This window comes from Lagenorhynchus albirostris, chromosome 11 (assembly GCF_949774975.1).
Source record: "Lagenorhynchus albirostris chromosome 11, mLagAlb1.1, whole genome shotgun sequence".
In the NCBI taxonomy this organism is placed as follows: domain Eukaryota; kingdom Metazoa; phylum Chordata; class Mammalia; order Artiodactyla; family Delphinidae; genus Lagenorhynchus; species Lagenorhynchus albirostris.
In genome coordinates this window covers 96,848,412-96,991,511 of record NC_083105.1, presented here as the reverse complement: position 1 = coordinate 96,991,511, position 143,100 = coordinate 96,848,412, and the positions used below count along the sequence as shown (strand labels likewise).

The following is a 143,100-nucleotide window of genomic DNA, read 5'->3' as shown; positions in this document are numbered from 1 at the left end:
GAAGCCCCATAGTATTATTATTTAATAACAATAATTATTAGTATTATAATTATTATTATTTTTAAATTGGGCTCTCTTTAACTTTCTGTTGTATGTGTTGACTGAACCAAGATTTGTGTTTCCTTAGAGTATGATTACTGCTGGAGGCATTTTGTCAACTACCCACCTGGGAAAGAAGCTCACTGGCCAAGATACTCTCCTCTGTTGATGAAGCTGTATGCACTGGAACTCCACTGCATAATTCTAGTAAGTTACTATAAGGGAAAAAGATTCTGATGCAAAAAGAGGCATCTGTCTTCAGACTTCCCTCTTGATTACGTTGACACATACTCTTCTCACCATCACTTTGCCATTTATATTGACATTTAGTTATTTACCTGACATCTTTAAAAATGTGAGAACAAGACAATCTCTTTGTGGGAAATAAGTGGGAGAAAGGAACGGATAAACTGGTCTAAGATATATGTGGACTCCATAGGAGTTAGATTTCATCATCATCGTTACTGTTGTTGTTACAGCACATACTTGTCACACCAGATTGCACCATTCTTCCTTCCCTTATTGGTGTGTGTCATCTTACTGAAGGAATGTATGTGTCCCACTTGTATTCTCTTGCAAGTAGTTCAGTGGTCTTTCAGATGATGTTTTGAAATGTTTGTGAAATATTACCCTAACTTCTTTTTTATTTCAGGGTCTCCCTCCCTGTTTAAATATTTCAAGATGTCAGAATCAGCCGACCTTGTTCAGACTTATTCCTCAAAATTGCCATTACCAAATGATTCCACCCCATATCCTTTTACATACAGGGTTGATACAACTTCCTTTGACTTGGAGATGAATAGAGTATATACTGTTTCATGAACAGGAACTGATGGCCCACTAAAGAGTACCATTAGAATCGAGAAATTTTACGTTTGCATTTCTATACACTAACAACATGTTATCTGGAAAAGAAATTTTAAAAAAAAATCGCATTTATAGTAGCAATGAAAAATGATAAAATACTTCGGAATTAATTTGACCGAGGAGGTGAAAGATCTGTACACTGAAATCTACAAGAGAGATTGAAGAAGACACAAACAAATGGAAAGACATCCGATGGTCGTGGATGGAAGAAATAATATTGTTAAAATGTCCCTACTGTACAAAGCCATCTATAAATTCAATGCAATCCCTATCAAGATTCCAATGGTATTTTTTACAGAAATGAAAGAAAAATCCTAAATTTCATATGGAGCAACAGAAGACCCTGAATAGCCAAAGCAATCCTTATGTATCTGAAGGAAATGAAATCATTTTCTCAAAGAAATATCTGCACTTCTGTGTTCATTGTAGCATTATTTACAATAGCCAAGACCTGAAAACAATCTAAGTATCCACCAACAGATGAATGGATAAAGAAGATGTGGTATATATACATATATACACACACAATGGAATATTATATAGCCATAAAAAGGAAGAAAATCCTGCCCTTTGCAACAACATAGAAGAAACTTGAAGGCATTTTGCTCTTTGAAATAAGTCAGAGACAGACAAATACTATATGATCTCACTAATATGTGGACTCTTAAAAAAATCTGACCTCAAAAAAAAAAAAAAATCTGACCTCATGGAAAGAGACAAAATTAGTGGTTGCCAGGGACAGGAGTGAAAGTGGTCAGAGGGTAGAAACTTTCAGTGTTGTTTTTTGGGTTTTTTTGACTACACCATGCGGCTTGTGGGATCTTAGTTCTCCAACTAAGGATTAAACCCAGCACTCGGCAGTGAGAGCGCAGAGTCCTAACCACTGGACCGCCAGGGAATTCCTGGACAAACTTTCAGTTTTAAGATGAACAAATTCTGGGGATATAAGGTACAGCATGGTGATTATAGTTTATACTGTATTGTGCAATTGAAATTTTCTAAGAGTAGATCTTAAATGTTCTTGCCATACACAAAGAGGTGTAAGTCTGTGTGGTGATGAATGTGTTAACTTACCTTATTGTAGTAATCATTTTGCAATATATACATATATCAAATCATTACGTTGTACATCTTAACGTAGTGGGGCTTCCCTGGTGGCACAGTGGTTAAGAATCCACCTGCCAATGCAGGGGACACAGGTTCGATCCCTGGTCGGGGAAGATTCCACGTGCTGCGGAGCAACTAAGCCCATGGGTCACAACTACTGAAGCCCGCGCACCTAGAGCCCGTGCTCTGCAACAAGAGAAGCCACGACGATGAGAAGCCCACGCATCACAGCGAAGACCCAACACAGCCCAAAATAATAACAAATAAATAAATAAATTAATTAAAAAAAGACTTACACAATGTTATGTCTCAATTATATTCAATAATACTGGGGGGAAAAGAGATTAAAACAAAAGAATATAGAAATTTTCACAAATAACAGTATCACGGATAGCATTATCTACTGCTGTTATCACAAATTACCCCGCTACTTTGCAGGCTGAAAACAACAATAAATATTTACTATGTCACAGTTTCTCTGGCTCAGGAATTCAGGAGTCCCTTAGTGTGTTCGTGTCTCAGGATATCTCAGGAGGTTGCTGCCAAGCTGTCAGCCAGGATTGCAGTCATCTCCAGCCTTGACAGAGGCTACGGAATGTGCTTCCCAGGTGGCATACACACGTGGCTGCGAGCGGGCACCCGTGGATGGTGGGAAGTCTCAGTTTTTCATCATGTAGGCCTCTGCACAGGGATGCTTAAAAGTCCTCATGACTTTGTGGCTGGCTTCCTACAGAGCAAGTGGCCTAAGACAGACCAGGGCACAATTTGCCATGTCTTGGAATCATACACTATTTCTTCTGCAGTGTTCTTGGGTCACACTGGCCAGCTACAATTCAATGTTGAGTGGGGGGAACCACACAAGGACTTGAATTCCAGATGAGAATCATTGGAGGCCATCTTTGGGTTTGACCTGTAGGGACATTTGCTGTGACTTCAGGACAAATAATTCCATGGAGCCAATTTCTCAGAAGATGCTAAAGGGAAACAAAGGACAAAGTAGCATCTAAATACAGAAAAGGGTTATTTCTCGCTCCCGTTGCAAGGCTAATGTCATTTGGGTGGAACGTTTTTGCTCTCTGTGGTTACTCAGGGACCTCATTTTCTACCATCTGGTGACTCCACCATCTCCTATGGCCTTGAAGTCCTCTGCTGAATTCTCTACACTCAGCTGGCCCACAGGAGAGAGAGAGAGACAGGGGCGCACAGAGAAGGAAAGCATTAAAGCAGTGTGAAAGGGTTTTTTTAGAATCAAGGACTGGAAATGGCAAACGTCACTTCTGACCTGATTCCTCTAAGCCAAAATCAGACCCGTGACCCCACCCAGCTTTAAGGGAGGCTACAAAACACAGTCCAGCCACGTGCCCTGGAAGGAGAGGAAATGGGGTTTGGTTGAACACATGACGTGTCTGTACAAGGAGGAAACTAGGAAACAGAAACTTTGTGGCCAGGGTCAGATAGGCAGTACCACGGCAGAAATGAAACTAAAAGGCAGTGTGCTGTGGTTTTTGTTTCCTTTCCTTGGCATTCAGGATATGCTGGTAACCAAAACATGACTGCTTTTCAGAATGGGCTCAGGCTGCTCAGTCGTTCGCCTGGCTTGCCTTCCTGGGGTGGCGTGGGGATAAGGCAGTCTTCTCTGGGAGGCATTAGTCGGGGCTGCCACCTTATTAGATGTCTGTGTGAAGACTGTCTATGCATATTTAAAAACTGCTGTGGAGGAGTTAGCGACAGGGAGGGCGAGGGCCCTGGGCTTAGTTTTGGGGGAGGAGGTGGCCAGTTTAGGGTCTCAGGGGACAGGTGGGGGAGATGGCAGAGTTAGATGGGGCTGGGGGGGTGGGGGGGTGCCAGGAGAAGGAAGGTTGAAGGGGAGACTAGATGTTGGGGGAACTGTGCTGGGAAGAGCTGCGTCGGAAGTGTCCACAGTAACCCGTGGGGGAGGAGAACACCCCAGGCCTGGCTGTCGCAGCTGCCTGCTGGAGAAGGGGGGCCTGACCTCTAGGAGGGCGCCGCTCCTGTACAGAGGGTTGTGAACCCGCCTGGGGATGAGGCCTGGTGTTGTGGAAACTGAACTTAGCTTCGCAGGGCTGACAGTTCTGGCCCAGGGCGGTGGCAGTGCACCCCTTTGGACTTTTCCTCTAGGTTCCATGCTTACCTCTTCTGTGACCTCACTCTGCCCTTCCTCCTCCCTCTTAACTCTCTCGAGGTTACCCCTTCACTTAAAACGTTGCTTCTGGTAATCTGGTAAGCCGGGAAAGTTGCTGGAGTCCCTGCCGGAGTCGGTATTGTCGGTAATCCCGAAGGAGGAGAGGCGTCCCCAGCGGAGACTCTGGGTGGGCGGGTTGGTCTTGCTTGCCGGTGGAGAGGGTGGGGATGGAAGGTGCACCCTTGGGTGGGCCCACAGCGATGGTACCAGCTGAAAGCTACAGAAATGCTTCATAGACCGTGGTTTGTTACTGTAGTGTTCATCATGGCAAGCCGGTGGCACCAGGAGAAATGGAGCCCCTGGCCAGTGTGAGTCGTAGCCGTGCAGGAGGGGAGACCCTGGAGGAGGAGAGAGCCCGCCTAAATTGATGTCTACAGATTGAATTTCCAGAGGCTTAGGAGGAGGAGTTCTCCAATGTTCTGTTTCCAGGCCTTGCTCAGGAAGCCCTGTATTCATTCAGGAGACCACCCTTTAAGGTTTTCAGATGAGCTTACGAGGGGGCAATCTTTAAAAGTCCAAAGCAGATGCATCCGGGGCCTTCAGCAGATGCGTTGCTTTGAGTGTGTAATCCGGGAGCAGCGATCTCTGGGCACGTGAATGCCAGCAGGCACCTGTCCTGTTCCGGGGTGGAGGTTTTCAGATGCTGCATCTTCTCAATTCAGCCTCCTGTTGTACTAGTTCTGTGCTACGCACCTTGCTCCCAGAGGACTCGTAAGCTGTAGAACATTTTAACGCGATGCCACAACACAGAGTGCTGCCTTGTAGACGGAGCTTGCAGATGCATTCCCGTGACCCTCTCATCTACCCGCCCACCTTCCTGCGCAATGGTCGGAGGAATTCTTAGTGTGATGATATAATCTGTGTGTTAGGAAAGTGTTCAAGATTGAATGCCTTAGGCAAATACTTAAATGAGCCAACTGGCAAATTGAGGGGGTCATTGTACTGTGCTGGAGGTACGGGTTGGTCATGCCCCAATTGTGATAGAAATGGCAGGTCTAGTTTGGGCATTCCTACTAAGAAGGGAGTGGTCGGGGTACCGATAGTGATCTTTGATTCATCTTGCTCTTTGTGTTTTTTAACTTCAGTTTTACTTGATCAGATTTGAGAGTAATCTTAGTGTTCAAATGGGAGGACCCTGAGGTGAGGGGTGGTGGGGAGGGAAAAGCCTGCCGCAGGTGCTGGGAGGGGTGGGAGGGGTGGGCGTGAAGAAAGGGAGAAGGGGGGAGGGTTGTGGTTAGGTGTGGGTTGTAGAGGGTGGGAGTGGTAGGGAATGTGGGTTGAAGGGAATTCTCTGGAGAAAAGATCAGTGGACAGAGCTCTGGGGAATTATATAGAGCTCATGGGCAAAGAAATTACTAGTTAATAGTAAATTGTTAATGCTAGTTAAATTATCTCTTGTAAGCACAGAAAACAGTTGCTTGGAAACTTTCTAAAATGCTTAAAACTCTGCTAAGTGCAGGGGAAAAAGCAAAACTACTTTGCTGCAAGATGGGGAAGACGGAAAAGGTAACTGAAGACCTGGTTATTGGTGGCTTGAAAGATGGGTGTCAGAAACTTGCATCAGCAGGTTAGCATCCTTCGCTGCTTTCAAGCTTCTTACGTGGTTCATCTGGAGATGTGTGGTATTTGGGAGAGGTCTTCGAAAAGACTTTAAATACCCATATTGTGGGCTTTTAAAGTAAGCTTGAGATTTTGGAGTGCACTTAAGATGGTGAGATGTACTCTTCTGGGTTTGCAACATTGTTTTTCACTGAGGTTTTGCAGTTGAAAACTTGAGCAAAGTGAAAATGCAATGAATTCTAAAGCAATTTTGTGTTACTTCCTGCCTTATAAGCACATCTCTTCTTTGTGATGAGTATTCATTAGAAACAGCAAGAGTTTTTACTTTTCGTCGTCATTGTAACAAGGAGAACCTAATGACTTTGTGATCACTGTGAAATTACTGTAATATTTGGGAGCAAACAATCCATGTAGGCTTGCCAAGGTTACAGTTAGTAATCCACTGTCTCTTTAGTTTGAATGTTTGTGTTTTTTAAGTGATAACCATATTAGAGAGGAAACTATCAGCCAAACTCAGTTTGGGAAATAAGCAAAACTGGGGATGGGGAGGTGCTTTATTACTAGATTATGGTGTGTTTGTGAAAATTCAGGGAAAGATCCGAATCCTTTGTGATAAAGTAATACCAGTGGCTTTTTTATCTTGTCCCTCTTCCCATTGAATTTCACTTTGAAAATTTTAAATCCCCAATATTTATACACTTGGGATCTTTCTGGGTTCTCTTTTTAATGTTTAAAAATATGTTGATATGATAGTTCAGTTCTTAACCCGTGATTTGGGCATGATATAGTAACTGTCATCGGAATTTAAAGAATACTAGTCATGCATGTATGGGGAAATGGTAAGCTGTTGTGAAATTGAAACTGAAATAAAAGTAGGAGAAAAAGTAAAAAAAAAAATAAAATAAAAAAATAAAAACTGCAGTGATGGGAATTCCCTGGTGGTCCAGTGGTTAGGACCCCACGGACTCTGAGCTTTTTTCTGCTGGGGGCCTTGCTGCAAGGCCAAAAAAAAGAAATAAAAACAACTTTTGTGAAAGCTACCCTTTACTTGTTCTTATAAAAAATGGGTATTAGGGAAAAAACCCTTCAAAGACAGGATGCAGTTTCTCACATGTATTTTCTTTTGTTATACAGGAAGAATAGTGCAAACCATTACTTTCTTTTTTTTTTTTTTTTTTGCCATGTGGCATGTGAAGTCTTTGTTCCCCAACCGGGGTTGTTCCCTGACCCACAACGCCTGCATTGGAAGCGTGGAGTCTTAACCACTGGACCACCAGGGAAGTCCCACAAACCATTAATTTTTTTTTTTTACATTTTTATTGGAGTATAATTGCTTTACGATGGTGTGTTAGTCTCTGCTGTATAACAAAGTGAATCAGCTATACATATACATATGTTCCCATATCTCCTCCCTCTTGCGTCTCCCTCCCCCCCACCCTCCCTATCCCACCCCTCTAGGTGGTCACAGAGCACCTAGCTGATCTCCCTGTGCTATGTGAAGACTCATTTGTTTTAGTTCTCAGGAGGCTGCGAGCCAAGTTTCATATACTACACCTGTTGCTTTGTCTCATATGGAACATATTCCTCCGAGCTCGGCACCCCAATCCCTTACCTTTTGTCATTTTATTCTTGCTTTAAAAGCTTTTTACTGGGCTTCCCTGGTGGCGCAGTGGTTGAGAGTCCGCCTGCCGATGCAGGGGACACAGGTTCGTGCCCCAGTCCGGGAAGATCCCACATGCCGCGGAGCGGCTGGGCCCGTGAGCCATGGCCGCTGAGCCTGCGCGTCCGGAGCCTGTGCTCCGCAACGGGAGAGGCCACAACAGTGAGAGGCCCGCGAAAAAAGTTTTTACTAATTTGACTATTAAATTTATGATTTGGGAAGGTGGTATAGTTCAGTCATAAAAATGTGAATGATAAGCAACGTAAGAACTACACGATAAAATTATGGGACAATATAGGAAGGACCTAAAATTTGAAATAAATAGATAACATTAAATAATTATATGCCTATGATCACTATATTTCTAGAAGAAAGATAAATCTGGTTTGACCCTTGACTAATCTCTGAGGTAGATATAAATTTTCTCAATATTGAAACTTTTCTCTTGCCAAAATACTTTTGTTGCTTTTCCTTTCTTTCTTTTGAGCCTTCTCACATCCACAACTCTCATCAAAATGATCCCGGTACTATTCCATCATCTCCCAGTTCTGCTTCATACTGAATCCACTTAATTTGCCTCATCCACCTTTATATCAACAGTGCCTAGGTTAGTGGCTAATAGAGGACCTGTCATCTATAGCAGTCAATTATCAAAAAATAAATTATTTGTCGGTATTAAAGGTAACATGAGAGAGTACAAAGAACACTGTCTGCATGTCAGAAAACCCCCAAATGTTCATAGCACTGTCATTTAAACGGTGTAAACTTGAATGAGTATATTAACTTGTCTGAGCCTTAAATTTACACATCTAGGGCTTCCCTGTGGTGCAGTGGTTAAGAATCCGCCTGCCAATGCAAGGGACGCTGGTTCGAGCCCTGGTCCAGGAAGGTGCCACATGCTGCAGAGCAACTAAGCCTGTGCGCCACAATTACTGAGCCTGTGAGCCACAACTACTGAGCCCGTGTGCCACAACTACTGAAGCCTGCACGCCTAGAGCCCGTGCTCCGCAATGAGAGAAGCCACCACAGTGAGGAGTCCGCGCACAGCAACGAAGAATAGCCCCCGCTCGCAGCAACCAGAGACAAGCCTGTGCGCAGCAACAAAGACCCAAAGCAGCCAAAAATAAATAAATAAATAAAAATTTACACATCTATAAAATCTGGATGATTATGGCTTAAGGAAAAGGAAGATTGAAGCCAGAAACTTCTATTTCTCTCTATTGAATTAGTTATCTATTGGTGTATAACAAATCATCCCAAAACCTAGTGGCTTACTCAAGACACATTTATTATCTCACAGTTTCTGCATCAGGAATTTGGGAGTGATTTAGCAGAGTGGTTCTTTAATATTTATTTATTTGGTTGCACCGGCTCTTAGTTGTGGCAGGCAGACTCCTTAGTTGCGGCAGGTGGGCTCCTTAGTTGCGGCTCGCCACCTCCTTAGTTGTGGCATGCATGTGGGATCTAGTTCCCTGACCAGGGATCGAGGGATTGAACCCCACACCCCCTGCACTGGGAGTGGGGAGTCTTAACCACTGTGCCACCAGGGAAGTCCCTGCCTTCCACACTTGAGGTGGGAAATCCCCCAAATATAGACAGAGTGGCCAAAAGCATGGCACATGTTACCCACAGGTAATCTTTAGATAAATCAGAGGGACAAGGATGGCCCTTCCAGGTGAAAGGGTCTCAAAAGAGAAAGTATGGTGAAGTGATAAAGAGTGCAAACTCCAGATGCAAATGGTCTGGGTTGGAATTCTTTTTTTTTTTTTAATTATTTATTTTTGGCTGTGTTGGGTCTTCGTTGCTGCGCATGGGCTTTCTCTAGTTGCTGTGACCGGGGGCTACTCTTTGTTGAGGTGAACAGCCTTCTCATTGCGGTGGCTTCTCTTGTTGCAGAGCATGGGCTCTAGGCGTGCGGGCTTCAGTAGTTGTGGCACGTGGGTTCAGTAATTGTGGCTTGCGGGCTCTAGAGCTCAGGCTCAGTAGTTGTGGCGCACGAGCTTAGTTGCTCCGCAGCATGTGGGATCTTCCCGGACCAGGGCTCAAACCCATGTCTGCTGCATTGGCAGGCGAATTCTTAATCACTGCGCCATCAGGGAAGCCTTTTTGTTTTTTCTTTAATTTTAAAATTATTTTTATTTTTTTGGCTGCATTGAGTCTTCATTGCTGCGTGCGGGCTTTCTCTAGTTGCAGCGAGCAGGAGCTACGCTTCGTTGCAGCGCATGGGCTTCTCATTGCGGTGGCTTCTCATATCGCAGAGTACAGGCTCTAAGCGCCCGGGCTTCAGTAGTTGCAGCACGTGGGCTTCAGTAATTATGGCGTGTGGGCTCTAGAGCGCAGGCTCAGTAGTTGTGGCGCACGGGTTTAGTTGTTCCATGGCATGTAGGATCTTCCCAGACCAGGGCTCGAACCTGTGTCCCCTGCATTGGCAGGTGGATTCTTAACCACTGCGCCACCAGGGAAGTCCCCAAGAAGGGTGACTGATTGAACACGGAGGTTGCAGAAGATGGAGGTGTCCTTCTATTTTGCAACTGAAATATTAGTGCAATCACCGTGTTATTCACCGACATAAAGCACATGGTGAATATTTGTTTGATGTTTCTTCAAATAAATGCTTTTATTTTTGGCACAGGGTGTGCGGGATTTTAATTCCCCAACCAAGAATTGCATTCGTGCCCCCTGCAGGGGAAGTGCAGAGTCCAAACCACTGGACCACCAGGGAATTCCCCAAAAGTACTTTCTAAGCCTGCAATTGCTAAATTGCATTCTGTGGTGACTAGACTCTCTTAAAGATTTTTTATGGGCAATTATTTTTTAAATACATATTAGGAAACTTTAAGAGATTCTGTGCAGAATTTTCCAACTTCTTAAGAACTAAAGCTTTTTTTAAAAGATGCATATTTGAAACTCATGTAAAAATAGAGTTCCATGAAACACACTTTGAGAAATGGAGAACATCTGTAAGGAAACTGAAAAACCTAGGAAGGAAACCCACTTCCTGCAGAGTGATCCAGATTTAAAGCATTAACAAAACTGCAAATGTTTGACCGATGGCAGGCGTATTATAGGTTTGAAAGTTCTGCCCAAGCAAACTTTCAAAAATCAGGTGAAGCTGGACTAGGCTGAATCAAGAAATCCTTACTCGGGCTTCCCTGGTGGCACAGTGGTTGAGAGTCCACCTGCCGATGCAGGGGAGGTGGGTTCATGCCCCAGTCCGGGAAGATCCCACATGCCGTGGAGCTGCTGGGCCCATGAGCCATGGCCGCTGAGCATGCGCGTCCGGAGCCTGTGCTCCGCAATGGGAGAGGCCACAACAGTGAGAGGCCCGCGTACTGCAAAAAAAAAAAAGAAATCCTTACTCGTTGTCCATGCTTTGTGGAAGTCAGGAAATTAGCCAACCATCAGAGTGGCTGGAATAAAGTTTCTTTCTTTAATAGACAAATATTCTAATTATGCTCTCTCTAGTTATGACAGTTATCCCTCTGCCATCAACAGATGAGGGAAGCTTTAAGATAATTGCAGCATCCAGAAAAGTAAAGTCCCACTGAATGCAACGGGATACATAACCACTTGAGATAATGGGAAAATTGGTATTACAACTGCCCTACAGTAAAAAAAAAAAAAAAAAAAGTAATTTGTTACTGATGCTGAAAGCTCAGCTTCTCTGTACACCAGGGCCAAATTAAATCTTGGAGAGAGAGTTTGGGGTGAAGTAGAAAAGGATAGCTTTATTATTCAATACTCTACCAGGCAAAGGGGAACACAGTTGGCTCCTGCCTCGAAAGACTATGTGTCCCAACTTGGAGAGGGTAGTGAGAAGTGTTTTGGGGGTTTTTTTGGTTTTTTTTGTGGTACGTGGGCCTCTCCCATTGCGGAGCACAGGCTCTGGACGCGCAGGCTCAGCTGCCATGGTTCACGGGCCCAGCCGCTCCGCGGCATGTGGGATCTTCCCGGACCGGTGCACGAACCCGTGTCCCCTGCATCGGCAGGCGGACTCTCAACCACTGCGCCACCAGGGAAACCCGGTGAGGGGTTTTATAACAATATTACCCAAGGCTGGGTTGCTGACAAGATGAGGGTGTGTGCAGGGTTTCAGGTGGTCGGGTCTCCTAATCTTGATGAGCTTCTCTGGTCCCTTTAATCTCGCCTCAGGTGGTTTCTTGCCTGTTCTCCCTTGATTAGCAACTGTTTGAATCCACCCTTTGGAGCTCAGCGTAGGTCGTGGAGGCTGGAGTCTTGCCTACAAAAAATCGGGGGCCAAAAAGGAGCCTCCATGCCTGGGAGCCTCACAGGGCCCCACTCGGTTTCATTACCTGCCACAATCAAAAATCTAACTCCATTCTCAAAATCTAACTTCCAAATGGCCCTACTTACCTCTTTTAGATTTTTCAGTACCTTGTAGATTTTCTGCTTTATTTGCTTGGTTTGAATTCCATAGAATTTAGAACCAAAAAATGTGATTTTACAGACTGAAGGTGAGCAAAGTCCTAGTGTCCAGCTTTCTACATGAAAAAAGACCCACACTGATGCACATCGACCACGTGGAATTTCAACATATGTTTAAAAAGAGAATCCTAACAGCTTGGGGGTGAGGCAGGGGGTGTTACATGCAAAAGATAAGAAGATTATTGTCAGTCTTCTGAAGATCAGCCTTGAAATCTAGAAGAAGCTTGACCCATACTTTTAAAATTCTGAAGATAAAATGTTTCTCAGCTGACTTCTACAGTCGGCCAAGCTATCTAGAGGAAGTTGTGAATAAAGACATTTTCAACGTGCAATGTATCCAAAAAAATCATTTCCCATGCTTTCTCAGGAAGCCACTGGAGGATTCACTACCTCAGAATGAGGGACTAAACCATAAAAAGAGAGTGCTTGGAATTCAGAACACAAGTAATTCAACACAGAAGGGAAGAGAAAAAAAATTCCCAGGATGATAGTGAAGGGAGATCCCAGGGTAACAGAAAGTAATGAGTTTGGAGAAAGAGGATAAAGACATCCAGAAGAATGTATCCAAGAAAAAAAAGTGAAATTCCAGTTTTCCTACATCCTTGCCAACACTGGATAATGAAAAAACACAGTCCTCTGTGTCTTTCCTTTACTCTCACCCTGCTTTGCTACTTCACTTTTGACACCAACTGTGTGGGTTTTCCACACGTAAAGCAATTCTTTGATTCTCAATTCTGATACTATCTTGTGTCAGATCCCGCTGGTTAAGGACTCAGTCCCGCGAGACTGCCCCCACCTCGGATGCCAGTTGAAAGTCCAGGTTGTTACCTATGTTTCTGACCAACTGGGTATAAATTGGAGGTTCCCTTGACCCACTCCTGGGGTTTGATTAATTTGCTAGAGCAACTCACAGTATTCAGGAAGTCAGTTGACTTACTAGATATCTGGCTTATTGTGAAGGATATTAAAGGATACAGATGCTGGGACTTCCTGGTGGTCCAGTGGTTAAGAATCCTCGTTTCCACTGCAGGGGGCACAGGTTTCACCCCTGGTCCTGGAACTAAGATCTCGCATGCCCTATGGCGCGGCCCCCCCCCCCAAAAAAAAGGGACACAAATGAACAGCCAGTTGAAGAGATACATATGGCAAGACCTGGAAGGGTCCTGAACAAAGAAGCTTCTGTCCCGGTGGAGTTTGGGGTGCACTACTCTCCAGGGATATGGTTACTCTCTGGCTCACCAATATGAAAGCTCTCAGAAACCCCACCTTTTGAGTTTTTATGAAGGCATCATTACATAGGCATGATTGGCCATCGGTGATTGAGCTCCGTTTTCTCCATCTTCTCTCCCCCAAGGTCAGGGGCTGAACTGAAAGTTCCAGCCTTCTAATCGCATGTTGATATTCCTGGCAACCAGACTTCACCTTTAGGTTACCTAGGGGGATTCCAAAAGTCACCTCATAAACATAACAAAAGACACTTACTGTGCTCAACATTTAGGAAATTCCAAGGGAGCTTTGTGCCGCGAACAGGGTGAAGACCAAATATATATTTCTTATTATAAATCACAATGTCACATGGGTATGATCAATCTCTTAAATCTTTGACAATCTGATGGATGAACAATGGTACTTTAATTTCTAATTCTTTAATTTGTCGTATTTGGCATTTTGTGTGTGGGTATTCATTGACTCGGAATTATGTTTTCCTGTTGCGGAGGAACAAATTTCCCTCTACCCTTCTAGTTCTTCTGGATGGTCTAAGAATTGATGTGACATGATATAGATAACAGGAGAAAATCAAACAAAAGTTTGATAACATGTATACATGGGAGAGACCGAGAAAAACTGAGTAACTCACCCAAATGGCTGAAGCCCTGACCTTAAATACCATCTTCAGCTAAAGACAAAAGAAGAGGCTGTGGGTAGTGATTTGGGACCTCAAAGGGGAGGAACGCAATTCACAAGGAAATGGAAAAGTGAATGGGAAACAGATGTTTGCTGGGCTGTGCAGAGACAATGGGACCCAGAGTGGACTCTGATCTCCAGGCCCTGCCGAGTTTCCCCACCACACTCAGCCCATAGTCTTTGTAGAGCTCTCTGGTGACAGCTCTGTTCTGGGAACTGGCCCTTTATCTAAATTCTTTAGGCAGTTAGGGGGAAGGTCAAATTTTCTCCTTGAGTCTTTTGGGCCTTGATTGTTTTCAGCTTGAAATAACCCACATGCCAAAGAGATGTTTTAGGGTGGCAAATTTTGCTCCCCTTCAATCCTTTGCCCTTTTTTTCTATTGGTTTGTCTTCTCTCCTCTATTAATTTGTGAGAGAGATTTGTACATTAGAGGAAACGTCCATTTCTCTCATATGTATTTTTCCCAGTCTTTTGACTTTATTGAAACAGAGCCGGACTCTGTGGGGCCCTCCTAGGTACAAAAGCCCCTCTGTGTCCCATGGTTTCTTGTTTCGTGGAAAAAAGCTTTAGACTCCTAGGCCTCCCCTGACTTCCAAAGTGCAGAATCTAAGTTTCTAATTGGGAGGTGAGGGAATGCAGAAACTCAGGAAAAGCAGTCCAGAAGCAATAGTGCAGCAATAAAAGAGTCTGAGTTCCTCTCAAGGGATATATATAACAATCTGCTGCATATCTTTGAATTGCTCTGCAGAAAATAACACCCCAGCCCAGGTGGAGGATGGTGACTACATGCCAACCACAAACATGTAGACCCCAGACTGGTTGGAACCAGAAGGTCGATGATTAAGGTTTCTGAAACACCACCCTGTTACCTCACCAGCAACCAATCAGAAAAAAGTCATGCCCTCTGCAACCCTCACCCCAAATGTCACCTTTAAAAACCATTCCCTGAAAGCCATCTGGGAGTTCAGTTCTTTTGAGGATGAGCTACCTGTTCTCCTTCCTAGGTGCCCTGAAGTAAATGCGGTACTTTCCCTCACCACGTCCCCGTGTCAGTAAATTGGCTTTGCAGGGAGGCCGGCAGATCCAAGTTCGATGCGGTAATGTTATGACTTTTTTTCTTAATTTAAAATTTTATATAGACAAATACATACTTTGTAGTTTCTACAGTATGCTGATAAGGATAATTTGTATATCGGGACTGGGATGTTAGGAATTATGATGTGAATTATAATAAGGAATATGTATTAGGGCTTTGTCCTGTTTTCTACGACTGAGCTTCTAAAACCCTTGGGATTTCCTAAGTGATGAGAGAGAGAACGGTGTTTTGCTATGTTCCCCAGGCAACTTTTGGAATGCCCTTATGTTGCCTAAGGATAGGGCTGATTGCCAAGGGAGATAACCCTGTGTTTGTAGGGTTGGAACTTTCTCTTCCACCCTTGCACCTTCTAGGAGGGGAGGGGGGACCAATGGCAAAAGATTTAGTCAATCACGCCTGTGTAATGAAGTCCTGTAAGAAAAATCCAAGACAGTGTTTGGAAAGCTTCCAGGTTGGTGGAGATGTGGGGAGAGGGTGGCGCTGGGAGAAGGCATGGGCACCCCATACGCTTTCTCCAGACCTTGCGTTATGCATTTCCTTTATCTGTTTTTTCCTGGTTCATATAATAAAACGGCAATCTAGTAAGTAAAACGTTTCTCTGAGTTCTGTGAGCTGCTCTAGCAAATTAAACGAACCTGAGAAGCGGGTTGTGGAACCTTTTTTTTGGCTGTACCGTGCAGCTTGTGAGATCTTAGTTCCCCGACCAGGGAGCGAACCCGTGCCCCGCCATGACCTCGCCCCCCCCCCTGCAATGGAAGCGCGGAGCCCTAACCACTGGATCGCCAAGGAATTCCCAGAAACTTCTGATTGATAATAGCCAGTCAGTGAGAAGTATCAGTGATAACCTGGACTTGAGATTAGCATCCTAGGTTAGAGGGGATCTCTGGAACCTCTAATTTGTAGTCAGTCAAAAGCGCAGGTCATTTTGAGCTTGCAATTGGTGTCTGAAGGACAGGGTTGGGAAGTAGTCTTGGAGAACTGAGCTCTTAACCTGTGGAATCTGATGCTGTCTCCAGGTAGATAGTGTCATAATTGAATTGAATTGTAGGACACCCAGCTGGTGTACCAAGCATTGTTTGGTGGTGTGTATGTGTGTGTGTGTGTGGCGGGGGAGAACTTCCCCTAGCAGTGGAATGGGTCTAGGACCTAATTTAGGGACCCAAGAAATAGAGGATGGTCCACATCACAAAACTTCAGTTTTCAGCCCACACTTAAACAGGAAATGCCCCACTGTTCAAGAAACCTAATACACACCAGCCACCACCCTCCCACTCAGCTTTAGTTTACCTTACCCGAGAAAATACGACCTCCAGCCTTACAAGGAAACCCTTGACCTCCCAGCCAATCTCACATCCCCTGTCTCCAAGCTGCTGCTTCTAACACTCACTCTTGCCTAGACCTCCCTAGGAAAAAAAAAAAAAAAGAGGGCTCCAGGGCTTCCCGGGTGGCGCAGTGGGTGAGAGTCCGCCTGCCGATGCAGGGGACATAGGTTTGTGCCCCGGTCCGGGAAGATCCCACATGCCGCGGAGCGGCTAGGCCCGTGAGCCATGGCCGCTGAGCCTGCGCGTCTGGAGCCTGTGCTCCGCAACGGGAGAGGCCACAGCAGTGAGAGGCCCGCGTACCTCAAAAAAAAAAAAAAAAAAAAAAAATGAGGGCTCCACTGCTTCGAAGGCACTGTATTCCCCCAGTTCATGGTTTGTTTTCCTTTGAGTAAAGGACATCAAACTGGTTACTAAATTGTTTTATTTTTGTTATTTGACAATGATTAGACTTTTCCCTCTACCAGAGTATAAATACATTTGCTCACCTCTACCCCCTTACACCCAAGGTGGTGAGAGTGAGTTGACAAGGGGAGTCGAGTAGATTCGCTATCCTTGGTTATAAGGGCCCCTTTGGGATACTGGAGATATATTTACAGTCCTTAATCTGCCCTATTGGAATTCCCTGGTGGTCCAGTGGTTAGGACTCTGTGTTCTCACTGCCGTAGCCTGGGCTCAATCCCTGGTTGGGGAACTAAGCTCCCACAAGGCACATGGCGTGGCCAAAAAAAAAGAAATCTGCCCTATTGTGTGGAATTTTCCCGTTGAACTGAGCTGCTAAGGTGCTGGCGTGGAGGATGCTGATAGCCAGTTTTAGGATTTGGGTAGATGGGAGCAATAAAAAGAGGCAGAGGGGCAAAAATGAGTCAATCTCTGAGCTGAATAAGAAAGAAAATGAAGAAAGAAGAGGGCTGGTGGGTTGGGAAAAGTCAGAAAGGTCACTGAAGTGGAAATCTTGATAAGATTAAATAGGTATAGTGGGTGTATTTAAACAATCAAGCTTGAAGAATAATATATTATGGTCAGAAACAGGATGGATTAACTATTTTTAAAGTGAAGTTAGAATAGAAAAGTGGAAAGGAGATCAAGGAGGTATGAGCCATCATTCTTTTTCTTTTCTTTTTTCTCGTTTTTTTAGTAATTGGAGTATAGTTGATTTACGATGGTGTGTTTTTGCTGTACAGCAAAATGAATCAGTTATACATATACATACGTCCATTCTTTTTTAGGTTCTTTTCCCATATAGATCATTACAGAGTATTGAGTAGAGTTCCCTGTGCTGTACGGTAGGTCCTTATTAGTTATCTATTTTATATATAGTAGTGTGTATATATCAATCCCTATCTCCCAATTGCTGCCCATCCTGCCCCCATTATTCTTTTTCTTTTTCAGAGTTTTCTTACGTTTCTTTTACTAGATAAACTTTATGATTTTTTTTTTTTTTTTTTGCGGTACGCGAGCCTCTCACTGCTGTGGCCTCTCCCGTTGCGGAGCACAGGCTCCGGACGCGCAGGCTCAGCGGCCATGGCTCACGGGCCCAGCCGCTCCGCACCGGTCTTCCCGGACCGGTGCACGAACCCATGTCCCCTGCATCTGCAGGCGGACTCTCACCCACTGCGCCACCAGGGAAGCCCCTAGATAAACTTTAGAATAATTTTGTGGGAGTTCCTAAAGAGCCAGCAGTGTTTTCAAAATGTCACTAGTGAAACTCTAAATGCCAGATTAAAAAGGTAACCCTCCCTCTAGTCTCCAATTATGTGTTACTCTTGTGCAACCATTTCTTCCCAGCCAAGTTTCTTGAAATAGTAGTGCAGACTCATTATTCTATTTCTTTTTTTTTTGTGGTACGCAGGCCTCTCACTGTTGTGGCCTCTCCCGTTGCGGAGCACAGGCTCCGGACGCGCAGGCTCAGCGGCCATGGCTCACGGGCCCAGCTGCTCCGCGGCGTGTGGGATCTTCCCGGACCGGGGCACGAACCCGCATCCCCTGCATTGGCAGGCAGACTCTCAACCACTGCGCCACCAGGGAAGTCCATCATCATTCTATTTCTTTATCTTCTGCTCCTCAGTTGCTTTGTAAGCCTTTGCTAAGGACACCAATGGGCTGTCTTCAATTTTGACTTCTTTTGTCTATTTGTCTTCTTGTGTTTGATCACATTCTTCTCAGAACTCTTTGATACCCAAGACCTGTTGTCTCCTGGTTTCCTTCTCAGTTTTCTTCTTAGGCGTTTCTTTGTCCACCACTGAAATATTGGTGTTTTATAAGATTATCACCGCTCATTCATTCATTCATTCATTCGATAGATTGAGTAAAACCAATCTGGTAACAGTAGTAAATAAAAGAGACCCTATCTTTCATGGAGCTCAAATACTAGTTTTCTCATATCGTATAAATATTACTGAGTCCAAGCTCGCTCTGCTCGCCCCACGACAGGCCAATGAATAGAAGGTGTTTATTCGGAAAGCTGGCAGACTGGTGTCTCTGAAAAACCATCTTATGGGGTTTGGATGCCCGTTTCTTTTATAGCACAGAGAGGGGGAGGAGATGAGGAAGTAAAGTAAAAAGGCCATAATTTTTGCAGATATCTCCTGGAATGGCCAGCCTCCGGGAGGGGATGTGTTAATTTCTTCTTCCTTGCAGCCATCCACAGGTGGAACGGGTCTGGATGTTTCCCTGAACAAAAGCACTTTGGTTTAACATTCAGGCAGAGGGTCAGTGTTCCCCTAGGCAAGCCATTATGTAGAGACAGTGAACAAAAGCAGCAGAGAGCAAAGGTTAAAGTGAAAGAAACAGATCCAATGTGTAGTCCGATTTGGCCCTTCCCTGTTACCTAAACACTTCCCAGGACATCTCATTCATTTCCGTGGCTTCAACTACACCTGTAATCAGGCGTGATATAATATGTTAACAATGGAATCATCCTAGCACCAACTAAGTCAGAAGAGGGCGTCAACCAATCAGACAGACGGTCTGGCTGTACTCTGTTGTACTGGCTGAATATCAGCGCAACCTATAATATATAAATATGATAATATGATGTCTGGTAGTTAAGAGGACAGTCTAGAGCCTAGAATCTCCAAACTGCTCAAATTCTAGCTCTGTTACTTCTGCTGCGTGACATGGGGCAAATTACTTCACCTGTTTGTGCTTCAGTTCTCTCCTCTATAAAATGGCATAATAGGGCTTCCCTGGTGGCGCAGTGGTTGAGAGTCCGCCTGCCGATGCAGGGGACACGGGTTCGTGCCCTGGTCCGGGAAGATTCCCACATGCCACGGAGCGGTTGGGCCCGTGAGCCATGGCCGCTGAGCCTGCGCGTCCGGAGCCTGTGCTCCGCAACGGGAGAGGCCACAACAGGGAGAGGCCCGCTTACTGAAAAAAAAAAAAAAAGGTATAATAAAGTACCTACACCATACGGTTGTTACAAGAGTCATACAATATAATACATGTAAAGCATTTAGAACAGCCTGGAATTTTTTTGAAGTGATTTAAGATTTTATTTATTTATTTATTTATTTATTTATTTATTTATGGCTGAGTTGGGTCTTCATTGCTGCGCATGGGCTTTCCCTAGTTACAGTGAGCGGGGGCTACTCTTCGTTGAGGTGCACGGGCTTCTCACGGCGGTGGCTTCTCTTTGTTGTAGAGCATGGGCTCTAGGCACGCAGGCTTCAGTAGTTGTGGCTCCTGGGCTCTAGAGCGCAGGCTCAGTAGTTGTGGTGCATGGACTTAGTTGCTCCACAGCATGTGGGATCTTCCCGGACCAGGGCTCGAACCTGTGTCCCCTGCATTGGCAGGCGGATTCTTAACGACTGCACCACCAGGGAAGTCCCTAGAACAGCCTGGAATATTGATAAACACTCAATAAATGATAATTATTATTATTAATTATTTCACAACTATGTTTCTAATCCTGACTTTTCCCCCCTTGAGCTCCAAAGTTATAGATTAAGTGGTTTTTCTTCCAAATATACCATAGGTGCTTGGGAAACCTACAAGGTTCAGTATAGTTAGTCAAGGCAGCCTTGTAGACAAATAGGGCAATCAAATTTTATAAGTACTAGGTAGAATGGGGAGAAATAACATATATATACATTTATATATATATATATGCATAAATACATACCTATATATACAGTTGTAAGTGGTTTATACATGTGAACTCATTTAATCTTAACGACTGCCCCCACTAAGTAACTACTATCATTATCCCCACTTTATAAATGGGAAAACTGAGGCACATAGGTTCAAATGACTTGAGAAAAGTCACATAGCTACTAAGTCTAAACCCACTCTTCCTCCAGAGTTTAAGCTCCTTGTCACGCCACTATACTGCTCACCAAAGAGGAAGCCTTCTTGTGACAAAAAGAGCATTTCTTATAATTTTCTTTACGGATCAGATCTATTTCCCTTCAGATTTTACAACTTAAAAACATCCCTTGGAGGAAACATGCTGTGGGTTCTTGTTCTGCTAGTTTGTACATGTCTTTTTCATTATACTTGGAATCAGCACCCTAGTGCAGACTTGTTTTCTGAGCTAATATTTTTATTTTTTATTTTAAAAATTATTTATTTATTTTGGCTGCAGGGGTCTTAGTTGTGGCACTCGGAATCCTCATTGCGGCATGTGGACTCTCAGTTGCAGCATGCAGGCTTCTTAGTTGTAGCATGCATGCAGGATCTAGTTCCCTGACCAGGGATCAAATCCGGGCCCCCTGCATTGGGAGCACGGAGTCTTACCCCCTGGACCACCAGGGAAGTCCCCTGAGCTAATATTTTTAAACATCTGATCCTTCTTCATGAAAGATCTATTTCTTGCTTTAAAGTATAAAATGAGTTTTCTGAGTCTGAAGAGTTTCCATGGGCTTGGACAGCCCTGCTTCATTGCCTCATTACTAAAACTAACAAATTCCATAGGAGCCAGAGACAAAAGAACCAACAAACCCAAATCACTTCCTGTACACCTACCTCCTTGTCCCAGCACTCAAAGTGAGTGAACGCAGATACGTGTATCTGTACAGACCTGGATGATGAGTTTTGACCTGCACACCAAAAAGTATCAAATTTTTACACAATATAATAAGAATGCTATCTATGTTTCTAGTGTTCTTGACAGTTTCACTGAGACCCTATACTTGCTGAGAACAGGTATCCTCTGAAACTGGCCAAGTCAGTATTTCTCAAACTGAGGTTCTTTACTTTTTTTTTTGGCTGCCCCCTGCGGTGTGTGGGATCTCAGTTCCCCAACCAGGGATTGAACCTGACTGAGCCTCTTGCAGTGGAAGCCCGAGGGTTGTAACCACTGAACCACCAGGGAAGTCCCTAAGAGGTTCTTAAAGGATCAGAGATAAAGTACAGACTTTCATATAAGAATAGGCTAGACTATCTGGAATAACTATTTTATAACTGATAATTGTCAATGTCAAGAGCAGCGTGGGGACTTCCCTGGTGGCGCAGTGGTTAAGAATCCACCTGCCAATGCAGGGGACACTGGTTCAAGGCCTGGTCCGGGAAGGTCCCACATGCTGCAGAGCAACTAAGCTCGTGCACCACAACTACTGATCCTGAGCTCTAGAGCCCACGAGCCACAACTACTGAGTCCGTGTGCCACAACTACTGAAGCCCGCATGCCACAACTACTGAAGCCTGTGTGCCTAGAGCCCATGCTCCACAACAGGAGAAGCCACCACAATGAGAAGCTGGCGCACCACAACGAAGAGTAGCCCCTGCTCGCCACAACTAGAGAAAGCCCACGCGCAACAATGAAGGCCTAATGCAGCCATAAATAAATTAATAAATTAATTAATTAAAAAAAAAGAGCACCAGGTATGCCAAAGAAAGATTCGCAGTAACTTGAATAAATTAAAATTCGCGGTAACTTGACAGCTGACCCACAGACATAGAAAACAAACATATGGTTACCAAAGTGCAAAGGGTGGGGAGGGATAAATTAGGAGTTTGGGATTAACATACACACAGTACTATAAAAAATAGATAACAACAACAACAAAAATTAGGGGACAGCTGATTCATCCTGGGACACAAGATGGAATTCTGAGCCCGTTTCATTCCTATGTAAGTTATTGGCCATTTTTATTTTGTAGTAAATACTTATGAAATCTCATCTTTGCGTGAACCGCTCACTGATTTTGATATACTTTATCCCTCTTAGCTTAATTTTGGATTCAGATCTCATCTATGGTAAAGGGTACATGAAGTCCCCATGGGATATAAAATTAGAAGGAAAAAGAAACCAGATTTCATGGACCATGACAGCTTTAAAACCCTAGGGGCAGAATTTATTTGATTAACACTCAGAGGTGGTTATTTGTACTGTGTAGGTTTCATGGTCCAAAGATTAGAACAGCTTGTTATGCATTAAGCTAGCTAGGCTTTGTGCCTATTTCCCTGGTGGCCTGACTTAAGACAAGTTCTTTCTTTTTTTTTAATTTATTTTTTTATTTTTTAACATCTCTATTGGAGTATAATTGCTTTACAATGGTGTGTTAGTTTCTGCTTTATAAAAAAGTGAATCAGTTATACATATACATATATTCCCATATCTCTTCCCTCTTGTGTCTCCCTCCCTCCCACTCTCCCTATCCCACCCCTCTAGGTGGTCACAAAGCACCAAGTTGATCTCCCTGTGCTATGCGGCTGCTTCCCACTAGCTATCTATTTTACATTTGGTAGTGTATATATGTCCATGCCACTCTCTCACTTTGTCACAGCTTACACTTCCCCCTCCCCATATCCTCAAGTCCATTCTCTAGTAGGTCAGTGTCTTTATTCCCATCTTGCCCCTAGGTTCTTCATGACCATTTTTTTTCTTAGATTCCATATATATGTGTTAGCATACGGTATTTGTCTTTCTCTTTCTGACTTACTTCACTCTGTATGACAGACTCTAGGTCCATCCACCTCACCACAAATAACTCAGTTTCATTTCTTTTTATGGCTGAATAATATTCCACTGTATATATGTGCCACATCTTCTTTATCCACTCATCTGTTGATGGACACTTAGGTTGCTTCCATGTCCTGGCTATTGTAAATAGAGCTGCAATGAGCATTGTGGTACATGACTCTGTTTGAATTATGGTTTTCTCAGGGTATATGGCCAGTAGTGGGATTGCTGGGTCCTATGGTAGTTCTATTTTTAGTTTTTTTTTTTTTTTTTTTTTTTGAGGTACGTGGGCCTCTCACTGTTGTGGCCTCTCCCGTTGCGGAGCACAGGTTCCGGACGCACAGGCTTAGCGGCCACGGCTCACGGGCCCAGCCGCTCCGCGGCATGTGGGATCTTCCCGGTCCGGGGCACGAACCCGTGTCCCCTGCATCGGCAGGCGGACTCTCAACCACTGCGCCACCAGGGAAGCCCTATTTTTAGTTTTTTAAGGACCCTCCATACTGTTCTCCATAGTGACTGTATCAATTTACATTCCCACCAACAGTGCAGGAGGGTTCCCTTTTCTCCACACCCTCTCCAGCATTTATTGTTTGTAGATTTTTTGATGATGGCCATTCTGACTGGTGTGAGATGATATCTCATTGTAGTTTTGATTTGCATTTCTCTAATGATTAATGATGTTGAGCATTCTTTCATGTGTTTGTTGGCAATCTTTATATCTTCTTTGGAGAAGTGTCTATTTAGGTCTTCTGCCCATTTTTGGATTGGGTTGTTGTTTTTCTGATATTGAGCTGCTTGTAAATTTTGGAGATTAATCCTTTGTCAGTTGCTTCATTTGCAAATATTTTCTCCCATTTTGAGGGTTGCCTTTTTGTCTTGTTTATGGTTTCCTTTGCTGTGCAAAAGCTTTTAAGTTTCGTTAGGTCCCATTTGTTTATTTTTGTTTTTATTTCCATTTCTCTAGGAGGTGGGTCAAAAAGGATCTTGCTGTGATTTATGTCATAGAGTGTTCTGCCTGTGTTTTCCTCTAAGAGTTTGATAGTGTCTGGCCTTACATTTAGGTCTTTAATCCATTTTGAGTTTATTTTTGTGTATGGTGTTAGGGAGTGTTCTAATTTCATTCTTTTACATGTAGCTGTCCAGTTTTCCCAGCACCACTTATTGAAGAGGCTGTCTTTTCTCCACTGTATATTCTTGCCTCCTTTATCAAAGATAAGGTGACTATATGTGCGTGGGTTTATCTCTGGGCTTTCTATCCTGTTCCATTGATCTATATTTCTGTTTTTGTGCCAGTACCATACTCTGTTGATTACTGTAGCTTTGTAGTATAGTCTGAAGTCAGAAAGCCTGATTCCTCCAGGTCCGTTTTTCTTTCTCAACATTGCTTTGGCTATTCGGGGTCTTTTGTGTTTCATACAAATTGTGAAATTTTTTGTTCTAGTTTTGTGAAAAATGCCAGTGGTAGTTTGATAGGGATTGCATTGAATCTGTAGATTGCTTTGGGTAGTAGAGTCATTTTCACAATGACTTTCACAATGATTCTTCCAACCCAAGAACATGGTATATCTCTCCATCTATTTGTATCATCTTTAATTTCTTTCATCAGTGTCTTACAATTTTCTGCATACAGGTCTTTTGTTTCCTTAGGTAGGTTTATTCCTAGATATTTTATTCTTTTTGTTGCAATGGTAAATGGGAGTGTTTTCTTAATTTCACTTTCAGATTTTTCATCATTAGTGTATAGGAATGCTAGAGATTTCTGTGCATGCATTTTGTATCCTGCTACTTTACTGAATTCATTAACTCTAGTAGTTTTCTGGTAGCCAGTTCTTTCTTAGCTGGTTCTCTCCCTACAGCTAATTCTTCCAGATCCTGGTAATATACCTTTTCTGGCTCTCAGCCACGAGATGGGACAGCTCCCGTGCTGTTACTAGCCCCAGGACACTTCACTATCTCTTTTTGGCTCCCTTAAACTCTATTCTCACTTGTAGTGAAAGTGTGCACTCAGTTCCTGCCAGGATTCTGACTGTTTTTATGAAATCAACAGGAAATACACTCTGCTCTTCCCAGATTTTGTAGGCGTTGGCAATATTCATGGTTGTGTTTGTGGACCAGCATTTATTAGTGAGCTGTGGTTTACAGAGCCAGGAATAAAGCAGAAACCACCTCTCAACTTGGACACCTGTATGGAAAGGAAACTGGGGACAACTTTTTTTCTTTTTTTTTTTTTGGTGGTACGCGGGCCTCTCACTGCTGCGGCCTCTCCCGTTGCAGAGCACAGGCTCCGGACGCGCAGGCTCAGCGGCCATGGCTCACGGGCCCAGCCGCTCTGCGGCATGTGGGATCTTCCCGGACCGGGGCACGAACCTGCGTCCCCTGCATCGGCAGGCAGACTCTCAACCACTGCACCACCAAGGAAGCCCGAGGACAACTTTTTGTACCTAGTTCTGGAGTGCAAGTACCCAGGACCTGTCTTTAGGTCACATGCCCTTCCCATAGCACCAAGTATTGGAGATGGCAAAGGATTCAGAAGTACTTCCTCCAAGCATCTGCTCTTTTGTGTATATTTTTCTTCATTTTTATTGGTGCTGGATGCTGGTTTCTGAGCTAGAAGATCCAGGAAGGGTGTATCTGAATAGAGAAGAGTTGTTGAAGATGAGAATCTAAAGGTGTTATTAACTCTATCACCTTCAGTAGCTTAAAAGAAAAAGAAAAAAAAAAAGAAAGAAAAGGGGCATACTTCCAGTTTGGACTGGAGATGTGAGAGAGACACACGAAGAAGCAAACCAATCAATATCTCTAGCTTGTATTTTCTCTTGGTAACTGATGCTTTCACTTTATGCAAAAACTTATGAAGGATCTTAGAAACTGGTTGGTCGTCTGCAGCTCTTCCTGGCCTTGTTATAGTGCATGGTAGTATGAGCAAGTTGCTAGGATAAAACCATAGTTGCTGTACTACAATATACTCTTGGTAGAGGAGGGAATTATTTTATGGGATTTCTGTGAAGGCAGTGTTGGTGGGTCGATCACATTCTCTGACAGACAAATGGCAGAGATATTCTCCCAGGTTTTGACTAGTCATCAGTGAGAGGACTCAAACAGTACTTTCTAGACTGATGATATCAAAAGAGCTGAATTGAATGAGAGATTATATAGCCAGGTAAGCAGTGGAGGTAAGATAATCCAGAGTCTTTTTTTGGGCCGTGCGGTGTGGCCTGCAGGATCTTAGTTCCCCAACAAAGGATCGAACCTGTGCCCCCTGCAGGTGAAGCACGTAGTCCTAACCACTGGACCTCCAGGGAGTTCCCAGAGTCTTAAAATAATAAGGAAAATTACTCCATATCTTCCTGAATCCCCAAATCCCTGAATATGGAAATGTTTGTACAATTTCCCAGCTGTATCCCAAATCAAATTTCCATGGAGGGTCATATGTTTCCTACAAATATCCTTATACCACAAGGTAATAAATTCTTAACCTTCAGTAAAGTTTTATATATTACCTCAAGGCAATGTTTTCCCACAAAGAAACAAGTTACCCTCTATATGATGCATAAAAAATAATAAAGCCATGTTGAAATACAGATTCTTGGTTGTCAGCTTCCTTTATACCAGCCGTGAAAATCATGCACAAACAAAATAAAAAGTATTACAGGGCTTCCCTAGTGGCAGAGTGGTTAAAAATCCGCCTGTCATTGACATATATACACTAATATGTATAAAATAGATAACTAATAGGAACCTGCTGTATAAAAAAATAAATAAAATAAAATTCAAAAAAGAATCCTCCTGCCAATGCAGGGGACACAAGTTCGAGCCCTGGTCTGGGAAGATCCCACATGCCGCGGAACAACTAAGCCCGTGCTCCACAACTACTAAGCCTGCGCTCTAGAGCCCACGAGCCACAACTACTGAGCCTGAGTGCTACAACTACTGAAGCCCACGTGCCTAGAGCCCACGCTCCGCAACAAGAGAAGCCACCGCAATAAGAAGCCCGTGCACCGCAATGAAGAGTAGCCCCTGCTCATCGCAACTAGAGAAAGCCCGCGCATAGCAATGAAGACCCAACACAGCCAAAAATAAATTAAAAAAAAAAAGGTATTGCATATCATAGCAATTTAGTCTTCTAGGGAAATACTAAAACCATTTAGGGGTGGAAAAATGTTTCCTTCCCTTCTGGATTCTTTGGCTGGTGTAATAAATTACACCTGCCACAAGACAGTAACAGGAGAAAAACAATTTTAATTTTGTGTGTACTGGAGCCCCATAGAAATCTGAGACTCAAAGAAGTAACCAAAGCAGGAAGCTTCAATAGTGTTTAGGCAAAGAAACAATAAATTTGTGAGGAATTGACAAGATCAGGGGTTTTGGGCTTGGTTTAGTAAATAGGTGAAGAAGTAACAAGGTTTGTTCACATAGCCTTCTTGGTCCTAAATTCCTTGTCTCTGGTGCTAAGGATGCTTTATATCCTCCTGGCACAGGGAGGGTACCTTTTACTTGGAGACAAAGGAGGGTCAGAGTGTCCTTGTACCAGTTTCACCATTTTATCTTTCAGAAAACTAGAAACACTATCAAGGGTTGAAGGGAATACCCAGTGTATTATGTATGACTTGGGTGAGGGGTAAAGGCATTCTTACATTCACCAGCTAGACCCATTCATGGCCTTGGGGGAAGAGGTGTGTATAAGATAAAATCACGAGGGATGTGTCAAGGAGATGGCTGAGTGCTATCTTAAGACCTATAGACCTGAGGAGGTACTTCCTTGGGTAAGGTGAGATGTTTAACATTCTTTTTCTTCTGTTTTACATTCCTTTATGAGATGATCAGTCAAGTGCAGCCATGAGAATACAGACTAAAGTTTATTATACTTGCAGATCTTAGAGATAGGAGGCACAGTATGCCACCCAGGGCCACAGAGAAGAACACAGTGATCAGGAGACACAGACAGGAGGGAGCAGCTTTAGGCCAGAGATGTTATTGGCCTTTCTGGGAGGAAAGGCAAGGCAGTGCAGGGTAAGCAAGTTAGGACTGGCTAGTTTGAGTAATTCCACTGGGCTCTACCCTATAGGGATGGTCCCTAGTTGCCTGGTACCCGGCCCTGGGATGATTAAGGGAGAGGAATATTGCCTCTTGGGGTATATGAGCCAAACAGAGGAGTCATGGCTCTGGATTGGTTAGCTTGCCTATCTTTGCTATGTCTAAGAATTGGCTCACCCAGAAAGGACGGCCTCTCCCCAGCCAGAAAGGTATTTTTAAGGTGTCATAGTATACAGAAAAAAAAAATTTTTTAATGTATACAATACAGGGGACCCTACTACATACAAATTGCCTATATTTATGTGTGACATTAAACTTATACATGAATTGGGGAACAATTGGCTAATTGGCATGGTATGTTTTGTTGACATTCAAATGTTTACTTTGTTTTTGCAGGAATTTGGCAATGGGGAGCTGGGTATTTTAGAGGTATTTGTTTGCTTTTAGGTCTCAAATAGTTTTTAGACCCTTGAAAAGTTTATAAACTGTAGGGTAGCTTAGACTCCAGTTATAACCTAGTTTATCAAACTAGGACAAACCTAGGTTGTCCTTAATCTATCTTCACATGTACCAGGAGTGATGGGTTATGGTAATCCTCAATTTTGATGGATATCATACCACCCCTCCACTCAGTAAGACCAGACAAATTTGTCCTTGACTAATGGACTGTGTGATCCCCTGGCCTGCTATGATACTTGGCATATGTCAACAGACCTAATCGTCCACAGAACAGATAGAGGCACCCTGCACTCCACAGACCAGCAGATATTTACTATTTGTGGCCTCCCAGGCAAGAGGAGGTATGGCCTGGTTGCAAGCAATCTCATTAGAATTAAAGATCTGTTGAGGAGCTTGACCTGTAGCCCAGTTTAAGATGCTTAGCCAATCAAAACAATATGTAGGCTCTCCTGGTGGCGCAGTGGTTAAGAATCCGCCTGCCAATGCAGGGGACACGGGTTTGAGCCCTGGTCTGGGAAGATCCCACATGCCGCGGAGCAACTAAGCCCATGTGCCACAACTGCTGAGCCTGCCCTCTAGAGCCTGTGAGCCACAAATACTGAGCCCGTGCGCCACAACTACTGAGCCCGTGCGCCACAACTACTGAAGCCCGCGTGCCTAGAGCCTGTGCTCCCAACAAGAGAAGCCACCGCAACGAGAAGCCCACGCACCGCAATGAAGAGTAGCCCCCGTTCACCGCAACTAGAGAAAGGCCGCGCACAGCAATGAAGACCCAACGCAGCCAAAAAATAAACAAATAAATAAAATTAAAAAACAATATGTATATAAAAGGCCTATTATGTTTCAGACAACCTTCTAAGACAATAATGGGCAAAACAAGACAATACAAATCATACAATTCTCTCTCATACACAACCTTCATAAATGAACAATTTCTTTTTTTTTTAAATTTTTATTGTAGTATAGTTGACTTACAATGTTGTGTTAGTTTCAGGTGTACAGCAAAGTGATTCATTTATACATATAAATATATTCATTCTTTTCAGAGTCTTTACCCATCTAGGTTATTACAGAGTATTGAGTAGAGTTCCCTGTGCTGTACAGCAGGAGTCCCCAACCCCCTGGCTGTGGCCTGTTAGGAACCAGGTTGCACAGCAGGAGGTGAGTGGCAGGTGAGCCAGCACAGCTTCATTTACCACTCCCCATTGCTCCCCATTAATGCCTGAACCATTCCCCACCCCCCGCCCCCCATCCTTGGAAAAATTGTGTTCCACAAAACCGGTCCCTGGTGCAAAAAAGATTGGGGACCGCTGCTATACAGTATGTCCTTGTTGGTTACTTATTTTATATATAGTTGTGTGTGTATGTTAATCCCAAACTTCTAATCCCTCCTCTCCATGTTTCCCCTTTGGTAAGCATAGGCTTTATTTATTTATTTTTTTTCCCGAAATCTACGTGTCTGTTTTTGTTTTGTAAATAAGTTCATTTGTATTATTTTTTAAAACTGGATTCCACATGAGCGAGATCATATATTTGTCTTTCTCTGTCTGACTTACTTAGTATGATAATCTCTAGGTCCATCCATGTTGCTGCAAATGGCATTATTTCATTCTTTTATATATATATATCACATCTTCTTTATCCATTCTACTGTTGATGGACATTCAGGTTGCTTCCATGTCTTGGCTATTGTAAATAGTGGTGCAAAGAACATTGGAGTGCACGTATCTTTTCGAATTATGGTTTTCTCCGGGTATATGCCCAGGTGTGGGATTGCAGGATCATATGGTAGCTCTATTTTTACTTTTCTAAGAAAACTCCATACTGTTTTCCATAGTGACTATACTAATTTACATTCCCACCAACAGTGTAGGAGGTTTCCCTTTCCTCCACACCCTCTCCAGCATTTATTGTTTTTAGACTTCAAAAAAAAAAAATTATTTATTTATTTATGGCTGTGTTGGGTCTTTGTTGCTGTGCGCGGCTTTCTGTAGTTGCAGTGAGCAGGGGTTACTCTTCGTTGCGGTGCGCGGGCTTCTCATTGCGGTGGCTTCTCTTGTTGCGGAGCACAGGCTCTAGGTGCGTGGGCTTCAGTAGCTGTGGCTCGTGGGCTCTAGAGCGCAGGCTCAGTAGTTGTGGCACACAGGCCTAGTTGCTTTGTGGAATGTGGGATCTTCCCGGACCAGGGATCGAACCCGTGTCCCCTGCATTGGCAGGCAGATTCTTAACCACTGCATCCCCAGGGAAGTCCCCATCATTTTTAAATTGTTGCACACTTTTACTAAGAATGGCGGTTGTATAATATATTTACCATTCTACTATGGACTTTCAGTTACTTTTAGTTTCTCCCTACTACAGTGTTGGAATGAATATCCTTATATATGTAACCTTGAGTGAGTCCCTGGGACAGGCCACCAAGTGAGGTTCCTTGGCTTTGCACAGGAAAGAATTCAGAGCAAGCCAGAGTAAAGTGAAAGCAAGTTTACTTAGAGAGATACACACACCATGGAGTGTGGGCCTTCTTAGATGAGAGGCGGCCACAAAATATGGAGTGTTCAGTTTTTATGGTCTGGATAATTTCATAGGCTAGTGAGTGGGAGGAATCTTCTAAGTATCTTGCAGAAGGGCTGGGGATTTCCAGGAATTGGGCCACCACCCACTTTATGGCCTTTTTGGGAAATTGTGTCATGGCCCCTGCGGGTGTGTCATTTAGATGCTAATGAGCGTATAATGAGGCCCAGGTCTACTGGAAGTAGAATCTTGTGCCATCTTGGACCTAGTCAGTTCTAACCAGTTTATGTTCTTAAATGGTTGTGGCATTCTCTTAATCGTTGTGCCCTGCCCCCTTCCTTCTTGTCTCAAAGCCAGTTACATAATACCTTTGATTTTAGTTCAAGATAATATGCATTCAAATGTAATGAAAAGAATTCTGCATTAGATATTGGCATTTCAGGCTGAAAGGTTTAAGAGAATTTAAGTCCGTAAACCATATTAAGATGTTTGGAATATTTAACATTTATTTTGCCCTTTTATAGGTTTAATTTGTTAGATTTGTTTTCCAGTCTGCCGTGTCAAGCATTTAAGGTGGTTAAAAAGCAGCTATGTTAATGTAAAGTAGTGTGATCATATTTGTGAATAGAATTTTTTTTTTTTTTTGTGGTACGCAAGCCTCTCACCGTTGCGGCCTCCCCCGTTGCGGAGCACAGGCTCCGGACGCACAGGCCCAGCGGCCACGGCTCACGAGCCCAGCCGCTCCGCGGCATGTGGGATCTTCCCAGACCGGGGCACGCATGCGCGTTCCCTGCATCGGCAGGCGGACTCTCAACCACTGCGCCACCAGGGAAGCCCAATAGAATTGTTTTAAAAGGGAGATGGGAAGCCAGCGAGGTCGGTTCCGCCCGACTCCAACATGGCGGCACTCTTTGTGTGCTCTGAGGTGCTGTCCCTGGCCTCCTCGCGGCCGTGATGCATCTCACTCTGCGGTGTCCTCCAGGACATGGCAGGTAATGAGCTGGAGGAGGAGAGCCAAGCTGGAGTTGCCCCAGACAAATTGTCAGAACAGAGTAGGGTGCGCTACTTGGAAATCTGAGAAACAAGGTAGTGAGACTTCCCTGGTGGCACAGCGGTTAAGAATCCTCTTGCCAATGCATGGGACACGGGTTCTGAGCCCTGGTCCAGGAAGATCGCACATGCCGCGGAGCAACTAAGCCCGTGCGCCGCAACTACTGAGCCTATGCTCTAGAACCGCCGAGCCACAACTACTGAGCCCGTGTGCTACTGAAGGCTGCGTGTCTGGAGCCCATGCTCCACAGCAAGAGAAACCACCGCAATGAGAAGCCCATACACTGCAAGGAAGAATTGCCCCTACTCGCCGCAGCTAAAGCCCACAGACAGCAATAGAAGACCCAACTTACTTATTGTAAGTAAATAAATAAATAAAATTGTTTTTTAATTTTAAAAAATTGTTTTAAAGGGTTTAATATCTGTTTTGAGTTGCTCTAATATTAAAAACCAGTGAAAGTTATTCCTCGTATTTAATACAAAATTATTATTTAAAAAATTAGTTAGTTAATTATTTTTTGACTGCATTGGGTCTTCGTTGCTGCATGCGGGCTTTCTCTAGTTGCGGCGAGCCGGGGCTACTCTTCGTTGTGGTGTGTGGGCTTCTCATTGCGGTGGCTTCTCTGGTTGTGGAGCACGGGCTCTATGTGTGCGGGCTTTGGTAGTTGTGGCTCGTGGGCTCTACAGCACAGGCTCAGTAGTTGTGGCACATGGGCTTAGTTGCTCCGCGGCATGTGGGATCTTCCCGGACCAGGGCTCGAACCCGGCTCGAACCCGTATCCCCTTCATTGGCAGGCGGATTCTTTTTTTTTAAATATGTATGAACTTTTTTTTTTAATTAATTAATTTAGTTTTGGCTGCTATGGGTCTTCATTGCTGCTTGAGGGCTTTTATCTAATCGCGGCGAGCAGGAGCTACTCTTCATTGAGGTATGTAGGCTTCTCATTGCGGTGGGTTCTCGTTGTGAAGCATGGGCTCTAGGCTCACAGGCTTCAGTAGTTGTGGCATGCGGGCTCTAGAGCACAGGCTTCAGTAGTTGTGGCTTGCGGGCTTCAGTAGTTGTGGCTTGCAGGCTCAGTAGTTGTGGCTTGAGGGCTCTAGAGCGCAGGCTCAGTAGTTGTGGTGCATGGGCTTAGTTGCTCTGTGGCATGTGGGATCTTCCTAGACTAGGGCTCGAACCTGTGTCCCCTGCATTGGCAGGTGGATTCTTAACCACTGCACCACCAGGGAAGTCCCAATATGTATGAAAATTTAAAAAAAGTTATTTATTTATTTATTTATATGTTGTTTATTTTTTGGCTGCACTGGGTCTTCGTTGCTGCGTTCCGGCTTTCTCCAGTTGTGGCGAGCGGAGGCTCCTCTTTGTTGCAGTGCGCGGGCTTCTCATTGCAGTGGCTTCTCTTGTGGAGCACGGGCTCTAGGTGCGCGGGCTTCGGTAGTTGTGGCACGCGGGCTCAGTAGTTGTGCCTCGCGGGCTCTAGAGCACAGGCTCAGTAGTTGTGGCTCACGGGCTTAGTTGCTCCTTAGCATGTGGGATCTTCCCGGACCAGGGCTCAAACCCATGTCCCCTGCATTGGCAGGCAGATACTTAACCACTGTGCTACCAGGGAAGTCCCTTAATAGAGAATTAGATTTGGAAATCATATTACACAATTTTGAAGGCTTAAAATTAGGTATTGAAATTTGTATCTTTAATAAATTGAACATGTACTTAAATTCTAACATGCTATAAATAACATTCTGTGACCAAAGTCCTCCAATTCCCATTAACAGATTCAGCATTTATTTCTCATGAAATTTTCTTAAAAAAACAACCATCATCATCACCACCACAGAATAACTGTCAGTAAAATATATTAAGAATTAGTGAATACCATAACTCTTGGCAATAGAGTAAGCAAGCAATGTTGATAGCTCCAACTAAGGTGTCAATGGCTCCAGCTAAAGACCATGAAGAAAATGCCTGCAGTTGAAGAAGTGAGATTTATGACTCTCTGTGAGGGAGAATGCACCTCGTTGGGAACCATGAGCCATGAAATGTCTCAGCATGAGGGCGTTTCTCTTACTGGGACTCTCCATAGCTATACATTCAATTATAGAATTTGGGCTGTGGTTTGGTCATTTGGGGGAGGGCGTAAGAAAAGGGAGATTTGCGTTTGATTGGTTAGATTGGACATTGTGAGGGAGTAGGGTCGATTCTATGGTTGTTGATAAATCTTTGGGGAAGGCTGACTGGAACAAGGATAAGGCTGTAATTGGCAAAGAAGTAGCAGACATTCTTTTTACCCAAGAGAGGGGGTGTTGGGTGTTTTGTGGGTGTCTCAGACAAATTATGAAGTGGCTTTGCTTGCTCTCATTTTATCATGGTCTTAGAGTCATCTTGTCTGAGGTTGGTATTCTACGAGACTTATGTCCAACAGGGAAATGATATGGCCTGGTTACGAGTATCAGGCCAGTTTTTGACTGTCAGGGGTTGCTCCTTGCCCTCCACCGTGCCACCCCCACCCCTGCCCACCAGGTGATAGTAAGTAGAGAAAAGTAAATAAATTCAAGAGATTTAGCCCACAAGTCTACAGGACCAGATATAGGGTCAGAGGGAATGTCAGCGGTGATTTCTAGGTTGCTGGCAATGCTATTCACGAGGATAGCACCAGCTTTGTGTAGTCCTTCAACTTGAGACCAAAAATAAAGAACTTACTGTACGGCACAGGGAACTTTACTCAATACTCTGTAAGGACCTATATGGGAAAAGAATCTAAAAAAGAGTAGATATATGTATATGTATAATTGATTCACTTTGCTGTATAGCACAAACTAACACGACCTTGTAAATCAACCATACGCCAACAAAAATTAATTAAAAAAATATGAAAAGTTAACATATCATACCCATTTTACAGATGGAAAAGTAAAACTTTAGAAAGGTTAAATACCTTGCCCACTGTTGCATGGAATCAGAACTCTGGATTTATCCATTTTGGACATTTCACATAAATGGAATCATACAATAGCTGGTGTTTTGTGTCTGACTTCTTAGCACAATGTTTTCAAGGTTCATCCATTTTGTAGGAAGTGTCATTACTTCATCTATTTATAACCAAGTAAAATACCATCGTACAGATGTACCACATTTGTTTATCCATGTATCAGTCGATGAATGTTTGGGAATTTCCACTTTTGGGCCACCACAGATAATGCTGCTAGAATAGTCATGTACAAGTTTCTGTTTGAACATTTGTTGTCAATTCTCAGATATATGCCAAGGAGTGGAATTGCTGTGTCATACAGTAATTATATGTTAATTTTTGAGGAACCACCGAACTGTTTTTCATAGTGGTTGCACAATTTTACATTTCCACCAGCCAATATATGGTTCTCATTTCTCCCCTTTCTCATATGACAGTTCTAATTTCTCCACATTCTCACCAACAATTGTTATTATTGGTTTTTTGTTTATAGCTATCCTAGTAGGTATAAGTGGATCTCACTGTGGTTTTGATTTGCATTTCCCTAATGACTAAGGATGTTGCGAATCTCTTCATATGCTGACTAGCAGTCTGTAAATCTTCCTTGGAGAAACGTACTCAAGTCTTTCAGCCGTTTTTAAATTAGGTTGTTTTAGGAGTCCTTTATGTATTCTGGATACTGAATATGCAGAGTATATACAGATAATATTTGTAAATATTTTTTTCCCCATTCTGTGAGTCTGAAACCGAATCCTCCTAAAACAAGAGTTCCCCTGCTGAGTTTATGATTAACCTCTCTATCCAAAATTTATCCCCTTTCTTGTCCCACTTCATTCCCCTCAGGATTGAGTCCTATCAAAGAAAAGGGGGGATTGAAAACGACCCTTCCGGGTACAAAAGCCACACTGCGTCCCCTGTTTCTTGTTTGTAGAAAAAGACTTTAGTAGCTTAGGCCTTCCCTGAGTTCCAAAGAGCAGACTTAAACATGTACTAATTAGGGACACTCTTAGATTTAGGTATTTGATAAACTTTAAGTTAATTTTTGTGTGTATTGTGGTAGAGGTCCACATTCATTCTTTTGCGCATAGATATCCAGTTGTCTCAGCATCTTTTGTTGAAAAGACTGTTCTTTCACCCGCTGCATGGTCCTGGCACCCTTGTCAGAAATCAGTTGAACATAGATGTGTGGGCTTATTCCTGGACTCTGAATTCTATTCCATCTTCCGAATTTTGTAATTTAACCTTTTAAAAATCACTTTTGGATTTACTTGAATTTGGCATTTTTATCTCCAAAACTTCCAAAATTATTTATCATTTATTCAGTTGATTGAAATGAGCCAGAATCAAATTTGCTGTGGGAAAAGTTTACTAAACATCAAGAGGGTTTCATAGCAAAGTTATTACAGTGTTAGACTAAACATCAAGAGGGTTTCATAGCAAAGTTATTACAGTGTTAGACTAAGCATCAAGAGGGTTTCATAGCAATGTTATTACAATGTTAGATTATGTTAGAATTACATGCCTTGCTACTAGAAGCATTTCTAAAGGTATAAACTTATGAGACATTAGGAATCCATTTCAACATATCAGAAAGGGAAATTATGATAAAAATACGAGACACCACATAGCATAAACATACAATATGAATGAATACATGAATAAGGATTTTTAATATTTAACTCTTTCACAAATTATGTACAATAAAAATAAAATAATACAGTTATGTGTTCAGCCTTTCCTGTGGATCTGTTTATCTGCGTTGCAAGGGTTGCTGGGTAATAATTGTACAGTGTTATGGTTATTCTGAATATTTTTCTCAGAGTCCAGGATAGTTATTAGGGACAAATGACTGCTCTCCGCCATGCTGGCTCACACCATTTTGCTGGATAAAACACCATTTCCTTGCAATGCTCTGTCATCCTTCCCTCCCAACTATTCTTCTGTCACAGTCTGTTATATCGTCACATTTCTTTGAGAGAGGTGACACATACACACAAAAAGGGGAAAACCTTGACCTGGTTGGCATTGCTGAGGTTCAAAGACCCATCAGAGAGAATAGATTTTTCTTTTCTCAACATTCAAGCAAGTCCCTTCCAAGCATTCACTAGTTATATGGGAAATGTATAGTTGCAAAACTATGATTTTAAAAGGATCATATATATATATATTTTTTTTTTAATTTAGTTTTTATATTTGGCTGGGTTGGGTCTTCGCTGCTGCGTGTGGACTTTCTCTCATTGGGGTGAGCGGGACCTACTTTTCGTTGTGGTGCACGGGATTCTCATTGCGGTGGCTTCTCTTGTGGCTCACAGGAATGCGGGCTTCAGTAGTTGTGGCTCGCGGGCTCTAGAGCGCAGGCTCAGTCGTTGTGGTGCACGGGCTTAGTTGCTCCGCGGCATGTGGGAGCTTCCCATACCGGGGCTTGAACCCGTGTCCCCTGCATCAGCAGGCAGATTCTTAACCACTGCACCACCAGGGAAGCCCTTAAAAGGATCTTTTTGCAGATTTGTTACTTGAGGTATACATTCACTTTTAGTGTGTCTTCTTCACAGCCCTCAAATTCATTTTAAGATCCTTTATTATACAAGAGCCTAAAGATGACCAGGCATTTTCCATACCAAGAAAAAATCCTCTGTACGTACAAACATAAAAACATACTTCAGACAATTACAACATACAACACATGCTTGGATATTAATGCTTTGAAGAGATGGCTTGGGGTTACAATCACCCAGGTTCTCTCATTAGGAAGTTCTTTGGATCACAGGGTGACAGAATTTTGTTCACTTGAAAGTGAGCCCCAATGGAAAAGAGTAGAAAAATTTATCATTAATACCACTGAAAACTCAGAACAAGAATCAAATAATAAAGGATACCGGTTATAAAACATTTGATCCTCTCACCATACTCCTCAGTATTTACCTTCTGCTTTCTCTCTGCTTAAATGGCAGAGTATTGACACTTAGGGGCTCCCAGGCCCTGCAGTTCTGTCGTTTCCCAGTAGGGGGCGATGCTGCATTTAAAAACTGCACCAGTTGCGGCATTAACCCTGGTGGGTCTGGGTTCCTTCTATTTTCAAGACATTTTAAAAACATCTATGAATACTTTTTTCTAAACTCAGAGAAAGTGAGAGTTGAAGAAAAACAGAATTCTTGAAGGATAGTTCTTTTACCCACTGTCTTCAGAGGTATTTCTTTGTATGTGACATTCTTGAAGGTTGGTATCAAAGTCCCAAAGTACGAAATGCATCTCGTAAGTCATCAACCTCATATAGGGGCTGTGGAGAAAAAGAGAGAGTGGATGACTTTGTAAACATTTTTGAAGAAAGTAAGGGGAGAGGGGCTTCCCTGGTGGCACAGTGGTTAAGAATCCCCCTGCCGATGCAGGGGACACGGGCTCGAGCCCTGGTCTGGGAAGATCCCATATGCCACGGAGTAACTAAGCCCGAGTGCCATAACTACAGAAGCCTACAGCCTGTGCTCTGTAAAGTTTTCATCAGAGGAAAAATAAGGAGAGAATGATAAATACACACACACACACACACACACACACACACACAACACACACAACAATGTGGGAAATATAAGAAACGGAAGTATAAGTACCTCCAGGGATAGATGACTTTGGAGAGAGAAAGAAAATGAGAAGCAAAGAAGGCCCTTAACTTACCAAAAGGATGCGTCGAAGCTGTCTGGACAGACGAACCGAATTTTCATGCAGCCCCTCCCAGGCTTTGAAAGTTCTTTCATGATTTTCCACAAAAGTATTCCAGCAATAAAAATAATCTATAAAAAAAAGGAGGGGGAAGGGGATAGCTCAGATCTCAAATCATGAGGAAAGAAAGAAAACCCTGGCTCCGCCCAAAGCCTTGGGTCCAAGCCATTGGTTCTTTTTTTTTTTTTAATATTTTATTTATTTATTTGGTCTTGCTGGTTCTTAGTTGCAGCAGGTGTGCTCCTTAGTTGTGGCTCGCAGGCTCCTTACTTGCTGCATGTGAACTCTTACTTGCGGCATGTGTGTGGGATCTAGTTCCCTGACCAGGGATCGAACCCGGGTCCCCTGCATTGGGCACGTGAGTCTTAACCACTGTGCTACCAGGGAAGTCCCAAGCCATTGGTTTTTTTCCTCCAATTCTAGTTGATAACTTTTGGCTCCAAAGGCGAACCAGAACTCCCAGAATTCTGCCCCCCGGTCCCCCCCACCCCGCAATCTGAATTGCAAACCGTGCTTTGCTGAGCCGGGCAGAAAGGTCCCTGCGCACCTTTGAAGGTCATAATGGCGATTTGGACCCCAGCGCGGTGCAGCCGCCTCAGCCCCTCGGGCTCCGCCTTGCGTTCCTTGTCGCAGAAGTAGAGGCGCGCTGTGAAGATCCTCAGACTCAGATTGGGGTACCCTCTCAGGAAGTCGGCCACGTGCCGCGCGCAGTCATAGCAGGGGCTCCAAGACGTGAACCAGGTGACACGGTAGCACCGCCCGGGGTCCAGGTCCCAGTCGGAGATGTAGCGGAGGAAGAGCAGTTCCACGTGGCATCCCGCCTGGGGAGAGAGCAGAGGGCTCAGTGGAGGGTTACTGACCTTGACTGCCCTGCCGGTAGCTTTACAGTCATTAATTCGTGTCCCTCCCAGGGTGATCTTTTTTGGGGTGTCTGCAGTTTTGTCCTAGGTTACAGGAAGGTTAAGCAACTGCCGGAAAGGACACAGTGTAAGTGGTGAGCCCAAACACTTTGCACTTTTGGCGCTAGGAAGGGAAAAACGCACAGCTTCTCTGTGGAATGGGGAGGATGGAATGAGTTGGGTGAATGAAGGAGAAGCACACTATCTCAGATTTCATTTTTGTTTGAGAAGTCCCTTTTTCTTCCTTGGAGGGGAAGGCAAATGGCTTGGAAGGGCTGTTGATGTAACGTTGTGGAAATACACTGGACCACTAAGTGGAGGTCAGAAAATTTAGGGTTAGGAGATAGATTATGAGACTGACAGGTGAGTGTTGTTTTTTTAAAATTAATTACTCTATTAATTAATTTATTTATTATTTTTGGCTGCATTGGGCCTTCGTTGCAGTGCGCTTTTCTTGTTGCACAGCACAGGCTCTAGATGCTCAGGCTTCAGTAGTTGTGGCTCGTGGGCCCTAGAGTGCAGGCTCAGTAGGTGGGGCACATGGGCTTAGCGGCTCCACGGCATGTGGGATCTTCCTGGACCAGAGATCGAACCCATGTCCCCTGCATTGGCAGGCAGATTCTTAACCACTGCGCCACCAGGGAAAGTCCCTGAGTGTTGTTTTGAGAGGGGTTAATAGGCGCCACTGGGGCTAAGAGCAATTAAATACAGGGTTACCTATATTGTTGTGCTTGGCTGTATTGGACTTTGCAGATATTTTGCGTTTTGAAGGTTTGTGGCAACCCGGTCTCGAGTACGTCTATCAGCATCATTTTTTCCAACAGCATTTGCTCACTTTGTGTCTCTGTGTCACATTTTGGTAATTCTTGCAAATTTCAAATTTTTCATTATTTTATTTGTTATGGTGATCTGTGGTCAGTGATCTTTGTTACCACTATGATTCTCTGAAAGCTTAGATGATAGCAGTTTTTAGCAATAAGCTTTTAAAATTAAGGCATGTACTCTTTAAAAAAAAACTTTTATTTGGCTGTGCCGGGTCTTAGTTGTGGTGCACGGGATCTTTACTTGTGGCATGCTGGATTGGTAGCTGCATGTGAACTCAGTTGCGATGTGGCATGCGGGACCTAGTTCCCCGACCAGGGATCGAACCTGTGCCCCCTGCAGTGGAAGCGCAGAGCCCTAACCACTGGACCGCCAGGGAATTCCCAGCAAGTCCCCTTAATACTGCAGAAAAGTCATTAGTCCCAGAATCTGAAGACCCAGGTTCCGTTTCCTGGCATCGCCACTCTTGTGACTTAAACAAGTCACCCAACTCTTGGATCTCCTGATTCTTCATCAGCGGAATGAAGTTTGGTTGTGAGGATTAAATGAGAGGGAAGGAAAGGGTTGTTAACACAAAAGCTTTCTATGTTTAGAATGTGTCTTATTACCAAATAGGAAAGAGATTAGAATGTAAAACAATTGCAGTGAGATAATTTACACAATACAAATGGAGGCCAAAAAAATTGGAGAGTAAAACTAGCCCTAGAAACTAGCCAGTGTCATTCCACCCATGGATTCTTCCCTGGGATTCCACCAAGACTAGATGTCACTGCATGTTATGAGAGGAAATATTCATTGGCAGAAGAGTATGTGAACCCATCTGGGTTTTGGTGAAGAAGTCTCTTGGAAATGTAATTCTCTGATCTTCAAGTTTTAATTAATGGCTTCCCTGAGTTTTCTGAGGCTCACTATTACGTATGTACTTACTGGCCTCTGATCTAGGTGAGCAGGAAGGAATAGAACTCATTTGGAAGACAGAATGGAGTCATTAATTTTTCCTAAATTTTTCTTCCTTAATTTTTTAAAATTCTAAAGCCACAGTTTGTTTTTCCACATTTAAAATTCAGCTTGAATGAGCTGTATATATTCCCCCAAATCAAAAGCCTCTTTCTTTGGATATCTTCTTTAATCTTAAAGGCAATTTGGATGCTGGGGAAAGGAGAGGAAGTTTTGGGGCAGTTATTCTTGGCATTGAAGCAAGGTGTGGCCTTGATGTGCTCAGCATGATTGGGGAGGACATTAAATGACACCCTTTGGGGTATTTCTATTGTGGTTGCAGGGACATGTAAAAAAGAGATTTGAGGAATCTAGTGGAGACAAATGAAACAGGCTGAAAGTGGTACCATCAGCAGGTGGCTCTAAAAATGCCCTGCTTGGGAAGCAGGTATTAATTGATACCTTGTTTCGAAGGTGCCCAAAGTCCAGTGAGAAGGAGGTGGCGCTATCCCGTCGCTTCACCACGTAGCACAAGTAGGTTTCATGGCGGCCCTTAGCCCAGCGCACGTTTTTGAAGTGGTAAAGAAACTTCCTCCTCTTCATCAGGAGGCTGTGGGTGAGAGGAGGGAGGAAGTGCGGGAGCATCGCTGATCCTCTGGTCACTCCTGGCTTACCTTCAGCTTTTTAAAAAAAATGTGTAATACTTGGGCCAAACCAAAGGAGATGCTCTTGCTTCCCTTTGTTGGATGCCTGAGACTTACTGAGCTTGGAATCCATTACAACCCCCTTATCATGCTTATATTTAAGACCAGTTGAGACAGCAAGAAACCCAAAGCCAAACGGCTCACAGGACAGGCTCCTCCCATGGCTGCCTTCTAGATGCTGATAACTTGGAATTACAAACCTGTTCCCCAGTCCCATAGTGATCTGTTCAGGTTTCCCCTCCAATCTCTATCTAAATGTCCAGCATGGACCTCTAACTCACGGGGTTAACACAGTATTCCCAAATTGCCCTTTCCTGAGCTGCCTCTCCTCTCCTACCGACTTTCCGTCCCAAGTAACCAGGCTAAAAGCTTGGAATCATTTTTGATTCTCCTTCACTCCTCATATTGAATTAATTTATTAATCATCTAAATTTATTGAGTCAAACTTTCAAATATTTCTGGATTTGTTCCTGCTCTACTTCCTCTGTTCTCTGCTTCAGTCCAAGCTCTAATCTTTCCCTTTATCCGTTGTCCTGACCTCTTAACTGGTCTCTCTGCCCGCAGTCCCTTCAAAATAACATTTTCCACGAGGTGCCTGAGAGATCTCACAAAAGCCCAGGTGTGGGCCTGTCATTCTGATACCGAAAAAGCCCCTAACTTCCGCTGGTAGAATAAACTCCAAACTCTTTAATGCAGTAAAGCTTTTACATCTGGACATCAATCTACATTTCTAGCCTCGTTTCCTACTATTTTCTCTTTTCTGCATCACTTCAGCCTCCCCGCCATGCCTGCAGCAGGCAGGACCCCTGGCACTAGTCTTTTCTTTCCAGCCACCTGACTGCAAGCTTCCCTGCCTTTTTTTCCACTGGGCAAAACCTACCCATCCTTCAAAGCCTTAATCACAATTTCAGACCTTTCTCACTGCCACTATGCCAAAATTTCTAGGCAAAATCGAACATTAACAGCAACAAAAAACCCTCCCGTAGTTTTCCTACTGTTCTCCGCTTATCCTTATCAAAGCATTCAACCTTTGTTATCAATTGATTGCTACATCTGTCTCCTCAATTAGAATTTCTGTGTTTTGAGTCAGGAAGTGTCACTTTTTGAGTCATGCTTTTTAAAAATATGTCAACTTGCATACTACTAAAAAGTAGAAAGTTAAATTTTTTAAATGCTTAACCAGTATATCTAGTGATAATTAGACATACTATCTAATGATAATTACTGTTAATATACTTACGTTTTTCGTTCTAGTCTTTTTTATAGGCATGTATTTATAGGATTTAGATTAGGCTGATTTCCTGTGTAAATTTGTAATATAACCTAAATATTTTGCAATGTTCTTCACACACGGGTGTGTGTGTGTGTGTGTGTGTGTGTGTGTGTGTGTGTGTGTGTGTGTGTGTGTGTGTGTGTGTGTGTGTGTGGGCAGGGCGGGTTAGGGGAGGGGCGGATTGCACTTTGTTTCCCAGCACAGTGTCTTGCATATCATAAGCACTAAATTGAGTTGAATTTGTGGAAATACTCTCTAACACAAGTTTCTTTGTAGTTGTGAACACACCACAAGCTATACAGTGCGGTTGACACCAAAGCATCAGGAGTGTCCCTGGTTTTTGTCCTTGGACTTTTCCAGAAATGTACTTATCTAATCTGTGGAGAGAATGTTGCCACCTAGTGGCACTGAGCAGAAGTGCAGAGGACTTGTCAAAGTAATGACCTAGTCAGTAATTTGAATACGGTTTGCTGGTAAGAGAATTGAAACTTTTTTCAATTTTTTTTTTTTTACATTGAGGTATAATTTACATACTTCGCCCATTTAAAATGTACAATTCTATGAATGTTGGCAGATAACTGCTGCCACAGTCAGGATACAGAACATTTTCAGGGCACCCCTCCCCCACAAGTTTCCTCACCCAACTTTTCAGTCAATTCTTCCCCTCCCTCCCAGGCAACCACTAAACTGCTTTCTGCAACTATAAATTATTTTCTAGAATTTCATATAAAGCACACATTATTTCCTCCTTTGTGTCTGACTTCTTTCACTAAGCATGTTATGACTGTGACATTCATTCCTGGTGTTGCATCTATCAGTATAGTTTGTTCTTTTTTACGGCAAAGCAATATTCCATGGCTTAGATACAGCACATTTCGTTTAGTCATTCACCTGTTGATGGACGTTTGGATTGTTTCCATTTGGGGCTATTGTGAATAAAGCTTCTACATTGATGTACTAGTCTTTGTATGGACATACGTTGATTATTGATATTTTAATAATGAAATACAGGAGATAGACCCTGAAGTCAAGTTCTCAAATGTCACTCTTATTAAGTAGATAAGCAAGTGCTGGAGATTTTTAAAGCTCTTGCAATTTGAATGTCTTCCTCACACACATGAAGGTTATTGGAATCCACTTTTTTTTTTTTTTTGGGCCATGCCGCAGGGTATGTTGGATCTTAGTTCCCCCACCAGAGATCGAACCTGTCCTCCCTGCAGTGGAAGCACGATATCTTAACCACTGGGCTGCCAGGTAAGTCCCTGGAATCCACTTTAAATCCTGAGGCAGAGATGGTGGTACATCTAAATCACCAGTATATACATTACGTATGTGAAACCGTATAAAAATTAGTCAGTCAGATTTTTAGAATTAAAAATGCACATTTGACAGGAATCCGAAATGGATGCTAACAAAGATCTAATAATAATTGGCTTAATTTAATTAATTTATTATTATTATTATTATTATTTTGCGGTACGCGGGCCTCTCACTGCTGTGGCCTCTCCTATTGCCAGAGCATAGGCTCCGAGCACGCCCAGCCGCTCCGCGGCATGTGGGATCTTCCCGGACCAGGGCATGAACCCGTGTCCCCTGCATCGGCAGGCGGACTCTCAACCACTGCGCCACCAGGGAAGCCCAATTGGCTTTATTTTAAACTGATAATAATTTACACGGTGATCACCACAGCACTACCTCTGTTACTATTACGATTGTTAAATAATTAACATAATCAGCCTCAGCATAGAACATAAACCGAATACATAATACATGCTTAATAAATACTGGAGTGGAAGAAAAAACATTCTGTCTTTCGGGCCCAGTTTTAAATAGATTAAGCATAATTTCTTCATATCTTATTCATTCATAATTCATATTCATAATCTATACCAGTAAATTCCTTTTACATTTAACCTGTCTTCCTGGAGTGTGTGGATGTGAAGTGGAGGAAGGGGGACTATATGATGCACTGCAGGTGGTGTGGGAGCCCTGTTCCATGAGGAGTAAAAAAGTGTCCTGGGAGTATGAGAAAGGACAGGACATAGACTAAGGGATTCAGATAGCCTTCTGTCTCCTACCCCACATGAAAATACAGTAGCTCTGTTTCCGTCAGAAGTTACCAGTCACAGTGAAGTGAATTGCATGACTATGGCCTTGTTAATTAACTATCTTGATCCATCACTTTCTTTTACTATAGCTGGGGGCCTATGTCCAGCACCCTATGCTCCTCTGGTTTCTCTTAAGTGTTCGGAGGACTCAGCAGAGACAGTCTGTAAGGCCTGCAGGTTGACAGCTGCACAGGACAGCTGTGTTCCCTGAGGCAGAACACTGGCTGCATCCCCAGCAATGCAAACCGGAGACAAATGGGTCAAAAATAATCGTGACAAGGTCACCGTCTCCCGCCGTGTGCCATTACTACTGTGCTCTGCAGATAGTATTTTCCTTAATGAAAATCACGTATTTCCCTTTTTCTCCTGTTGAATTTCATCTCCTTTGCCTTCTCTGACTTTCTCTGAATTGCAGCTCTGATTTTACCATTGCTTTGCATTTCATTATTTACAGGTATCTCCACCGAGACTTTTTTCTCTTTTACCTCAGATTAGTTTTCAAAATCTCACTGTAAACTGAGCTGACATTTGACATTTTTGCCCTCAATTTTCTGAAGGACATTGAATCTACCCTTAAGATTCTTAGCTCTGTAGTTTAAATTCTTTGTAAAAGATTAATTTGAGATAAAGTATGGATTAGGTGTAAATTTTCCTACATTTGCAATCATCAAAAATAGGACTAGATTAAGTTCTATGACAATAACATACTTGTCATAAAGTTCATGTGAAGACATTGTGAAAATCTTACAAAAGACACTGAAGAAGTAAGTTAAGTCATGTCTGAAGAAATGGAAAGACTAGGTAAATAATAAATACCATTTGCCTAACAATTGGGCCTTTAATATTAAATAAGTTGCTGGACTGATTTATCTCCTTATAATAGTAGACAGAGTCATAGTGACCTGCAAGCAATTAATTTTGAATATTGGCATTTAAAAAATAATTTCTTGACTGTGTAATTATTCAGTAAAGTCTCCCTAGTAAAGCTTTTCTTCAAGGAGTTTCATAGTTGAATGTTTACAGAATGATTACATAGTATTACATAGTATTACATAGTATTACATAGTATTGCTATGAGCTTTTCATGATTTCAGTCTCTTAACATTTGCTTGGTTCATATTACTACCAGAAACTAGTTCTAACTGCAAGGACAAGTCAATGCCTAGTGCATAAAAGTTCTTTTGACTATGGGAAGAAAAGAGAAAGAGACAGTTGGGTGGAAAGCATGTTAAGATCTGAACAGAAGATGAGACAGAACTAGAAAAATAAATGTGCATCTTGACCAAGCAGATCTTGTGAGTCAGACAGTGACAGGGGAGAAGGGGAGAGTTTACCCATCTTATTACTCAGATTTGCTCTGAGAGGAAGGCCAAACACAACCACCCACGAGCCGGCTGCTTTACCTGTCCATGGTGGACTCCAGCGTGGCTTTCTTGGCTCCCTGAAAGTCTTAGGAAGGGAAGCTTTCCTCCAGCACTGCTGCTGCTCTGGCTGACAGTGCATGGGCCCTACACATTCAAATTTGAACTCAGTCCTTGACGCCCCTCCCCACAACAACATTACCACCACCAGGCAGCCTTCCTCCTGTGTGGGTCCAGTGAAGATGGGCGGGGTTTTCACAGGCCAAATCACATAGTTCAAATGATTGGGGGCCACTCTGCCTAATGCGTAGGTTCCTTTAGGGCTGCCTCTTTAAAAGTCCAGTCCATGCTCCACAGGTAATATAGATCAGGAGACGGGAGGAGTAGTCAGTTTGTAAATTGTAATCATGGTAAAGTGATATCTTTAATTTTAGAAGCATAATAATAATCGTAGTAACTTTATTTATTTATAATTTTTATTTATTTAATTTATTTATTTTTGGCTGCGTGGGGTCTTCGTTGCTGTGCACGGGCTTTCTCTAGTTGCAGCGAGCGGTGCGGTGCGCGGGCTTCTCATTGCCGTGGCTTCTCTTGTTGTGGAGCACGGGCTCTAGGAGCGTGGGCTTCAGTAATTGTGGCACACGGGCTCAGTAGTTGTGGCTTGCCGGCTCTAGAGCGCACGCTCAGTAGCTGTGGCGCACGGGCTTAGTTGCTCTGTGGCATGTGGGATCTTCCCGGACCAGGACTCGAACCCGTGTCTCCTGCATTGGCAGGCGGATTCTTAACCACTGTGCCACCAGGGAAGCCTGTAACACTTATTTAAAGGCATCTTGTGTTCCATCAGCCAAAAGCATCTATTCCCTCATTTAATTACACAATATCTCAGAGTCTCAGTAGAGACCAGCAGTAACTGCTCCTGCTTTGTGGCCGGGCAAGTAAACCCAGTTATATAGGACTTAGGACAGAGATTTTGCTTCCCAAACCGCTTCTTTGATTGCCTTACAAGAATTGCTAGAAGACTAGATGTTTACACCAAAGGATTTTTGCATAAGCCATGTTTTCCACAAACATGGAAGCCATATTCTAATTTAAAGTCAGAAGCAGCAGCATCTCAAAGAACAAAAAAAAAAAAGATTTGTTTCATCAGAATCAGCATCTAAATGCCTGCACTGAACTTGGAAAACAGGTCGGGCTTTTCAAATAAGAGGCTTTAAATTCCTTCCCTCATGCAAGCTGGTCTATTAAAGATTTTGCTTCTCCCTCCTACCTGAGGCCGTATGCATTCTATTTATTCATTCAGTAGAAACTTAATACCCACTAGATGATAGAAACTGTGCTGGTGTTACAATAGTGAGCAAAGCGGCAAGGGTTTCTGCTCTCTTCCTGCCTCAAGGCTTTGAATACCATCTCTACATTGATGATCCCCCCAATCTGTAGTTCTAGGCTGGACCTCTCCCTTGAACTCAAGGCAAGTATGTCCATCTTCCACCTCAGCATCTCCATCTGATTGTCTGATGGGCATTTCAGACACGGCTGAAACTGAGCACCTGTTCTCTCTCCCAACATATAACCTGCTCGTTTTGCTGCCTTCCCTGTCTCAATGGCATCAGTGGCAACGTCATTCTTCCCATTGCTCAGGCCAACCTGGCCGTCTTCTTGATTGCTCTCTTCCTTTTAAATCCCATGCCCAGGGGGAAGGCGGGGGGTGAGGGCAGGGAGGGATAGACTGGGAGTTTGGGATTGACATGTACACACTGCTATATTTAAAATAGATAACCAACAAGGACCTGCTGTATAGCACAGGGGACTCTGCTCAATATCCTGTAATAACCTCAATGGGAAAAGGATTTGAAAAAGAACAGATGCATGTATATGTACAACTGAATCACGTTGCTGTACACCTGAAACGAACACAACATTGTTAATCAACTATACTCCAATATAAAAAAAAAATTAAAAAATAAGTAAATCCCATGCCCAAATCCTGTTCACTGACCACTTTCACCACCTCCAGGTCTAAACAACCTGGATGGTGACATTCAGCCTCTCAACTGGTCTTCCTTTCTTCAATTACAGACTATTCTCTGCACAGCAATCCTTCTGAAATATTTAATTTGTTTATTCTATTTTAAAATTTTATTTATTTATTTATTTTATTTTGGTTGCACTGGGTCTTTGTTGTGGCAGGCGGGCTCCTTAGTTGTAGCATGTGAACTCTTAGTTGCAGCGTGCATGTGGAATCTAGTTCCCCGATCAGGGATCAAACACGGGCCCCCTGCATTGGGAGCCTGGAGTCTTAACTACTGCGTCACCAGGGAAGTCCCCTGAAATATTTTAGTTCATGTCTCTCTGCTCTCAAAACTCTCCATGGTCCCTCATTTTCTCAATAATAGCCAACATCCTTACAGTGGGTCACCAGACCCTCTACCACCTGCCCCTGCCATGCCTCTCTCGTTGCACAAAGAACACAGAGGAGCAAAGAATACTTGCTGGCCCTTCTGCCTGGAATGCTACTCCCCTGTATATTATTACAGCTTGATCCCTTATCTTTTTTTTTTTTTTTGCGGTACGCGGGCCTCTCACTGTTGTGGCCTCTCCCGTCGCGGAGCACAGGCTCCGGACGCGCAGGCTCAGGGGCCATGCCTCACGGGCCCAGCCGCTCCGCGGCATGTGGGATCTTCCCGGACCGGGGCACAAACCCGTGTCCCCTGCATCGGCAGACCTCTCAAGCACTGCGCCACCAGGGAAGCCCTGATCCCTTATCTTTACTCAAATACTCCCTCGTAGTTGAGGCTTTTTCTTGTCCCATATCTAAAATTTCAACTATATCCCATCATCCTGACCTTTCCTTTTCCCTTTTCCTAATGTATACTTCTCTTTAGCACATGTCACTTAAAATACAGTATTATCTATGTTCATTGAGCCTTAGGTCCATGACAAGAGGATTTTTTGGTCTGTTTCTTTTTTACCCACATGGAAAAAAAGTACATAGTACCTGGTATAATAAACACTGAAAAAAGTGTTGAATGAAACCAATAAGGATCTCATGGAAGTTAAATTCAAGTGGGGAAGAGACATTAATTAAGTAATTGCATTCACATGTAAATATATAATTAAAACAGTGATGTTTAATATGAAAGAAAAGTACACATCTCATAACAAGAGACCTAACTGGCCGAGGGACCGGTGAGAGCACTCCTGGTTGGGAGGTGGTGATAGCTCTCCTCTCAGTCAAGATCCTTTTTAGATTATGGAAGGAAGGAAGTATATGCTGTTTCCTCTCTACATTTCATGCCCAACTCAGAAACTTTCTAATCACATCCTTTGTTAAACCATAGAACTCTACCCTTCCCTATTTGTCCTGCACCTGTCCTCACCCATCAATACCAGAACTTTAAGGGGAATTTCTGAAGTGAGCATTAATTCAAATAACAGCTAATGCTTTGAATTCTTATTATGGTTAGGTTTGTGCCAAGGCTTTAAATACAAGCTAGACAAATTTAGGAAAACTGGTGGTGGGGGAATTCTCTTGTAAGCTCCTGAGTTGTGATCAAGGTCACTGATTCTCTGGATTGTGAATTCTTTGCTCTAGTGTGGGTCCCCAGAGGGGGATGGCATGATGCTAGTCCACTCTAAAGGACTCTCTGGGAGAGGGTGGATTGAATGTGGGCCAAGCCTCACTTCCCTTTACAATGACTTTCCTCCAGTACAACCACACTAAATTGTAAAGGTGCAGCAGGTTTCAATATTTATTTCTTTATTTGGCTGCATGGGGTCTTAGTTGTAGCACGCGGGATCATTCGTTGCAGCACGCGGGCGCAGTAGTTGCAGCATGCGGGCCCTCTAGCTGGGGCGCATGGGCTTGGTTGCCCCGCGGCACGTGGGATCTTAGTTCCCCGACTAGGGATCGAACCCTCGTCCCCTGCTTTGGAAGGTGGATTCTTAACCACTGGACCACCAGGGAAGTCCCAAGGTACAGCAGGTTTTACCGAAGTTTGGAGAGCCAAAGGGAATGATACATGTGAGAGAAAGAGAAGTCACATACATTAATTCATTGACATATACATTAATACATTAATTATGGCTTTCTATAGTTTGAATATTTGCAAGAATTAAACTCTACACAGGAGCTCTGCTCATGACCAAACCCCACTCCTAGCCTTGCTCCCCTGTCTTCACGTCCACTCCTCTGTTATAAAACCCTACGCTGTGTTGTCATGGGTTATTCTCACCCAAGGATCTAAGCTTCCTCTCTATACATTCTTTTCTCCAAGTCTAATTATCTGTGGAATAATTCCTCAGGGCACCAGAAAGACAGGAGATGGTCACCTTTGGCATGAACAGATGAGTGAGGAACATAGGGACGGATAGTTTTCAAAATTCTTCTGAAAGGAATTCCCTGGCCGTCCAGTGGTTAGGACTTTCACTGCCAGAACTTTCACTGCCGAGGGTGCGGGTTTCATCCTTGGTGGGGGGAACTGAGATCCCACAAGCCCTGCATCACAGCCAAAAAAAACAAAACTAAAGTTCCTCAGCAGAAGACAAGGTGGGATCATACAAGGGCATGGAAAAATGTGATCCTTTGTTTCCTCAGATATGAGTTGCACTTTTATCCTATTATCAACCGATTGTCCAGAGAACAACACACACACACACACACACACACACACACACACACACACACACACACACACTTGCAAATAATAAATATTAATTCTCAGAGATGGTAACATCTTTAAATCCAAAAACTAGAAAAAAATTTCCTAGCTGCCCCAGTGGGAAGACCCCTTACTGATACTGCAGGCGGTAACTTCACATGATTAGGCAAAACTGTATTAGCTCCTTTTGTATATTCTCTCTTTTCAAATTATGACTTTTTGTTCCAGCCAGAAATAGGAAAATAGGCCCATTGATGATGCACATGCTTCTCTTTTGTTTAGTTTTGGCTTGGTGTGCTTTCTTGGATTTTAACCTCTCCCCCCACCTTGGATGCCCTGTGCGTGGCATGTGGGATCTTAGTTCCTCGACTAGGGATCCAACCCATTCCCCCTGCAGTGGAAGTGCAGAGTCTTTAACTACTGGGCTGCCAGGGAAGTCCAACCATTTTTAAAGGCACGATTCAGTGGTGTTAATTGCATTCATAACGTGCAACCATCACCACTCTCTGTTTCCAAAACTTTTCATGACCCCAAAAAGAAAACCCATAATCATTAAGGCAAAACTCACCATTCCCTCTGCCATCCAACCCCTGGTCATCTCTATGAATTTGCCTATTCTAAACACTCATAAGTGGAAACATGCAGTCTTCGTCCTTTTGTGTCTGCCTTATTTCATTCTGCATAATGTTTTCAAGATTGATCCGTGTTATAGCATGCAGCAGACCTTCATTCCTTTTTATGGTCAGCCTTACTTCAAAACCCATGCAATGCTGTCATGCTGGTAAAATCAACCCTGCAGATATTATCCGTTGACGATATCCGTTTAGAAAACTTCATCAGAGCTGCACAGAGGGGTTTTTTCCCCGTATTACTGTGTCTTTAAAATTGGGTTTGGCTGCATATGTCAGGCAAACTCAACAGATTGTTTATGCAATCTATTGCTTATTGCTTATGCAATCTAAAAATGATACAATTTCTCTCCCACATAGAAAATGTAGACTGTTGGCCTAGTGAGTAATTAAATCTAAATCTAATTGAAGCATGGACTTTGGAGCTCTTTGTTTTGTCAAAAGAGTCTCTGTTGGCCACTTTGAGCCAGAATGTTTTCCCATCTCTCAGTTCAATGATGGAACGTGAGTCTTAGCCAGGCAGCAAAGAGAAATAAAACACTACATATTGGGAAACATACAAGACCAGGCAGTATGGGAGAGAATAGAGAAAGGTGGCCATCAAGTCAGTTCCTCCAAATTAGTTTCCAAAGCAGAATTATCTGCAGATATTTATTCTATTTTATAAAATAGATTTGATAGGGTTGGCAGAATCTAATAAACACAAAATAGTCGATGTACATTTTTGTATCCTATCTCCTGTTTTGAAAATCTTACTTTTCAGTGTATAGGCTACATAAAGAAGATTCTCTCCAACATACACAAATGTTTTAGATATCCAGTACTTGAAAATGAAGGTGCTAGGGAGGAAAAAATATCTACTGTGTTTGTTTTGATGTTCTATCCCTTCGGGGGCAACTCAAAAAGTGCTTCTATAAGTAATTTATAAAAAGCAGGGCTTCCCTGGTGGCGCAGTGGTTGGGAGTCCTCCCGCCGATGCAGGGGACGCGGGTTCGTGCCCCGGTCCGGGAAGATCCCACATGCCGCGGAGCGGCTGGGCCCGTGAGCCATGGCCGCTGGGCCTGCGCGTCCGGAGCCTGTGCTCCGCAACGGAAGAGGCCGCAAAAGTGAGAGGCCCGCGTACCGCAAAAAAAAAAAAGCATCTTTGAAAACTGACATTCATTCAATATTTATTGAAGGCCTATTATGAGAAAGCTGAGCTTTGAAGGGGAACAATTATGCACATTATAGTTAAAGGAATTTATAATTTTGTTTAAACTTTAAAATAGACAATACTGGAACTTCCCTGGTGGTCTGGTGGTTAAGAATCTGCCTTCCAATGCAGAGGACACGGGTTCTATCCCTGGTTGGGGAACTAAGATCCCCCATGCCATGTGGCAACTAAGCCTGCGTGCTCTAGAGCCCGCGTGCTGAAACTACTGAGCCCATGTGCCGCAACGAAAGATCCTGCATGCCGCAACTGAGACCCAATACAGCCAAATAAATACATAAATAAATAAAAATAAAATAGACAATACTTAAAATGACAATATAAAAAAACTAAATGTCAATAAAAGACTAAAAATGACAGAATCATAGCATCTCAAAGTTGAAGGGACCTTAGCGTTCATCTAGCCCTGTGCTTCTCAAAATGGGATACACATATCTTTACACCTAAATGCGAGTACATGGCAGTATATCAGGGAGTAGGTCAAAACTACAAGATAAACAGGTCATGTTATCCTAGAGCATAAAAGTTTTCCAAAGATATGGGGAAAATGGTGTTTGTATTTAAAATTATTTAGAGTAGAATATAATATGCATGTTAGTTTTCCTTACACGTATGCTTTTCCCCATTACCCTCTATCACCCCCATTTAAAAAGTAAAATTCCTCATGACATGGAAGGTTTCAACAATTTTTATTCTCCCCATATGGAGAGTAAGCCCACATCTGGCAGACGCACAGGTAAATAGAGGATCATGTAAAAGAGAAAACATAGATTCCAGGGAAATTTCAGCCCAACATGGGGGGCGGTTTGAGATTATAGCCTCAGATACTCAGCATTTCTTATTTTTACTCTTCTTTATAGGACAGTTTAATGGGAAAAACAAATAGAGAACCAATGATTCCACAGTTCTTTGTAGAGAATTTTCGCTAAAGCATCCCAAACAGTGGTCTCCTACCCTCTTGTTTAATCCCATTAACAGGACACCATTGCCCACTTGGTGCCATGAGCTCAGAGGAAGGAGAGACTCCATAATCTAAAGCTTCATAATAGACCTAGTTTTTTTTTTTTTTTTATAAATTTATTTATTTATTTATTTTTGTCTGAGTTGGGTCTTTGTTGCTGTGTATGGGGTTTCTTTAGCTGTGGCGAGCGGGGGCTACTCTTCGTTGCACTGCACGGGCTTCACATTGCGGTGGCTTCTCTTGTTGCAGAGCACAGGCTCTAGGTTCGCAGGCTTCAGTAGTTGTGGCATGTGGGCTTCAGTAGTTGTGGCCCACGGGCTTAGTTGCTCCACAGCATGTAGGATCTTCCCGGACCAGGGCTCGAACCCGTGTCCCCTGCATTGGCAGGCGGATTCTTAACCACTGCACCACCAGGGAAGCCCTAGACCTAGTTCTTGATTGAGACTCTGATGAATGTATAAAATTTTAATAAATACAGAGTACAGACCAGAGAGTTTCTGGAGAACAGTCTTGAAGATAGACTTGGGCCCTACAACTGGACCTTTCACCTGTGAAACACAGGACGTTGGGAAAGAATTCTTCGCAAAGTCATTCCAAGAATCTACGTAGCTTTACTGTGTGAATGAGAAAGCACGGTATCTGGAATACATGAATATGCTTGATAAAATTTCTCATCCTCTCTCCAAGGGGCAGAAAACATAAAGGCAGGACTATAGGAATGGGCTTCCTATGTTTTAGTAACAAGTAGCTTATTCTGGTTTGAGTGATGGCTCATAACAAAAAATAATGACAGATAAAAATGAGATGACATTCACAGTTCATATAAGCTGCTTAAGGAATGCTTTCTAACAAAATGGAGACTTAAATAACTTGCATAATGGCTGTAAAAAAATTATTAAAGAGGCATGATTCATCCAGCATAAGGAAATAACTTTATTTCTCAGAAATCTGTTGTTCCTGCTCACCTTTCTTCTATTAAAGGAAGGAAAAATACATCTCTTATGATGACAATAGCATTTTTCATTCCTGGAGATTTGGAGTTAGTGAGATTAAAAGAAACAATTTTGTGAGGTTTCCTTCAGCTATTTTGAAAGTTATTTTCCTTACTAACTACCCTCTCCCCTCACCAACTTCTCTTGAAAAGTTAAAAACCACAGAAACAACATGACTTGGAAATTGTGCCTCTGGTGTCTGAGTTAAGTCTTGGACATCTGGACTTCACCATGGGTAACCTTCATGAGAAGAACAAAACAAGGTGGTGGGGTTTCGTTATGGCCAGTGTGTGAGGCCAGAAGGCCCCCTGGGAATTCTTCAGGGTATCCATTCCTGTGTCTGAGAGATGAGATGCTCAGACAATGACTCCCCAGACCACTATTTCTGGACACCAGGTAGATTGTTCAATATGATACTTTGTTGTTTTTGAAAAGAGCCCAAAAAGGTTTCCACGTGGGTTAAAGTGTGGTTTTTGGAGTGCTTCAACTTCTGCATTTCCCAATTTTTGTTTTTCTCACTTTACTGCCAGGCACATTACTGAATTTCTCTGGGGGTATGAAGAAGTTGAGGGACATATACAGGAATTACTCACTCGGCTTCTGCTGTGCAGCTGCCCAGGACTTATCGAGGTTGAGAGAACAAATAAATATTCATCAAAAGCCTGGGGTTGGTCAAAGGTCTAAAAGAGCTATTTTTGATGGGAACATTAACCAAAGCTTCTTTGATCACACACATACAAGAAAGAATAAAAAGTTAGGTTTCTATAATCAAACATATGAAAACTTGAATTCTGTCCCACCATTTCCTAGTGAATTGTCTTTGGGTGTTGCCTGATGCCATATGTTTTTTAGTTTCCCCATGTATAAAATGTGAATAAATAATAGTAATAATAGCTAACCATTTTTGTGCACTTAATTTATGCCAGGTTCTGTGCTAAGCATGTTGCATATATTATCTCACTTAAGTCTAAGAGGTAGGAACTATTATCTCAATTTTCAGATTTGAACACTGAGGCCCAAAGAGTTGAAATCATTATCTTATGATTGCTAAAAATAATTTAAAATCAGTGGCTCTGCATGTGGCCTAGTGCAGGGAAGGTATGCCATAAGAACAACTACTTTTATAAAACAGTATCTTCTAGGGACTTCCCTGGTGGCGCAGTAGTTAAGAATCCACCTGCCAATGCAGGGGACACGGATTTGAGCCCTGGTCCAGGAGGATCCCACATACTGCGGAGCAACTAAGCCCATGCGCCACAACTACTGAGCCTGTGCTCTAGAGCCCACGAGCCACAACTACTGAGCCCGTGTGCCACAACTACTGAAGCCTGTGTGCCTAGAGCCTGGGCTCTGCAACGCGAAGCCACCGCAATGAGAAGCCCGCACACTGCAACGAAGAGTAGACCCTGCTCACCCCAACTAGAGAAAGCCCGCACACAGCAACAAAGACCCAACACAGCCAAATAAATAAATAAAATAAAAATTTAAAAAAAGTAGTATCTTCTAATATCTGATAATATTAAGGAGGCCAGATACTTGAAAAAATAAATTATTGTCATCAAAGTTAACTCCTCCCATGGTTCAAAATTTTCTGATTAGCAATAAAATATGAGTGCATAATTTTGAGGTTCTCATACTTTGAGGTTTGAGCAAGTGTATAAAATTGCATGTTCCAGTGTTTAATCCCTGAAGATTTTTTTTGACTCAGTGATTCTGGAGTGCAGCCCAGGACTCTTGCCTTTTCAACAAACTGCACCACCTGGGAAGTTCTGGTAAAGATATCTTGATAAAAACAGCTCTAAAATGAATAAGGGACAGGTTCTGAAGTAAGGATAACAGATTAAATGTTACCTGCAGAACTGCTATTCTCTACTCTGTCTAGTGACCAACACTCATTGGTATCAGATCATCCCCTCTAGGAAGTCCTGGCACCATATTGGCAAATTCTTCCTCCTTGGATCTCACCTTTTTTGAAGATCTGTGTTGATCACTGCATTCTGCAATAATCATTCCATCACTACTAATTAGATCACATCACCTTTTCTTTTTTTAAAAAAAAATTATTTATTTTATTTATTTATTTTTGGCTGCGTTAGGTCTTAGTTGCGGCACGGGGGATCCTTCGTTGCAGTGTACAGTCTCCTCTCTAGTTGTGGTGGGTGAGCTCCAGAGCTTAGTAGCTGTGGTGCACAGGCTCTCTAGTTGTGGCGTGGGCTCCAGAGTGCGCGGGCTCTGTAGTGTGGCATGTGGGCTTAGTTGCCCCGTGGCATGTGGGATCTTAGTTCCCTGACCGGGGATCAAACCCGCATCCCCTGCATTGGAAGGTGGATTCTTTACCACTGGGTCACCAGGGAAGTTCCCACATCACCTGTTGATTTAACTAAATTCAGTATCTTTGCGATTTGAGAAACAGCTTCTTGATATCAAATAGTCCCAAATTCCTTAGTGTGTGAACCTGGTTTCCTCCCCCCAACAAGACCCCCATGTTTTTCACCACCACCAACCCATCCACACGTTGGCTAAATGCACCACCAAGATCTCTTCAGTTTGTTACCAGAGGGCAGGAAGAGTCAATTTCCTCAGCGCAATTAGAAACTCAGTACACTCAGCACCTTGGTTACTTTATTCAGCATGGCCCTGCCTCTCACATGTCCTGGTTACTTTAGACCTCCATCCAGAGGTTCCTTAAAGGAGGTATGGCTACAACATAAAAAGTGAAGTAGAAGTTCTTCCTATTAGTAACTTATGTCCTATATGGATAACCTTAAATCCTGATTATGGCAGACACAAAAGGCCACCCAGTGTATGATTCCGCTTATATGAAATACCCAGAGTAGATAGATCCAGAGAGGCAGAAAGCAGATTGGTGGTTATGCAGGCGCTTGAGGGAGCAGGGAATAGTTATGACTGCTTAATGGATATTGGATTTTCTTCTCAGGGTGATGAAAAAAGTTTTCAAAGTAGATAGAGGGGGTAGTTGAACAACAATGTATGCGTTAAATATCACTGAATTTTATACTTTAAATGGTTATTTTTATGTCATGTGAATTTCACCTAAATAAAAAATTTTAAGAGTCCTGATTAATTCAGAGACTTCAAGGGGCTGAACACCCGGAAAAAGGGTGAGAGTGATGACGGGTATTCTCTCAGCTGTTGGTATGTGAAAGCAGAGGAGAAAGTCCGTAATAAGAGAGGCAAAGGTGATATATACCCTGGAACAGAGGAGAAGAAAGAATAGAAACGGGAATGGGAAGAAAGAACCCAGACAGAAATGGGAAATTCAGTTGCTTACATGGTGCTTACAGGGAACTGAAGGCTGTGGGTGGGACTGTACAAACTTAAGCATCTCTTTGACCCTGAACAAGAGGAAACACAGTATAAATTAAAGCATTGCGTTATCTCTGATCAAAAATAAAAGCTGAAAAGAAAACATGTGCCATTGTAAGAGGTGAAAGTAGAAACAAGTTGAGTAATAAAGACGCTACTCTAATCTCGTTGATGGAAGAGACCACGTCTTACTCATCTTTGTATCCCCAGCACTGTGCCGGGCTCAAAAGCCGTTGACCTAAAGATAATGACTCACACTGACGTGGGGGCCTATGTGCCAAGTGCTATTCTTTCTTTTTTTAAAAAAAATTTATTTGGCCGCATCGGGTCTTAGTTGCGGAACATGAGCTCTTCATTGGGGCATCTTTCGTTGTAGCGGGCTTGGGCTCAGTAGTTACGTTTTGCGAGCTCTAGAGTGTGCGGGCTTAGTGGCCCCGCAGCATGTGGGATCTTAGTTCCCCGACCAGGGATCGAACCTGCGTCCCCTGCATTGGAAGGCAGATTCTTAACCACTGGACCAGCATGGAAGTCCCCCAAGTGCTATTCTAAACATCTAATTCATTTGATCTTAAAATAGTCCCCAGGTTCAAAGACATTGTGCTCTCCTTTTACAGATGAGGAAACTGAGGCACAGAAGGGTTAAGCTCACAATGATGGAGTCGGGATTGGCACCCATGTGGCCTAGCACAGTGTTTGTGCTCTGAAACACTTTCTCAATTTCCTGAAGAAATCAAAGAAACCACGATGAAAAGGTTGACTAAACTAATTCTCCATCCTTCTGAGAAGAGGAAAAACATGACCATCTTTGGCATTTCGCATGTTCTCCCACGTTCTTCTAACCAGATCCATGGCTCACAACTAGTGGCTGTCTCCACAAAACTCCAGAGAAGCACAGTTGCGGGTAGTGCGTGTGGTGTATGAAAGCAAAACGGTCGCCTGCAGTTCCCTTACAAACCTTTAGCAAGCTAGTAGACTACCTCTGATTTCTAAACAAGATGTTATTGAGTTTTCCTTTTGCAACTGAATGAGCATTAACCTGAGTTTTAGAACTTAGTTCAGGCATGGTTCTGCCACACTAAATTTCATCTGGTCAGTGGGGCTCTTCATTTCTCTAAACCTTGTTCCCCGTCTGAAAAATAGGAACAATGATCCCTCTGCTGCCCGCCTCACAGGGTCACTCTCAAAATGCAATAATGATGTTTGTTAAAATGAATGAACAAACAAAACACCTGGCAGAGCAGTAGGCTCCAACGTGCGAGGGAACTTTGGCCACAACAAGGACCGAAGAGTTCAGGGCCAGGAGCTCGAGGCCAGGACGTCTCCCGAAGGCTGTTTGTCAAGCTGTACAGGTTTCTGGCCAACCAACTCCACCTTCAGCCAAGTTGTGCTGAAGAAGTTGTTTATGAGTTGCTCTAACGAGCTGCCCCTGTCCCTTTCCTGGATGGTCGGGAAGATGAAGTTTCCTGACTGGGAAGACAGAATGGCTGTGGTTATGGGAGTTATACCTGACGATGCACGTGTCTCAGTATAACCCCCAAACTGATGATGCACACCTGGCCAAAGTTCAGGTGTGCGCTTCAGGGAAGCAGCCGCGCCCAGAGTTGCATCCCCAAGGCCAGAGACAAGATCCTTACTTTCCATCACCCGGCTCTGGACTCCCCCAAGAGCTGCGGCACCGTCCTGCCCTCCGGTCCTCTCAAGGGTTGCAAAGTGTCCAGGTGTCTGGGCGAGGCCCAGGGAACACTGCACAGCTCCACCCATCCTGTCTGCTCTCCAAGCACCACAGGCCGACCCGCCAGCCGCTGCTACAAAAACGAACCTGCCCTGCTAAAAGATTTCTGGATACTTAAAAAATTAAATTTAAATTAGGAAGCTCAAACTGTTGAGAAACTAGCATCGGTGGCACTGTACACCCTTAGCAGGCTTCCATATACCTCTCCACGCAAAAGCTAATCCACAAGGGTGATCTCACTTTGTCACAAGAGAAAGAAAGGAGAGTCAGCCTGCTCAAGGACAGTTAGGGAGAAACCAATCGGCTTAACTAGGAAAAAAGTCCCATAGTTTTACTACATAATAGTCTTACAGGCGCCAAACCTTTGAATACATGGTCTTGTTAATCCCCAGAACGACTCATAAGGCAGATGTATCACCACCAATTTACAGTTATAACAGAGGTTATCACCTTAGGACCACACAACGTGGGTGCTAATCAGGACCGGCCCGGAAACCAATATCAAGTCTTTATATTACTTGAAACAAACAGGATGATACAAAGGCACCTGATTTAGGGTCTAGATACCCTGTGTTTAGATGATATAATTTTTAGTTTGTTTTTTTTTTACATGGCAAGAGAAATTATTCTTGTCCTATGTCATTAGAACATACTGTGATTCTTCTGAATTGTAATTTAATTATTCATAATTAAATTTAATTATGAATTATTGTACTTATCAATTTATTACACCTTGTCAGGTCTTTCGATGCTGGGTAGCTAATGGCAGAGAAAAGAGCACAGTTATTTAACACAATTAAGTTATAGCTCACCTTCCAACAAACAAACTGGTTTCTCTTAATAGCCAATTAAGGAGCTGCCATGCATGATTTTATATGAACTTTTTTTTTTTTTTTTTGCGGTACGCAGGCCTCTCACTGTTGTGGCCTCTCCCGTTGCGGAGCACAGGCTCTGGATGCGCAGGCTCAGCGGCCGTGGCTTACGGGCCCAGCCGCTCCGCAGCATATGGGATCTTCCCGGACCGGGGCACGAACCCGTGTGCCCTGCATCGGCAGGCGGACTCTCAACCACTGCGCCACCAGGGAAACCCTATATGAACATTTTTGAAGTACTTTTTTGTTTTCACATTGATTTTGATGTTAATATTACACATTTTCATAGGCTGATTTGTATTTATATTACTTTATTCTCCTTCCCCCCTAAATCTCACCCATTTTCAAGAATGAATGAATATATGAGGGTTTTTCTATGCAGTTCTCACTACCCTTCTTTGTAACTCCTTGTGTTTGACCATTTGGGACAGAACAACATATTAGGAAAACATATAATGACACAGTTGACACCTCAATGCCCATCAACCCCTTAAGTATAATTCAGGTTATTTTCCATTAAAATATTTCCTTATACTTGCTCAAAGTGCATCTATTACTTTTTAAAAGAGTTGGGGGGAGGTGAGTCTCACAAATGTATGAGATCATTCCGAGTTCAACCCTTATTGATTGGTATGGAACTCCGATAATGTACTCCCCAAAACTACAGAATTACAGATTTATGGCTGGGTAAACACACAGAAAAAAGGAAAAGGGAATGAAAGAGGAAAACACCAGAGACAGAGAAAAGAATTTCAGGACCCCTGAGTTAAGAAAAAGCTAGAATCTTACTGAAAGTGACTGGACAAATTGAAAGAAAAAAAAAAGTTATCAGCTATTTTTTTTAATTTTAAAAATCCATAGCACATATTTTATTAGTATTCCAGGAAATTCCATTGTAATCAACAAATGGAAAGGATTTTATTGTCAATAAGCCCGTGAAACTTAGTTGTTTCATTTTTCCAGATTATGTGGTATGTAGACAGATAGAAGGGATGGGATAAGACCAGCAGTGTCATATATGATTCCACATGGAAGTCCAAGAATATCTTGGGATTTTCTAGATTTTACATATCAGAGAAAATGCTCTGTTTATGTTATGAGATATATTTATAATTTTAATACACAAATAAGTGAATGATCAAAATTGTTCAAGCTATAGTATTTGAATACATTCTCATGGTGGATATATATGCCTCAACCACTATGAAACTCAGACTGTTATTGAAAAGAACCTTTCCCTCTTTCTTTACACTGAATTCAGGGTCTTGCAGATCTTTCATAATTTCTGCTTTGAGATCAGGTGGTGCTGTTGTACTAAAGTTGCAGGTTTCTGTCAAAAAATCCCAAAGCAGGTCTTCATTTTCATTGCTGTCATTAAAACAGTCAGATATGTCCATGGTGGACAGAAGGTCATAACACTCATACTTAATCCCCAACTTGTCCAGCATCTGCACGAGGTCAGATGATGTGACATACTGGCAGAGGTCATCCCGGGGTAAGTGAGATCTGTACTTTTTCCATAGCTTGTCCCAGCCACTGGTTCTGGACACAAGAGTAATGAGAATCTTAGCACTGGTAGCTAAGAGACTGTGGAAGAATTTCAGGGTGGCTGGGATGTCTTTTACATAATACAGCATCTGAATCATATGAATAAAGTCCCACTTCTGAAGTTCTTTTTTCTCCATCATTCTATTTTGATATTCAGGTGATGTCTCCTTATGCCAAGTAAACTTTATGTTCTCGAGGTTTGATGTCTTGGCTACAAGCTCTTTGTACTTGGTGATTTGTTCAGCACTTGGTTCAACAACTTCATTGTTGATACTAACTCCTGGGTATTGAGCCTGCACTTTGGAGAGGATATGAAGATCAATTTCACCTGCACCTCCACCAATACTTAGAATCTTAATTTCAGATTTTGTGTCTCCAATCCTTGCTATTATGCCCAGCAGCTTCTCGTCCATGAATTGCTGCATGCAATAGCACCATGCAATATCAGCATTGCTGATGCCCCGTGGAATTGTTGAGAAACCTCCGGAAAGATTCAACATATCTGCTATGGTCAGAAAACAAGCTCTTCATGGAAGATGCCATGTTTGGTTTTCCGAGAAAGACAAGGAGGGAGGGGAGGTCTAACTTCCCTCTTCCCTTCCTTCTCTTCCCAGTTCCTTCTTTCTCTCTTCACCCGCACCAGTTTCTATCCAAAAAAAAAAAAAACACACACACACACACACAAAAAAAAGCCCTGCTTTGAATTTAACGTGCTGGAGAGGCTGGGTTTGCAAAGCTCGTTACTAAGTGACTATCAGCTATTTTTAAAACCATTGAGGGTTTGAGGTGAAGTGAAGCTCATTTTGTCAACAGGAAGTTATGGGCTCTGCACCTCTATTTATATAAACAACATTTGCTTTTCCATCTTGGGTTCTGCCCAGAAGTTGTCGTCTGACGCCGCTTCTGGCTCTGGTTGACTGGTTTTTAGAAAAAAAAAAAAAACTGGCCACCTGTTCCTCTCCCTGCCACAGAGAAAGTCAAGTCACTTTCGCTGGTGTTTAGTTAGTGAAAAATGCTAAAACACACAAGGATTTCAATTTTTTAAAGTTTTTATTAATTTATTTATTTGGCTGCCTTGGGTCTTAGTTGCTATGCGCGGGCTTTCTCTAGTTGCGGCGAGCGGGGGCTACTCTGTTGTGGGGCGCGGGCTTCTCATTGCGGTGGCTTCTCTCGTTGCAGAGCATGGGCTCTAGGCGCGTGAGCTTCAGTAGCTGTGGCTCACGAGCTCAGTAGTTGTGGCTCGTGGGCTCTAGATCGCAGGCTCAGTAGCTGTGGCGCACAGGCTTAGTTGCTCTGCGACACGTGGGATCTTCCCAGACCAGGGATAGAACCCATGTTCCCTGCATCGGCAGGCGGATTCTTAACCACTGCGCCACCAGGGAAGTCCCAAGGATTTCAATTTTTATTGGAGTGTTGTATTTTTAACCTAATCTTTGCCTCCCTGAATTTGACTAAACTCTAAGCACAGCCCTGCCCCACCTCCACTGTGCTTCTGATGTTCATTCTACCCTGTAAGGTTCCAGATGGATCGGTATGGAACTCGGGTCCTCTTCACCACACTTTGCAAATTCCCTTCTCCCAGACAGATTTGTGAATTCCCAGAGCCTCCGGGTTCCCCTGCTCTGATGTCAACCCATCATCCCTCTGCCATCTCCTTATCCCCCTTATCTGGTACTCCTCCAACTTCTGTTTCTTCTCAGATGTCTCTCTTAACTGTGTTACAGCTGCTTCAGTACAGAAGGAAGGTGAACCTTAAGAGACTGCCAGTTGCTGGCATCTCTGACCAGGTGTAAAGTATTTGGCTAAACATCAGCTCTCACCACGAGTGCCCGAGGCAGGGGAGGGACGAGCTTGTGGCTGGCAACACGTACTGCTTGAGGTCATCAAAAGTGGGGAGACAGCTTGGGGTTTGCACCATCTGAGTCAAATGAATACTTAGAGAGTGTGCAAGGAGCTCTTTTTAGAGAGTATAGTGCACGCTTGAATTTCCAGAACTTCTTCATTCAAGGAGGGAGGAGAATTTTCTTTAATCAGAAGCATGAAATATGGGAAAAGGTTAGGCTCAGAGCAGGATCAACTCAATTTTGGAAGAGAAAATAAGAGTAAAACTTTTTTTTTAGGTGAGGTGAGTAGGCAGGTGAGTCTCTTCAAGGTACCAGGAAGGCATTCAGTCACAAATTGCTTAACGGTACTTTCACCCGATCTGTTAATTCCAACATTAAAGACATTAAAGTTCCTTGTTTAAGAAGGTTGTCACTTGTGTTCACCAGGAAAAAAATTATGTTAATACCATAAAGAGTGAAATGTGTTCACATCCTTTTATGGGGAGGATCAAGGAAAGAAAACTAGAACATCGGGAACTGAAATGGGTCGAGAGTAAAATGCAGCAAGAAGGAGGTGAATGGAATTCTGCAAACGGGGAAGAAAGGACAGAGGGAAAGAACTAGGACCAAAAGCAACCCCCCAAAAGTGCCCTGGGACTGTTCTTAGAGGAAAGTTATGAGGGAAAATAAGCCTTTGTAAGGGCAAGGAAAGAAAGGACGGAAAGTGAGTTAGAAGTGTTGGTTTACATATAGAGACGGGTACAAAAGGCAGAGGATATCAGAACAGTGAGAAACGGCAAAGCACGGGAATTTGATGATGCAAAAGAAAAGCGAGGGTGAAACACAGAACTTCACCCAGTAAGACTAAAGGAGGCAGAAAAGAAATGGAATTTTCTAGAGGACCCAGGAGGGGACCATGTCTGGGGGAGAGTAAACATTTGTAATGTTGGAGAACCGGTGGTCAAGTTGTGGAGGGAAGGAGGAAACAATGGAGAAGAGCAGAACAGAGAAATGTGAGCGATGCTGCTACTCAGCTTTCAAAATGGGATCAAAGCCTAAGTTCAGGCCCTCTTTCTAAACATAGAAAAAGAAATAACCAGACCAAAGACCACTGTCTTCTGAGAAGGAAATTGGGAACATTTATTTTAAATGTTTAATTTGCAATATACCCAATACTGGGATTGGGGTGCTTTCTGGTGGGAATGCCACCTCTCGTTCAGTAGGCAATTGGAGGGTCAAGTTCATGAAGAGACTGAAATGATTCTTGGAAACTCTGTGCCTATGAGATGCCTCTACAGTGGCTACAATGTCCCTTGACTATGTCTGTCTATATACGAGTACATTTGCTTTGAGAGATTGGGGTAGGGCTTACATGCTTTGGGGCTTTTCTAGCGTTTCTCTTTAATCCGTTGTGCAAATCCTATTAAACTAAATTGCTTCTTCACAGCAAGAATCTTGTCCTCATTTAGGTAGTATTTCCGCAATGTGAAAGGAATCCAACCCTTACCAAGTTGAATTCTGTAACATATAACATCTAGGCTTTGAGAAAAACGAAAAAATCTCAAACCACCGAGTTAAAAGAAACCTTAGAACTAACATAAATTTAACTTTGTCATGTGAAAGATGGGGAAATTAGACCAGGGCCTAATGAGAGAACATGAGAGAACATGACTTAACTGAGGCTGCCTGGTTACTGCTAGAGCCAGGATTAGAATGCAGGTTGCCTGAATATTGTGTTTCTTTTACTCTGTAAACCATCAGGTAAACTTTATACTTGTGTGTTAAAGTTCAGGTCTGAATTCCCTTCTTATGCCCCAAGTCAGGCTACTCTAAAATCCATTTGCACAACATAATCTCTACAGATTTTGGTAAGTGGTGAGGATGAAAGAAGTACCAACCACTCAAGGAAATTAGGAGCAAGGATATGGTTTCACATTAAGTTGTCTAATTAACTTGTGGAGGTGGGCTAACCCCCATACTACCCTAAATGAGTGGGTAAATGAGACTTGCTAGCCCTACTTGCCTGAACAACTGCATGAAAAATTGAATAGTTTTATACCTGGTGTACTCCTCTCTCTTTAGCCTTGGTCTTGTATAACTCGGCTCTGGAGAATTTTCTACGACTACAAAAATTACCATAATTCTTCTCCTAAAAAGGACCTACCAGGCAAATGTTAGGACAATCCAGCAAAATAATTAATAAAAGTAAAGGGGACTATGTAGGTGAATGGGGGTTAATCTAGGAAACTCTTGAATGAAAAATAAAGTTCCATGGTTAGTTAAGGTAGACAGTGATAACGTCTTCCACCCTAAGATCTATCTCAAACAGATTCAGTAGTTAATTATTATTTTTAATCATTTTATTGAAGTTTATTTTCCCTTGAAATTGTATGTAGAATGTTTGTATCTAAGCCACATGGTATATCTACTAGGTCTATGATATGGGGAAGCAGCAAAACCATGCAATACTATAGACTATTTTAAGTACTGAAAAATGAGATAAATGGGTGAAAAATCAAGAAGTAGGGGCAAAAGCTAGACATTGCGATGGGATTGGTTTAAGATATACTCATGTCTATGGGTTGGCTGACAATGGTTGGACAAGAAGTTCCCTCTTAGAGCAGTTCCCTCTCCCTCCCACCCACACATTCTTTCTTTCCTCTTCCTTGACATCACAGACCACTGGGTCTCTGCAAGTTCACATCATCACAGGGGGGAAGGCGGAAATAGCTGGAGCGACGGAGTCGCCTTGGGGGTAGACCAGCCATCTGACGGCAAAGTTCATCTAGAAGAGAAGCAGAGCATAATGGGATGAGGATGCGGGAAGATGGCAAGCGCTCGTGTCTTAAGGAAAGGGAAGACTGCAGGGTGGTGTAGTGAAAAGGTTGAAGAGAAATGGATCAGGGTTAGAACCCCAGCCCTGCCACTTACTGGTTATTTACTTCCTACCAGAAAGTTTAACTTCTCTGAACCTCACTATCCCTTTCTGTAAAACAAGCATTAAAATACCCACCTCAACAAGGTAGTTGTCAGTATGAAAATGAAAAAATGGGTACAAAGGTACCTAGCACACTGGTGGTCGGTAAATTTTAGTTTCCTTTATACACCTTGCTCCCAATTCTTCTAATCGTGGACTTATTAAACAGCAAAAATAGGAGATCCAGTCATTCAATATACATTTAAATGTTTACTATGTGAAAATGGCTAACTTTAGCAAGTCCCCTGAGACACTTGAAAGTGCCTAGAGTCCCAAATACTCATCCTCAATGTCAAGGTGCTTCCCTTGCAGGTGGCTTGCATAGAGCCAATTGGGGGCAAGCAGCAAGTTTCCTTCTGCGAAGTTAAGTACAGCTCTTACTCAGGGGCTTGGTGTAAGGCGGGCTGCTGAGTCAGAGTGGCTTTCGTGTGTGGTGCCTTTGCTGACCACAGCCATCGTTTGGGGCTGGCCAGGGGCAAGGTGACAAATATCTTTTTTCCCACCATGCACAGTCTATAACCACACACTCTGGACCCTTGTAAAATTTTTCTACCTTCCTCTACCTCTGACATTTCACAATAAGCAAGGTGAATGGTTCTTGGAATTGGTGGAATGTTTAAAAGGTAGCTGGTGTCTAGGAGTCCAGTTGATTTTTCACATATCCAAATGCTACTGCCTCCAAATCAGTGGCTTTCCCCGCCCCCGCAGAGTTATGAACGTGGCTGCAGACGAGTAGAGACTGTTATTTTTATTTTTATTTTTTTTCACGCGGTCCTCTCACTGTTGTGGCCTCTCCCGTTGCGGAGCACAGGCTCCAGACGCGCAGGCTCAGCGGCCATGGCTCACGGGCCCAGCCGCTCCGCGGCATGTGGGATCCTCCCGGACTAGGGCACGAACCCGTGTCCCCTGCATCGGCAGGTGGACTCTCAACCACTGCGCCACCAGGGAAGCCCAGAGACTGTTATTTTTAATGGCTGACTTGGCCTTCCATCTAGAAGTCTGCTGAATGATCTTCAAAGCAACCAGAGCATCTGAAATTTCTATCTCTATGTAAGAGAAGTTAGGGGTTGCTGTCTAGTTGGAAAGAGATCTGGGGAGGGGTGCTTTTCTTAGGGTTATGTATATAGTAAGCGTACTGCTTTCCTTAGATTGTTTATCTGGGGTAACGTGTTGGAACGGGAGCTATTGTACGTCAGGGAATAGCCTAAAGCCCTCCTGCAAAGCCAGACCTTAGATCTGTTAGCGTCTTGTGCCTAGTTATCACTCTCATTACCGTCCCTCCCCACTAAAAAGCCAGTCTTACCTTTCATAACTTCATGCTCTTTACAGACAAGACGGGAGCAGACCTCATTGTTGATGATGTACATACGCCGTAAACTGCCACCAGTGCAAATGTCACGGTGCAGGAAGGAGATAGAAAAAGCATTGAGAGGGAGATATAGCCTCGGCCTGTGATGCCTCTTCAACTCCTGTATGTCCCACTCTTCCCTATCTGTTCTCCCCTTATCTGGATTTCCTTAAGTGTTTCAGACCCACCCCACCTCCCCAAGTAGTGTAGGAGACGGGAATGGGATCAATCACTCTTCTTGGTGACACTTTGCACACTCCACCTAGACTCAAGCTTCATACTCCTCCCCACCATTCCCTACTATTTTCTACCTTCACACTTGGATGTTTAGCTCCAGCCTTTTTCAGTGAGGTGGTACATTTGATAGACTGGAGTTTCCCTCAGGATGATCCTGCCTCCAGCCCCCACCTTCGTTTGCCTTCTAGCGTCTACACTTATTAGTCAAACTGTTCTCTGTGTGCCTCAGTCCATACTCCACGTGCTCATTGGCACCTTCAGGAGTAGCTAAGAGGGTTATGCTAAGAAACGTCTGCCCCTCCAAAGACCGAAATTCCACAGGGATGCTCATTAAATAGTTACTGACATGAAAGCACTATCACGGACGATGCTCCCTAGGTGTTCTGGGACCTTTACCTGGTAAAGCATAATTGATGGATGCATTGCTTCACTGGCCGATGCACAGAGTAGAGTCTTGTGCAGGCAAATTTCTCATCCCGGCACTCTGAAGAGGCCCAACATAAAAAACACGGGGAGGCATAACAAACAGGCATGAACAAAGGGTTAAGGGGATGGAGGAGGGGAGAGAGAGCTGGGGAAAACCTACAAAGTAATCTCTACAGGGGATCACTGTAAGTTGGGGCATGTTCTTCCTGTCACCAAAACAAAGCAATAATAGAAGTTGGCTAAAAAATGAAATTTAGGTGCTTCCCTACCTGGAAGGAAAGTGGGTTAAAATAGTCCCTGAGGTCTCTTCTAGGAAAAAAATCCTTCTAGGGTTATACAGGTGGCAACATGAAATATCAAATGCTAGCAGTCCCATTCTGAAGAATTTGAATTCTAAGGTGGGTCACTATTTCTCTGTTCTGGTGGGTTTTCAACCCTATCTGCACATCAGAATTATCAGTACATTAGAGAAAGCATGACATCTACAGTCATATGGAGTCCTTGCAGTCACTTCCCAACCCACTAACCAACAGATAGTGTCCAAAGTAGTTTAGGGAGAAGACTGGTCTGGGACCATGCAACGGTGGTCCCATCTTTTTCCCATGACTTTTAGAACAGGAGCTCATAAAACAGTGGGGTGGGGTGGGAGGATAATGAAGAGTATTACAAATACGCTTTGAGATAGAATTGGAAATAAACTAGAAGATGTACCAAGTATCCTCCCAAGAGCAAGGACAAGGAATTCTCAGGAAGGAGAAACAAAGCTTAAAAAAAGACATGCAAAAGACATTCATACCTGTGGTGGTATTTTTATCGGACGAGGCTAGAAGGCAAAAATTTTATTCAGTTATTACTGCTTCTAGAAGTCACTGCCCTGTAACTGTCATGTTGCCTTACTTGAGACCCACTAGCGGCACCCATAAATAGATGAATTAATAACTCTTTTTTAGCCACTTCTAAAAGAAAACCCATAATGGGGTGTTTTGATCCACAAAATTGAAGAGATTTAACATGATTTTAAATGATTTTTGTCTTTCTCCTTTCTCTCCTAGAGAGTTGAGAAACTCATTGTATTGAGAATATCTTTGTTTCTATCAAGAGGCAAATTTAGTAGAAACACAAGGCAACGAGCCATGCTCAGAAGAGCGTCATCCTGGAGCTAAGGGGAGAAAAGATTATTATTCTGCTGTGGAAGCTCTAGATACATCATCATGGGTTCTTGGATAAAAGTTATTTGGTAAAGAATAGCAAGGGTCATAGTCACATCCAGCCCTAACCTAGGGGCAGGTTAAATACCAGCGAAGTTTGTAAAATGGAGAATAAGTCAAGGAGTAAGATGAGTCTTGAGGAAATAGACTAACCACGGGAGTTATCTGTAAAAATGTCTTTGGAAGGGTTGCTTATAGGATACCATAGGAAGAATGCTATATCTGTCTCATGGTTTCAATTACAGGTTTATATGTTGAGAATTCTCAAACTTATATGTCTAGCCCAGATCTTTCTCCTAATACGCTCAAGACCTACAAATCCAACTGCCATTTTTGTGGAAGAGTTCATGGATTTTTTTTTAAAAAAGATCCTTCCATATCTCAAACTGCCTTATCTTTCCCCTTCACCAATATTCACATTGGTACCACCATCCACCCAATAGCTACCGTCTACCTAATAGAAAACTGGACATCATCTCAACAGTCCCTGCTCGCTGACAGCTCATTTCTCTCCCTTACCTCTAATGTAGTTCAGGCCATCATATTTTATTGGGACTAGGCAAAAGCATTCTCACTGGCTTTCCAGTTCATGAATCTGCTTAGGACCTTCCTTTGCATGCATTATTCTCTGATTGGTTTTCATTTCCATTCTAAGCCTTTGCCCATATTGTTTTCTTTACCTAAAAGCTCTTCCCCTTTCTATTCACTTGTCTTTCAAGAATCAACCTAGTCAATATGCCTTCCATAAAAGCCTTTCCTAACTCCCAACACAAAGTATAGTCAAGGACTCTTTGAGTCTTCCACAGCTTCTTTTGCTTATCCTGATTATAGCATTTGTAAAACTGAATAAGGTTATCCATTCCTTTGTCTATCTCGTCTACTAGACAAAAGATATCTAGAAGAAGATCAGTTTTGTTCACCCTTGTCTTACCTTTACCCATCCAGTCTCAGAAACTTGGAGAGAAAAATCAAGTCTTGGTATTTTGTGTATCAAACCCCTCGCGCAGTTCTTGCTTGTTAGGGGATCAAAAATGTCTTTAATTTAACTTATACTGTTGGACAATTGTGCTACATAAAATGGTAGCCCTAATTAGGATCCTTCACCAGCCATACTGCCTTCTGTCATGGGGGATAGGGAAAGACCAGAACGGGCCTGGTGGCCCTGGGATCCCAGATCTGAACTTACCCAGGTCATCTGTGGGAGGCTTGATATCGGCCAGAACTGAAAAGGCACAAAACAGCGGTGTGAGGAGGGTTTCGAATTGGCTAAGGGGAAGGCAGAAGGCAAGAGGGAAGAATATAGATAACAGGACAAAGTCAAGACTGTGGCTGGGTTTGTGTATTATGTCCGAGGGAATAAAGTTAATTGAAAATAATTAAATATTTTTGAATATTATTTGCCCTGTTGACATGATGCTAATTTTTGGAAGACTTTAATTCATGCTTTTTAAGCTATTAATCCACTTTGCTTCCTGTTTTTAGAGGACTAGCAGGATTCTTTCCTTTTATCCCACCGTCACTGAACAACATCCCTTTCCCTGTAATAAAAATACATGATTAATTCAAGAGCTGGAATAAATAATTGTGAATATTAACAAGAATCACGCCATCTTTAAGGAGATGAAACATACCTGTAGGAGTGAAACCTACCTGTTTCATCTGTAGCAGGATCATTCACCAGATCTGCAAAGATACAACATAGGGAATGAAAAATGCAAGTCGGAAAAGTAGCAAAGAGGAGCCAGATGAAGGGATGATGATCTAAAAGGAGGCAAGATTGAAGTGAAAGAATGTGGACTCTTGGGGAAAATATAAGGGAGCGATAAAAAGATTGGGCATGTTTAGAGCCCTCGGTGGCACCTAAGGTAGACAACAGAGCTCTGAACCTCAGCAAGTCCCCTACATACAAATGAGTTCTGTTTCGAGAGCACCTTTGTAAGTCCAATTTGTTCGTAAGTCCAACAAAGTTAGCTTAGATACCCAACGAACACAATCGGCTATGTGGTGCTGTACTGTAACAGGTTTATAATACTTTTCACATGAATAATACATAAAAAACAAACACAAAAAATAAACATTTTTAATCGTACAGTACCTTGTAAAGTACAGTAGTACCAGCTACATCACTGCTGCTTTTACACTTGCTTCTGGACATCCTGGGCTTGAAATAAAGATGCTGTACTACTGTACTCTATACAGTACCGTACAGTAAAGTACACAAAAGCACATCCACTTGTAGAGGATGCACACACGTGACAATGTACGCCAGACACAAGAACTCACTTAGGTGATTGGACATGAGAATGTTCAAGTCTTTGAAAGTTCGCAACTTGAAGGTTTGTATGCAGGGGACTTACTGTTCTAGTCTTCCTTTAAGGAAGGATGTACAGACCTCAACCCTTCTATCCCCAGTTTGAAAGCAAAGAAATAAACAAAAGAGTATCCTACTAGGATCTTCTGTGAATGTCTCTGGAGTCACTGGAGTCACATCATCTGCATAAAAACAATCGGGAAACATTTTCTGAGCGTTCTCTGTCCCCCACCCCTACACTTGCACTCCCAGTAAGTGAAATTGACAAGCACAGTAGACTCATAGTAAGATCCCACAGTGTTTTTCTTTCTTTGCTTCCCAGCCTAAGTCCTTTCCCCTGTAGCCCAAACAAATGTCACACTTTCCTACTTCCATAAATATACCTGTATGGTCCTAACACTAGAGAGTCCTTCTCCCTGTGTGCTCCTTATTTAGAGGAATGAATGAACTCCATGGCCATTAGACAGTCCACCACAGGCACGCCCTTTCTCGGTTAGACTTTGGTTTAGTGTTGGACTGCAAGAATGACTTCTTCATCCTAGCATATAATAACAGATACAGCTAATTTGGGATTACTATGTACTTGTTTTTACAGATGGTAAAACTCAGGACCAGGAGAATAAATAACTCACACAAGGTCATAGAGCTTGTTAATAATTATAATGGATTGATGACCTCTTTGCAATACTTATTTAAAATGAAAATTGTTTTTCTCAAACAGACTGTGACTTTTAAAAACTTTTTGTTTTATATTGGAGTATAGTTGATTAACAATGTTGTGATAGTTTCAGGTGTACAGTAAAGTTATTCACTTATACATATACATGTATCTATTCTTTTTCAAACTCTTTTCCCATTTAGGTTATTTAATATTGAGCAGAGTTCCCTGTATACAGTATACAGTCCCTGTTGATTATCCATTTTAAATGTAGCAGTGTGTACATGTCAATCCCAAACTCCCTAGCTATCCCTTCCCCCCTGGTAACCATAAGTTCGTTCTGTCTGAATCTGTTTCAAGCAGACTGTGATTTTGATATTCATAATTTGGATGTAATTGGATATCAGTCTGATGATAGACTTTACACAAAAGAGTGTTCACAAAAGGTAACCTTGGTAGTTTTCTGATGCTCAGTGATAAGTGAGGTAAAAAGAGAGGGGAGAGGAAATGCCTTGTTGTTGATCCTTGGAAAGTAAATGCCAGAGGGGAAGAAATAAAAATGGTCCAGGTCTTAAGGTGGAAGCTATTTGGATAAACTAAGAAAACTGTATCTGAAACTGTAAATAACAGCAACTCCTGAAACAAATAGTCTCTGCTTTAAAAAGCAACAGAACAAAGCGGTGTGAAGAGCTAAATGTTTGTTAACCATCCCACCGGTAATTAACCTTCACTGTAAATGGCTTAGAGTCATAATCTGTTTTACCCACTAGAGGTCAGCAAAATCACAGTTTGCCTTGAGGTCAGCTTATAAATGTTAGATTTAAAATCTGGTGAGAATAGCATTTTTATAAAGCATGTCAGAGTTACTGATCCTTGCACTAGAAGCAATACACAAAACGTTTTTTTTTTTTTTTTTTTTTGCGGTACGCAGGCCTCTCACTGTTGTGGCCTCTCCCGTTGCGGAGCACAGGCTCCGGACACGCAGGCTCAGCGACCATGGCTCACGGGCCCAGCCGCTCCGCAGCATGTGGGATCTTCCTGGACCAGGGCACGAACCCGCGTCCCTTGCATCGGCAGGCGGACTCTCAACCACTGCGCCACCAGGGAAGCCCCACAAAACATTTTGAAGGAATTTCCCCTGCTTAGTCCTTAACTCATCCTTTTAAAAAAAAAATTCGGATAGAAGGTCATCAGATTGACAACAGCCTCATCTTTAACACTCAGTATAAGCTTTTGTCTTCCGGAACAGATTTTGATAAAAGGAATTCAAGTCTGCTCCAGTCCCACAGGATATTTGAAAAGCCACTGACCTGAACCATTCCAGAAGCTGTAAGAAGGGAGTGGATTCTCCCCGGGGTGCAGCCCTATCCTGCCCTGTTTCCCATTCTCTCCAGCTACATTCCGGTCCAACCACGCACAGAAACAGAGGGAGCAGTGGGCGAACAAAGGGTTTGAGAGTATCCTGGCTGTCTCCTCAGAATTCCAGGCAGAGTACTAGTTTTCTGTATATTCCTCAGTTTACCCACCTTTTCCATGAGCTACCACCATCTGAATGCTTTATTAAGGATTCGTGAGTGTTCCCTGAAGGAACGTTTTCATCATTTCTTGTACTATTTCTGCATCACAAATCATAAAATAGGACTGGACCTTAACCAGCCCAAAGAAAGGAATTTGGATTTTTAGTTTTGCTACTGCTGACTATGACCTAGGTTCAAAAATGTAGGGATTCAGACCTCCGTACCCACAACAGAGAGAGAAAAAAAAAAAAAGCTTTTCTATATTTTAGCTTCTCTACCACGATTCACAGTAAGAAATGCTCTTGTGCCTCAGTATACACAAAGAAAACTGAAACAAGTTTAATAAGATAATACTTTACTCTGGTAATGTACTTGCAGTGTACTCTATTTTTATTTTAGTCTATCCTAACTCATTAAAAGCCCCGGTTGTGACCCACTCATTTGGTTTCTGACCCATTAACCGGTTGCATACTGCAGTGCTCTCAGGGGTTGGGAAAAACAAGAGAACTTATGTTAGGTACCTGGAGGCAGCCTGGGAATGTTGATGAGAGTATCCTTCATCAAGCTGAAGGAAGTGGCCCTTTGGAAGCCAGAACTTTTGGGTTCTGTCTGATTGTGCCACAGATGCTCTGGTGCTGGGAAGACTTCTTAGGTCTGCATTTTAGTTTCTCCACTATTACATGATTAGGAAAATGTTTTCTGTTAGGATCTGTGGGCATTTTCCAAGGGAGTGGAAATGAGACGGACATAGAGAAGGTCTGGGGAAAGTTATTTCAGTAGTTCAAAAGAGAACAAGAATGTTTTATGAATGGGCTCTTAGTTCCCCGACCAGGGATCGAACCCGTGCCTCCTGCAGTGGAAGCGTATAGTCCTAACCACTGGACCACCAGGCAATTACCAGGATAATAGGATTGTTGAACTAGTGAATTAGATCCTATTTCCCACACCTTGGCAATGCATCTCTGTGTTGTATTACAAATTCTTGAACTCTAACCGTTCGGCTACATTGTCCTAATAAGAACCTCATCAGAGCCCAGTTACAAGGGTTCACCTACCTCCTCTTTGGCTGTTGACCCCTAGGGGTGTCCAGTCTGTATCAAAGGAAGGAGAAAATGTATGTGAATGAGTCCAGCTCTCTATACCCCGTAAAGCTTGTATAAGATGAACCAGAAAATGATGGGAAAATTGTACTTTATCTTTCAGTGTTTTATTTCTGTTATAGCTCAATATAAAAGTACTCAGAGTGTTAGTGCTACACATAGACATGGGAACACTCAAAGAGAGCAGATTCCTGAGAACAAAGGCGAGCTCTGCTATGCCCTGACTCAAGAGGCCCTCTTGCCCTCAGTCCAGCCAGAAGGGGTAGGGTCCTGATCCACACAGAAGGCCGGCAGACTCTCTGATGTCCCATCCTCTGTCCCCACAGCCAACCCCTCTTAACTGCACTACTGAACAAGTCCAAAAATTATCATCTCACAGTCTGCATTTGGCCGAATTAAAAAAAAAAAAGTAGGATTTTTTGAAAGCCAAGGTTCACTTTCTGTGGTCAGTCTTCTAGTTCGATTCTTTGAAATCTGTGAAGATCATTCTTCATTTGTGTATAGATGTGGCAACATATTTTCTGTGTGCGTGTGAATCTGCTTGTGTGTAGGCTGGTACTAGTGTTTCTTAGGTGTATATATTCACTGTTTTCCTTCACGGTTTAAACTTGACTTTCTTGTGAGGTGATCCTTATATGTTTGTGTATACATTTGTATATATCAGCTTCTTTATCCTTTGGGTTTTTTTTTTCTTCACTGACCGGCTTGCGGGATATTAGTTCCCCTGACCAGGGATTGAACCCACGGCAGTGAAAAGTGACGAGTCCTAACCACTGGATCACCAGGGAACTCGCCGTGTTCTTCTCTTTAATGGCAATTCTAGAGCTCAATAGCAAGCATCTCTTCTCCTCTTCCCCTTCAGCCTCATTCCATCCAACCTCTAACATACACCTCTACCCACATCTGAGGAAATGACATTTTAGGGAGAAAAAAAGGTAGGGACTCACCAGAGGGAATGATGAGTACAGTGAGAAACAGCAGCACTTTGGGTCCCAAAAGCAGCATATCTGACAGGTGGGCGGGGAGAGTAGAGATTTCAATTGCAGGCAAGGATATCTGTAGGATCTCTGTCTCTGCATCTTCCCAGGAACTTTCCTAGTGCCCCATAAGTCTCAGACCCTTCCTCTCTTTCACTCAACATTTCTCCTTCAAATTCTATTCTTTGATCATTTGCCATTATTCTTTTTGCTTTTTTCCTACCAAGTCAGAGGAAATTTTATACTGTAAATGGTTTATAATGACCCCCGGCCTGTGGCGTCTTTCAACCCTAGTGTCTAATCTTCTGTTTTGAAATCTGTGGCTTTTTAATATCATCTGCTCATCTTGGTGTCTCCTCATTGGGATTCCATGGATAATTGGGATGTCTGTTCAATTCTAAGTCAGTGACATTCCCCATTGCCCTCTTCCAGCCTTTCAAAACACACACACACGCACACACACACACACACACGCACACGCGCGTGCGCGCGCGCGCACACACACACACACACTCCCTACCCCTGTCTATTTAGGGTTTTAGACAATCAAAACAACTCACTGTTTACGGTTCTCTGCTCTTTCCACCGAGTCCTTTGGTTGTTGAATGTGCCTCTCTCCTTCTCACTCTGTTCCACTTTGGCTGGAGAGTAAGATGAACAGGGGCCACTCCCTGGAAAGGACTTCAAATTTGGCCTACTCTGAAACAATGAGATGAGGGAGAGCGAGGAAGAGAGAGAGAGAGGGAGGGAGGGAGAAAGCCGGGCTAGAGAGTCTGAAGCTGTGCTACAGTATGAGGCTGGGAGGAGAAGGGGGATGGGGCTTTGCAGTCACTCACACCCTCATTCCGAAGGTTCTGACCACGTTGATGTGCTGCTCCTCCCTTGAAGGGCTGGCTGGCGCTCATATCTGCCTTCCTTCCGTGAGCCACGTTCTGGCTCCAGCCTCCCTTTCTCCTTGGGTTCCTTCTTACCTAAAGAGCAGCTCCTCAGCCCCCTCCGGTCACGCGCCCAGAATCTGTTTCTATTTTTCTGGCCATCTTCCATATTGGAATCATTCCTCTAAACCCCTTTCTCACTTTTGTCCTTTTAGAATTCCACACCAAAAATTTTCTTTGTATCCTTTTATTATTTTTTTAAATTTATTTTTTAATTTTTTGGCTGCATTGGGTCTTAACTGTTGTGCACAGGCTTTCTCTAGTTGCGGCGAGCGGGAGCTACTCTTCGTTGTGGTGCGCGGGCTTCTCACTGTGGTGGCTTCTCTTGTTGCAGAGCACAGGCTCTAGGTGCGTGGGCTCAGTAGTTGTGCCTCACGGGCTCAGTAGTTGTGGCTCGCGGGCTTAGCTGCTCCGCGGCATGTGGGATCTTCCCGGACCAGGGCTCGAACCCATGTCTCCTGCATTGGCAGGCGGATTTTTTTTTTTTTTTTGCGGTACACGGGCCCCTCACTGTTGTGGCCTCTCCCGTTGCGGAGCACAGGCTCCGGACGCGCAGGCTCAGCGGCCATGGCTCACGGGCCCAGCAGCTCTGCGGCATGTGGGATCCTCCCAGACCGGGGCACGAACCCGTGTCCCCTGCATCAGCAGGCGGACTCTCAACCACTGTGCCACCAGGGAAGCCCCTCTTTGTATCCTTATGTTTCTCTTTTTTCTTTGCCTCTTTCTTGACCTACACGTTTGACTCTCTCACCACCCCCCGCCCCCCTCACACGCCTTTGAGAATCTCATATATTGCTACATCCAGGCAAACAGACAGTACATGAGTTTTGTCCAAGAGGAGGGCTGCTGTCTTAGGAAAAGTTAAGGAACACAGAACCCTCATCTTTTTGAAATGTGGAGGAGCTCCATGAGAGGAGATTCCAGCCTTATGTTGTCTTTTGTCTTTGTTGAAGCTTATATTAAGAATCTTGGTTTCTGGAATCTTAAGGACAAAAATGCTATCAGAAGCCCAAAGAAAATTGGGGCCAAGTTCATTCTGCTTGCTTTATTTTCCATCAGTACTTTCCTTCATGTCACGTAATATGTACATAATGTGTTCTCTGATCCAGGAGCTATAAAAACTTTGTCTTCACTCTTATTCCTAGAAACTCTAGTGCTTAGACCATTACAACATCTCCACTTCGGAGGAATAAACTTGAATTACAGAAACTTCAAATCTGAAGAATGGTTGCCCTTATGTGCCCTCGCAATGTGTAAATTTCAAGTTATCTGTTAGCTTCTTTAGTCTATATTTTGTATTTCCCTGATGAGCTAAATTAGAGAAGTGTACAGGTAGACAGAGCAGATAGTATTAATGGATTACAGACTAAGAAAGAAAGAAGAGAGTAAATGATGGAAGGGAAGAAGGAAGGAAGAGAGGGAGGGAGGGAAGGAAGGAAGCTGTCACGAGCAAGGAAGAGCTATGGACATAGTCAGAAGTAAGCCAATAGCACCTCTGGTTTCTCTTAGGAAGCTATACGTTCTCCATCTCTGAGATACATGGGTTCTGGTCAGTCCCCAGAACAAATCTGTGTACAAAACCCAGCTCTTCCTGGTCGGACCTGTCCAGAACTTGATCTTTTCCCACCTGTTCCACAATGAGAATGCAGAGGCTACAGAACAGATGTCTGGGGAGAGCCAGGGCAAGAAAAGGCAGGGAGGCAGGGGTGGGGGAAAAGACAAAAGCAGCCGCAAAGCAGAACTGAGGCAGGGCCTACAACGGAGAGCCTAGAGCCACGCTCATGTTTTCCATGAAGCACAGACAGATGGAGAAACTGAACTCAGGCCAGTCATTTGGCAGGGACAGCAATGACCTCAATGTGCTCCCAGCCAGAGACTGTAGCTTAGGAAGGCCTCCCCAGGCAGTAGGAGGGGGCGCCTTCCTAGGGTCTCGAGGGGGAGTCTGAAGTTAGGGCAGTAAAAACAGGAACAAAATGTTCAGAGCAAGGCAGAGGGAGCAGGCAGGCAGCGAGCAGGACCTCGGAAGGAAGGAAGGGAGAGGAAACAAGGAAGCATGGCAGGCACTGGCAGAAGAGCAGAAGCCACCATGTAGTCTTTCTTGGTCATTCAAGGATGCCGTTTACTTGAAAGCACTTGGGGTGATGGCAGCTCTGGTGGCCCCTTCTAGCACAAGTCCCTGTTTGTTTTCAGAGTCTCTGCTTGGACCCCCAGTGTTAGAGATCCTCTGATTTACTTTTCTCATTGGTGGTTATCATTTAATTACATCAAGTCAGAGTCAGCAGCCACGGTCAGGAAGGAGCAACTACCATCCAGAGATGTGAGCCTAGACTCTTCCGAGGTTCTCGCTGACCCTGGGGAAAAACTCCCTGGGCAGCAGCCCACGTACTCATCCAACACAGGGTGGATCTCCTGCGGGTCGAGGATGCAGGAAAGTCCTCCATGGAATTGACGGGCAGGTGAAGAAGCGACTTAATGTAGGCAATCTAATGTCTGAGACATCCAGGAAAATGTGAGTTTTACAAAGAGGTCTCCAATCAGGGGACGATGGGTAGAATGCAAAGAAAGAGAAGGGAGACAGGGATGAGAGACAGCATGCTGGTTTATTCATCTGTTTACTGGCCTGTGAAGAATACACCCATTAGCTGAAGGCCTCTGGGCAAACGTACAGAAACGTTATTACTACAGTCCGATCCAACTAAATTAAATCCAGGGCCTAAACACACACAAAAATCCCGTAAAAGGAAGGAAAGGAAGGAAGGAAGGAGGGTTATACGAGGTGGGTGTGTGTGGGGGGGAGTGCTGTGTGTAGAGGGAATGAAGCAATAAAGTGGTAACAGCCAAACTTAAGAGATGGACCCAGTGGAGGAGTTAAGAGCCAGCAAACATATGTCCTCAGAGAACTTGGGCAAGGGAAGAGTTCCCGCTTCTCAGTAACCCATACCTCTCTGTTCTTCACGCCTCCATGCCTTGCACTTTCTGTTCCCTCCTTTCTCAAATATATATCCTCTTCCCAGCTCCAGGAAATAAATGCTGATGTGTACATCAAAACCCAGCCCCATGTTGCTCTTCCTGGTCCCCTTTGCTTCTGAGTAGTTAATCATTCCCTCTATTGAGCTACCTCTCTTTTTTAATCATTGTGGCATCAGCTTTATTATATTCTTTATAAATTTATTTTATTCTTTTGGCCACACCGTGCAGCATGCGGGATCCCAGCTCCCCAACCAGCGATTGAACCCCTGCCCCCCCCTGCAGTGAAAGTGCAGAGTCCCAACCACTGGACTGCCAGGGAAGTTCCCCTCAACTTTATTGTATTCTTTTTTTTTTAATTTATTTATTTTTGACTGCGTTGGGTCTTAGCTGCAGCACACGGAATCCTTCATCGCGGTGCACGGGCTTCTCTCTAGTTGTGGCGCCCGGGCTTAGTTGCCCAGCGGCATGTGGGATCTTGGTTCCCCGACCAGGTATTGAACCTGCGTCCCCTGCATTGGAAGGCGGATTCTTAACCACTGGACCACGAGGGAAGTCCCTATATTCTTTGTTTTACATGTCTGTGTTCTTGATTAGACTGAGAGGTTCTTACTCGTCTCTGGCTGACGTAATGATCAGCACAGAACAACTCAAAATTTGGTCATTTGAATTGAGGTGAGACGAAGACTCGAAATATTTCGAGAGAGAAACATTCAAAAACTGAGTCAAATGCAAAGTAAAGGAGAAAGTTCTAGAGAAGAAAGTAGTTTGAGAGGATATAGGAGCACAGCCAGTGGAACAACTAACCAGTGTTTTGATCCAAGACGAGAGGAATAGACCGAAAGGAAACAGGCACAGAGATTGGGCAACAGTTATTCCAGAAATAAAGGAATTTTGGCAGAAGGGCTGTAAAATCAGTGCATGCGAAACATAAGTGACTTCTGTCAACAATAATGAGTGCTTTCGTCTCATCGTTTTGCTTTGTGTAAATTTTCAGATGGTGCTGGTGGTCTTGCGCTGTTAGGCCCACACTCTGTAGTATCCACACTTACATTTGACGCCCTTGGTCTTGGTTGAGAGAGGAAACGTTCCCAGAAGCAAAGGAAGAAGCCGCAGATCTCTCAGGGCTCAGCATCAGTTTGCCAGCGTCACTCCCATGTTCTGTTGGTCTATAGGGTCTCAGTTCCAAGTTAAGGGGAGGAGAAATAGACTTTACCTCTTGATGGGAGGAGTGGCAAAAAAGTGTGTAGCCACATGTGTCACAAAGTTAAAATGAATCTTTTTAACAGATTAGACAAGGCCAAACAAAGAACATATGAATTTTGCCGTTTCCCTGAAACCTGATTTACCTCTCTTCACAATTCTAAGGACCTCTTGGATGCTCAATATGATAGAAAAAGTTCAGTGTTATTTTCTTGTTTTCTGCAGCATCAGGCACTGTTGGCCTGTCCCTCCTTTTTGAAATGTGTCTTTCTCTTGGCACCTATGACATCACTTCCTTTGTTTTCCTCTTTAGCTTGGCTCAGCATTCTTTTTTAATTTCTTTTTCTTCTGTGTTTACCCTTAAATGCTGGTCGTTTTCAAGGTTCTTGCCCCAGCCACCTCTTTTTACTACACCCCACTCCTGTGTCTCTATTTACCATCTACTGGCTTCTGCTTCTAGATCTGTACTTCAGTCTCTTCTACATCTGAAGGTGAAATAGTACATCTCTAGTTGGATGTCCCATTAGCACCTTGAGTCTGTCAGGCTTCATATTCGAGCAGGATCATTTAAGCAGAAAGCGGGGAAGCTAAAGAACAGACTCCCAGGAATAACTACCAAGATTCTAGTGCCCCTCCCACCTTCTGGAGGCCACCTTCCGTGCTGAGATGCCACCGTTCAAGCTCCGGAACCACGCTGGCTCTGCTAGAATCCACACCAGCAGAACGGATCCTCACTCCCTGCCTCTCTCTTCACTTAACCTTGGTTTTGAATTCAAGACTTAGATTAGTGCATATGGTTGCTGAAACCTAGCTATAGGATTCAAACTCTAGCTATAGGAGAGTCTAGGGTATGTCGTTTTTAGTTTTCCACCCTCTGTAATCCAGGAAGGTGCCCCAAGAAAGAAGCTTCAATAAATGTTGAGCAAGCCCTAGTTTTGCATGTGTAAAATTGAGTCATGCTCCCTGCAGAGTCCCCCCCATACTAGGACTATGGCGCCACCATCACCCCATTACCCAACTGAAGCACGGGGTCACCTCCAGTTTCCTCGGTTTCTCTCTTTCCCTCACCTTGAGTCCCAACACACACAACACACACACAGATACACACACACACACACACACACACACACACACACAGTCTTTCAAATCCATCCCTTTTCTCTATTATGTCCATCACCACTTTAGCTCAGTTCGGTCCAGTCATTGCTCTAATGGGGTCTTAACTGGTCTCCCAGTTCTGGCGTTTCCCCACCTTTATTTATAATACAAAGCACTATGAGCAATATTTCTAGCATTACTCAACCTAGGTTACTCTGGCTTAAAAACCTTAGAGGAGGAGGGCTTCCCTGGTGGTGCAGCGGTTGAGAGCCCACCTGCTGATGCAGGGGACGCAGGTTCGTGCCCCGGTCCGGGAAGATCCCACATGCCGCGGAGCGGCTGGGCCCGTGAGCCATGGCCTCTGAGCCTGCGCGTCCGGAGCCTCTGCTCCGCAACGGGAGAGGCCGCAACAGTGAGAGGCCTGCGCACCACAAAGCAAAACAAAACAAAACAAAACCTTAGAGGCGCTTCATTATCCTTCATTATCCTTAGGATATGATCGGAACTTCTCAGTTCCCTCTCTCATCACCAGTGCTCTAACCCACCCACCCCGACACATTCTGCATCTTGCTTTCTGACACACCGAATCATTTACAGTTCTGCAAAAGCTTCAAGCTCTCTAAGCTGCTGTACATGCTACATTCCATTTACAACACCTCCACCAGAATCCTTAATTTACCAATTCAACATAACCTTTATGTTCATCTGTCTAATTTCTACTCATCCTTTCCAACTCAGCTTTGGCTTGTTTTTCTGAGTGTCTCCACTACAATGTGGGCTTCTTGTGGGCAGATGCTTTGTTCACTGTTGCATGCCCGAGGCCAAACCCAGGAACTCATATTCGTACATCAGAGAGATGTGTTGCCCGTGTATGGGAGAGACTGTATTTCCTAAAACTGAACACAAGAGGGCAACGAATCACTTCTCCAGACCTGTTTTTGAAGTTTGGCGGCCCTTCCCTGCACCTCATTTACTATTCCAACTGATGACATAGTTCACGGAGCACAACTCTTGAGCTGTGCCCGACAGGATGAAAGATTCTTAATGACTCAGAACTGTACTGCATTGATATTCTGGCTGCCTTTTCAGTGCCAGGGGCTTCACTTACCTACCGGTAATTAAAAAAGATGAATCAGTCCCAAGTCGTCCATTCAAGGAATCGAGAATCTAGTGGGAAAGAGAAGTGAACTGAACTTCCTTTATTCCCTGACATATGAAGAAACAAGTGACATATGAAGAAACAACCGGTTTTTTCAGTATCATTGGCTTCTTAAGATGGTAGAAGGGTGGGCTTCCCTGGTGGCGCAGTGGTTGAGAGTCCGCCTGCCGATGCAGGGTACGCGGGTTCGTGCCGCGGTCCAGGAGGATCCCACAGGCCGCGGAGCGGCTGGGCCCGAGAGCCATGGCTGCCGAGCCTGCGCGTCCGGAGCCCGTGCTCCGCAACGAGACAGGCCACAACAGTGAGAGGCCCAAAAGATGGTAGAAGGGTTAACTACTGGGTGTAAATAAGACAGAAACTTAGATTCTCCTAAGTGACAATTTTGAAAAACACGCACGACCAATCCAGCTAATTCAACCCCAGGTAATTGTAGGATGGCGGGAAGCATGTCCCGTCCTAAGCCCATCTCTGCGGCCACCCTACCCCCTTACCAATTTTAGATAGACTTCTCTTTCTGGAGCAGTTTTTATGTTCACAGCAAAATTGAGTGGAAAGTACAGAGAATTCCCTTATACTCCTTGCCCCACATACCTACATCCTTCCCCACTCTCAGCATCCTGTACCGAGAGGTCCATTGTTATGAGTCAGTCAGGGTTCACTCTTGCTGTTGTGCAGTCTATGGGTTTTGACAACTGTGTGATAACATGTGTCCACCATTATAGTCTCATACAGAGCAGTTTCACTGCCCTCAAAAGGACTCTGTGCTCTGCCTATTCATTCCTCCTTCCCCTCTAATCCCTGACAACAACTGACCTTTTTACTGGCCCGTAGTTTTATCTTTTTCCAAAATACATACGGTCGGAATCATACAGTATGTGATTTTTTTCAGATGGGCTTCTTTCGCTTAGCAGTAATGCATTTAAGTTTCCTCCATGCCTTTTCATGGCTTGGTAGTTAGTTCATTTCTTTTTAGGGCTGAACAACAGTTACGTATTCACCTACTGAAGAACATTGATTGTTTCTGTTGGGGCTATTACAAAGCTGTGATAAGCCTCCGTGTGCAGTTTTTGGTATTTCCTTCGGGTAAATACCAAGGAGCACAATTGGTAGATCATATGGTAAGGGTATGTTTAGTTCTATAGGAAACCCTAAACTGTCTTCCGAAGCGGTCATACCATTTTGGACTCTCAGCAATGAATGAGAGTTCCTCGCTGTTGTTTCATGTTATCAGGATTCTGGATTTTAGCCATTTTAATAGGCATGTAGTGATATCTCCTTGTTTTAAATTCTTATCTCTCTAATGACATAAGATGTGGAGCGTTTTTTCGTATGTTTATTTGGCACCTTATATTTTTGTTGGTGAAGTGTACGTTTCAGGTCTTCTGCCCATTTAAAAGTCAGGTTGTTTATTTTCTTATTGTTGAGTTTTAAGAGTTGTTTGTATAGTTTGGATAACCGATCTTTATCAGATACGTATTTTGCAAATGTTTTCTTCCAGTCTGTGGCTTGCGTTCTTATTCTCTTGACACGGTGTTTTGCTGAGCAGAAGTTTGGAATTTTAATGAAGTTCAGCTTATTAATGACGTAATGACTTTGTATTTAAAAAGTTGTCACCATACCCAAGGTCATCTATGTTATCTTTCAGAAATTTTATATCTCTTCGTTTTACATTAGGTCTATGACACATTTTGAGCTAATTTTTTTTGAGAAGGGCATAAGGTCTGTGTCTAGGTTCTTTTTTTTAATTTTTGCATGTGGATGTCCAATTTCTTGCATGTTTCTTGTTTAGTATATGCATGCAGTGACAAATTTGCCTCTACACACTGCTTTTGCTGCTTCCTACAAATTTTGATAAATTGTACTTTCATTTCCCGCTGACTTTTAAAAAGTTAATGTGATGTAGTGTGACATATATAAATACATAAAATAGCAGTGTTCAACACGTGAAAGATAAATTGAGGCATGTTAAATATACCGAGTTTGAGCAAAAATTGATGTGAACCTGGTAGCGCCAAACTGGAAGTGGTTAGGTGTGCTCCACCAACAGGATCTTGGAGTGAGACTTGTAGACAAAAGGCAGAAGCAGAGCAAGAGAATTATTGCTTGGCTATAGCTTAAGGCCTCTTGGGCTACCCTTAGGTTTCAATATTGCAACCCTGAGGTATTTTCAGGCTTAGATTTTGGTTTGCTTATATAGGCCACCTTGGAATTAGAGCCACCTCAGTCTAATGGCCCCCTGCTTAATGAATTTAATGATTTCTCTCTTTTGACCATCATCTTGAATGTGATTCACCCAAAATTTGGTATTAGCGGCACTCTCAGTCACCATCAGAGTTAAGTTGCTCTTGTCTCATTGTGAAACTGATTATGATGTCAGGTTCATAGAAGAATTTGTTTTTGGGGACTTCCCTGTCAGCCTAGTGGTTAGGACTCCAAGCTCTCACCGCCGAGGGCCTGGGTTCAATCCCTGGTGGGGGAACTAAGATCCCACAAGCCGCACAGCCCAAAAAAATTTTTTTTGTTTTTGTTATTCATCTTGTTTCTGTTCTGCAAGCACAGCGAGACCATCTGATGTACTGCTGATGGCTGTGAATATGCATTTAAGACCTTTGGGACAACACAGTGCACCAAGGAAACAACTATGATTAGGAGGGTAATACCAAGAGTGAAGTATATTCCTTAATCAGGACCTCCCATGAACCAAACCAGTTGTTCTCAAATAAATCAGAGAATGTACCTGAAGGGTCATCAACCCCTGGCTATTAATAAAGAGCCAAGTGGCTACTTATTAATCTCTTGTATTTGGTACAATACCAGTTGCCACAGGAGACATTCTGCTATGGTGCACATTTCTCCTTGTTCAGTGGATGAGTAAAGTCAAGCAGTTCTATTATCCAAAACCATCCTAGCAAGAAAGTCTAGGGACTCTTGTTGTGCAACTATGGCCTTAGTGATAGATTCAGAGATGACTGCCAGAGTTAAAGGCCTTCCAGGAAGTGACCTTCCTTATTCACCTGGAAAGGCTGCAGGAATCCTGCAAACAGGATAGCGGGCCAGTTTTTCCCAAGGGCCTTTATTGACTCCACAAAGTCAACCTTAGTTTTACTCTGGGCTTTAAATTGCTTCTAGAGCTGCACTTCTGTTGTTGTGAGGACTCAATTTATAAGGCAAGTACAGTTGTTTTTAATTCCACAAAGAATAGTGTTGCAACCTGATCGAGATCAAGAGGCTGACCCACCCACCCAAATACATTATCTTCAATGAGTTTCTTCATATTAGGGAGATTTCCAACGAAGAGGGAAAGATTCCCATGTTCTAGATTTAGAGCCGTGTGTCTTTGGAATATTTTCGTAAATGCTTCCACAATGACCTCAGAATGTTTTTCTTTCCCTCTGGGTACATAGTTTCATTTTAGCTTAGGAGAGAACGCCTTAAAAAAAGGTTTTGAAATCAGCTTCCAATGAGGACAACTTCTGACCACAGGCGTATTTTTAAAAATATATATCCTCCCTCTCCCCCCCGCCCCCCAATATCTTGTCAGGTTTCAGCTGGGACAAACAGTAAATGCCAGGTAGTTTTGACCAATCCCATGGATGCAAGAGGTGTCTCCAAAGAGGGTACAAAAGATACTACCTTCCCCAAATCCGGAGCCACTTCCAAAAATAGCCCAAAGAGAGAGCTAGCAACAATCAGTAGAGCCCTAGCCACAAACAGAATACAGCCCACGTTTCTGTCCCCGCTGTATTTTTGTGCCCCCAACCTGAGGGCTGAGGTTCCCGCATATGCACATAAGAACCAACAGCCTGAGTGCCCCAGGCAGGCAGAGAGCCAAGCCATGACCTCAGGACACAAGTTGAGACAAGAGAAGGATAACAAGTGGGTACCCCAAAATCAAATTCAAACCCTGAACTTGGTAAGGAAGGGACAACTGAAACTTTACCTTCATCTCTTGACCAGGCACCACAGACAGAGATCTGGGAGCGTTGACTTTTTAAGAACTCTTGCCCTTGGCTCACTTCTGCCAGTTTCCCTGAGATCCTGTCTGCAGGAGAGAGCAGGGTGTCCCAGCAGGTCTCTTCTTTAAAATATATATTTATTTATTTTTGGCTACATTGGGTCTTCGTTGCTGCGTGTGGGCTTTCTCTAGTTGCGGCGAGCGGGGGTTACTCTTTGTTGCAGTGCCCAGTATTCTCACTGCGGTGGCTTCTCTTGTTGTGGAGCACAGGCTGTAGGTGCACAGGCTTCAGTAGTTGTGGCACACAGGCTTAGTTGCTCCGTGGCATGTGGGATCTTCCCGGACCAGGACTCGAACCCGTGTCCCCTGCATTGGCAGGCAGATTCTTAACCGCTGCGCCACCAGGGAACTTCCCCCAGCAGCTCTTATTCTGGTAACTAGAAACCGTAGAGGAGGAAAAATTATTTTCTTTCTCCTCTTTATAGTGAGAGAAATGCCCTTGTTCTCTAGGGCACCTCTTGACTGGATCTAGGTTAAAAGTTCCCCACTGTGTCCACTGTAATTCAAGATTATCTGTGGTGAGATTAATATACTTGTTCAGTCTTAAAATTTTACTCACCTGAAGCCTCACACTGGACCTAGTCCAGTTTAGGTCAGACCCAGTCCAATCCCCGACCCAGTCCGGTTTTTAAGTTGGACTCTGGCTGGTTTCCGGACCCAGTCTGGAAAAACTCAGATAAAGTCTGACAGCTCATAACACGAGGATCCAAGAGGGACTTGGACACAGAGAAGCAGACACAGAGAAGCAGTGAGTTAAAGGGGCTACATGGATACGTCCACCTGGTTCCTCATTTCTCCTGGGAGGGGTCCCTGGGGGGCTCCTTTGGTTCCTTCTTCTGACAACAGAACAGTTGAAAAGAGGCATATTAAAACTTTAAGAGTTTATGTGAACTAAAATCAGTTCTAATTGGGCAGCTTTCCACCGATGGGAGCTGGGGAGAGACTTTCATAGGGAAAGGGGAGAAACAAGGAAATTATTGATGGGATGTAGCTTAAAGCCTATTCAGTGGCCATTCAGTCTAATGGCCCCCTGGTTTAGTTAACCGAACAGCATTTATTAAGATTTAGGGAGGGCTCCATGAAAAAATTGTGAGGAAATCAGTGATTATCAAACTTTAGTGCATCAAAACAAACCAATGTATATCATCACAATGAAGATTCTTCAGCTTCTTCTTAGGGATTTCAGTTTGGTATGATTGTAGGGTAGAGATAAGGCTCTGCAAACACCTCCAGGTGTTCTTACTAAAGGTAGGCCTTCTTACTTCTCACCAGTATTTCTCAAACTTGAGCGTGAGTCAGAATCCTCTGAGAATAGGATTGCCAGATAAAATGTGGGATGGTCAAATAAATTTGAATTTCACATTTTTAATATATCTCAAAAATTGGGACATCATCTGTTGTTTTAACTAAAATTCAAATGTGCTTTCTTTCCAAGTGTCACTAAATCCTTCAAAATAGCAATTTAAATTTTCCTTGTGGCAGATATTTGTGATTGTTGTCTGTTTTGTCTTTTTCAGAAATTTCAAATGATGCAATCTCATCAGGAGATTATTCTTTTTATCTCTGATTCACCTATTGACCTCTTTATAAGAATCTTCTGTCCTACTTCTACGGTCACCTTGGTAATGTAGTGGGTAACAAAAAGCTCAATAAACTGTTATACCAAATCTTTCATACTTTTATCTTTTTTCTTAGTTTCTCCCTTTACTTTCACACCTCCGTTTTGTCTCTCCACTGCTTTCCCCTCCTACATCTGTTTCTCTGCTTTTGTTCAAGTTGTCTTCGTTGAAATGTCTCCCGGGGCTTTCTCTCTCCTTTCCTTTTCTTTCTTTCTGTTTTCTTTCTCCTCTTTTTCCTTCTCCTGAAGCCTTCCATGGCAAAATTAAAATCTGTAGAAACAAGTTAGCGCACTAGGGACCAGGCCACAGTATCGTGTTCCAGAAGGAGATTCTGTTCTGACAGTCCTTTTGCAAGAGCAAATTCCCAGTCAGGGGAAAAGAGAGCTTCAAGAAACAATTGCTTTGCCCGAGGATCTGTTGGGAGAGTGATGGATGGCACTGCACTGAGAACTGCCGGAAAAGGAGGGGAGGCATTGCCAGGCAGCGTGAGGGGAGGAGGCGGCTGGGAGAAAGAGCCAGTCAGGAAGAGCTAGGAAAGGGGCGGAGAATGTGCTGCCTGTATATGCTGCCTGCAAGACCTTTCTGCAGATGTTGTGTCTTTGTGAGCTGACTGCAGAGGCCATGTGCGTGCAGACTGTATGTGAATGTATGCGTTGCTTATTTCAGATCGTGGGTCTATGGGAACCGCTGACTGCAAGAAACAGGAATGTATTGTTGAAAGGATTTTGCAGTCAGAGTGCTTGTTTGTGGTTGTGTGGTATGTGTGACTGACTTTTTGCCAAATGCGCTGTTCTGATGCCAGCTCTGAGAGTTTAGTGGAAGTCTGGCCGACTAAGCTAAGACACAACAAAGTCAGAAGGAAATATGGGGGCAACCTGAGATGGAAATAGAGAAGCTGTTGCAAGAAGAGAAAAAAAAAAAGACTTGGAGAAAGGGGAAATGAATGAGAAAACAGAAAATAAGCGATAAAAATTCCTTCCTTAGAAAAGGAAGAAATTTGAAAGGAAGAGAAAGAAAAGCAACATTCTTCCAGATGCAGGCACTATATATATATATATATATATATCTCCCTACTTCTTCTGGTGCCTTGGTGAGATATTTCCTAGCTTTTCTCCCTTATTTCTTTCTAGACACAGTTCATCGTGGCATATTTATTACACGTATATTTTGCTTACACCAGGGGATATTTTAAAACTTAACAGTTATCCAGAAAGAAACATTAGTAGTTCTTAAATGAGAAAGGATTTTTGGGTGCTGTTGTTAGACAGGAGCGCTATTGGACATAATGGAAAGACACTCAGTTTTGATCAGAGATTAATTGAATTTTAATTCTTTAAAATGTTTAAGTGATTAAAACAGTACGTGAAATGCATGACATTTCAAAAGCAGGGGTGTTGAAATACAGTTTCCACATTCCAAAGGTGGTTATTGTTACTACTATGATTATTAACAATTTAACAGGCACTACCTACACCTGCAATGAGATATTTAAATTAGTCACGAGAACTTCTAGATCTCGACTGACCGATAAACACAGAGGCAGCATAACTTTGAACTTGGATGTGGACTGGGGAGGGAAGTCCTAGTTGGGACCATCCCAGTTTCGCTTTGTTGCAAACACACTACATATTTTGGATGGTTTCAAATTGCAACCATTATGGTGTCTTCCTCAGCTCTTTGCTTGCTTCATTTTTAAAACCTTAGAAGTTATTATAATTGTATTTCCAGTATACTAATTTTGCTCCATGCACTAATATGTTTTTTGGTTCATTCAGCCGTCTTTTCCTCCCTTTCCACTATTTTTTTCATCTGCCTCTCTCCTTTTTTTTTCTTCTTTCCCATCATGTTTCCCTGGTTTTGATTAAAATTCACTTCACTTCTCTCCTCACCACTCTCTCCTTTATGGAAATTATTCCTTTTCAGGCTTGTCTTTTTCCTCATTCCCTTCTCTGGTGTCTTTGTCTCCAGCAGAGGGGTCTGATGTTGATATGAGGTAGGGAATGAGGCCTGGGAGAAAGCAGCCTGGGAAGAGGGAAGAGGGCGGAGGAAGCGGTGCTTCAGCTGTTTCTGCCATTAGCCTATAAAAGGCTGCCTTAAGTATGCCTCTGTAAATTCCTCCCCTCCCATCCCCACAGTCCCCCCTGCAAAGGGTCTCTCCACTTCCCCACCTTAAATCCCACCTCCCCTACCCCCCACCCCACTACTTGGGTGACATCACTCTTTCCCAGCTGTGACTGCCAGGGACACTGACCTACTTTTGCCCTCTCGGTCAGGCACTAAACCCTGGTTTGTCTTTTAAACGCTGACTTTCTGCTAAACCCTTTTTGCCCCAACATATCAGTGGGTCCCTCTTTGAAGCGCCAAACATTTCAGTTCCCCACAAAAATAGCAGTTTTTATTTTTAGTAACGGAAGTTGGAGAAAAAGCTTAATGATAAAAATCTTCTACGACTTTAGCAAATCCATCTATGACTTAAGTGGATTTGTTCTTTGTTGATTACGATGGAATCTGTATGTTTTTGGAGAATAACATTAGTAATAATTTTTTGGTTGACTCTTTATATGTATGGTTGGGGAATGGACTACGAGATCCTTTGTGACAAATTCCAAATATATATATATTCCATATATATATATAACCATTATTTATCAAATGTTTGTATATGATGTTAGAGACATAAGCCAAAATAGCAGGCATCAATATCCAAATAAAACTTTACATACTAAGTAGTGGGAAGAAATGGCCGACAAAATCAATTGTGTAGCCTTTGAGGGATTATAAAGAGTTGGTTAAGAGTATGTACTTTGATGCTTGGATTCAAATCACGGTTTTGGCACTTGCTAGCTGTGTGAGTTTGAAAAAGTTACTCAACGTCTCTGTTCCTCAGTTTGCTCATTTGTAAAAAGGAGATAACTCAAGCGCAGTAGGGTTATTAGGAGGATTAAACATGTTCTAAGACATATTAGGTTTATTATGAGACTGGGGACAGATATAGAACTATATGCGTTTCAAATATTTCTATGGCAATTTCCTCATTCACCATTTATTTACTAAGCAAGCCAGTGTTATAGATCCTCTATCTTTGTCTCTGTTGTCTGCCCTAGTTGTCCAGAAGTTTTGGGAAAGTAGCCAGAAGGTTTGGAACTTGTATATTTTGAGAGATTTGCCTAGTAATTCCACCGTGTCACTCGTTGTTTTCTTTCTCTTCACTGTCTCCTCATGCTGCTAGGATGAATCCCAAACTGAAAGGCACTGAGAGAGAGAGAGAGACCAAAAAATCAAGGAAACAGTTAGTTTGGGGGAGTCAGGTCGAGTCGATGGAAGAAGGGTTAAATAGAAGAGCAAGGAAGATGAAACAAATCTAGCTTGATGATCAAAATGGGTTTGTAACCCAAGAGAGCAAAAATGATTTAGAAACAAAATGTAGAAATAGAGTAGATAAGGATTTGGACACAACAGATATAAATTGTTCTGTTTCTTTGCATCAAGGATAAATACATGAACTTAGATTAATGAACCGAACTCCCTAGTCTAACTTTTTCGATGTGCAAAAGATAGCAAACTGGACCAGGACAGTCACGATGGTGGCAGATCAGTAGGATGATCCCAGAACGCATTCATTCATTCATCCATTCAATCTGTAAAGCATTCAAGGTGCTGCTGGTGACATAGGTGTGTGGCGGATCCTACAGCCCATGCGTGGTTTGATACCATCATTTCTATGGTTGAAATGTCAACAAATTCAATCCGGTGTCTCCCTGCACCTAGTGGAGGGTTCTTGTTTTCTTTTTTCCCCTATTATTTGAGGCTTCCTCTGTTCTTTAAAAGAGAACATGCTGCTGCCTTTCCACCTTTGCTTAGTCCATTCTCTCTTCTTCTGTTCTAACCAGACTGAGATACTTTTATGATACTCCAGTGGATAGGGAATCAGGAGACTCGGAATTGCCACCAATGATTTTATCTCATTGCACTGATTTTCCCTTCTGTCAGAAGAGACTAACAATATTTACTCAACATTTCGAGGTTGCTTGAGGCTCACATCGAGTTTATAAATGCTGAGTGCTTTAAATTAAGAACATTTTACAAATGGTTATCTCTTTAACACACTATTCTCAAGCTGTCATGTATCTAAGATTCAACTTGGTAAGCTTGTTAAATTTGCAGACTATTGGCTGATTCCATAAGTTTTTTGTTTGGCTTAAAAAATGCAGATACCCGGGCTCATTCAGAAGGTCGGGGTGAAGGCCAAGGAATCTGCATTTTAAACATCCTGGTTTATTCCTGTGTAATAGAGAAAAAGAAATAGTAGCCAGATACAATTAAAGGAAGGGCAAAAACCTACATCACCTCTCTAAGTCATTTTTTTCCTTTACACTTTTTCTTTCTCTGATGCAGCCAATCTGTACCGTCTTTCCTCCCTTTCCCCACCCCATCCTCCTTTGTGTCTGGCATCTGTATTTTCTTAGCATAGTTAGAGAGGCGCTCAGCTTACTGTGCACAAATGGAGTGGAGGGAAAGGAGGAGGGATGTGGGTGGAGAAAGGCTAGATCAGGGTTTAGCTATTCTAATTGAAGACTGTTGCCGCCAGGCTGGTTCTAGCCGGCTGGCTCTGGGAGAGGAAGCACAGGGAGAGCTACAGCTCCTGCAGCTGCTTCTACTGTTCCTTATTTGCTAGTGTACGTTCTGATATAGGACACCCACTACCTTTTCTCCACCCACAGGAATCACGTTAGATACCCAGTGATGTACACTATTTTAGGTACTGAGAATAATTCTGGATTCATTCTTGTTTACAGTTTTTCTCTTCACTACTTTAGGCCTTAGTTTTGATCAAACCCCAGCTTGTTTGTTTGTCTTTAACCCCAGGAGAGAAAGATTTGCGCCAGATGGTGTCTATGGGGTACTTAAAGTTTTTGCTTGACCCGAAGTCTAGATAATAAGTGAGTTATGCTTTCTGGCTGATATAGATATACATGGATAATTCCAGCACCTCTTGTCTAATCCTCGGTCCCTTCAGCTTGGGTGAACATCAGTCCTGTGTAATAATAGCTAATATTTATTGCCCGCTTCATATGTAGTGCATTATATTTAAGTTACCTCATTAATCCTTATAGTTCAGTGAAACAGTTAATCTTCATTTTGTTGATGAGAAAACTGAGGCTGATAGAGGCAACAATCCCATGACACCAGCAAATAAAGCTGGGATTTCAAATCAGATAAATCAGATTTATCTGACTCCAGAGATGTGAGGTTACTTATAATATGTCTTCTCAAGGGATTCAACCCACCCCCTCCTGAAGAGTATCAATTTATGGGTTAAAAATGAGTGGTGCATGATTAAACCAAGATAAGTTACATTGCCACCAAAAGGAGATGTGAGTCCATACCTGACCAGACATAACTACCGTGAAAACACAAAGATTATGGTTGAATCTAAGAAACTGAGCCTTTCCGGAAATGCTAAAAACAATTTCTGCTCCCTCATTACTTCATACAAAAATAGGAAGTATGAATTTGATCATTATTCATGTAAAGATTATCTTATAGAGTGACATATCATTGGCTTTGGTTTTAAAAATATACTTCTGGGTTTGTTTTTTAAAATATACTTCTGGGTTTATTTCCCTGACTAGATTAAGTGAAAAGCAAAGTTGTTGCGTGTGTTACGAATTTCTTAGGCTGTGTCTGGCACATAGTGACAGTATGTTGAATGACAGCATTTTTTTTCTTTTTTGCCTCTCACTGTCGTGGCCTCTCCCGTTGCGGAGCACAGGCTCCGGACGCGCAGGCTCAGCGGCCATGGCTCACGGACACAGCCGCTCCGCGGCATGTGGGATCTTCCCGGACCAGGGCACGAACCCGCGTCCCCTGCATCGGCAGGCAGACTCTCAACCACTGCGCCACCAGGGAAGCCCTGAACGACAGCATTTTTCTTAACAGACAAGTGGCCTGTTAGTTAATAGTCTCATACTCCCTATCCACAGTTTCACCGATGCAACCTGGTTTTCTTGGGCAGTGCATGGTTATTGTGAATTGGGATCCTCTGCTGGGCATGCCCGCGACCTTTTCTCTGTGCCAATTTCCCTATGTATTTTGCGTCAGATTCTCATTGTGTTCATATCTCTGTGATCAAGCTTTCTTTGATCACAAAATGATTCTCCTCTTTTCCTCTTTAGATTGAAGGGAAGTACTTCATGTTCCAGGAGATAATATCAGAGTGGAGTAAATAGCAACATTTTAGTTCTGTAGACTTTTACCCCCTTTCTTCTGAAGGTAGTATATCATATAACACTTTTGTACCTCTAAACGTATCTTTCGTGAAAATAGTTCACCATCCTAGGTTACTCTGTGTCAAAACATGCAGTAAACACTTAGTTAACACCCTAACTACATTTCTCAGTTATGGTACTCTCAAGTCCCCCTGAGGTAAATCAGCAAAAAAAAAAGCAGACCCTAAAGATTGGGAAAGGAAAGCTGAAAAGAATTTGTTGGCTGAGGGGACTGAGAAGGGGTTGTGATCTGCAAGAAGACAAACGTGTTAGGACATACTCTCTAACATCTGGGATATCTGGTGTAATAAATGACTAAGGTTATTTGGAAATGAATCTTCCATATAAAGTATGGTTTATCACAGGATATTGAATACAGTTCGTTGTGCAATACAGTAGGACCTTGTTGTTTGGATATTCTGTTATATAGAATGCACCTGCTAATCCCAAACTCCCACTCCATCCCTCCCCCAACCCCCCTCCCTGAAGTCTGTTCTCTGTCTGTGAGTCTGTTTCTGTTCTGTAGATAAGTTAGTTCATTTGTGTCGTATTTTAGATTCCACATAGGACATCACTTGGTATTTGTCTTTCTCTGTCTGGCTTTATGGATAATCTCTAGGGCCATCCATGTTGCTACAAACAGCATCATGTCATTCTTTTTTATGGCTGAGTAATATTCCATTGTATATACATACCACATCTTTACCCATTCATTTGTGGATGGATATTTAGGTTGTTTCCGACCTATTCATATTCTTACCCTCCTTTGTGGAGGAGTTTTTCAACCTTCCTCACTAGAGGGAAATTACCAGCAACATCTTAAAAAATCTTCTACCCCTTCTCAGCCATACTGCGAAGAAACACCCTAAAGTGTAAATGAAAAAAAGTGTAAAACATTCATTTTACACAGTTTGGAAATTTACAAAATGCTCGTAAGTCTATTATCACATTTCATTCACACAGCAACCTTGGGATATACTCTTTTCATAACAAAGGATCAGAGTTAGTTAAGTAACTAGGTTAATTAACAAGTGACAAGGTTTACACTGGTTTCTAAGCGGCAGAGCTGGCTGTACCACGGTGCCCCGCCTGTATCTTAAAATCTGCCTAAAGCCTGGAGAATACATGATGTTTAAAAATTGGCCTCACTACATACAGAGGCATTGTCCTTACTCTGTACAGGGACAAGGACCTTATGGGTGTTTACGGTCTTTGTCCCCCAAACCTTTGCCTCCGGAGGGAAGACTACGGTTTGAGGGTACTCGAGGGGGAGGCGGTCCTCAGGGCGGCGCGGGAGGTGGGCGGGGACGGGCGGGAGGCGCGGAGGCGCGGACACGCACTCCGCACACTGCGCCTGGGAGACTCGGTGGGCTCGCGTCAGGGTTCAGAGTGTGGGTGAATGGGGCTGGAAGAGGGACGGTGAGGGCGGGGAGGGTGTACAAAGGAAGGGATTCACCACGCGGTTTCGAGTTGGGAAGAAACCTCGCCCCTCCACCCGTTTCCCTTTCTCAGTGAGGACGGTTTGGGGGCGGGTGGGGAAAGCGCGTCCTCGAAGCGCTCTCGCGCTCCCCTTTTCCTCCGCGCGCGCGCGCCCCCATCGCCTCTCCTCGACCCCAGAGGCCGCGAGGGTTGCGTGTGGAGACGGGACGCCTGGGGGTCGGGTCCCGACGCAGGTGTCAGATCCGGTCGGCCAGGTTTGGCCGGCTGGCTGGCCCGGCCCTTCGCTCGGCTGGCCCTCGCAGCGCCGCCGCGCCTGGAGGGCGGGGCCGGGGCGCGCACGGGTCCTCGGCGCGCACGGGTCCTCGGCGCGCGGGCGGACGGCGCGCTTCGCCTAGGTCTGGGGGAGCGCGGGGCGGTCTCCGCCGGCGTCGCGCGCGCTGTGTGAGAGCGGGGTCGCGCGCGCGCACGCCAGGCGAGTGAGGGAGTGTGAGGGAGTGAGGAGCAGTCGGGTGTGCGTGGGTGTGGGTGTGGGGGGGGTGAGTGTGAGTGTGTGTGTAGGTGTGTGTGTGGGTGTGTGGGGTGAGGGAGAGCCAGACCGACCGCGCGGCTGTGAGAAAGGGGGCGAGTGGGCGAGGGCGCCGGGCCAGGCTGTGGGAGCCGTGGCGGCGGCGGCGGAGAAAGGAGGCGGCTCCCGGCCTCCCGACCCCATCCCCCTCCTCTCCTCGGACTTACTGCCCGCCCGGCGGCCCGCCCGCGCCGCCCTCGGAGGCCCCAGCCGGGCGCCGCCGGCCGAGAGCCAGGGAGGAGTCGCCCCAGCCAGGTGAGCGGGACCCTCGCGTTCCCTCCGCGGGGGTCGTGGCGAGAGGCGGAGGCGCGCCCGACCCCCGCCGCCCGTGGCGGCCGAGTTGGGCGGAACGGGCTCCAGACGAGCGGGGCCGGGCCCGGGAGAGGACGGGGCCGTGCGCGGCTGGGGCCCGGGGCTTGGGGAGGCCGGTGGTCGCCTCAGAGCCGGGGACGGCGGGGCGCTCGGCGGACCCTGGGCTGGGATTCTGCTCCGGGAGGGGCTGAGGATGCCGGTGGGTGCGGGAGGCTGGAGGGAGGCGGCGGCCTCGGGCGGGGTGCAGTGTGGTCTCCCCTCGGCGAGGGGGTGTGGTGACCCTGGGGATGCGCGTCGGAGCCACACACGCGTGGCGCAAACCTGTCTTCGGCAGCGTGGTGATCTCTGCCTCCACTGCTGCCATCAGACAGATTCCTGTGGTGTGTGACCGAGGCGGGAGGGGCTGGTATTGGTCCCGCAGTTATTCTGTTTTAATTCCACGCTTTCTTCCTTACGTGTACATTTTTAGAAGAGTGACAGCCATTCCTCTTTTTCTTTTGAAAGCCCTCTGAATAAGATGGGTGACAGTAATTGCTTGTCTCGTTTGATTTTTTTTAACAGCATTTGACCGTGATGCAGATCTTCCCCCCCCCGCAATAAATCCAAAGTAGTTAGGGGATAATTACTTCAGATTTGCCTTACTAATTTTTCCTTATCGCTGAAAGCAGATTTGTCATCCCCTGTATTTTCTCCCATTTGTGTTTACGGATAGAGATGGGGCGTTAATTCTCTTCTGTGAGTGGGATTATTATAGTAACCGTGTTGAATGTAACCTCGATGTAAATTCTTTGCTTGTGCCGTTTTCTTATTAATTACAGGAATTGTTCCCACATCTTTGTGGAGTTGGGTTAGATTTGAGGTCTGTATTGAAACTGCATGGGCAGCCTAATATGGAAGGTTTTCCTTTTGTGGGCTTGATATTTTGATTATATTTATGGATGATTTAATTTTTAACTGTAACCATTGAAATGTAAATGTTATTTATTTTAGATCTCATTTCATAGCATCGGATAGTTCTAAGGTCTTTTTAAAAAGAAAAAAACGATTTCTTTAACAATTGACTGTCCAAATACTTTAACATATTCACTTGAAATAAAACACTCTGAAATTTTAGTCATGGAGAGTCACCGTAACTTCTGGAATGAAAAGCTCTAATGTAGTCGTAATATAGTTAGATTTCTTTTATAATGGTTACTGGATTTAGTTAGTGTGTCAAAGGGGAGGAGGCCTATTTTGTTTTGACGTAATCTTTTGTTTATTCCAGTCTATCTTGGTTAGGTATTAGTTTCCTTCCTTCATGTCATAGACTTAGTTGTTAGTTTGGCAACATGGCTGTTGATGTTTTTCTCTTTCTCCGTCTCCCTTGTTTTCTCTCTTGTCTTCTCTTACCCCCGCCAGGTGCTGGAGTCTGCTTGTCAGGCAGGGAGGCAGTCTGTGGGATCCTGAAAACAGAGCCAAGAAGGGGAGCAGCAAATTGAGTCACATTCAGCCCTCTACTCAGTGAAGAGCCACTTTTCTCTTCCTGCCTTTCCCTCTGTAGGGGGTAAGGAGCTGTATATCTAACCTTCAGACTTTTGGCTATGAGCTAAAATTCCACTTATCTTAGTTCTAGTTGGATAGCTTTAATTTTTTTTCATGTTTCCTATTGAATATGATAACATCTGGGGGTGCAGGGGAGAGTGACAAGAAGAAATTACCCTTTTTTTCTTTTCCCTTCTCATTCAGTCCCCTCTTCCTCACCTGAGGGAAATACCAGCAATATCTTGTAAATCTTCTACCACTTCTTAGCCATACTGTGAAGAAAGTTCTAAAATGAACATTCTTTTTATCTCTAAACACCAGCCAAACTTCATGCATTACGTTGTTGGGGCACAGGATGAAACATACCTTTTAAATTATCTCCCAGTCCTTTCTTTCCCCAATTTGTATTCACATGGGGTTTGCTACTGGGGTAATTCACTCGACTGATTGATCTCTCAAATCCTCTCCCCTCCCAATGAGCTAAAAGACCGAGCACCATGAATACTGGAATAGATTAGGGGAATGGACAGAGTAGAGTGAGTTGTTCCACACTTTGGGACATAGCTTTTATCATCTTCTTCTGGGGAGCAGGCATAGAGACCTAAACACAGAAAATGGGTGGAGGAAGAACTTCTGTACCCACAAACAGGCCATGAAGAGTGAGAAAACCAAACATAAAGTAAGGAGGGTGAGTTATTGTATGTTGCTTGCTGACAACTCTTTTTTGGGGGTGGATTTGTAGAGAGATTTTATGGCTGATTAGCTTACAAAGAATATTCTCTGCAAGTGGGATTAAGTCATAAGCATTTGAGAAAAGAGCCTTTAGAATTGTTATAGTTACGCTATTGAGGGGTGGGTAGGTAGTGATAAGAACAATGAAGAAAGTAGTATTTTTAGATGTTAGCTGTACTGGCATGTGCAGTTGTTTCAAGAGAGGTTGAATCGGGGAGATTAGGTACAGGTGTTGGGTAAATTGTCCTGCATTACTTGGGAATTTTCCTGCTTGTCATATTAAGTGTTGTGAAGAAATAATATAGTACCTCCAAAAATATCTGTACATAATATATTTTAGATTTATGTGCCATATGTATCTGTGTAAATGTTTGGTTTGCAGAAAAGGACTGATTTTCTGGCTTCATGGTAACTGATGCCATGGTGTCATTTTCAGTGTTTTCTTTTCCAATGTTTTTTCCTTTTCAAAATTGGCTTGGAGGACAAAAGTCACAGAGCTAGCCAGATCTACTCCCTTAGAGCCTGGTCTGCATGGAACCCATCTGCTTATATATCTTTTTCCCTCTCCTTACTGCCCCAACCCCAGGCCCCACTTTAATTGTTAACAAAGGTTGTATAGTGATGATAGAAAGTAGCAGTAGCTTTGGGTTGGTTGTTTTTTATGCGAAACTGAAAAAATAAAATTTTAAACAGCTACGTTTAGATACTATGTTGTACAATTTGCCTGATGTTTAATTTTGAAAATAGCTCTGGTTTTTTGATACTCCTTTGTCATTCAGCATAACAAAGTCCTTTAAAGTAACTCCTAACCCTTAACCATGTCCTTTTGAGGTTCTGTGCTGCCCATTGGGGATAATAGTATAGAACACAACAGATGGGGATTCTGCCCTCATAGAGTTTACTGTCTAATTTCATTGGTCCTCTTGTTTCGAGAGAGGTTGAATGGAGGGCGGGGGTGGGGGGCAGATTAGGTACAGATGTTGGGTAAATCGTCTTTCATTACTTGGAAACTTTACTGTTTGGTCCTTTCCCCTGTCAGTCACTTCTCCCAGCAATGTCTGGAGGAGTCTACTGGATTGTGAATTGATGAATTAGCAGAACAAATTTGTGTAAATGTTTATATGCCAAGTTTATTATTATTATTTTTTACTACCTTTCTTTCAAAAGTGGCAGCACACCACCAAGTTGTGATAAAAAAAAAAAAATCCAAACCTACCTCTTAAATGTTTTTGCTCTATTCAGTTCCTTAACAGTCCCCTTTTTGTTTCCCTCTCTCCATCTCTCTCTCTTTTAACCACCTCTGATACTAGCTCTTAGCTTCATTTTCTTAGAAATATAGAAATAAGGTCTCCAAGATAGAGCATGGATTTGCTATAAAAGATCAGACCGGTTCTGTCTTACTGCTCTGCTGTCCTGTATTTGGCAGTATTTCAGACTTTGATGCTTTATCAGAAAACTACATCTTGAAAATTCATGCAGGTTTGCCCAAATACAACAAACTTGGAATTCTTCCCTGATGCTTTGGAGTTCTCAGTTGTTAGCTTATTCCTTTGACATGTGATGTAGTTAGCCATATCTGCAAAGCCTTCTTGAATGTGTTAACAGCTTCCCAGCCCTTTTTACAGCATAGTGTCCAGAAAGAAAATTTCGAAGGAAGGCCTGACATTTAACATGTTAAGTGTGATGAACTTTGAGCTGTACTGTGCATGGCATCTCAGGAACATTTTTTAAATTTTGTGCCACATTCCAGAGATACTTTGATGTAACATTTCTCTGTTAAGTGAAATCATTAGAAATGTTATTTGGATTCCAGAGAAAACTTAGGTTTTGTTTATACCACAGACTATTTTAGGAATTTTAGTAACAAAGCTACAGGTTATTTAAAGGTAACATATTTTTTGGACCCTTTAGTTGGGAATGTGTAAACATTTGCATGTTAATTTGCTCATGACAGTTTTTTTCCTTTTCCAGTTTTCTTTTTATTGTAAAATACACACAATATTTCCGTCTTAACAGATTAGTGGTATTAAGTACATTCATATTGTGCAGCCATCACCATGGCCATCTCCAGACTCTTTCGTCCTGCATAACCAAAACCCTATACCCATAAAACAGTAACTCCCTAATCTTTAAATGCCCCAGCCATTAAGGACCATCATTCTACTTTCTGTGAATTTGAGTACTTTAGATTGTGGGGCATAATGTCGTCAAGGTTCATTCATGTTGTAAGCATGTATCAGAATCTAATGCCTTTTTAAGGCATTAGATTCTGATACATGCATTTTGCTTATTATTCATCTGTCAAATGTACACGTGGGTTGCGTCCACCTTTTAGTTATTGTGAACAATGCTGCTCTGAACATACGTGTACAGATACCTCTTTGTGACTTAGCTTTCAGTTCTTTTGGGTATATACCTAAAAGTGGAATTGCTGGATTGTATGGTGATTCCATTTTTAATTTTTTGAGGAACTTCCGTAGTGTTTTCGGCAGCTGCTGCACCATTTAACATTCCCACCGGCAGTTGGCAGGGCTTCCAGTTTCTCCACGTCTTCCCCAACACTTGTTATTTTCTGTTTTTTTGGGGGGGGGTTTTTTGTTTTTTTATTGTAACCATCCTGTGAGGTAGTTTTGTGTTTCAGTGCTTAGTGATGTTGAGCATTTTTTCTTATTCATGACATTTTATCATCAGATCATTTTTAGTTCTATCGGGGCTGGGGGTTTGTCTCTTTTGTTAACCATGGTATCTTTAGGGAGAGTGCGTAGTAGGCACTCAAATATTAATTGAATGTATTATGCAGTTGAATGCTTAGTTTTGTGTATTTAGTAGTTTATCTTTTTTGGCTATAATAAAGAATCCCAAAATATCATGGAGTTGGAAGTTTATTTCTTCCTCATGAAAAAGAGATAGTAAGCAGTTTAAGGCCACAGTGCTGTGCAGTTGTCAGGGATTCAAGTTCTTCTAACACTTAGCTGCACTTTTCCTAGGGTCGACTCTTGTCCTCTGTCCAGGTGGTTGTTGGAGGTGTAGCCATGACACCCACATTCCAGGTAGCAGAATGGAGGAGGGGCGGAGGAAGAGTACATCTCTTTAGCATGCTTCCTGGAAGTTGGAGTGCAGTACTTTGGCTGAGCACTCTGCGACCATATCTAGTTGCAGAAAGGCCTACGCAATACAAATGCAGCCTCTTAGTCATATGGCACTGTGCTCGGGTAAATATCAGATCTGTTATTACAGAGGAGTAAGTGGAAAGTGGATATTGGTAGGCAGGTGGCAGTCTCTGCCATAGAGTGTGTGGAATTTGAAGGGACTCTGGGCTCTTCTACCACTTTCTAAGTTAGACAAATGACCTCTCTGCTAGTGCAGCCTCACCTGCCCAGTGAGGACAATAATGTGTCACAGGGATGACTGTGAGGATTAAGTGAGAAGATACAAGTAAACTGCCTAACACAGTAATTGGTACATATAATTACTCAAAAGGGATTTTATCCAAATTCCCTTCGATATCTTTAGATATAGTAGAAAAAGAGTACAAGGGACCATATTGAGTATGTATAGGAAAATGGTTATCCTCTCATTTTTCATGCAAAATCTTGTATATCATTTTTTTAAGAAAAGGTATTATGATAGAGCTGTAAGGAGAGTATGAGTGAATGTGTCATGTAAAGTTTGGAAAATCAGATATTTGCTCTGTTTTTGAGGTATACTCTTTCAAGAATAAGTAGGGGACTGTCATCCATTTCTGTCACTGTAAAGTCAACTTTGATTAATACCTAACCTGCTCCTGCTTTCACAGCCTTACAGTCTAACTTCAAGTTAATGTGCTAAGGAAAATGGCACCCAGACAGTGATATTTTTAAAGTGGCGTCTTAGCTAAAGGATGAGCCTGTGGAGGAACTACCGAAGTTTCAAAGGGACATTGTTTTAGTGGATGATGGGGTAACAGGTTTAACACTATTAATCGGTTGTGTCTGAGACTTCTGAGATTTTCATTTTATCATTCATGTTCTGTACCCCTTTAATAAGTACACCCCCCCCACACACACACACAATGGGGTGTTCCTACCTTTCTCTCGTCTTCTTAATGCTTTTGTCCCTCTGCCTCTTACTCCCATTCATTCTCATTTCCTACAGTAATTCAGATCCACCTCCGAAAGAGACACTGGATAAGACAAGGAGAGGAAAGAGGGTAAAATTTCATATGTATCCCAGATTGTGTTTTGTTGTGTTTTGGATTTTTTGGGGAGGCGGGGAAGCATTAGAACTTATTGAGATTGAGAGAAAAGCCTTGATAAACAGATCCTTGGTTTAAAACCTTAAGCATAACAAAGTAGGTGTTAAAAGGTACAATTAAAGTCAACATAGGCATGTGGTATGATTTGGAGGGAGACTGTTGGGATTTAGAAAATCTCTGGAAATATAAGCTATGCTACTTAGTATTACTTAGTTAAAAAAAATTTTTTTTAGGTGCATTTCTTAACTCTCTTAACCTTCATTTCTTAATCTGTAAAATGGTTACTGTTAATACCGAGGTTTAATTTGAAATAGTGTTCATTCAACTTTTAGTTTTAAAATAGCCCAGTATTTGGAGTTTGATAAGCATGTCATTCAACATCTTTAAACATTATGCTTCTGCTGTGGCATCTATTTATTATATGTGTGTGTGTGTGTATTTTTATATATATATATATATTTATCATCTGTATATATATTATCACACACACACACAGAGTTGACCCTTGAACAGTGTGGGTTGGAACTGTGCAAGTCCACTGATTTGTGGAATCTTTTTCAATAAATATGTACTGCAGTACTTTACTTGCTTAACTGAGGCAATAGTGGGTGGCATTTAGTTAAGGATGCCCGTTTAGGCATATTGAAACAAGATTGAAATTCAGTTGAACTCCTGGTTGGAAAAATATATTTAGTAGGTCAATGATAGTAGTTGAAACTGGACTGAGAATGACTTTTCTAGAGAAAGGAAAGAAGGGTTTAAGAATGAAGCCCTGGGGATTATGTACAGGGGGAAAGCCGTCAGGAGAAAACAGTTACAGGAAATAATAGTGAAAGAGTGCCCGTTCATTTGTTATTTTCTGTGCAAACCTAGTCCTCATCCAGGAGAGAACGACGTCATTGAAAGTACAGCTGTAGTTATTGCCAAATTGAGTAAATTCTAGTTTTTATATTTAAGTATGTATATATTCTCTCCTCCAACATATTTTCTTTTTCAGTCTTTTGATTCTAAGTTCATTTGGTATATCTTATCTGGAATAAAGAATTTTTCTAGCAGTAAGAGATGCCCTTAATATCGTCAGATGGTAGATTGTGATTTTGCTTTTTCTTTACCAGAATAATTACCACTGGGAAGGGGGCCTTACAAGAAATCACCTTGTTTATGATTCTCATTTAATTAGCCTTGCCTGGAGTATTTGAAGATGACAGTCATAAAAATTGGTGTGCTTATCCAGAAGTTTTCACGGGAAAACTATCTCTAATATAAAATTAAATTTTATAGATTTCTCTTTATTTCAAAAAGGCTAGTTTAGCATTTATTTATTATCTGATGTTTATATATTATTTGGTACTTCTGGAGAAATAAAAAAATAGAGAATTAGTAGATCTGATTTTTTTTTTTATATTTTAAGAGGAAAAATCAACTCCTATGTATATGTGGACGTTTGCAAATGCCCTATTGATCTTACACTGTTGGAGAATAAACTCTTTCCCTACAGATATGTTATTGGGTAGCCAAACCTACTACTTTAAATGTCAGGGGAAAAAAGGGGAACCATTTTACTTTACAGGGGACTCTTTCCTGTCATTGATTGATTGCTATGTGGCTTGCGGGATCTTAGTTCCCCGACCAGGGGTCAAACGCATGCCTCCTGCAGTGGAAGCACAGAGTCCCAACCCCTGGACCACCAGGGAAGTCCCTCCTGTCTTTTATATATTTATTTATTTATTTTGCGGTATGCGGGCCTCTCACTGTTGTGGCCTCTCCCGTTGCGGAGCACAGGCTCCGGACGCGCAGACTCAGCGGCCATGGCTCATGGGTCCAGCTGCTCCGTGGCATGTGGGATCTTCCCGGACCGGGACACGAACCCGTGTCCCCTGCATCGGCAGGAGGACTCTCAACCACTGCGCCACCAGGGAAGCCCCCTCCTGTCTTTTAAAACAGTGGATATGATATGAACGTCAGTACTGACCTTTTATTGGCATACTTTGTGCTCCTAGGCTGTGTAGGTTTACTGTTAACGCTTTTGACTTTTTATCAGCTTTTTTGTTTTGTCTTTTTCCTTGATATTAACAGATGGGGAAAAAAAAGAGAAAAGTAGATGTTTTAAAATCATAGTCAGGGAGGAGATACCAACCTATTGGTCTCTGCCTGGCCTATAGGAATGCATTGGTGGCCTTTCAGGCCAGGAGGGCTGTTGGAGATGCAGAGCCTCTGCTTTGTGGCTGGCGTCTTTACCTGTTTCCTGGGTATTGTTAAATGTGAATCCCAACGGAACAGTCTGAAAAAGGCGAACAGTCACTACAGCAGTATCCCTGGGCACCAAGGATGGTCAGCCGCTCATCCTCCGATGGAAACTGGGGGGGACCACCGGGCAGAGAAGAGGTTGTGCCCTTTCACTCCCTGGCAATAAACTGGTCTCTGGAGATGACTAAAATTATAGTAGATAAAAAATCTAGACAGGTGTTACTTGAAGATACCAACACCAGTCAGCTGAGGGATGTTAAGCACACTTTGTCTTTTAGAAACTGGTGATGTCATTTACTTGTACAGGAAGACTGAGTTGGAATACAGTGTTGCATACCTCTACAAATTTTTACAGGAAAACCAGGGCATAATGCAAAAATCTTTTGAAAGTGATAAAGAAAATGTATTCTACGTGATCAAACTGAAGATACCTCAGTTCAGGACAAGGTGACAGCTCCCATGGTACCACTTCTTCTGTAAGGCGAGAGCATTCCTCCAGTTCCAGATTAGGGGCTGTGGGCATCCCCCCTGAAAGAATGTGGTCCAGTTGCGGCCAATGATGCTCTCTACCTTTGCTTCATGTCTTCCAGACAGAGAGAGGAATCATTTTCTTTCTTAGAACCCTAGGTTCATGAGGATTTCGAGCCCTTTCATTAAAAAGAAAATGAAAGGCGATGGGGAGCCTGATATGAGTCTGTTGTTAGTTGTTGGTTGCACACCAGTGTAGAAACACCCAAACTTTACATGAGGATATCAGGGCTGTGGCCATGAAGCCAGACAAGATGGATATGCCCATTGGCATCATCTCTTAGGAGTTGCTGCATGACTGTGAGATTGCAGTCCTGGAGTGTTTTTATTGTCTGGTTATGGAATCACTGAAAACACCATGTTGTGTTACGGTTGTGGCCTGGGCATTTTCCTGAAAGCTGACATGCCATAACTGCTTCCCAGTTGCCAGTGGCTATAACATCCCATCCTGATTTCTACTGGGTCCACAACTGCCCTAGTAATGCAGTGCAATTTCATGCAATGAAGTCAATCATAGAACAGACAGTGGTCAAGAACTAAGTGTCAGGGGAGGCACAGACGTGGATTCGGAGTATTGGAGGTCAGTGACAGGTTGCTTCAAAACCTACCCAATTGTAAACATTTTAAGGGCATTTTTATAGTTCCCCTCTCAAGGGAAACTGGACATCTCTACATTAGATGCTCTGGTGTGACTTGTGGAGCTTTTCCTTCTGAGTGAGACCCTTTCCATTCGCCTGGAAGGCCACATCCCATGTTCCTCATGTGTGAATTGAGCTCCAGTCCCCTGATGCCTTTGAGACTGTGGGTCCCCAGGCAGGTGGGTGAGTGTGGTAGGCAGGACAGGTCAAGGTCTTGAGGGAGGGGGTGGTGTGTGTGTGCGTGTGTGTGTGTGTGGTAGTGTCTCTGTCCCATGATGTTCTGCTCTTACTGTGTGCATCTGTGGAGCAGGCCCTTCTGGCTGAGACTGTGGAAAGCACGTGAACGGTGCATAAGGGACCAGTTCCGGCTGCTGTGATGCTGGAAGCCGTCCATCTGTATGGCCGTTGCTTCCTCTATTCCTTGCCCTTGTCCTGTCCTTCTGTGTTAGGTTTGCCATGTCATCTGGGATAATATTAGAAATCACCTATTATGCTTGTTAGTAAAACTTGTAACTTTTTTCTTCTTCTCATGAAAATGACTTTCAGTTGTCTTGCTCATGATACAAACCCTGAGAAGCAGAACTCTTGGTGACATTCTAGTAAACAAGCTATGTTTGTTTAAGAAAAATTCTGTTTAAAAATAGAATAAAAACAGTGAGTAAGAGCATGCTGTCTCCTGACTGAAAAACAAATTTTAGTGAATGAACTTCGGCATTTATTTAAATAACTTTGGCAGTTATTCAAATTTTTCCCCCCACATTCTCAAATTACTTATTTTGACTAAAGTTGCTATGTGAATGACATCATTGTTGATGCTCATCTAGTAATATGTGCTACCATCTGATTTTTAAGCATACCTATAAATGTTTATAAGAAACTATACATATATGAAATAAAGGAAGATAATTGAACAATAGCTATAGATACATGAATATACATAATTTGTTCGAGTTTGTAGTGACGGAGAAGACAGGGTATAGTTCCTGTTTTTCATAGCTAGTATATAATCATGGTGTGATTTGTGTGAAAGCAAAAAATTGAGTAGTTTCTCGATTTACTTTGTATGTATATCTTCTCTTCCAGCTAGAAGGAGCCTGTATTCAGGAGGAAGTAATCCCAGAAAAGGAAGAACAGGCAGAGCAAGATGTGTAGCTCTGTGGCCGCCAAGTTGTGGTTTTTGACAGATCGTCGAATCAGGGAAGACTATCCCCAAAAAGAGATCTTACGAGCATTAAAGGCCAAATGTTGTGAGGAGGAACTGGACTTTAGGGCTGTGGTGATGGATGAGGTGGTGCTAACAGTCGAGCAAGGAAACCTGGGTAAGTCTACAGTTAAGTAACTTCTTTGCATTTTTACTTAGAATTTGGTGACTCTGCGTATTTTAGGAATAATTAGGGCAAAGGATTTGTTAATAGCCTTATTATTACTAAGTATCATCTAGTCTAAAAATCTAGTATATTTTATGGAAGAAATGGCAACACCGGTATTTGTTAAATCCCTTATTGTATTATTTAGGAAATAGTTGGGAGGGAAATTAAAGATAACCTACTAGTTTTCTTCCATCATTGTTTTCTATTTTTAAAATGCCTTGTTTATAAGGTGCCTCTATGGGGGAATTTGTACCCCATCAGGGTCCTTTTAGTAAATTGATCAAAATCCATGTGTAATTCTCATTTTCTTTTTTCTTTATAAGATGCTTTATATGTGTGGTGTTAAATACATCTTTTCTTTCTGGATAAAAGTGTCCAAATGATTTGACTTAATTGGTGATAAGTATTTTTAATATTTTCAGTAGTTCATATTGTTTTCAGATTACTAGGGGAAGATATTTTGGAAATGTGTAGAAATTCTTTAGGACTGACTTGCAGGAATCTTTAAGCTCTGTAAAAGGATTTGTTACAGTTAAATTGGTCCTTTCTATTAGGGAGAGGTGGTTATTGTGAGAATTAATAATGCAGAGTACAGATCTGCTTTTAAGGTAATTTCACTCATGGGCTTATTTCAGCTTTTCTGTCTCTGTCTCTTTTGACCTAATGCATCCTTAAGAGCCATTTATGCCACAAAATTCTGTTGCTTTTTTCCCCCCAAGCCACAGCTATTCTGACTTCTACTTCTTACTGTCCTGGGTCAGGATCTTAGGGCCCCAAATTTTAATGCTGCAGCAGCCCTCTAAGTCTTTTTCAAAAGTCTTTCCTTTCTAGCCCTTTCTCATTCATTAAACACTACTTTTATCATCTTAACATGATAAAACCTTCAGAAACTCTCTGCTTCCCTATAACATTAAATCTAATCTTATTTTAAAGACTTTTCATTGATGCATGTCCCATAAATCCAGGAGTTTCTAGGTTTTTTTTTACATTTCGCATATTTTGAATTATTTAAATCTCATACCATCTTGTAAGGAAGGTAATATTATCATTTTACAGGTGAGGAAACAGACTCTTGAAGAATTAAGTGGATAAATTAGAATAAAATTCCTCTTCTCACATATTGTTAACTCTGCTGTAAATGCTGCAGATAGACCATTTGTCCAACCTTGTCTCTTATTAGTCTGTATTGTTTGCCTTGGGTCAGTATGTTCACTATGAAAGCTCAATGTCATTTGTGCTCATTGCTGTTTCTTTGTCTTTGCTCATATATTTCAGTACACCTTAATATTTCTGGACCACAGTTAACTGTGGTAACTGTGGATAAGGGGACTGCTGCATTCTCCTATAATATTTTTTATTTCTGTAGAATCGGTAGTAATGTTCCCCCTTTGATTTCTGAGTTTAGTAACTTGAGTCTTCCCTCGTTTTCTTAGTCCATCTAGATAAAGTTTTGCCGATTTTATTGATGTCTCCTGTATTAGTGTCTTCTTTTGTGTTTGGTTGACATTTTTGTAGAAATCTTTACATTCCTTTTATTTCCTTTTGTGTATATTTCATTTGCTTTTTGCGTTTACCATGGGGATTACATTTAACATCCTTAGGTTATACTACTCTAATTTGAATTTATACCAGCCAAACTTCAGTAACATGCAAACACTCTGCTCCTTTACCACTCTGTCTCCACCCCTTTCATTTGTTGATGTCACAAAATTACACCTTTATTCATTTTGTGGCCAAAAATATAAAATGATAATCCTTTTAAATGCACCAGTCTCTTAAGTTATATAGAAAACAAGAGTTGGAGTTACAAACGAAAGTTATAGCAATACTAGCTTTTATACTAATGATTGTTTATTTTTTCTTGAATTACATTGATCTCTAAATTCTGAAGTACAGTTACAAACTATTGTTACAGTAATGTTAGCTTTTCTAATTGCCCATTTATTTACCTTTATTGAGATATTTATTTTTCCATACGAATTTGAGTTACTGGTAGATGTCCTTTCATTTCACCTTACAGGTTCACGAACTCCCTCAACTTTTGCTTTTCTGTGAATGTCTTAAATTCTCCCTCTTTTTTTTTTTTAACCTCTTTATTGGAGTATAATTGCTTTACAATGGTGTGTTGGTTTCTGCTTTATAACAAAGTGGATCAGTTATACACATACGTATGTTCCCATATCTCTTCCCTCTTGCGTCTCCCTCCCTCCCACCCTCCTATCCCACCCCTCTAGGTGGTCACAAAGCACCGAGTTGATCTCCCTGTGCTATGCTCTCCCTGTGCTATGCGGCTGCTTCCCACTAGCTATCTATTTTACGTTTGGTAGTGTATATATGTCCATGCCACTCTCTCACTTTGTCACAGCTTACCCTTCCCCCTCCCCATATCCTCAAGTCCATTCTCTAGTAGGTCTGTGTCTTTATTCCCGTCTTGCCCCTAGGTTCTTCATGACCTTTGTTTTTTCTTAGATTCCATATATATGTGTTAGCATACGTTATTTGTTTTTCTCTTTCTGACTTACTTCACTCTGTATGACAGACTCTAGGTCCCTCCACCTCACTACAAATAACTCAATTTCGTTTCTTTTTATGGCTGAGTAATATTCCATTGTATATATGTGCCACATCTTCTTTATCCATTCATCTGTTGATGGACACTTAGGTTGCTTCCATGTCCTGGCTATTGTAAATAGAGCTGCAATGAACATTTTGGTACATGTCTCTTTTTTTTTTTTTTTGCGTACGCAGGCCTCTCACTGTTGTGGCCTCTCCCGTTACAGAACACAGGCTCCGGGCACGCAAGCCTAGTGGCCATGGCTCACGGGCCTAGCTGCTCCGCGGCATGTGGGACTTTCCCAGACTGGGGCATGAACCCGTGTCCCCTGCATCGGCAGGCGGACTCTCAACCACTGCACCACCAGGGAAGCCCCATGTCTCTTTTTGAATTATGGTTTTCTCAGGGTATATGGCCAGTAGTGGGATTGCTGGGTCGTATGGTAGTTCTATTTTTAGTTTTTTAAGGAACCTCCATACTGTTCTCCATAGTGGCTGTACCAATTCACATTCCCACCAGCAGTGCAAGAGGGATCCCTTTTCTCCACACCCTCTCCAGCATTTATTGTTTGTAGGTTTTTTGATGATGGCCATTCTGACCGGTGTGAGATGATATCTCATTGTAGTTTTAATTTGCATTTCTGTAATGATTAATGATGTTGAACATTCTTTCATGTGTTTGTTGGCAATCTGTATATCTTCTTTGGAGAAATGTCTATTTAGGTCTTCTGCTCACTTTTGGATTGGGTTGTTTGTTTTTCTGATATTGAGCTGCATGAGCTGCTTGTAAATTTTGGAGATTAATCCTTTGTCAGTTGCTTCATTTGCAAATATTTTCTCCCATTCTGAGGGTTGTCTTTTCGTCTTGTTTATGGTTTCCTTTGCTGTGCAAAAGCTTTCAAGTTTCATTAGGTCCCATTTGTTTATTTTTGTTTTTATTTCCATTTCTCTAGGAGGTGGGTCAAAAAGGATCTTGCTGTGATGTATGTCATAGAGTGTTCTGCCTATGTTTTCCTCTAAGTGTTTGATAGTGTCTGGCCTTACATTTAGGTCTTTAATCTATTTTGAGTTTATTTTTGTGTATGGTGTTAGGGAGTGTTCTAATTTCATTCTTTTACATGTAGCTGTCCAGTTTTCCCAGCACCACTTATTGAAGAGGCTGTCTTTTCTCCACTATATATTCTTGCCTCCTTTATCAAAGATAAGGCGACCATATGTGCGTGGGTTTATCTCTGGGCTTTCTATCCTGTTCCATTGATCTATATTTCTGGTTTTGTGCCAGTACCATACTGTTGTGATTACTGTAGCTTTGTAGTATAGTCTGAATTCAGGAAGCCTGATTCCTCCAGGTCCATTTTTCTTTCTCAAGGTTGCTTTGGCTATTTGGGGTCTTTTGCGTTTCCATACAAATTGTGAAATTTTTTGTTCTAGTTCTGTGAAAAATGCCAGTGGTAGTTTCTACCTCTTTTTTGAATTAGAGTTTTGCTGGATGTAGGAGTTTCGGTTGGCAGTTTTTCTTTTAGCACTGTGAACGTATTAGACCCCTGTCTTCTGGCCTCCAAAGTTTCTGATGAGAAATCTGCTGATAATTTTATTGAGGATCCATAGAATGTGATGATTTGCTTCTGTCTTGCTTTTTTCAAAATTCTCTCTTTGTCCTGGGTTTTGAAAGTTTAAGTATAGTGTATCAACATGTGTCTGTTTGAGTTCATAAGGTGGAGACTGTTGAGCTTCTTACATGTTTATATTCATGTCTTTCATCAAATTTGGGAGGTGTTCAGTCACTATTTCATCAAATATTATCTCTGCACAACACCCCCCCCCTCGCCCACCTCCCCGCCCCAACCTTCCTGGGACTCCCACAATGTGTAAGTTCACTGATTCTTCTGTCTGCTCATATCTGCTTTGAATCTCTCTAAGTGAATTCTCATTTCTGTTATTGTACCTTTCAGCTCCAGAATTACTTATTGGTTTCTTTTTTATGTTTTCTGTCTACTGGTATTAACATTTTGTTCACACATTGTTTCTTTGACTTTCTTCACATCTTTCTTTAGTTCTTTGAGCATGTTTAAGGTAGTTTCTTTTAATGTCTTTGTCTAATCTCTCTGCCATTAATTAGGACTTCAGGAATGGTATCTGTTGATTTATTTCATTCCTTTTAGTGGCCATACTTTCTTGGTTTTTCTCTATGCCTTGTGAGTTTTTGTTGAATTCTGTACATTTGAATCTAATGTGGAAACTCTGGAAATCAGTCTCCCCCTTCCCCAGGGTTTGCTGGTTTTTGTTTACTGTTTTTGTTGTTTTGATTGTCATAGGCTGTCTCTGTACCTCAGATCAGCCTAAGGTGCAATCTTAATGTCTTCTAAGGTCTTTTCTGAACCTTTGCCTAGGCACTTGCAGTCACTTTTTAATTTTCCCCATATTTGCAGTTGAATGTCCTAGTGTTTAGTGTATGGCTTCTGAGGGGAAAAATTACAAGGGACAAAGGGGCAAAGAGGATATTTGAAGAAATAAATAAGTCCCCTGGAAGTGACTTCAGCTGGAAGGGGAGGGGCTTGTAAAAGTGGGAGGAGTGGTACAACAAAAATGGCTACTGGCCTCTTTGTCTGCACCTCTGATCAGAAGCTGCATCCAGCCATCAGAGCAGAGATGCCGGATATTTGGAGGGCAGCGTCCTAATAGACCACCCTGGCTCCTGCAAGGCATGTCAGCTGCTCCAGAACCAAGTGCAGTATTGCTAAAGAATGGGGGATGGGTAGTTGATACTTTTCTAGAGCTGAAATCGATGAAAATTAACTGCACTTACCATGCCAGTATTTTCCTTCATTATCCTTCAACAGATTGACAATGCATTTGTTGTTTAGGTGGCGAGACAGAGTCCTGATGCTCCCTACTCCTCCATCTTCCCGGAATCCTCTCTGTACTCTTTTTTTTTTTTTTTTTTTTTGCGGTACGCGGGCCTCTCACTGTTGTGGCCTCTCCCGTCATGGAGCACAGGCTCTGGACGCGCAGGCTCAGCGGCCATGGCTCACAGGCCCAGCCGTTCCGTGGCATGTGGAATCTTCTCAGACTGGGGCACGAACCCGTGTCCCCTGCATCGGCAGGTGGACTCTCAACCACTGCACCACCAGGGAAGCCCCTGTACTCATTTTTAATTGGTGTGTGTCTCTTTTTGTTTTGTAGTCTTGTATTATATTCTGGGGAAAAGTCTCTTACCGGATACATGTACTGTGAATATCTTCTCTCACTCTGTGGCTTGCCTTTTTTACTCTGTTAATGGCATCTTCTGGTCAGTGAAAGTTTTTAAATTTAATTAAGTATGGTTTATTTTTTCTTACTTTTTGATTAGTGCTTCTTGTGTCCCAGTTAAGAAAATGTATGTGCCCAAGAGTCCTTATTTTGAGATACATGCTGAAAACCTACTTCATAAAATACAACATTGTTAAGTGAAATTATTGTTAGGAAAAAGGGCGTATACTATTTTCTAAGGGGAGGATGGGTATGTGACTGTAACTTTTGCTGGTTTAAAAAATAGTTAATAGAAGGATAAATCATAATTTTCCAAGTGTGGTTACCTTTAGGGAAAAGAAAGGGTTCAAGAGGACAGGGATGCGCTAGACTACTGTGACTCTCAACAAGGTTGAAAGTAGGTGATGGTACATTGGATTCATTATAGTATTTTTATTTTCTGTTTAGGAGTTTTCTTAATAAAATTAAAATAAATGGAGAGAACGTTTGAACTGATGAAATTTTTGACTCAAGGATGGAAGGAGAAAGTTTGGAATTTAATCATTTTTGGTATGGCACTTTGATGAGATTATAGGTTGTTTCTTGCTCAAGTTAACTAGAGATATTTTAATTGCTTACAAATCAAATAACCTTCCCCGTGACAGAAATTAATTCCAGAGAGCATATTGCCAAAAATAGATGCTCAGAGACATGGTTACTTGGCATAGATAGGGCAGAAATCAATTAATACTACCTTTTTTATTTCAGAGTGGGAATCTCCTAACCCATGGTACACAGTGGTGAAACTGGTAATTAAGTAATTACTTTTATTCACTTGGAATCATGGTCTTTTTGAAGATAAAGCCTTGGAATCTGTTAGGTACTGCCACAGGCAACTTTTTTTAAAGAGTATGAGGGATTTGGAAACCTGATACTGAATGGCCTTCTGAAGGCATTGGGGAACTTAAAGCAAAGGAATGATGAGGAGCTCAAATCTCTAAATTCTTCCTTCAAGGCAAGTAACAAAATTCAGGGGCTTTCCAGTATTTAGGATTATAGGTCTAACCTAATAACCATTAGAGTATATTCTTGTTGAAAGGAGTCTTCCAGCTGTCATGCTGCTAGGGCTTTGGAGGGAATTCTTGTGATATAATGAAAACAGCTTCTGCTTTAGAACTAGTTAGATCTAGCTATCCTGGCTGATTTAGTTTTTAAACTAAACTCTTTTGCAGTTGGTCAGACTGGTTGTCTTGATACTGCTAAATTAAGTCTGCTGGTAAATTCTCTCCTTGACAAGTAGAGAAATTTCTAGATATCATGCAGTTAGGTCACCTGCTCTCGATTGCCAAAAGGAGGTTAGAACAGACTGATATAAATGTCTTTAACCTGGAGCCACTGTTAAAAAGTTTATTACTCTTTTTCAAAGTGGACAGGGGGCTTCCCCGGTGGCGCAGTGGCTTAGAGTCTGCCTGCTGATGCAGGGGACATGGGTTCGTGCCCCGGTCCAGGAAGATCCCACATGCCGCGGAGCGGCTGGGCCCGTGAGCCATGGTCGCTGAGCCTGTGTGTCCGGAGCCTGTGCTCCACAACGGGAGAGGCCACAACGGTGAGAGGCCCGCGAACCGCAAAAACAAAACAAAGGAGAAAACCAAAGTGGACAGGGACTTGACATTTAAAGGACATCACAAAGATACTTTGCTTACACTCTCCCCTTTTTTACATTAGTCTGTTGCTGGGAGACTGCTGTAACTTTTTATGGCTGGATTCATTAATAGCGACCTAAATGATACATTTCCCCAGTTTTCTTCTATACAGTTTTCTTTTAAACTATTTCAGTATAGATTGCTATCTTATGGGGGAAGAAAATGTAATTTTGGTTAGATAATAACATTTCATATTTGGATAATAGAAAAAAATTCATAAAGTTTTCATGTTAGCAAAATAGAAATATGTCTTCTTGCTTCTAATACTGAGACCTTATGCATCAGTTATCAAATAAATCAAGTTTGCTTGGGAGTTGAGGAAAAAAAGATGAAGAATCAACAGCTACCACATGTGCCGTCAGCCTACCCCAACCCACCATTGTAAACTAAGAGTAATTGATAGCCACTAACAATTATTAACCACTTACTATGTGCCAATCTTTATCAAATACTTAACATGCACTTTCCCCCATCATCCTCCTCAAAACTGTTTAAGTGGGGCTAGGACTTTATCCCAAGGCTCAGAGTATCTTAAAATAGATGCTCAATGTTTTTGAATGAATAAAAGAATGAGTGGATAAGTGGATGAGTCCTTTAAGGGTATTTTATCTTTTTATCACTTTCATGAAGTATTCTCTTCTGAGCCATTTTTTTTCTATCTACAGAAAAGGTAAAGAGAATGTACTCAAACATGCAGAGCTTGAATGCCAGCATTTATAAAATTAATTAGAATTATTTAGCTAGTGGCATCACATTTTCTCTACATTTGATATGTCCTACCTGCTTTTTGGGGTAGGGTCAGTTGTCTTGACCCCCAGATTCTGTATTTTTTAAAGGTACTTAGAGCAGAAGCTGGCCAGTCATTACCTTCAATAAAAGATGTTTTTAAAACAGAGAGTCGTAATCTGACTTTCCTCATCTCTTTCTCCTTTTCTCTCTTTTTTTCAAACACATGATGGTCAGCTGCAAAGTGGCATTGCTCAGTGATAATGAGGCACACTGTTACAGTAGACTTCCTTTTGTTTCTTCCAGTACCACTGATGGACCTGGGAAAGGAATTTTATTGGTTCCTTATCGTTCCCCAAAGAGCATACCATTGAAGAGAAAAATTTTCTTGCTACCTGGGATTAATAGTGAGATAAGGCTTGGAAACAAATTGGACAGGAAAAGGATTGCTGAGGATGTTAAACAGGGGTTGTTTGATAGGAAACATAAAATATATCTTCGTAGGAAGCAGGTAAGCAGATAGAAAAGGCATGTATATTCTCAAAAGAATGGATTCTTTTATTCTTGTTTTTGATATTTGATAACTTAGATGTATGAGTTCTAACCCAGCCTTAATAAAGACTTTTTAGTGTTGTATAACTATTTTGAGAATTATCTGACCCTTGGTACTGTAAATTTCCATTACCACTTGTCCTATTCTCCTCAAAATTTGGGTAATTACTTTTCATCCTACATTTTTGGGACCTGGTGGGGGAAACTAGCCAGTGATTTTTTTAAGGTGATAACTTTTTAAATATTCATTTATTTATCCCCCCTGCCTGCGTCGGGTCTTAGTTGCGGCACATGGGATCTTCATTGAGGCATGCGGGATCTTGCCTTATGGCGTGCAGGCTCTTCTTTGCAGTGCGCGGGCTTCTCTCTAGTTGTGACATGTGGGCTCCGGAGCGCATGGGCTCTGTAGTTTGCGGCACTTGGGCTTTCTTGTTGAGATGCGAGAGCTCAATAGTTGGGGTGCGCAGGCTTAGTTGCTGCGCGGCATGTAGGACCTTAGTTTCCCGACCATGGATCGAACCCGCGTCCCGTGCATTGGAAGGCGGATTCTTTACCACTGGACCGCCAGGGAAGTCCCAAGCCAGTGATTTTTTTTTTTTTTTTTTTTTTTTTTGCTGTACGCGGGCCTCTCATTGTTGTGGCCTCTCCCGTTGGCGGAGCACAGGCTCAGGACTTGCAGGCTCAGCGGCCATGGCTCACGGGCCCAGCCGCTCCACGACTTGTGGGATCTTCCCGGACCGGGGCACGAACCCGTGTCCCCTGCATCGGCAGGCGGACTCTCAACCACCGCGCCACCAGGGAAGCCCCAAGCCAGTGATTTTTTAAAAAAAAAGCTTAGGAGGACAATTCTCATGTGACGACAGTTTTGCATTTATAGTAGGCACCAGGTCCGTGTGACTTAAGCCCTCTTGCTGCAATCTTTTTTTAATGTCCTAAAGTAGATTAATTGATAAATAGATTTATAGTGAGTTGAGTATTTTAAAACGTTCAGAATTATCTCGTCTTTTTTGTTAATATAGCCCCTTTTATTTTACATGTGGTGGTGAATTTAATAGCTTTGTCAGTTAAGTAATGGATTAGCATTCTGGATTATTGACCTAAACAACTAAAGTTTGTTATGTGAATTTAGCTGGAAGTAGGGAGCTCAGAAGTTATAAATCTCTTACCCTGACTCCTTGCTTTTTCTAAGTAGAACTCACAGCCTGAGAAAGAACAGGTTAGATTTCTTGTCCTAGATTTGGTTTTGACTGCCTTTAGCAAGTTACTTTAGCTTTCAGTTAGTCTTCCCTCTTCCGCCTTCCAAGATGAACTAATATAAAGTTTTTACTGCAGTAGTAGCACTTGAAACATAAATGGCAAGGGAGATGGGTCACTGGCAGAATAGTAAATGGGCTTTTGGTGAGAGAAAGGATGAGAAAGCATTTAAAAAAAAAAAATGAAAAGCTGAGCAGTAAAACCCAGAGATTTTGAAACTGGAATGACCAGCATCAGTTCTCTTTAGAGAATACTTAAGAATTTGATACGTCTTGGATTCTCCCCTCCAAATCGGGTTTTCATTAAGAATTTTAAACGAAGAGAAAAGCTGAAAGACTAGAATTATGAACAGGTATACTCTTGCTACCTAGATTGAGTGTTCAATAGTAACCCCCTGTCATAGTTCTTTAATATCTCTTTCTCCTAGTATGTATAAACATTATGTACATTACACACAGCTTTTTGAGAGAGTCATTATCTTTTGAATACAAGTAGCTATCTTAATGTTCACCCCTAAATATTTCAGTATCTGAGGCCAAAAAATAAGGATGTTGTTCCCTATCAGCCAACACAATTAGCACGCCTAAGAAAAGTAAACTCTTTAATATCATCTCATATATACTCTAGAATCAGATTGTCGCAGTTGATTCCAAAATACCTTTTTCAGTTATTTTCAAATCAGGCTCTATAAGGTTCATGCATTGTATTTGGATATAATGTCTACTTAGTCTTTCTGACTCTAGACATTCTTCCCATCTTTATTTCTAAAGTGACATCAACTTTTTGAAGTGATCAGAACAATGTCTCATATCCTGGATTTGTGTGATAGTTTTCTTGCGATGTCTGCCTCCTGAAGCTTCCTGCGAGTTGGCATCATTAGATAGAGTTCATGTGTTTTGTGCACACAGTTACCTCTTAGTTGACCATGGATGCTTCACAGTGCGTTCTTCCAGGAGGCCCAAAATGATAGTCTGTGCCACTGTCCAGGATAAGTTTGATCACTGGGACAGGTAGTGTCTGCATGGTCTGTTAGAAAAATCTATTTTTATCTTTTGCCTAGCAATTCTTTGATATTTTGGCACTATACAGATATCCCATCCACCTTTCCTTATAATGATTATTATTATTTTTTTTTTTTGCGGTACGCAGGCCTCTCACTGTTGTGGCCTCTCCCGTTGCGGAGCACAGGCTCCGGACACGCAGGCTCAGCGGCCATGGCTCATGGGCCCAGCCGCTCCACGGCATGTGGGATCTTCCCGGACCGGGGCACGAACCCGTGTCCCCTGCATCGACAGGAGGACTCTCATCCACTGCGCCACCAGGGAAGCCCCCCTTATAATGATATTTTGATATTTCATTGGGATTTGCAAAATGGTGATTTTTCTAATTTTGCTATTCCTTCTATATTAATTGACATTCTTCTCTAGAGAAGACCTTTTCCTACTGGTGATAAATAGCTCCTCCTGAAATGGGGGCATAAATGTAGTTGTTCCTCATTATTTACCAGTTTTTATTTCTTTATTTTTTAATAAATTTATTTATTTTTGGCTGCATTGGTCTTTGTTGCTGCGTGTGGGCTTTCTCTAGTTGCGGAGAGCGTGGGCTTCTTATTGTGGTAGCTTTTCTTGTTGCAGAGCAGGGGCTCTAGGCGCGCAGGCTTCAGTAGTTGTGGCACATGGGCTCAGTAGTTGTAGCACGCAGGCTTAGTTGTCCTGTGGCCTGTGGATCTTAGTTTCCTGACCAGGGTTCGAACCCGCGTCCCCTGCATTGGCAGGCGGATTCTTAACCATTGCGCCACCAGGGAAGTCCCTACCAGTTTTTAGAATACAGATTTATGTAATAGTTCCTCAAGTGATAGCAAATGAGCCCCCCTTCTCCATTATCATTATAGAATAATGAGCTTTTTTTTTGCATTGTTAGTCGTTTTTTTTTCTTTGAAATTTGGCTAAATGAAAGCTCTTTCAGGCTGTCTCCCGTGTTCCAGTAACTCATCTGTCTTAATCTTTGAGTGCATCCTTGATTTTTGGCACAGAGACTGTGTCGCTTTTTAATTGTGTACAAATAGCTCCTTCATTGGAAACTTCCAGTTTAAATTCTTAAAATTTGTTAGCTTTAAAGTGATTCCAGAGGTCCTGGTAAATCCTCTGGAATAGTAAAGGATGGAAGAAAAAGAAATGCCAGTCAGCAGATAAGCCTATCCTTATTTCCTGAGGATGAAAACACCTAGTACTTATCATGTAGCCAAACTAGTTTCAAAAAGCACAGGTGTAGAGCAGGCTACATGAGAGATTTCCCGCTTAATTACTGGCAAGGAGATTATTAATATCCCAAAGGAATCTTTCAACTTGGGAGAATAATCAGCCCTCAGCACTTTCTCACTCTGCCTTGACAACAGTAGCAGCCTTTTAATACATAATACATTTTTATCTAAAAAATGTAGGAATAAAAATTGTTCCCAACCTCATTGCTATTCTAAGGTTAACTCATTATTTATTGGCTTTTAATTTTTTTTTAAGATGTTGGGGGTAGGAGTTTATTAATTAATTAATTTATTTTTGCTGTGTTGGGTCTTCGTTTTCTGTGCGAGGGCTTTCTCTAGTTGTGGCAAGCGGGGGCCACTCTGTCGTGTTGCGTGGGCCTCTGACTATCGCGGCCTCTCGTTGCGGAGCACAGGCTCCAGACGCGCAGGCTCAGTAGTTGTGGCTCACGGGCCTAGTTGCTCTGTGGCATGTGGGATCCTCCCAGACCAGGGCTCGAACCCGTGTCCCCTGCATTAGCAGGCAGATTCTCAACCACTGCGCCACCAGGGAAGCCCGGCTTTTAATGTTTAATCATACACTTAATTCAAAACTTACCCAAAATATTTATATTGAAATCTCTATCCCAGTATGAAACAAAACTAGATGAATAGTTTCATAAGTTGCTGTTTAAGATGATGAGCAAAAAAGACAGTATACGCTTGAAGAAGTGGAATTGAAAGCAAAGCTGACTGGTAGCACATTGAATTGGACTAGCTGTTTTCACAATGAGTAGAGTGGAATTGTGCATGTGTATAATGAATAACAGGGATCTAAGGAAAAGAGTCATCCTCCCTATATTTCAGTTTTATAAGCTCTGCATCAAAGATGAGTGGTATTTACTAAGAGTACTCAAGAGATCAGTAATACTTTGCCTTTTTGTTTTTGCTCACATTCATCTGTACCTGCCCTTCTTTCTGGGCAGTCTCAGATCACCTTCTGCTTGTCTAGGATAATAAAGTGTCTGTTTCTGTTACTGGAGGCATTGAATTTCTTTCCATCCTCAGTAATGCCCATATAGTGTACTATGCAGATCTGACTGTGCTTTGGATAAAGTACTCCCATATTCCCAATTTCTGTTGGCAGCAGACCGGGAGTGGAACACATTGCCTTCTCTATCCCCTTTCTTAAAAGGCGCAAAAAGTATCTCCATTTTAGGGAAATGAGAAGATAATGTCATAATGGATGAATTTTCTCTTGACAGTGTCTCTTTTCCTGATCACTCAAGTTTTCCCAAACTCGATCTTTGTTTTACCTCTGTTTCATTTAACGAATTTGATTATTCTCTCCAGGTAACACTGACTTTTCTTATTTTTCATATTACTACTTAAAACTAGATTTTCCTGGTTTTTTGACTCATTTTTCCTCAGGTTTTTGCTTCTTTCTTGTGTCCCTTAACTGAGATTCATCAAATCCAGTCCTAGGAATTGCCATTTTTTCTTTTTCTTTTTTCAGCCTATACATCCCCATTTCTTTAGGTATTAAGTCTTGGGCTGATTCCTTCTGTAAGCACACACACACTCCACACTACCAGATATGAATTATTTTACACACCTGTAATACACATGTGTATTTTATATACACATCTGTATAGTTCCCATCCGTACTTCAACTGTTACAGAATAGTTCTACTTTGATTTTATCACCAGAATCTTTCATATCTACACCCAGAGGCAGCATCTTTTGCCGTAAACTGGGTTCCCTTTTCACCTTTCCCATTCTCCATGTCCCCTTTTAACTCCCAATTTGGTCACTAGGCTTTTTTCTGATTTCAAGTAAAATGCTGTTTAGATTTTCCTGTTGAGGCAAGTCAGCACAAAAGCCCAGGAAATGAGAAAATGTAGGATTGCAGGAATCCGCTGCTGCTGATCTCAAGATGCCTGTAGCAGCATGGTCAGTGAACGACTGCAAGGACAATGCCTGAAGGCTTTGGCAAAAAACCTCACATCTGCTGATGACCACAGCGCTACCAGCTGCCCCTGGAGAATGACTTCTACTTCTCTTTGACCTTTAAAATTTTGTGTAATTGTCTCTCATTGGTGGATTCTCAAAATAGAATCCTGCTGGCAAGGGAGAGTAGGAAGTGCTTCTAGTCCATGCCATACAGGGAGGGAGTAAAAGATGGGGATGGTGTGAAGTATCAACAGGTAATATCAAGCACATAACCTCAGTTCCCTTAATCAGAATAGATAAAATCTCTTTTGGCTCAGAATTGTGGATCCAGCATGTTACCTCAAGGAAATGAAATCACTATCTTGAGGATTTATCTGCACCCCCATGTTCATAGCAGCTTTATTTATAAGAATTACAACGTGGAAGCAAACTAAGTGTCCATTGACAGATGAATGTATAAAGAATACGGTGTACATACACACACACACACACACACACACACACACACACACACTCACTCACTCACTCACTATAAAAGTCCTGGGTATGTAAATGTATATAGAGTACAGTGACTAGTCAAGGACCTTATCTGCCTTAGTTACCAATCTATTCCCAACTTTTAGAAAAGAATCTGACACATAGTAATTACTTAATGTTTATTCAATGAATGAATGTCCATGAGTAAGGGATTGATCATGTGGTGTATCTTTAAATATAATTCTGTTGAGCCCAATACAGTTATATGTGCACTGACTTAGATGTCTGGTATAATTTTAAGTGATGAGAGAAAGTGACATAAAATGATGTAAACAAAGTATCTCATTTGTCTAAAAATTATATATATTTTTCTATAATTAGATAATGGTGGGGAAAATACTATTAACATACTATTAGTTAACTATTAACTGTTAGTTGATACATACTGTTAACACTGTGTAGGATGTTGGATGGGAGGTAAATGTGTTATATTTTTGTATTTGAATGTTATTTAAATAAGTATATGTAATTTTTTAATGAAAGTAGGTTGTAAGGAGCAACAAGTACCTTGTTCCTTTGTTATTTGGGACCTCTTTAAAAAGAGAATGGTATTGGATAAAACTCAGAAAACTGCTCTTTTAAAAATTCTCTTTTTGGGGCTTCCCTGGTGGCCCAGTGGTTAAGAATCTGCCTGCCAATGCAGGAGACACGGGTTCAAGCCCTGGTCTGGGAAGATCCCACATGCCGCGGAGCAACTAAGCCCGTGTGCCACAATTGCTGAGCCTGCGCTCTAGAGCCTTCAAGCCACAGCTACTGAAGCCCGCGAGCCGAGAGCCCGTGCTCCGCAACAAGAGAAGACACCGCAGTGAGAAGCCTGCGCACCGCAACGAAGAATGGCCCCTGCTCGCCACAACGAGAGAAAGTCCGCGCGCAGCAACGAAGACCCCACACAGCCAAAAATAAATAAATAAATACATTTATTTATTTTTTACAGAAAGAAAATTCTCTTTTTGTACTAAAAGCATACATCCTCACTTAAAAAAGATAGAGAATTGCATGGAGCAAAATGTTTTAAAGTTCCTCATTCTGCCCTTCTCTTCCTGCCTTGCCAGCCACACATACTCAGAGAAAGCCATTTTTATATATTTTCTGTACATATGTAAACACAAGAGTTAATTGCTTTTAAAAAACTTAACCTTATGCATCTGGACATTCTTTCCATCTTTGAACATAGAGATTTATGACATTCTTTTTAATGGATATGTAATACTTCATTGTATTGACATGTACTGTAATTTATTTACCCCGGCATACATTCTTCTTATTACATCTTCTTTGTTCTTACAAAAGAAAATTATTTAAGGAGGAATGTCTCTCTGTCCCAGTGAAATGTTAGCAAAATAGTACATTTAGTTTTGAGACCTAAGCTTTGGTATATATCTGTTTCTCTATTGTATATTCCCCTTTAATGGTTATGGTTTCATTCCTGTATATTTCAGGTCTTCGTATCAATGGAGAACTAATTACTGCCTACCCTCAGGTGGTGGTAGTGAGAGTACCAACCCCTTGGGTGCAAAGTGATAGTGACATCACTGTTTTGCGTCATCTGGAGAAGATGGGATGCAGGTTGATGAACCGACCTCAAGCCATCCTGAACTGTGTTAATAAGTTCTGGACGTTTCAAGAGTTGGCAGGTCATGGTGTTCCTCTGCCAGATACTTTCTCTTATGGTGAGTTAACTAATAAGAATTTATAGCCTAAATTTTAGAGCACCAATAAGTTTTGAAAGCCCTACTAAACTATTAGGGTTATGTGATATAATGAAATTCATGAACAAGGAAGAACTCTTAGAAGCGATTTTCAGTTTTAACAAACTGGGCAGGAGAATTATGAATCTGTGTATGGTATGAGTAGAATGGACTGACCAAACTTTCTGTAATGGGTCAAATAGTAAATATTTTGGGCTTTCCAGGCTATAAGTTCTCTCTTGTGACCCTCAGTAAAGCTGTTGTACTGTGAAACGTGCAGTAGACAAAGCTTAAACAATGAGTGTGGCTGTTTTCTAGTAAAACTTAATTACAAAAAAGGGCTGTATGCCCAATCAGTCCTTAGTGTGGCAACCCCTGAGGTAAAAGAATCTGTCATCTCTGTAATTTCTGATTATCTTCATTACTATTTTCATGATAATGGTTCATAAATATTTCCCTATTTTTAAAGAAAATTACACTATACTAGGTGTGCTTTAAACCAGTGCTTCTAAAATCACCTGTGGTAGAGGACTATTTTTTTTTTTTTAAGACCCATTTGCTGTGGATAAGTACACGTAAAGTACCGTAAAAATAGCAGAGCAATGCCAAATTGCTTTCTTGTGCTTACTCTTTTTGTATTTATTTGGACACATATCAGTAGCAAAGAAGTCACAGGCAGGGGTTACTGGACCACACTTGGAGTAGCACTACTGTAAACAGTATTATGTTAATATATTTCCTGCCTTTCCAGTTTTTCTAGTTTGGAAAGAATCAGACTTGCTATAAATCAGTATACTTTTTCATAAAAATATTTCTTAAAATGTCCAGCAGAATGCTTGGAGAGTTAACAAGGCTTTAAAAAGAAATTCCTGTCCTGTTACAGTTTGAGAGTTCTCTCTTCCTGATGCTTTTGAGATATTATATAGCTTATTTCATCGTTCTACAATTCTGATTTTAAGAGAATGGAAAGGAGAAAAGTATATTAACCAAATTAATGAATATTACCTGTGCTCTCACGTTTAAGGTTTAAAATTTGGAGACTAGGTCATCTTCATATCTCTGAGCTGAAAATTTATGATATCCCAGTTGTTTAATGAACCTTTTCTTGGTGTGATTATTCTGTCACCATGCTGATTTTGTACAACTACAATCCATTTTTGCTGTAGCTTTGCTTCTGTATCGTTTGTTCCTAGGAATATAAACAGAAAGAACAAGACATAACCCATGGGTACTGAATCGCTCAGTGTAGAAAGAACTCTGATTTATAATAGAGATAAGAAATATTAATTTGTGTATTTGATGAGAGAGAGAGCCATGCCTGTGCATGCAGCATCTTTTCAACTTTGGATAAGTCTACCCAACTGCCTCACTCTTCTGTTTCTTAATCCAAATAGAATTCTATATACTAAAGTAGATCTTGGCTTCTATTATTTGTGTGGTAGAGAAATAAGGGCTAAAAATATGAAAAATGTTATAGAATCAGGAAACTTCGTTTTAATTTCTTTGAGTTGTATATTAGAATATTTATAGTTTAAGATAGTTTTTATCCATTTTAAAAGGAGTGGTTGTTTAACTGAAGACAAAATTTAGCCATCAGGTTATTACCTTATACCTCCCTTGTCTTGCTGACTTTAGTATAGATAAAATTTATCACAAAACACCTCTGTTGCTGTTCCTAAATTTCTTTTTTGCTCAAACCAGGTGGTCATGAAAATTTTGCTAAAATGATTGATGAAGCAGAAGTACTGGAGTTTCCAATGGTAGTGAAGAATACACGGGGTCATAGAGGTGTGTATGAGTTGTTGCTACCACACATAATATTGAAATTACTCTTGAGAATTAATAAGTGGTTATACAAAACAGATTTTTTAAGACTTAACTTAGATCTACCTTGTATTTGCTCATGGTTATTGACTAGACGTAGTCTTGTCAATTGAAGTTTATAGCTTTTGAAACAGAGCTTCTGAAGAATTACTGTAGGGAAATTGCTAGGTGCATGGTACCTCAGACTCACAGAAGGCGCTTTTGTGAGTTGTTCCTCTAGGCTGGAACAACAACAACTCACATTTCTGTTCGTTTAGTGGTTATCCTAGAGATTTTTTTTTTTTTTTTTGCAGTACACGGGCCTGTCACTGTTGTGGCCTCTCCCGCTGCGGAGCACAGGCTCCGGACGCGCAGGCTCAGCGGCCATGGCTCACGGGCCCAGCCGCTCCGTGGCATGAGGGATCTTCCCGGACTGGGGCACGAATCCGCGTCCCCTGCATCGGCAGGCGGACTCTCAACCACTGTGCCACCAGGGAAGCCCTATAACCATGTTTTAAAAGCAGACACTTCTGTTGGCATAGAAGTAGTAACATACTGCTACTTTACTATATGCAAACATGGCATCTTAATATTGTGTAATATATAAAACATATGTTTTAACTCAGAAAAATGTTTTGTTGATAAGTGAAGCTAGTATTATTGGCTAACCTGGAGGAATACAAATCTTAAGAACCCAAATATTTAGTTGGTCTTTATATACATTTTACCATAACGCTGTTACTTTGGTTAAAAAGCAGTTGGTTCTGAAAAAGGAGATTGGGACACAAGAAAATGCAGGTAATGATATCAACTGCTCATAGTTTGTTGACTTACATTTTTTATTCTTTTCGACCACAGGCAAAGCAGTTTTCTTGGCTCGCGATAAGCACCATTTGGCTGATCTAAGCCATCTTATTCGCCATGAAGCTCCATACCTGTTTCAGAAGTATGTTAAAGAGTCTCATGGAAGGGATGTACGTGTCATTGTTGTGGGAGGCCGTGTGGTTGGCACCATGTTACGCTGTTCAACGGATGGGAGGATGCAAAGCAACTGCTCACTAGGTAAAAGCAATGCAAGTGTCTTTTTAGGATATAAAGTAATACTATTAAAGCTTTTTCAGTGAGTATTTGTATATAACTTAGATCTTTTTATTTAATATGTTGAAAAACGTATCTTTCACATGTAAATATGATTCATAGATTTACCACGAATATAATAAAAGTATAGAATTGTTTTTCTAGTAATGAAGCTGGATTTCTCTGAATCATAAATTTGCTTTCACCCAGGCTCAATTTGTACCCCAATTTGCACGTGTGTGAAATGTCTAACAAATTCCCTCTTTGGTCATATTATTTCATTTAAGCTGTGTCCTAACCCATTTTACCCATTGGTCCAAAGAATGTTGCTGATTTTGATTTGCTTAAGTATATATCTTCTGAGATTTCTTACCGTTGAAGGGCCTCAGAGCGTAGTCTGGGTTTTTTCTTCTTCTCTGTGTATTTTACGTTCTTAGTAATCTTACCTAGCTCATGGCTTTAGATGCTATCTATGTTATTATTTTCAAATTTATCTCTCCAGTTTAGGCTTTCTTCCTGAACTCCAGGCGCATATAAATCACTGCCTCTCAATATCTCCATGTAGATGTCTGTTAGACATTTTAGTCTTAACATGTCCAAAACTGAACTCCTCATCTAACTCCTCCTCCCAGTATGTCCCATCCACAGTTTTCTCCTTATTGTTTTTGGCAACTGTATCTTTCTAGTTTAGACCAAAATCGTTGGAGTCATTCTTGATTTCCTCTCTAGTCTAACACCTCATATCCAAAGTCCTTGAAATCTCTACTCTCAAAATGCATCACCTCTTGTTCCCTCTCTCTTCCCATGAGAGGATTAGAACAGTTTTACTTCCCTTCCTACTCCTCCCTCTTGATTCATTCATTCACTGAACAAATATTTTTGAGTACCTCCTAAGTATCAATACTGTTACAGCAGTATTTTGTATATAGCAGTGAACAAAACAGACACAAATTTCTGCTTCCCTGGGCTTTGTATTCCACTGTTTTTCTGAAACCATTTAATAGTTTTAGTTCAAGTCTATAATAGAATTTCTTTTATTGTGTGTCTCTTCTGTTTCAAGAATCCTTAGGTAGCACTTACTTTATCCATTCCCAGGCAGTCTTTATCTGTTGAGAGTTAATTACACCTGTTTTGCAAGAATCACACTACTAGTCACTCTTTACTCCCCATCTGCATCTTCCCATAGCTTGAGTTTTCTGTCCTTAGTCATTTGCTGTTATGTTAGTATCTCTTCTTGATTATTTTCCCTGGATGGTGTATGTGAGTGATAGATACCTCATAGCTTGCTGTCTTTCTCAAAGGAGAATGATATATTGGCTGAGATAGGATTCTTAAATTGTGTGAGTCTTGCTTCTGTTCTGCTGCTCTACAGTTTACACTTTTGCAATTGAATGTCCAAATCTACTCTGATTTTGGGAGGGGGGTAGGTTATATTCTTTGTAAGTTTGTTTTTTGTTTTGTTTTGTTCTCTTATTTTTGGTTATTTTGTTTTACTTGAAATGCGAAACAGTTTTGTCAGGATATTTTTAGATACGTGTCTCTTCTCAGTCAGTCCAACCTGGATTTTAGTAAGCTGTTTCTATCAGATTCAGTTTTTCTAAGCTTCAGGAAAATTTCTTCTCTCCTTCTGGGGGTTAGGGTTTTTCTGATTCAGTTATCCAAATTTTTTGTCCTTCTTTCGTGACTTCACCTCAGGTTTTTTGTATGTGCTTCAAAATATTTCTCACAGTAGATTTTCCAAGTTATAAGTTAGACTCACAAAAGCAACTCTCCTTCAGTTTCTCTGTTGAAACTTTTAAGTTGGGTAATCATGTTTTTGTGTTAGTTCAGAGAGTCTTTTTGTGCTAAACTTGAATTTGTACTCTTATTTCTTTCATTCAGGTCATAGACAGCTTGTTATTTGTTATTGTCACGTCACATCAGAGCTCTGCTCTGGTTATTTGGAACATTCCAGATGGCCTCAGTACTATGGATGCTGAGAAGCAGTGTCATTTAATTCATTGGCTAGTGTGCCAATCCCCTCCTTCCTGCACTCCCCTCCCCGTACTCTTCCAGCCACAGTGGTAAGGGGGACTCTGGTCATATGTGCCTTTACCTTTGGTCTCTTTGGGTCAGGCATACTTACATAGTACTGATGTCAGCCTTCCTCCTGTTGAGCTCCTTAAGCCAAGGTTTTGTCCAAATTCTTTTGCTTTCTAGTCCTTATCTAGTCCTTTCTAGTCTTGAAACTGTCTCCAACTAGTTCTAATTCTTTTCTCTCAGATACCAGCGAAGACTTCACATACACTCCTCCAGCTACCTGAAACCCCAGAATACTTTTGGCTTAGGAACAGCAAAGAGATTAGAATTGGGACTGTGGAGGAAGAAAAGCATGTTCCTAGATTCTGTCCTCTGTCCTTGTTATGCATCTCTATTTTTACAAATCAAAATCTGAAACTGATAAAAACCAATAACAACATTAAGTGGTTTAACTGTATTTATGCAAAAGTTCCATGTGATTGCAAGTAAGATAGGCTTCAGTGAAAGTTTAATGTCTTCAGAAAAAAATAGCATATGGAAAAAGTACAAAGTCATGAATTTGTCGAGAGACTGCGTTGGAAGGGGATTCCCTAATGAAAGAATCTTAGACTTCAGAGTCCCAGTTTTACACTAGAATAACACTTTTGCTATTCTACTGATTTAGAAGAGAGGTTTAGCCTTAGAGGCTAACTTTAAGGTCAGCTTTAGTTTTACTCCAAAATTTTGTCATTTTGGTAACTTCTTATTTCTCTTTTGCCAGGTGGTGTCGGGATGATGTGCTCATTGAGTGAACAAGGGAAACAGCTAGCTATCCAGGTGTCTAATATCCTGGGAATGGATGTGTGTGGCATTGACCTGTTGACGAAAGACGACGGCTCCTTCTGTGTCTGCGAGGCCAATGCAAATGTAGGTTTCATAGCCTTTGATAAGGCTTGTAATCTAGATGTAGCTGGTATCATAGCGGACTATGCCGCCTCCCTTCTGCCCTCTGGCCGGCTCACCCGGCGTATGTCCCTGCTCTCCGTGGTGTCCACGGCCAGTGAGACTAGTGAGCCGGAGCTGGGTCCCCCAGCCAACACTGCTGTCGACAACATGAGCGCAAGTTCCAGCTCTGTTGACAGCGACCCTGAAACCACGGAGCGAGAGCTGCTCACCAAGCTCCCGGGGGGCCTATTCAACATGAACCAACTGCTAGCCAATGAAATCAAACTCCTGGTGGAGTGATTCCACCAGTAAATAATTAACCAACAAAACCCTTGTAAAACTTTCTTTTTCTTCTTTCCTTTTTTTCTTTCTTTCTTCTTTTTCTTTTTCTTTTTTTTTTAAACCAACTTGCAATGCTGTTCATGGAAAATGCTCAGAGAGATGAGAGAAAATTGAGTAGGATTAGTTAGGAAGGAAGAATGGGGAGATAGACGAGACCCTTGCTACTAAGATGTTACTGACTTTGATTTACAAATCCTACAGATACAGAGGCAGAAGAGGTGAGATACAGAAAAATGTCAGGCTCTCGTAGTTTTACATTACTCAGAGAAATGTGTAGGCTCTCAGGCCATGAAGAACATAATATTTTCATGGTCTCTTGCTTTTGTTTTTGTACGGTTGGTACAAATTTCAGAGTAGTGTACTTAACATTGTGTTGTAATCCGTGAGGAAGACATCTACCTAAATTATAATTTTTTTATACAAATCTGAAAATTCAGCCTATACACTATTATCTAGGAGCTTTATGTTCATAGTTATGAGATCTTGAGGAGCTCTGTTATTGACTTTTTCCCCCTTAATTTGGGTGGGAGGGCAACGTGAATGTGACCCAATAAAGATTTTTTTTAATGATAAAGTTGGCATGTTTGCATGATAAAAGGGAAATGAACAGTATTGCAATGTCTGGCACACAAAATAACATTTACTCCATTGTAGATAAAATTGCACTAGTTAAAAATATGTGCATTGACTTGTATTTGTTAGTGTTTTAGCCTTTTTTGAAAGATATATGCTCTGTTAATGTTGCATTTTTTTTTTAAATACATGCTAGTCTTAACATTCCCTGATCTATGCCTGCATCTTTAACAATGGCCAAAGTGAAGAAAATGCTACCTTTTTTGTTAACAAGACACTGACTTGAAACATGTGCATTTAAAGCCTTTTATTTTTTTCCTTTTTTCTTTTGGTGGTTGGGCATTTAAAGAATAAGGACAAGGAAGAATATTTTTGGGGGGCAAATCAAGGGTCTATAAGTTCCTAAGTATAAAGTTGAAGTGATTTCTAATACCAACGTTATATATCTGCATTTTTCACATTTTAGGAGGGTGTGTGTGTGCGCGTGCGTGTGTGTGCACGCACGTGCACGCTTGCATGTTTATGTGCTTTGCTTTTTGTTTACACCAACCAATCAAAAAGGAAAGATTCTAGAAAATGGAGCATGATGGGAAACAGTTTTTTACTTTAAAAAAAAACAACTGAGTCGTTTTCATAACAATAATCTACTGGTAGAGGTACTCACCTAAAGACATGAGGAGAATAGCTGCTGCTTAGGCTTTTGTGTATATGTATGTTGTTTGCTTTTTTTCTTTGGCTCTAGACTGTTCAGTGTATGATTTATTCCAGGCTACATGCTTTTCCTCTGCTTCTTGCTGTGCATTTTCTCCTGTTACACATAGGTTTTGGGTTGGGGTGGACTGACCGTTTTTGTTTGGGGACTTATTTAGCAGTATTGAGTCTCTTATAGCCCTACTCTGAAGCCTTCAATATTCTACTCTTTATATTACTTTATTTCTGAATTTATAAAAGCCCCCAAACTGCATATAATATGAGCCTTTAAACATGGGTAAAACTATCCCAGTGAATGGTTTGGAAGGCGTGTTAAGAAATGGAGATGCACCAGAGCTCAACGTAATTTTTTTAAGCGGCAAGTTCCATCTCCCTACAATCCTCTGAAGCTTTTTACCCGAGTCGTTTCTTGCCTCTCCAGTGCTTTTTTCCTTCAGATGGACATTAAACATAATTTCTTGGACACTACTAGAGAGACTTCGAGGCAATAAGATCAGTATTAACCAGCTCTAACAGAGGTTTGATCATGCTTACTTGTACAGTTTTTCCCCCATTTTAAAAAAGGAATGTAATAAAACGTGTTTTTTCCATAGAATTAAATAATATTAAAATGGAGTGAAAGGTTGATTGTTGACAAATAGAATAGTACCTCTGATCTGTGCAGTGTCTCATTTCACCTTAGAAAAAGATACATAAGAGGACTTTCTAATTTATTTTAGGATATTCTCATCTCATCTAAAAGAATTTGACTTGTACAGGGTTATTGTGCGACATATCGTGGAGTATATAAGTACCTCTGGCTCACTTGGTACTTCTTTTACTAAATGACCATACTTTGGAAGATGCACACTATTCGGGATAGAGAAATAAACAAGGGAGAAGGAATCGCTTAATTAAATCATCATTCATATGTGTGTAGAGACCATCTGGTTGCCACATAGATTATGATACATATACTTTGAATAGTTACATGTCACATGTATATAGATTAGTGAATTTTAAAACACAAATAGAACACCCTGTCTATTTGATGAAAAACTCAAGGTTTCTGTTGGGTGGGATAAGGCACCAGGAGAAATGTAGGTAGCCTTTTAAAAAAATTATCAAATTAACCAAGTACATTAGAAGAAATATCTGAGATTATTTCACTGTTAGTTTTACTCACTGCCCATCTTTTGTGCATTCACACTATGTTAAAACATAGCCTTACCAACCTATTTCTGGATCGTACACTGAATGGACATCTTAGAGTTTAAAAACATGAATATCCTCTTGAATTCCTTCAAAAAGTAAGGTGAAGAATAAGAGCAAACCATACTGGAAGAACCCAAATAAAACAGCCCAGATATTTAAGTGAAAGTTAAATATATTTTCCTATTGTTGAGTAACTTTCTTAAGATCTTTATTGCTATTATGAGAGGTAAAAATGTGTATTTATCAAATATGTATAGTTATTTTATCATGCAAAAATCTGAATTATTGTAAAAGTATTGTACATTGTTAAAATTGTAATTCTGAATTGTATTTAAAAGTAATTCTTTCTGATATTGTTTTTATGTCACTCATGATGAAAAGTGGACTATGTATATACATAAACACACAAATATGAACTATTCCATTTAAAATTCTTAATAGTTATTTTCTTTTGATTGGTCATTTCTGTTGGCTTTAACTCCACTGAACTTTGAAGTATTTCTGTATATGCTATCAAATAAGAAAATACCCTGGAACATTAGAAAAATCCATCAAGAGACTTGCTTTCATCAAGTGCTTTATCAGACTTTTGAAAAGGTATCGAAGGCATTGAAAGAAGTAATTGACTTTCAAGATCATCTCTTCTTTTTCTCAAGAAGAAAACAAAGGAAAAAGAAGTTCTCTTCGTTCAGTGAGTCCCCAGGTTGGGGTCTGGGGCGCTTAGAGACATTGTGAAATCAAATCTGTGTTACATTTTTCTCCTGGCTCACTCTTTTTGAGAAGGTTTATGGGCTATATGGCTGGTGAGACACGATCCCCTCCTAAGAAAATGTAGGTGCTCAGACAGGTAACCTCTGCTGCTACTGTTTTTATTTGTTTGTTTGTTTGTTTAATTTCTTTTATAATTTGTTTCTGTCGTACTAGGATATTTTTAAATGTAATATATTGCAGGATTTATAACCAGGTTCACTGCTTTCTTTCTTTTTTTTTTTCTTAAACCAAACCAAACAAAATTTCATTTAAGATACATTTAGGCGCCTTTGAAGCTTGGATTTTGGAATGTTTCAGTAGTGGACAGAAATCTGCTGTTGGAATCTTCTAGTCTTCCAGGTTTAATTTGAAATGTTTTTAGTTTTGTTTTGGATTTTTGTGTGGTATTTTATTTCCTTTATACCAATGCCCTTTTGCCATGCTGTTTTGGGGTGGCTGCCTAACTCTAGTGAAAATTCTTTCTATATTAACGAAAATGTGGTGTTTTAAATTCCTTAATGTTTTGCATTTTTAAAATTGTTTTTAAAGAAATATTCTAACTGCTTGCACTATTACTGTTCTTTGCCAGCCTTTTCAGGAGACAAAAAAACAAAAACAAACAAACAAAAAAATACCCAGAGAAAAAACTTTCCTTCTTCCCCCTTCCTGATGATGAGTGAGAAGTATTGAGAACTTTCGGGGTCAGTGCCCTTCTAAACTCCCCTTCCCCCAATAATGCAGCTGTAGAATGAATGGTAAATGCAGCGGTTTGGATTCAGGCACAGCCCCAGCCTGCTGGCAGGTAATTTGATTCTTTCTCCTTTTTTTCATCACAAGGCTAACTTTACTTTCTTTTAAAAATTTCCTTTCTTTTATGTACTTTGAAGGCACCAGTGGGTTTGTAATATAACTTGGATTTCAAAAAACAATGTATAAACATACCTAGCAAATAATTTGGTTATAGAAAAAGTTTTGGGGGTAAAGTTTGAACTGGTTGGGATGAACCCAGGACTTTCTTTGGGGATTTGTTTTAGCCATTTAGATATCTCCATTCCTTGCATATATGTCTATAATTATTTCAGAGTGTGACTTTTTTAGCTTTGTTTTTGTTTTGGGTTTGTATGTTTCTTCCATTGTGCTACTCTGGCTTAAGCTTTTTCAGGGGTTGGTGTTCCGAATACACAGTGAGCTCACAGTATAAAGACATCAATTAGGAGTGGACAGGTATGGAAAACTAGAGTTTTGAAAAGGTAAAATTAGGTTCTAGGTTATATATATGGTAAAAACTCAACATAGCCTTCAGTTGACCTTAGTAGTGCTTCTCTTTCTGTGGCTTCATTATAAAAGTGAAAGGTAATGAGACAAAAGGTAATAGCATTTCAGTTATTTCAGGAGCAGCATGATTTCAGAATTAATGATTTTAGCATTTCTGATGCACTAATTCTAACAGAGATGTCAGCCATTCGAGATTATTATTAAGTAATGGTTTAAATATTAAAAAGTTATAGGTTTGAACAGATTGGAGGGCATTTCTGAAGCACAAGATCTTAGAGCAGATTAATCAAGCCCATAAAACAAAGTTAATGTCAGGAACAGGAATACAACTTATCCATTTTAATAGCCTTCCTGTTAGTTAATACTACTATCCTTTCCTGTCTGCCCCAGTCCCCCTACCCTTTTCCTTTTTCCTGTCCTTTCCAAAGTTTTAGCTCTAATATGAGTTATTATCATTATGGGAGATAATCCTCTTTCTGATAGGTAGAATTTCAGTGTCAGCAGTCAGGACCTTTTCAAGATATATTTCTCTTTGGATGCCCTATCCAAGGAGGCTGGAAGTCTAGTAACTCACTAGTTAGGGAATAGGAAATCCTGGCTTGTAATGCTGTTTCTACAGCTGAAGGCATAAAATAAGTCATAAACTTGTTTTGTGCTTCAGTTCACTCATATGAGGTAGGGACAGTCATTCCCCTAAGCATCTTAAGATAAAAATATTTATGTCTTGAAGTGAAATTTACCAACAAAGGAATCCTGGCTGCACTCCTGCAGTAATTTATGACATATGGAAGGATCTTGTTCTCTTGCTAATGAGAATGGCTAGCATTAGCATGTGTGCACTCTGTGGTTGCATGGGATGTGGAGGATTTATGAACCTCCATTCCGCTGCCCCCCCCACCCCCCAAGATCACTGCCATGTTAAAAATGATCTTGCTTTCAGATTTCACCATATTCAAACTATATTAGATGGTCCTTATATAGTATATATACCTGGCTGCTACTGTGGGGTTTGGGAACATGAGGGGTGGGGTGAATTGTTGTTGTTTTAGGTTTCAGTCAGACAGCCATCCCTGTGCCCCAGTTCCCAGAAGCACAGCAGGCCTCTAGGAGCATCCGTGGGAACGGCGCAGTCCTGACATCACCAACTCTCCTGCTCAGGCTCATCCCATAATCAGAGGTCAAAGGGTGGGGCTTGAGATGGGGGAAGGAATGAGAAAGTAGAAACAATGTCACGGCAGTGCCACTGTTGACTAGCCTTTGGTGCTTATGTCAGTGTTTGTTTTATTTTTTAAGTTCACAAAATAAGTTTTTATTTTGGGGTAAAGGTAGTGGGAGGGTGGAACAAAAGCTATTATTACTAGTTCATCATTATCACTAGCTCATTCTAGCATATTGTTCTTTAGTAGCGAATAAAGAATAAATTTGAAACTTAGACCTCAATAATAAAGAGACTGGGAATAAAAATGAATCTCAGGATATTAAAAAACAAAACATTTATGTGGTATTAATTTCCAGTTCTACAACTGCTATTACCTTTGTCACTCTCGCTTTTTTGCCCTTAATTCTTTTATGTATGTATACAGTTTGAGGAAATGTGCATTTGTGGTCAGTCCTTTTAAAAGGACCTAATGAAATTACTACTCTTTTGCAAAAAATATACCCATTGCTTATACGGGCATACAAATGCTACCCTATTTCAAATGTAGGTGGCGTATGTGTTCGTGTTTTAATGTATTCAGAGCCATTGGGCAATAAGCAGTCCAGAACATGAAAACTCAAGCAGGTAAAGCGCCTAACACCCTTAGTTTCTAGAATTACTTTTAAAAACTCCTTTATTGCTGCATCTTCCACAAGTCTTTTGGTAGTCCCTGAACTTAAAATTTGGAGGAGTTGACTACCTAGTTAAAATTTTAAGTTATGCATTTATTATTTGTAGGGACAGGTGAAGAAGGAAAGTAACAGAAAAGGAATGGCTCCTTGAGGTGGCAGCTGCTGAGTGTCTAAATCTTTCCAGCCCCCCCTCCTCCAGCTTAGCATGAACATTGATCATACGTGTTTTGATCTTCCGTGATTGGGATTTTTGTTGTTTTAACTTGGAGGGGAGGTTTCGGGGAAACAGGAACTTCATACACATGTGAAAATATGAAATGTTAAGGAATTTTTCTGTTTAATATGAATAGTAAGCAAGAACTTTTTCTATATACTCTTCTGCTGCAGCAGAGAAATAAACTGGTAGGTGGCAGCAGAAGAAAGAATTCTTCAGATTGATGGCTACTGACAAAATCGGCATAGGAGAAGAGAGAGAGCATGACATACCACGACAAGCAAAGGGGGCAAAAATGGAAACAGGACTACGATCCCTGATCTTGACTCTTAAATGGTACGTTAATTTCAAGAATGTGTTTTCAATATGATACCAGTGTCCTGTAAGTCACTGTGGTGTGTAATCATGAATGCCTGTAAATTCTTGACGTAGGATGAATTTGTCCTAACTGGGGTACTATCATTCTTTAATTTGGAAAAAAAATGAGCAATATGTAAAATTAGGGATTTCCAGTATATTGATGCGTGTGAAACCTTTTTTTTTCCCCCCAGCTTTATTGAGGTATAACTGACAGATAAAATTGTAAGATGATGATTTGATATACATTGTGAAAGAGTTATTATCATATCCAATATGTAGACCTTAATGATGGCAAAAATTATGCTGTCTCACAGTAAATGTGATTTTTTTAAAAAAAATCTGCAAGATAAATGAAATATGCATTGTTAATCATTTTGTAAAAATGAAAGTGTCCCCTTTGTAGTGTGAGCACTGGGGGGATAACTACAGAAGTATGTAATTTGACAATATTTTGTGGTAAAAATGACCTTTTCTTCTGGCTATCTCTTTCCTTTCTAGTCCCATTTCTTTGTCACTGTACCTGCCCATCAGTTCCGTTCTGCATATTCACCTTTCTGTCTTGCTTATCTGTCTCTGCCCTTCTTCTCTTACTGTTTCTTCAGTTGTGCTTCTGCTCTCCTGGTTTGGTATCTCTCTCTTTAGTCATTCAGTCCCTCGGGACTTTATTTTTCCAATGTTGTCATTTTTTGTCTCTGCCTACCTATTCCTCTGTGTGTGTGTGTGTCCCCATTTTCATTTGTGTTCTCTCTGGTAAATAGGTCTGTTTCCTTTCCATCAACAGCTGCCTTCAGACATGGGCATCAGTACCAGTGCTGTGATTTTCTACATTTTAGAATTTGATGAGGCTGAATAAAAGAAATGAAGTGATATTTTGAAGTCCCTAGATTTAAAGACTGTAATTTTCCATTCTTTTAATAAGTTGCAGATCCGTTTATTCATTCAACTACTTGTTTTACTATAGTATCTGTAATAACAGATTCAGCTGCTGGCCTACAGAGGCCTACCGTAGAAGTTTAGAATTTTTAAAGTGGAAAGCTTAGAGGTAGTATACTATAATCTTGGATTTACTGGTAAAGAAACTGACGTTCAGAGAAGTTAGTAACTAAGATTACAGAGCCAGGACTACATCTGAAGTGTCCTAACTGCCAATATGGTGCTCTTTGCATTATGTGGCGTGCATTCTTCAAAATCTGCTGTAGTACTGAATAAGTGAAGTGCTCTGCAATGAGACCGCTGTGAGTTAGAAAGAAAGTTGTCACTGTTTGGGCTTGTGGTTAGGATACTAAGGCAAGCTGTGGGCAGCCATTTTAGGTGGTTTGTACATAGAATTAATGAGTACATCATTTACAGGGTTTGAGAATAAAAAAGTGTCCCTTGTTAAGAGAAGATGCAAAGAGGTTCTTTGCAATTTCTGGTCAAGAGAGAAGAGAAGTGGATCTCTTAGATCTATTATACCACTAATCCTCTACCTCTCCTCTGGCCTACCTTTATTTCTATTCTGGATAATGAATCAATCTGCAACAAAGGTAAAACATTATATTCTGAATTTTTTTTTTCTGACAGGTTAGCAAGGGGAAGTAGATAGTTAAATGGACTTACTGTGTATACTTGGAATAAAGGATTTATCGTAACATGAAGCTAGAGTAACTGATATTATTGTTTAAATACATGGTGAATTCTGTTTTTTTTTTTAATAGTATAAAAAGAAGTCACCTTCTATTAAAAAGTTGTTTAATGCTAAATACAGTTTTACATATATTAGTATGGAACACAAGAATACATGCCTTAGTTAATATGGTTAAAATTTCTAAACTTTTAAAAAGAGTTTTGTCACAAATTTTGGTTATTATATGGAGATGTCAGTGCTTTAGAACTGAAAGAAGCTTGAATCTTAATCGGAACCAAAATTTATTGCTCATTATATAATTTATTGAAAATGTAGTCTTGAGCACGAGAGTAAGAGCATTTAAGTTTAGTTTTGTTTGTTCAGGCATTTTGCTACAATAACTTTCTGTGATGTTTTAGAAAAAATGTTCTTACCTCAATTTTTTCCTCTTGGTGCTAAAATAAAACACAATTGTCTATATTGTAGGGTTTTCAAGGAGTAATATTGCTGACACATCTTTTATATGATTGTATTTTTTAATATGAAATTCAGTGTCTAAAATTGGGTTGACTTTTGTAAAATATAAATTATCTCTATAGTACAGTTTAAATCAATCACTAGGAAAGTATGCTTACATGGATGTCTAACTGAAATAAGTCTCACAAAACTCCAGTGATGAAGACCAAAGTTGTGGCTTTTGTGTTGGCAGCATCTTGAAAAAGTAGATAAAATAATGGACCTATAAATTGAATTGTTGATTCTAGAGAGAAGAAATTTCAGGAAATAAGAATAGTTTCTCCTGAAGAAGAATCAAGTAAATCTGGGAAGTAAGGTTGCTCTTTTAAACCTGTTACAGGTTTAAGCCTTTAATTTTTAATGAATGATATACCTTAGTATACCTTTGTCAGCTGAGATCACCAAGATGAAATGTGGTAGTTACAAAAAGGGTTATGATTCTTTTTGGCAATCTAGACATTTTGTATTTTTTTATTGTCACATTAGTTAATTTTCTTATTTTCCTTTTCTTTTTTCTCATCCTAATTATAAAGACTGTTTAAAACTGTGATTTAAGTGAGCTCTGTGTGTTTCCCCCCTAGGTTCTTTTGATCTCACAGAATGGATGAAGACTGTATGTTTTTTCAAATGGAGGATAGAAGTACACAGAACAAGGAAGCAATAGCTCTAACCTGTTTAATTCGATGTGCTTTCTAAAATAAAAACACCAGAACTGGAAATGAAATAGCATGGAGTATGGTTTGTTCTTTTGTCAGTTATTTCTGCTCACTCCATTTTGTATGGGTTCACTTCAGTCTGCATATCTAGACTTGATGTCTAGCTCCACATGTGTCATTCTCTTTTTTTTCTTCACTTTTTGCAAGATTAAACTCCTTGGTTCTTGATAGACTGATCTCTCTATAAAATATTCTGATATGATTACTCCTTTTGGCACAAAGATAGGCACTAAAATGTGTATTTGGATTTTCTTCTGCCCCTTTCATCTCAGTTTATCTGTCCATGCTGAATAATTATTGCTATGTTTTTATCTCTGAAGAAATGCAGCCTTTTTTCTGTTTCACTCTGACAGGGCTCTAGCGCACACTTGTCATAGCATTGCTCACTACATTTTAATCTTGTGACTGGAGACCATGTCTGACCTACTTTATTTGAACTGTAGGGGATCTAA

At 41.9% G+C, this 143,100-nt stretch overlaps 5 protein-coding genes and 1 pseudogene across 13 annotated transcripts in view; 3 read left to right on the top strand and 3 right to left on the bottom strand.

Moving 5' to 3' along the window:
- The window catches only part of APOBEC1 (apolipoprotein B mRNA editing enzyme catalytic subunit 1), an 8,044-nt gene extending 5,729 nt beyond the window's left edge, over positions 1 to 2,315 (top strand). The window contains exons 4-5 of the mRNA XM_060165487.1: positions 128 to 246; positions 692 to 2,315. Coding sequence (XP_060021470.1) covers positions 128 to 246; positions 692 to 838 — 266 coding nt within the window. The 3' untranslated portion in view covers positions 839 to 2,315. The remainder of the gene's footprint in view (positions 1 to 127; positions 247 to 691) is intronic.
- Positions 2,316 to 32,027: 29,712 nt separating this feature from the next.
- On the bottom strand, positions 32,028 to 42,143 carry AICDA (activation induced cytidine deaminase). The gene is made up of 5 exons (XM_060165524.1): positions 41,961 to 42,143; positions 39,389 to 39,662; positions 38,797 to 38,912; positions 38,300 to 38,404; positions 32,028 to 32,111 (listed from the first exon to the last, which is right to left on the bottom strand). Exons 1-4 carry the CDS (start codon positions 42,141 to 42,143, stop codon positions 38,351 to 38,353), a joined length of 627 nt encoding a protein of 208 aa, XP_060021507.1. The 3' UTR covers positions 32,028 to 32,111; positions 38,300 to 38,350.
- Positions 42,144 to 52,643: 10,500 nt separating this feature from the next.
- LOC132529214 (large ribosomal subunit protein eL18-like) lies at positions 52,644 to 60,590 on the top strand (annotated as a pseudogene).
- A 1,883-nt stretch (positions 60,591 to 62,473) lies between these two features.
- On the bottom strand, positions 62,474 to 63,628 carry LOC132529213 (histamine N-methyltransferase-like). The gene is given in 3 exon segments (XM_060165519.1): positions 62,474 to 63,325; positions 63,327 to 63,519; positions 63,551 to 63,628. Coding segments are annotated over 2 exon segments (942 nt in total). The 5' UTR covers positions 63,417 to 63,519; positions 63,551 to 63,628.
- A 2,184-nt stretch (positions 63,629 to 65,812) lies between these two features.
- MFAP5 (microfibril associated protein 5) lies at positions 65,813 to 78,261 on the bottom strand. Of its 3 annotated transcripts, XM_060166951.1 has the most exons (10): positions 78,016 to 78,261; positions 77,426 to 77,485; positions 76,434 to 76,469; positions 73,341 to 73,385; positions 72,543 to 72,575; positions 72,079 to 72,114; positions 70,481 to 70,507; positions 69,655 to 69,742; positions 68,977 to 69,050; positions 65,813 to 67,481 (listed from the first exon to the last, which is right to left on the bottom strand). In XM_060166951.1, exons 2-10 carry the CDS (start codon positions 77,481 to 77,483, stop codon positions 67,369 to 67,371), a joined length of 510 nt encoding a protein of 169 aa, XP_060022934.1. In that variant the 5' UTR covers positions 77,484 to 77,485; positions 78,016 to 78,261; the 3' UTR covers positions 65,813 to 67,368. The 3 variants fall into 3 exon arrangements, with proteins under 3 accessions (XP_060022934.1, XP_060022936.1, XP_060022937.1); XM_060166953.1 differs by lacking the exon at positions 76,434 to 76,469 and having other exon boundaries at positions 78,016 to 78,257; XM_060166954.1 differs by lacking the exons at positions 73,341 to 73,385; positions 76,434 to 76,469 and having other exon boundaries at positions 78,016 to 78,260.
- Positions 78,262 to 98,527: 20,266 nt separating this feature from the next.
- RIMKLB (ribosomal modification protein rimK like family member B) lies at positions 98,528 to 142,656 on the top strand. Of its 7 annotated transcripts, none has more exons than XM_060166959.1 (9): positions 98,744 to 98,980; positions 110,021 to 110,256; positions 126,490 to 126,720; positions 128,440 to 128,526; positions 129,400 to 129,603; positions 132,398 to 136,933; positions 139,624 to 139,786; positions 141,161 to 141,336; positions 142,514 to 142,656. In XM_060166959.1, exons 2-6 carry the CDS (start codon positions 110,082 to 110,084, stop codon positions 132,859 to 132,861), a joined length of 1,161 nt encoding a protein of 386 aa, XP_060022942.1. In that variant the 5' UTR covers positions 98,744 to 98,980; positions 110,021 to 110,081; the 3' UTR covers positions 132,862 to 136,933; positions 139,624 to 139,786; positions 141,161 to 141,336; positions 142,514 to 142,656. The 7 variants fall into 7 exon arrangements, with proteins under 7 accessions (XP_060022939.1, XP_060022942.1, XP_060022943.1 ...); XM_060166960.1 differs by lacking the exon at positions 141,161 to 141,336 and adding an exon at positions 139,113 to 139,189 and having other exon boundaries at positions 139,627 to 139,786; XM_060166958.1 differs by lacking the exon at positions 141,161 to 141,336 and adding an exon at positions 139,113 to 139,189.
- The last annotated feature ends 444 nt before the right edge of the window (positions 142,657 to 143,100 follow it).

What these genes read in the sequence shown, in the direction of transcription:
- AICDA (XM_060165524.1), bottom strand. Translation starts at nt 42,143, where the DNA reads ATGCTCCCGCACTTCCTCCCTCCTCTCACCCACAGCCTCCTGATGAAG. An exon ending in CGCCATTATGACCTTCAAAG is followed by an intron (nt 38,913 to 39,388) that starts GTGCGCAGGGAC and finishes TTTTTTTTATAG; the next exon opens with ATTATTTTTATTGCTGGAAT. An exon ending in AGCTTCGACGCATCCTTTTG is followed by an intron (nt 38,405 to 38,796) that starts GTAAGTTAAGGG and finishes TTTTCTCCACAG; the next exon opens with CCCCTATATGAGGTTGATGA.
- MFAP5 (XM_060166951.1), bottom strand. Translation starts at nt 77,483, where the DNA reads ATGCTGCTTTTGGGACCCAAAGTGCTGCTGTTTCTCACTGTACTCATC. An exon ending in GGTCAACAGCCAAAGAGGAG is followed by an intron (nt 73,386 to 76,433) that starts GTAGGTGAACCC and finishes GTTTTTATGCAG; the next exon opens with ATGATGTGACTCCAGTGACT. An exon ending in TCCTGCTACAGATGAAACAG is followed by an intron (nt 72,115 to 72,542) that starts GTAGGTTTCACT and finishes GTGCCTTTTCAG; the next exon opens with TTCTGGCCGATATCAAGCCT.
- RIMKLB (XM_060166956.1), top strand. Translation starts at nt 110,082, where the DNA reads ATGTGTAGCTCTGTGGCCGCCAAGTTGTGGTTTTTGACAGATCGTCGA. An exon ending in GCCAGATACTTTCTCTTATG is followed by an intron (nt 126,721 to 128,439) that starts GTGAGTTAACTA and finishes TGCTCAAACCAG; the next exon opens with GTGGTCATGAAAATTTTGCT. An exon ending in GAATACACGGGGTCATAGAG is followed by an intron (nt 128,527 to 129,399) that starts GTGTGTATGAGT and finishes TTTCGACCACAG; the next exon opens with GCAAAGCAGTTTTCTTGGCT.